The sequence below is a fragment of the Metopolophium dirhodum genome, chromosome 2 (assembly GCF_019925205.1).
Source record: "Metopolophium dirhodum isolate CAU chromosome 2, ASM1992520v1, whole genome shotgun sequence".
Lineage (NCBI taxonomy): Eukaryota > Metazoa > Arthropoda > Insecta > Hemiptera > Aphididae > Metopolophium > Metopolophium dirhodum.
In genome coordinates, this window is record NC_083561.1 from 40,570,087 (window position 1) to 40,677,110 (window position 107,024).

At 30.0% G+C, this 107,024-nt stretch overlaps 15 protein-coding genes and 1 non-coding gene across 25 annotated transcripts; 10 read left to right on the forward strand and 6 right to left on the reverse strand.

The window, feature by feature from the left end:
- Positions 1-13,453: 13,453 nt before the first annotated feature.
- On the forward strand, positions 13,454-13,526 carry Trnar-ccu (transfer RNA arginine (anticodon CCU)). The gene has a single exon. It is a non-coding gene; the product is annotated as a tRNA-Arg (tRNA).
- Positions 13,527-15,714: 2,188 nt separating this feature from the next.
- Positions 15,715-22,637, reverse strand: LOC132939619 (zinc finger protein 585A-like). Its single transcript, XM_061006889.1, has 4 exons — positions 22,356-22,637; positions 21,891-22,015; positions 21,691-21,792; positions 15,715-18,025 (listed from the first exon to the last, which is right to left on the reverse strand). Exons 2-4 carry the CDS (start codon positions 22,001-22,003, stop codon positions 16,600-16,602), a joined length of 1,641 nt encoding a protein of 546 aa, XP_060862872.1. The 5' UTR covers positions 22,004-22,015; positions 22,356-22,637; the 3' UTR covers positions 15,715-16,599.
- Positions 22,638-22,980: 343 nt separating this feature from the next.
- On the forward strand, positions 22,981-25,390 carry LOC132939621 (transmembrane protein 50A-like). 3 transcript variants are annotated; one of them, XM_061006893.1, is made up of 6 exons: positions 22,981-23,150; positions 23,286-23,365; positions 23,565-23,689; positions 23,747-23,853; positions 24,714-24,877; positions 24,962-25,390. In XM_061006893.1, the coding sequence occupies exons 3-6, from the start codon at positions 23,585-23,587 to the stop codon at positions 25,069-25,071; spliced, it is 486 nt and encodes a 161-aa protein (XP_060862876.1). In that variant the 5' UTR covers positions 22,981-23,150; positions 23,286-23,365; positions 23,565-23,584; the 3' UTR covers positions 25,072-25,390. The 3 variants fall into 3 exon arrangements, with proteins under 3 accessions (XP_060862876.1, XP_060862875.1, XP_060862874.1); XM_061006892.1 differs by having other exon boundaries at positions 22,984-23,150; positions 23,286-23,689; XM_061006891.1 differs by lacking the exon at positions 22,981-23,150 and having other exon boundaries at positions 23,245-23,689.
- Positions 25,391-25,542: 152 nt separating this feature from the next.
- Positions 25,543-34,709, forward strand: LOC132939618 (hypoxia up-regulated protein 1-like). 3 transcript variants are annotated; one of them, XM_061006887.1, is made up of 16 exons: positions 25,543-26,568; positions 26,693-26,779; positions 26,876-27,144; positions 27,229-27,434; positions 27,659-27,839; positions 27,912-28,098; positions 28,183-28,332; positions 28,400-28,603; positions 28,684-29,107; positions 29,182-29,341; positions 29,399-29,564; positions 30,000-30,263; positions 30,352-30,459; positions 30,541-30,610; positions 31,225-31,287; positions 34,588-34,709. In XM_061006887.1, exons 2-15 carry the CDS (start codon positions 26,732-26,734, stop codon positions 31,263-31,265), a joined length of 2,478 nt encoding a protein of 825 aa, XP_060862870.1. In that variant the 5' UTR covers positions 25,543-26,568; positions 26,693-26,731; the 3' UTR covers positions 31,266-31,287; positions 34,588-34,709. The 3 variants fall into 3 exon arrangements, with proteins under 3 accessions (XP_060862870.1, XP_060862871.1, XP_060862869.1); XM_061006888.1 differs by having other exon boundaries at positions 26,889-27,144; XM_061006886.1 differs by having other exon boundaries at positions 25,543-26,779.
- LOC132939620 (N-acylneuraminate cytidylyltransferase-like) lies at positions 32,090-34,271 on the reverse strand. Its single transcript, XM_061006890.1, has 5 exons — positions 33,969-34,271; positions 33,760-33,884; positions 32,760-33,062; positions 32,536-32,674; positions 32,090-32,469 (listed from the first exon to the last, which is right to left on the reverse strand). The coding sequence occupies exons 1-5, from the start codon at positions 34,106-34,108 to the stop codon at positions 32,325-32,327; spliced, it is 852 nt and encodes a 283-aa protein (XP_060862873.1). The 5' UTR covers positions 34,109-34,271; the 3' UTR covers positions 32,090-32,324.
- Positions 34,357-43,804, reverse strand: LOC132939617 (lethal(2) giant larvae protein-like). Of its 3 annotated transcripts, none has more exons than XM_061006884.1 (22): positions 43,517-43,804; positions 43,170-43,341; positions 42,950-43,064; positions 42,529-42,626; positions 42,204-42,288; positions 42,035-42,132; positions 41,821-41,964; positions 41,618-41,756; positions 41,200-41,405; positions 40,980-41,137; positions 40,701-40,912; positions 40,183-40,569; positions 39,828-40,125; positions 39,574-39,730; positions 39,362-39,486; positions 38,984-39,264; positions 38,699-38,916; positions 38,420-38,634; positions 38,247-38,358; positions 37,955-38,115; positions 37,725-37,780; positions 34,357-35,905 (listed from the first exon to the last, which is right to left on the reverse strand). In XM_061006884.1, exons 3-22 carry the CDS (start codon positions 43,031-43,033, stop codon positions 35,849-35,851), a joined length of 3,291 nt encoding a protein of 1,096 aa, XP_060862867.1. In that variant the 5' UTR covers positions 43,034-43,064; positions 43,170-43,341; positions 43,517-43,804; the 3' UTR covers positions 34,357-35,848. The 3 variants fall into 3 exon arrangements, with proteins under 3 accessions (XP_060862867.1, XP_060862866.1, XP_060862868.1); XM_061006883.1 differs by having other exon boundaries at positions 43,416-43,804; XM_061006885.1 differs by lacking the exon at positions 37,725-37,780 and having other exon boundaries at positions 43,416-43,802.
- Positions 43,805-52,210: 8,406 nt separating this feature from the next.
- Positions 52,211-53,734, forward strand: LOC132939492 (uncharacterized). 3 transcript variants are annotated; one of them, XM_061006684.1, is made up of 3 exons: positions 52,211-53,221; positions 53,277-53,405; positions 53,472-53,734. In XM_061006684.1, exons 1-3 carry the CDS (start codon positions 52,526-52,528, stop codon positions 53,697-53,699), a joined length of 1,053 nt encoding a protein of 350 aa, XP_060862667.1. In that variant the 5' UTR covers positions 52,211-52,525; the 3' UTR covers positions 53,700-53,734. The 3 variants fall into 3 exon arrangements, with proteins under 3 accessions (XP_060862667.1, XP_060862664.1, XP_060862666.1); XM_061006681.1 differs by having other exon boundaries at positions 53,277-53,734; XM_061006683.1 differs by having other exon boundaries at positions 53,283-53,734.
- Positions 53,735-57,897: 4,163 nt separating this feature from the next.
- LOC132938935 (uncharacterized) lies at positions 57,898-59,539 on the forward strand. Its single transcript, XM_061005916.1, has 2 exons — positions 57,898-58,215; positions 58,631-59,539. Exons 1-2 carry the CDS (start codon positions 57,898-57,900, stop codon positions 59,537-59,539), a joined length of 1,227 nt encoding a protein of 408 aa, XP_060861899.1.
- A 1,156-nt stretch (positions 59,540-60,695) lies between these two features.
- Positions 60,696-66,665, reverse strand: LOC132939663 (uncharacterized). The gene is made up of 10 exons (XM_061006953.1): positions 66,010-66,665; positions 65,725-65,931; positions 62,928-65,183; positions 62,761-62,871; positions 62,389-62,699; positions 62,194-62,326; positions 61,964-62,140; positions 61,799-61,903; positions 61,240-61,735; positions 60,696-61,177 (listed from the first exon to the last, which is right to left on the reverse strand). Exons 1-10 carry the CDS (start codon positions 66,164-66,166, stop codon positions 61,057-61,059), a joined length of 4,074 nt encoding a protein of 1,357 aa, XP_060862936.1. The 5' UTR covers positions 66,167-66,665; the 3' UTR covers positions 60,696-61,056.
- Positions 66,666-69,858: 3,193 nt separating this feature from the next.
- Positions 69,859-71,904, forward strand: LOC132939629 (pinin-like). Its single transcript, XM_061006900.1, has one exon. The coding sequence runs from the start codon at positions 70,089-70,091 to the stop codon at positions 71,163-71,165; it is 1,077 nt and encodes a 358-aa protein (XP_060862883.1). The 5' UTR covers positions 69,859-70,088; the 3' UTR covers positions 71,166-71,904.
- Positions 71,905-83,572: 11,668 nt separating this feature from the next.
- Positions 83,573-86,483, forward strand: LOC132939546 (uncharacterized). The gene is made up of 5 exons (XM_061006773.1): positions 83,573-83,694; positions 84,625-85,015; positions 85,083-85,312; positions 85,382-85,713; positions 85,792-86,483. Coding segments are annotated over exons 1-5 (1,302 nt in total). The 5' UTR covers positions 83,573-83,693; the 3' UTR covers positions 86,140-86,483.
- Positions 86,484-89,920: 3,437 nt separating this feature from the next.
- Positions 89,921-90,963, forward strand: LOC132938654 (V-type proton ATPase subunit F). Its single transcript, XM_061005608.1, has 5 exons — positions 89,921-90,095; positions 90,246-90,327; positions 90,387-90,469; positions 90,575-90,697; positions 90,783-90,963. Exons 1-5 carry the CDS (start codon positions 90,042-90,044, stop codon positions 90,807-90,809), a joined length of 369 nt encoding a protein of 122 aa, XP_060861591.1. The 5' UTR covers positions 89,921-90,041; the 3' UTR covers positions 90,810-90,963.
- Positions 90,964-93,670: 2,707 nt separating this feature from the next.
- LOC132938086 (uncharacterized) lies at positions 93,671-94,705 on the forward strand. The gene is made up of 3 exons (XM_061004755.1): positions 93,671-94,009; positions 94,078-94,306; positions 94,397-94,705. Exons 1-3 carry the CDS (start codon positions 93,812-93,814, stop codon positions 94,633-94,635), a joined length of 666 nt encoding a protein of 221 aa, XP_060860738.1. The 5' UTR covers positions 93,671-93,811; the 3' UTR covers positions 94,636-94,705.
- Positions 94,701-96,132, reverse strand: LOC132938088 (large ribosomal subunit protein eL33-like). Its single transcript, XM_061004757.1, has 4 exons — positions 95,972-96,132; positions 95,538-95,813; positions 94,969-95,127; positions 94,701-94,792 (listed from the first exon to the last, which is right to left on the reverse strand). The coding sequence occupies exons 2-4, from the start codon at positions 95,811-95,813 to the stop codon at positions 94,769-94,771; spliced, it is 459 nt and encodes a 152-aa protein (XP_060860740.1). The 5' UTR covers positions 95,972-96,132; the 3' UTR covers positions 94,701-94,768.
- A 63-nt stretch (positions 96,133-96,195) lies between these two features.
- Positions 96,196-101,999, forward strand: LOC132938085 (ubiquitin carboxyl-terminal hydrolase 1-like). 2 transcript variants are annotated; one of them, XM_061004753.1, is made up of 8 exons: positions 96,196-96,822; positions 97,352-97,501; positions 99,427-99,668; positions 99,733-99,938; positions 100,237-100,547; positions 100,609-100,863; positions 100,936-101,116; positions 101,190-101,999. In XM_061004753.1, the coding sequence occupies exons 2-8, from the start codon at positions 97,363-97,365 to the stop codon at positions 101,800-101,802; spliced, it is 1,947 nt and encodes a 648-aa protein (XP_060860736.1). In that variant the 5' UTR covers positions 96,196-96,822; positions 97,352-97,362; the 3' UTR covers positions 101,803-101,999. The 2 variants fall into 2 exon arrangements, with proteins under 2 accessions (XP_060860736.1, XP_060860737.1); XM_061004754.1 differs by lacking the exon at positions 96,196-96,822 and adding an exon at positions 96,857-97,067.
- Positions 102,000-103,179: 1,180 nt separating this feature from the next.
- LOC132938087 (DNA polymerase epsilon subunit 4-like) lies at positions 103,180-105,057 on the reverse strand. Its single transcript, XM_061004756.1, has 2 exons — positions 104,335-105,057; positions 103,180-104,271 (listed from the first exon to the last, which is right to left on the reverse strand). Exons 1-2 carry the CDS (start codon positions 104,818-104,820, stop codon positions 104,128-104,130), a joined length of 630 nt encoding a protein of 209 aa, XP_060860739.1. The 5' UTR covers positions 104,821-105,057; the 3' UTR covers positions 103,180-104,127.
- Between the last annotated feature and the right edge of the window lie 1,967 nt (positions 105,058-107,024).

Here is a 107,024-nt window from a genome sequence, read left to right on the forward strand (position 1 = left end):
CTTATATTAAATTTTCACGCTTTTTTACCCAACAAATAAAAATTTATTGATATTTATAGAAAAAAAAAACTAAAAAAATTGAAAACTGACAATGTCCGTAAACAGCTCAAAAAGAGTCAAAATATTTTCAACATTTTATGGTGTATAGAAAATGCTAATATGAACATTCAGTGAAATTTTCAAGTATCTACAGTCATTCATTTTTTAATTACAATAAAATAAGAAAATTGTTACATGAGAAATCGAGTAAATATCAAATGTTGTAAAAATATAAATTTCAGACGCTCATAAAAATTTAATTTAAGTTTCTTCTAGACATTTTTTTTTTGATAAAGGTAGACAAACTTATGAGTAATCTTATATTACATTTTCAAATCTTAGATTTAAAAAGAAAAATTTTTATGAATTCTCAACTCAAAATAATTTGCTATTTTTCGTGATTTTTCCGTATTTTGTCAAAATTTGAACTTTAAATGCTTATAATTGAAAACTGTGACTAAGGATTTTTAATTTTTTTCATCTGCCTTTGAAACAATAACCTAGGAGCCTTCTATTAAATTTTCAAGCTTTTTTAATCAACAGATAAAATTTTATTGATATTTATAGAAAAAAAAACTAAAAAAATTGAAAACTGACAATGGCCGTAAACAGCTCAAAAAGAGTCAAAATATTTTGTAAATTTTATGGTGTATAGAAAATGCTAATATAAACATTCAGTCAAAATTTCATGTCCCTACGGTCATTTGTTTTAGAGTTACACCAAAAACCAAAATCGATTTTCTCGAAAACAGATTTTGCGTAAAAATTCCCGTTTTTCCTTAATTTTTCTTTTGTTTTTCACGTCGCTTGTGAAAACTACTGGGAAATTTTTACTTTTGACCCCCCAAAGTACCAACTAGATTCACTTTCCTATCAGAAAAGTTACTATTGAAGAAAATCCAAGCACTTTTACTGTCCTAAAAGGTGATGACAGACACAAAAATTAAGACATTAAAAATACATAGGCACAATTTTTTTTTATAAGCATTTAAAGTTCAAATTTTGACAACATTTATCAAATTTATAATTTATTAATTATTTTGTAGTTAAGAATGTATAAAATGTTTAACTTTTATGGCTAAGGATTGAAAATTTAAAACAAGGCTCCACGTAAATAGGTTATATATTAATTACTTTATTCACAATAATATCATCAAATATACTTGGTAATATCATAGGCTGACTGACCGTTTTCGCTCAAAATCGTTTTTCTTATACAATGATATTATATCATTGAATTCAAATTTAACACCATCCATTACAGTGACCCACTTGTAACCTACTGTACAGCAGAGCGACATCCACTTATCCACCTTTTTTTAGTTATACCTATAATATTAATATATTATTATTGTACAACTGTCAAAACTCACATGCTGTCAAAAAGTGATTTCCTAGTACATTTTGTACAAAAGATAGGTACCTACCAAGTTTTGTTCGGATTAGGATATTACAACTCAAGTCAATAATTATGTAGAAAATATGGTATCGGTACATGCTATACGGGGGTTTAATGGTTCAAACCTAAACTGAAACGTTTTCAAACAATATTATTTTTCGACATGCAACTATTATATTATTATTTTACCTATGTAAAATACAATTTTGAATTTTTTTAAATATTATTTTGCATTAACTATTTGGCTATATTAACGTTCTACGCAGTACGCACAATGCATATTACCTATGTTATTATTATTTACGATTCTTGTATGCCTATGTATGTCCATGTCGTATACTCGTATCCGCCGGTGTAATGCGTTATTTTATGATTTATTCAGCAGTTTTTGTCACCTTTAGTGTTTGACGTCTTAAATATTTCTTGGAACATATTATTATGATATCTGTGTAGCGTTTACACTGCAGGTCTACTCTGTATAATTGACCAACGAGTTTTTTTTATTTAAAATATATATTTTAACGATTTTTTAGCCGTTAAATCTGTAACAATTGATTATACACTCGACAAAACGAAAAAAAGAAACAATATTTTTTTGTTCACATCAAAATATGTTTATTAATTATAAACCAATAATAATACGAAAATGTATAAACAAAAATTTTCAAAAAAATTAGCACATTGGCTATGAATATAATATTTTACATAATAATAATTATGTTCATGATAATAAATGCAAAAAAAAATCGAAATTTACAATAATATGTGAACAATTTAACAGTTTGAGATAATTTAATGAAATTTAAAGAAAAAAAAAATATATACCTACGACGGACAGGAGACACAATACACAAGGGGGGGGGGAGGATGCGAGATGGCGAATTGGTGCGGAAATGCAATTTTGCTGGCCATTGGTCACCTCTGCACGTTGTCCGACCTGTCCCGCGGGTTGACTGGCGCTAGCGCGTTTGCTCGGACGCTTGACGACCTTGCCCAGCCGGCGAGGCCAGACCGAGACGGCCGCGGGAGCGACCACGGTTGACGCCGACGGCGAAGACCAAGACGCGGAGCGAACGAAGTGAGATTTTGTGCTGCGTAACCGGCGGGGACGAGCGAAGAGACCGATGTGGGATTATCGCTGGGCGAAAAGGCGATAGTCAGCGGACCACAACGCGATCCTTGACTCTCGGTAATTTTCGCCCTGGCGTTGTCCCTTCGGCCGCGTCTTCGTTCCGCCGCCGCGGTGAAGTCTCCCGCAGCCAGACCCTGTGAAACAGTTAAGTTTCCGCGAGTCCGGCACCGCTGACGTCTCCGTGTTCCAGCACGCAAAGCTCCACACCAGTACACCCCGTGCCGAAGTCTCCGCCGCTGCCGTCGTACCGAGTCGCCATCGCCGTCGTACCTCTACTATAGCCGCCGTGTCGTAGCCGTCTTCCGCCGCCGCCGCCGCTCCACGTGACCGTAACTGCAGTCGGACGCTCGCCAGTTTTGGATGAGAACGACGGACAGGATGACGGCGACGGAATGGAGGGGAGGATTCGAGAAAGAGCACGGACCGAGCGCGCTACGCCACCGAACCCGTCGCGCCGCGGGTGCAGGTCGGAGAACATGCGCGGGTGACTTACCGCCGCGCACCGTCCGTGCTCTTTCTCGAATCCTCCCCTCCATTCCGTCGCCGTCATCCTGTCCGTCGTTCTCATCCAAAACTTCGTCGAGCGGTCCGCCCCCGGGAGTCGGATTGGGATCATCCATAGTGTTTTGCCATGGCTTTAAAGTATATTTTATAGAAATAATACATTAAAAAAAGGTGGGCAAAAAAGGTGTCACTCTGCTGTACAGCAGGTTACAAGTGGATCACTGTAATGGACGGTGTTGAATTTGAATTCAATGATATAATATAATTGTATATGAAAAACGATTCTGAGCGTCAGCCTATTATATTATTACTAAGTATATATGATGATATTATTGTGAATAAAGTAATTTTATTTATATATTATGACCTATTTACGCGGAACCTTGTCTTAAATTTTCAATCCTTAGCTATAAAAGTTAAACATTTTATACATTTTTAACTATAAAATAATTATTAAATTTTGTCGAAAATTCTAACTTTAAATGCTTATAAAAAAAATTGTGATGCTATGTATTTTTAATATTTTTCAACTGCTAAAGTAACAATATATGAGCTTTGTATTAAATTTTCACTTTTTTTTACCAACAAATAATATTTAATTGACAATTATAAAAAAAAAAAAATAAAAACTTAACGAGTCCGTAAACAGGATATTTGTATTTATTCAGCCAAAAAAAAATACAATAAATTACATTAATAATAACTGATATGCATACCAACTGAGCTATAAGCTTGTATCTGGTATACGGTATGCCAAATCACTAATCAGTAATCACTAAGTACGAATAACTCGACGAAAATAATAATTTATGTCTAATAATAAATAATAATTATAATATAAAAAAAGGTGGATAAGTGGATGTCGCTCTGCTGTACAGTAGGTTACAAGTGGGTCACTGTAATGGATGGTGTTAAATTTGAATTCAATGATATAATATCATTGTATAAGAAAAACGATTCTGAGCGAAAACGGTCAGTCAGCCTATGATATTACCAAGTATATTTGATGATATTATTGTGAATAAAGTAATTTATATATAACCTATTTACTCGGAGCCTTGTTTTAAATTTTCAATATTTAGCCATAAAAGTTAAACATTTTATACATTTTTAACCACAAAATAATTAATAAATTATAAATTTGATAAATGTTGTCAAAATTTGAACTTTAAATGCTTATAATTGAAAACTGTGACTAAGGATTTTTAATTTTTTTCATCTGCCTTTGAAACAATAACCTAGGAGCCTTCTATTAAATTTTCAAGCTTTTTTAATCAACAGATAAAATTTTATTGATATTTATAGAAAAAAAAACTAAAAAAATTGAAAACTGACAATGGCCGTAAACAGCTCAAAAAGAGTCAAAATATTTTGTAAATTTTATGGTGTATAGAAAATGCTAATATAAACATTCAGTCAAAATTTCATGTCCCTACGGTCATTTGTTTTAGAGTTACACCAAAAACCAAAATCGATTTTCTCGAAAACAGATTTTGCGTAAAAATTCCCGTTTTTCCTTAATTTTTCTTTTGTTTTTCACGTCGCTTGTGAAAACTACTGGGAAATTTTTACTTTTGACCCCCCAAAGTACCAACTAGATTCACTTTCCTATCAGAAAAGTTACTATTGAAGAAAATCCAAGCACTTTTACTGTCCTAAAAGGTGATGACAGACACAAAAATTAAGACATTAAAAATACATAGGCACAATTTTTTTTTATAAGCATTTAAAGTTCAAATTTTGACAACATTTATCAAATTTATAATTTATTAATTATTTTGTAGTTAAGAATGTATAAAATGTTTAACTTTTATGGCTAAGGATTGAAAATTTAAAACAAGGCTCCACGTAAATAGGTTATATATTAATTACTTTATTCACAATAATATCATCAAATATACTTGGTAATATCATAGGCTGACTGACCGTTTTCGCTCAAAATCGTTTTTCTTATACAATGATATTATATCATTGAATTCAAATTTAACACCATCCATTACAGTGACCCACTTGTAACCTACTGTACAGCAGAGCGACATCCACTTATCCACCTTTTTTTAGTTATACCTATAATATTAATATATTATTATTGTACAACTGTCAAAACTCACATGCTGTCAAAAAGTGATTTCCTAGTACATTTTGTACAAAAGATAGGTACCTACCAAGTTTTGTTCGGATTAGGATATTACAACTCAAGTCAATAATTATGTAGAAAATATGGTATCGGTACATGCTATACGGGGGTTTAATGGTTCAAACCTAAACTGAAACGTTTTCAAACAATATTATTTTTCGACATGCAACTATTATATTATTATTTTACCTATGTAAAATACAATTTTGAATTTTTTTAAATATTATTTTGCATTAACTATTTGGCTATATTAACGTTCTACGCAGTACGCACAATGCATATTACCTATGTTATTATTATTTACGATTCTTGTATGCCTATGTATGTCCATGTCGTATACTCGTATCCGCCGGTGTAATGCGTTATTTTATGATTTATTCAGCAGTTTTTGTCACCTTTAGTGTTTGACGTCTTAAATATTTCTTGGAACATATTATTATGATATCTGTGTAGCGTTTACACTGCAGGTCTACTCTGTATAATTGACCAACGAGTTTTTTTTATTTAAAATATATATTTTAACGATTTTTTAGCCGTTAAATCTGTAACAATTGATTATACACTCGACAAAACGAAAAAAAGAAACAATATTTTTTTGTTCACATCAAAATATGTTTATTAATTATAAACCAATAATAATACGAAAATGTATAAACAAAAATTTTCAAAAAAATTAGCACATTGGCTATGAATATAATATTTTACATAATAATAATTATGTTCATGATAATAAATGCAAAAAAAAAATCGAAATTTACAATAATATGTGAACAATTTAACAGTTTGAGATAATTTAATGAAATTTAAAGAAAAAAAAAATATATACCTACGACGGACAGGAGACACAATACACAAGGGGGGGGGAGGATGCGAGATGGCGAATTGGTGCGGAAATGCAATTTTGCTGGCCATTGGTCACCTCTGCACGTTGTCCGACCTGTCCCGCGGGTTTGACTGGCGCTAGCGCGTTTGCTCGGACGCTTGACGACCTTGCCCAGCCGGCGAGGCCAGACCGAGACGGCCGCGGGAGCGACCACGGTTGACGCCGACGGCGAAGACCAAGACGCGGAGCGAACGAAGTGAGATTTTGTGCTGCGTAACCGGCGGGGACGAGCGAAGAGACCGATGTGGGATTATCGCTGGGCGAAAAGGCGATAGTCAGCGGACCACAACGCGATCCTTGACTCTCGGTAATTTTCGCCCTGGCGTTGTCCCTTCGGCCGCGTCTTCGTTCCGCCGCCGCGGTGAAGTCTCCCGCAGCCAGACCCTGTGAAACAGTTAAGTTTCCGCGAGTCCGGCACCGCTGACGTCTCCGTGTTCCAGCACGCAAAGCTCCACACCAGTACACCCCGTGCCGAAGTCTCCGCCGCTGCCGTCGTACCGAGTCGCCATCGCCGTCGTACCTCTACTATAGCCGCCGTGTCGTAGCCGTCTTCCGCCGCCGCCGCCGCTCCACGTGACCGTAACTGCAGTCGGACGCTCGCCAGTTTTGGATGAGAACGACGGACAGGATGACGGCGACGGAATGGAGGGGAGGATTCGAGAAAGAGCACGGACCGAGCGCGCTACGCCACCGAACCCGTCGCGCCGCGGGTGCAGGTCGGAGAACATGCGCGGGTGACTTACCGCCGCGCACCGTCCGTGCTCTTTCTCGAATCCTCCCCTCCATTCCGTCGCCGTCATCCTGTCCGTCGTTCTCATCCAAAACTTCGTCGAGCGGTCCGCCCCCGGGAGTCGGATTGGGATCATCCATAGTGTTTTGCCATGGCTTTAAAGTATATTTTATAGAAATAATACATTAAAAAAAGGTGGGCAAAAAAGGTGTCACTCTGCTGTACAGCAGGTTACAAGTGGATCACTGTAATGGACGGTGTTGAATTTGAATTCAATGATATAATATAATTGTATATGAAAAACGATTCTGAGCGTCAGCCTATTATATTATTACTAAGTATATATGATGATATTATTGTGAATAAAGTAATTTTATTTATATATTATGACCTATTTACGCGGAACCTTGTCTTAAATTTTCAATCCTTAGCTATAAAAGTTAAACATTTTATACATTTTTAACTATAAAATAATTATTAAATTTTGTCGAAAATTCTAACTTTAAATGCTTATAAAAAAAATTGTGATGCTATGTATTTTTAATATTTTTCAACTGCTAAAGTAACAATATATGAGCTTTGTATTAAATTTTCACTTTTTTTTACCAACAAATAATATTTAATTGACAATTATAAAAAAAAAAAAATAAAAACTTAACGAGTCCGTAAACAGGATATTTGTATTTATTCAGCCAAAAAAAATACAATAAATTACATTAATAATAACTGATATGCATACCAACTGAGCTATAAGCTTGTATCTGGTATACGGTATGCCAAATCACTAATCAGTAATCACTAAGTACGAATAACTCGACGAAAATAATAATTTATGTCTAATAATAAATAATAATTATAATATAAAAAAAGGTGGATAAGTGGATGTCGCTCTGCTGTACAGTAGGTTACAAGTGGGTCACTGTAATGGATGGTGTTAAATTTGAATTCAATGATATAATATCATTGTATAAGAAAAACGATTCTGAGCGAAAACGGTCAGTCAGCCTATGATATTACCAAGTATATTTGATGATATTATTGTGAATAAAGTAATTTATATATAACCTATTTACTCGGAGCCTTGTTTTAAATTTTCAATATTTAGCCATAAAAGTTAAACATTTTATACATTTTTAACCACAAAATAATTAATAAATTATAAATTTGATAAATGTTGTCAAAATTTGAACTTTAAATGCTTATAAAAAAAAATTGTGCCTATGTATTTTTAATGTCTTAATTTTTGTGTCTGTCATCACCTTTTAGGACAGTAAAAGTGCTTGGATTTTCTTCAATAGTAACTTTTCTGATAGGAAAGTGAATCTAGTTGGTACTTTGGGGGGTCAAAAGTAAAAATTTCCCAGTAGTTTTCACAAGCGACGTGAAAAACAAAAGAAAAATTAAGGAAAAAACGGGAATTTTTACGCAAAATCTGTTTTCGAGAAAATCGATTTTGGTTTTTGGTGTAACTCTAAAACAAATGACCGTAGGGACATGAAATTTTGACTGAATGTTTATATTAGCATTTTCTATACACCATAAAATTTACAAAATATTTTGACTCTTTTTGAGCTGTTTACGGCCATTGTCAGTTTTCAATTTTTTTAGTTTTTTTTTCTATAAATATCAATAAAATTTTATCTGTTGATTAAAAAAGCTTGAAAATTTAATAGAAGGCTCCTAGGTTATTGTTTCAAAGGCAGATGAAAAAAATTAAAAATCCTTAGTCACAGTTTTCAATTATAAGCATTTAAAGTTCAAATTTTGACAAAATACGGAAAAATCACGAAAAATAGCAAATTATTTTGAGTTGAGAATTCATAAAAATTTTTCTTTTTAAATCTAAGATTTGAAAATGTAATATAAGATTACTCATAAGTTTGTCTACCTTTATCAAAAAAAAAAATGTCTAGAAGAAACTTAAATTAAATTTTTATGAGCGTCTGAAATTTATATTTTTACAACATTTGATATTTACTCGATTTCTCATGTAACAATTTTCTTATTTTATTGTAATTAAAAAATGAATGACTGTAGATACTTGAAAATTTCACTGAATGTTCATATTAGCATTTTCTATACACCATAAAATGTTGAAAATATTTTGACTCTTTTTGAGCTGTTTACGGACATTGTCAGTTTTCAATTTTTTTAGTTTTTTTTTCTATAAATATCAATAAATTTTTATTTGTTGGGTAAAAAAGCGTGAAAATTTAATATAAGGCTCCTGATATATCGTTCTAATAGCAGTTGAAAAATATTAAAAATACATAGGCACAATTTTTTTTTATAAGCATTTAAAGTTCAAATTTTGACAACATTTATCAAATTTATAATTTATTAATTATTTTGTAGTTAAGAATGTATAAAATGTTTAACTTTTATGGCTAAGGATTGAAAATTTAAAACAAGGCTCCACGTAAATAGGTTATATATTAATTACTTTATTCACAATAATATCATCAAATATACTTGGTAATATCATAGGCTGACTGACCGTTTTCGCTCAAAATCGTTTTTCTTATACAATGATATTATATCATTGAATTCAAATTTAACACCATCCATTACAGTGACCCACTTGTAACCTACTGTACAGCAGAGCGACATCCACTTATCCACCTTTTTTTATATTATAATTATTATTTATTATTAGACATAAATTATTATTTTCGTCGAGTTATTCGTACTTAGTGATTACTGATTAGTGATTTGGCATACCGTATACCAGATACAAGCTTATAGCTCAGTTGGTATGCATATCAGTTATTATTAATGTAATTTATTGTATTTTTTTTGGCTGAATAAATACAAATATCCTGTTTACGGACTCGTTAAGTTTTTATTTTTTTTTTTTTATAATTGTCAATTAAATATTATTTGTTGGTAAAAAAAAGTGAAAATTTAATACAAAGCTCATATATTGTTACTTTAGCAGTTGAAAAATATTAAAAATACATAGCATCACAATTTTTTTTATAAGCATTTAAAGTTAGAATTTTCGACAAAATTTAATAATTATTTTATAGTTAAAAATGTATAAAATGTTTAACTTTTATAGCTAAGGATTGAAAATTTAAGACAAGGTTCCGCGTAAATAGGTCATAATATATAAATAAAATTACTTTATTCACAATAATATCATCATATATACTTAGTAATAATATAATAGGCTGACGCTCAGAATCGTTTTTCATATACAATTATATTATATCATTGAATTCAAATTCAACACCGTCCATTACAGTGATCCACTTGTAACCTGCTGTACAGCAGAGTGACACCTTTTTTGCCCACCTTTTTTTAATGTATTATTTCTATAAAATATACTTTAAAGCCATGGCAAAACACTATGGATGATCCCAATCCGACTCCCGGGGGCGGACCGCTCGACGAAGTTTTGGATGAGAACGACGGACAGGATGACGGCGACGGAATGGAGGGGAGGATTCGAGAAAGAGCACGGACGGTGCGCGGCGGTAAGTCACCCGCGCATGTTCTCCGACCTGCACCCGCGGCGCGACGGGTTCGGTGGCGTAGCGCGCTCGGTCCGTGCTCTTTCTCGAATCCTCCCCTCCATTCCGTCGCCGTCATCCTGTCCGTCGTTCTCATCCAAAACTGGCGAGCGTCCGACTGCAGTTACGGTCACGTGGAGCGGCGGCGGCGGCGGAAGACGGCTACGACACGGCGGCTATAGTAGAGGTACGACGGCGATGGCGACTCGGTACGACGGCAGCGGCGGAGACTTCGGCACGGGGTGTACTGGTGTGGAGCTTTGCGTGCTGGAACACGGAGACGTCAGCGGTGCCGGACTCGCGGAAACTTAACTGTTTCACAGGGTCTGGCTGCGGGAGACTTCACCGCGGCGGCGGAACGAAGACGCGGCCGAAGGGACAACGCCAGGGCGAAAATTACCGAGAGTCAAGGATCGCGTTGTGGTCCGCTGACTATCGCCTTTTCGCCCAGCGATAATCCCACATCGGTCTCTTCGCTCGTCCCCGCCGGTTACGCAGCACAAAATCTCACTTCGTTCGCTCCGCGTCTTGGTCTTCGCCGTCGGCGTCAACCGTGGTCGCTCCCGCGGCCGTCTCGGTCTGGCCTCGCCGGCTGGGCAAGGTCGTCAAGCGTCCGAGCAAACGCGCTAGCGCCAGTCAACCCGCGGGACAGGTCGGACAACGTGCAGAGGTGACCAATGGCCAGCAAAATTGCATTTCCGCACCAATTCGCCATCTCGCATCCTCCCCCCCCCTTGTGTATTGTGTCTCCTGTCCGTCGTAGGTATATATTTTTTTTTTCTTTAAATTTCATTAAATTATCTCAAACTGTTAAATTGTTCACATATTATTGTAAATTTCGATTTTTTTTTGCATTTATTATCATGAACATAATTATTATTATGTAAAATATTATATTCATAGCCAATGTGCTAATTTTTTTGAAAATTTTTGTTTATACATTTTCGTATTATTTTTGGTTTATAATTAATAAACATATTTTGATGTGAACAAAAAAATATTGTTTCTTTTTTTCGTTTTGTCGAGTGTATAATCAATTGTTACAGATTTAACGGCTAAAAAATCGTTAAAATATATATTTTAAATAAAAAAAACTCGTTGGTCAATTATACAGAGTAGACCTGCAGTGTAAACGCTACACAGATATCATAATAATATGTTCCAAGAAATATTTAAGACGTCAAACACTAAAGGTGACAAAAACTGCTGAATAAATCATAAAATAACGCATTACACCGGCGGATACGAGTATACGACATGGACATACATAGGCATACAAGAATCGTAAATAATAATAACATAGGTAATATGCATTGTGCGTACTGCGTAGAACGTTAATATAGCCAAATAGTTAATGCAAAATAATATTTAAAAAAATTCAAAATTGTATTTTACATAGGTAAAATAATAATATAATAGTTGCATGTCGAAAAATAATATTGTTTGAAAACGTTTCAGTTTAGGTTTGAACCATTAAACCCCCGTATAGCATGTACCGATACCATATTTTCTACATAATTATTGACTTGAGTTGTAATATCCTAATCCGAACAAAACTTGGTAGGTACCTATCTTTTGTACAAAATGTACTAGGAAATCACTTTTTGACAGCATGTGAGTTTTGACAGTTGTACAATAATAATATATTAATATTATAGGTATAACTAAAAAAAGGTGGATAAGTGGATGTCGCTCTGCTGTACAGTAGGTTACAAGTGGGTCACGGTAATGGATGGTGTTAAATTTGAATTCAATGATATAATATCATTGTATAAGAAAAACGATTTTGAGCGAAAACGGTCAGTCAGCCTATGATATTACCAAGTATATTTGATGATATTATTGTGAATAAAGTAATTAATATACAACCTATTTACGTGGAGCCTTGTTTTAAATTTTCAATCCTTAGCCATAAAAGTTAAACATTTTATACATTCTTAACTACAAAATAATTAATAAATTATAAATTTGATAAATGTTGTCAAAATTTGAACTTTAAACGCTTATAAAAAAAAATTGTGCCTATGTATTTTCAATATTTTTCATCTGCCTTTGAAACAATAACCTAGGAGCCTTGCATTCAATTTTCAAGCTTTTTTGCCCAACAGATAAAATGTTATTGATATTTATAGAAAAAAAAACTAAAAAAAATGGAAACTGAAAATGTCCGTAAACAGCTCAGAATAAGTCAAAATATTTGGAAAATGTTATGGTGTATAGAAAATGCTAATATAAACATTCAGTCAAAATTTCATGTACCTACGGTCATTTTTTTTAGAGTTGCACCAAAAAACCAAAATCGATGTTCTCGAAAACAGATTTTGCGTAAAAATTCCCGTTTTTCCTTAAATTTTCTTTTGTTTTTCATGTCGCTTTTGAAAACTACTGAGAAATTTTTACTTTTGACCCACCAAAGTACCAACTAGATTCACTTTCCTATCAGAAAAGTTACTGTTGAAGAAAATCCAAGCACTTTTACTGTCCTAAAAGGTGATGTCAGACACAAAAAAAAAATTTAAAAAAAAAACACACATCCTTGTAAAATCAATACATTTATCGCTTCGCTCAGAATCTAAAAAAAACACACATCATTATAAAATCAATACATTCATCGCTTCGCTCAGAATCTAAAATATAAAAATAAAATACAATTTAAATATCGTACAAAAACAATAGCAAAAGTAGTACCTAAATACAATAAATAAAAATTGTTTTTCTTTTCGCAAACGAATCCCGCGATTCCCGGTATCGAAACAGTAATATGGACTGATGAATGATGATTTAATTAATCTGTCGGAAACTTAAATAATAAAGACTTGTCTACGACCGATTGATCGTAGGTATCATCAATGGTATAAGGTTCGTCTGATCTGTGCAGTATTTATATTACATTGCCTACCTATAATACAAGTACAATAATACAATTTAATATATCACTATATTAATACTTTTTAATTATAATTTATAACAAAACTATTATGATTTACGATTTTAGTGATTTTACAACATAATATTACGATTTCACGCATATTCACACACAAAAATACGTATTAAAACGATTACTATTGTTTACGATTGACTTAAATTGTACTAATTCATGGAATTCACGCACCAGCCCCTGTGGCCTAATGGATAAGGCATCGGTCTCCTAAACCGGGGATTGTGGGTTCGAGTCCCACCAGGGGTACGGGCCATTTTTTGCATTTTTTTTCAAGTTGTTTTTTACGAATTATAATTTATATTTACCTAGCATTAAAACTTAAATTCTTCAGCGTGTAAAAAAAGTTGTAAAATTAATCTTTTTGCTTTCGGAACAATATACTTATAAAAATTCACACTGAAAACGTACAAGCTGTGAGATTGAATTTTAGGTTCTGAGCGGAGATGATGCGTTTTATTTTTTTGTCAGTAATCACCTTTTGAAGCAGTAAAAGTGCTTCAATATCACTTCTGATACGAAAGTAAATCTAGTTAGTACTTGGGAGTAAAAATAAAAAATTCCCAGTAAAACTTAATAGTAAAATAAAATGGAAAAACGAAAGTTTTTGTCAAAATCGATTTTGTTAATTTGTTGTAGACCAAGAATGAATTAACCGTAGATACTTCACTATACTTGACATTTTCACCAAGCGTTTATATTTTTACTCATTTTGAGCTATTCGTAGACATTTAACATTTTCGAATTATTTTTTAACGTCGATAAAAATGTATGGACTTGTAAAAACACAGATAATTTAATACAAGATCCCACATAACACATAAGTTGTGCCTAACTTTTTTTCTTATCGAATCATATTACTTTGTTATCATAAATCGTAATTCGTTGACAGTTGTCGAAAACTAATTTTTACACTAGGAAATCAATTTTATGGGAATTAATATTATGTTGGAAACATAATAACAATAAGTATTATATTGTTTGAGTGTTGGACTTGGACATAGGTACCTCCTAATAATTAATATGCTGTAATTAATTATATACTGAACAATATTTTTTTCGAAATCATATTTGTTAAGAAATTTATTTTCATAGGAAATATTTCGTTTGGTAATATATTTTATTAATTACTTATTGGAACCCAGGTATAATTCTTTATTTTATTATCATTTCTAAGGCCCAATAGTCTATGCTATATAATATATTATACTGCTATAGGAATATAAATTATTATGTGTTGTGCGTGAAAGAGAAAATAGTTAATATTACCTAATAATAGGTACTTGCAGATAGACAATAGTTGATTAACAAATTACAAGGGCTCTCGAGCATGACAAAATATGGCATAGAACATGGTTTCAAGGAATACGGCTTATTGGAGCTTATTTACAGTAAAAATACCCGCTGTAAAAATTTTAGAGGAGAATTTTTTAAAAAAAACAATCGTAAGAACCCCGACTCTCGATATTTTTATTAACTTGTCAAATAATCAATCGATAAAAAGTAAAAAAAACCTTGTTTATTTACCATGCGATATATTTGGACGGTTGGAATACGATATCAAAAATCGTACCTTCAGGTACCTACCTATTTAGTGGCTAATTTGATGATAATTACATTCTATTTTATTCTGTGATTCTATTGAGTATTGGATAACACAGTTAGGATGACCAAGATATTAAGTCTTAATTTATTCATATATTATTACTCATAACTTTATAAGGAAAATATTTTCTTTAACTAGATACACTTCAAAATTACAAAAATCTGATTTTGAATATATGCATAATTTTAAAATAAAAATGGTGAGGGCAGTACCTACAACTGAAGTTGAACGATCATTTTCAGCTTTAAAAAGAGTAAAAACACTACTTTGAAACCAAATTGGAAATTACTGTTTAACAGGGTAACTCTTTTATCCGTTCATTGGGAAATATCAGTTTCACCAAAAGACGTGTTGAATATTATAATTGCAAAATCAAAAAGAAAATTATTGTTATAAATTATAGTTGTATATTATATCCATGCTATATTTATAAGATATATTTTATATTTATTATAATACAATAATTATTTCTTTATATTTACATATTTCACCAATTGAATTTCAAAAATATTTTTTTATAATATTTTTTTTTTTTACAATATACATAGGTACTATATCATATTTTGTATGTCGTTACGAATTTAAATTTTGCTTAGTTAATAAGAATGGTTAAAAATGCTTATCATTATTTTTTTTTAACTTGGACCCTCCTCCCCCGAAATAAAATCCTGGCTACATCCCTGATAAATATAACTATAATAATACAGTACTTAGTACTGTCCTACTACCTACAAGAACAAGAAATATGTTTATATTTAAAATGTCGTAAAATAAATCATATAAGTATTAGTATGGGTGTAACTGTGGAAGGTGAAATCAAGTAAGCAAGTAAAAATATCAAACAATATACAAATCCAGATAAATGAATGGTGCCTTTTATTTTGTATACCTATACAAATCAATATTTTTTTTATCTATATTAATAATCAAAATTAAATATTGTATTATACACAATTTAGGTACTAGTATAAATATTACAAATATAACATTAAATAATACAAATTAAAAAAATCAGATAATTTAACCTAACTAATATTATTTTTACTTTAGTAAGATTGTTCGCGGACTGAAACACCAATACTTATCACTAAAAAACCCACGGAGGAAACATTGCAATACCGATAATTGTTGTGCTAGCATATTATTTTACATCGAAAATAAATGTATACAAAATTAAATAATCATTAATAAACATGGCAGAAATTACAAGACATTTTACCAAAATCACTTTTATAATTATTATAAATTATTTTTTTAAATATGTCAATTAGTACAACTATCAAATATAATATCTGATCATTAGATACTGATATATTATAAAAATGGAGATGTCTGGTTTATTTTTTGATGTAACTACTATACATTTCCAGATAGCTTTTTAGTGTCCTAAAAAAATATTTTAATTGGAAATGTCTTGTTATTGCTGACACGTCTTCATGTTACAATAAAATAATGGAAACAAAAACTTAATTATAAATAAAAATTAGAGTAGAAATATGACTTAAGTTTTACAATAAGGTAGTAAAGTTAATTCATTATGAGTACTTACATAATTTATAAATGGAGAGATTAAAAAATAATGCAAAGGAAAAAGTACAGGTATAAAAATATTCTGAAAAATTAGTCCACATTGTACAATAATTCAATGTATCTTACCTATTCAAGATGATTGAATTAATTAAAATTTAAAAGCATTTTACAAACTAAGTATTATTCTTAAACTGTATGACATCTAGCCATATGCAATTTTAATGAAGGAGAATCCTTAAATGCCATTGGACAGTGTACACATTTTATAGGATTAATGTTAGGATGCAAAGATTTAATATGACGAAGTAAGTTACATTTTGTTATTACTAAACTACACCAATTGCATTCAACAGTTTTTGATTTTAGCTTCCGACGAGGGAGTTTAAAACGAGAATGATGCTGTCTATTGTGTTGGCTCAGAGATTGTTTTGATTTGTAACTTTTATTGCAATAAGAACAATGAAACAACTTTTCATTTTTCAAAATATTTTGATATTCGCTTTTGTCACCTGTGCTCTTAATTGCATTTTGGTCTTGTAGTGAATTACTTTCATTAAATGAAGTGTCATTAGAAATACCATTTAACATTTTAACATTTGTGTGTGATAGTAAATGTTTTTCAAAGTTTTTCTTTAAAAGAAATTTTTTATGACATTTATTGCATATCATTTGCTGTCTGTGTTGCTTGTAATGAATATTTAATTTGCTGCGTGTGGAGAAATGTTTATTGCAATCTTTACACTTATGACTTCTGTTAAAATTTGCGATCTTTGGAAAAACATATTTTTGAGATTTTACGCTACTATTTTTGATTCGATTTTTCAATTTCTGCTTGTCTAATGCCAGTTGTCTTCTTGAAACCATTTCACTTCTAAAAGTATGATATTTCAAATGGCCATTTAATCCTGAACGAGTTGTGAATGTTTTAATACACAAATTACATTTATAGAACCTGGAACTATCCTTTGAAGTGTTACTACAAATATCATGATGATTAAGAAATTTAGTTTCAGACTCTGTTGCAAACACGCAATTTACACACTTAAATGCTTTGCATTTGTTTTTTTGAAAAGTTGTGTTGGAATCAGTTACACTTAAGTTTTGGATAAAATTGTTTGATACATTTACTGAAGTATTAGTATTGTAGCATTTTTTTGCCAATTTTGAGGTTGATTTAGAGTTCTTGTAATTTCTATTTGGATTTATTGTCAAATTACTTTTAGATGAAGACTGGATTTTTGAAGGACTTGCGGATGAATTTAACATGCATACATTATTAACATGTTCAACCAGATGTATATTCAAATGACCATTAAGAATAAATTTTGCATTGCAAACTTGACATACGAAAGGTTTACTTTTATGTATTAAATTTGTATGGATTATATATTCTTCATAATTATCAAAATTATCATGGCATATTTGGCAAATTAATTCATTTAGGTTAACACTTTCCATGTAGTTTGAAAATGCAGTATTACCCTCAGTTATAGTTCTAATTCTGTTCTCTTGCTCAGTTTTCACTTCAACTTCATCAGTAGGTTCAATTTTCACATTAATCCCAAATGTCTGCACCGTAGTAGATTGCCATGAAGTATGATCTATTGTGGCTCTAATAAGTATAAAAAAAACAAAACAAAAAAAATATCAGGCAATATGATTAAAATATAAACAATCAGGTATTCATAAGGTCAAGTTGTTGTTTTTTTTATAAAATTTTAATTTTGAAAAGTTAAAGGTATTTAAAAAAAAGTTGACATTTTTTCTATTCCTAAACGATATAATGAACGTTATATTGGGTATAATGGAAAAAACACAACAACTTGTCTTCAAAAATCTTGTCACAATTCAATTTTATAATAGGTATTTTTGCTCTAAAACCGAAATTGAGTGAGTTCTACACAGACTGCGTAAGCGCATTTTGTCTATGTCATACGTGTGTAAGACGGAGACAACACTTGCGGGTGTGACGTCCTCTTAATCATTATTAAATTTTTATTCATTAATAGAATTACTACTGAATTGAAGAATATTTGATATTATATGTGTGGGTTACTAATTATATTCTAATAATGAATTTGATTGTTATAATTAAATTGTGGACATAGGTAAACGAATACAAAAAAATAATTTAAATATTTTGTTGGATTTCCAAATTGATTTAACTATTAACAGTGTTGGGTAATAATCAGGGCTAGGAACTTTATGCGCTAAAAAACAATGAAATATGTGCATACGTATGCACTAAAAAAAACCAAAATATGCGGTATAATATGCATTTATTATTTTTAAAAAAAATGTATTTAAAAGCAGTTATAGAGAAAAAAAAATTATTTTTGAATCATAAATATTTTATTTATATTTTTCTTTTGATAATACTGAATCTGTAAACCTGGCCGGTCATTACGGTCATTAAAGGCTAATTCTTATTTCTTAGTAAAAACACTATAAACCATACGGGCGATTGGTAAAAATAAATATTTTATTCTTGAGAACATATTTTCAATTAAATAAGACGATTATAATTTATAATATTTATAAACATTTACACAATATTTCAACTATTACTCGGTATAGTATAATTCAAAATATAGACTAGGAAACCGTGTGCGGCGGCTATTTATTTTTAAATTATTTAATTTACAATATTCAACCATCAAAAACTTGTTTGTTGTAGATTTCTTATAAATTTTTACCATAAAATGCATTTATATACTCAAAATCTTTAAATATGCATAATCATATAAATTCAGTAAAATATGCAAAAATATGCAACATAAATTGTTGTATTTCAACTGTATGGTTCACGAAACGAATTTGTATCGAATCAGATTTGAAATATGCAGCTTCCCGAGAAAGATGCAAATGCATAAAGTTCAGAGCCCTGGTAATAATGTAACAAAAGTAACGCGTTACTTTGCTTGTAACACATTCCGTAATTTTATTAGTATTATTTCCATGTAACAAAAATGTAATGGAAATTACTTTTGATAAGTAATTTCTATAGTATAACACGTTACAGTTTCGAATTATTAAGTACCTTGTACCTAACTACAGCTATTGCGAATTGAAAAAAAAAATTGCCTATAATGTGGGTATTATTATGTTTACCAATCTAATATGTATGTATATTTAATTTTAACTCGTCACAATTCAATTTTCAATGGTTTTGACATTTGACATGTCGAATTGCACCGTAAATCACTAGAACAATTAATTAAATTTATTATTTAAATTGATTCCTCTAAATAAGTAGGTACCTTCGCAGAACGTTTCCTATGAATATCTAGCTTGGACTATTAAGTTTTATACGCTCCAAAACTATACAAGTTTTATAAAAAACTTAGTGTTGTACAAAAACTGTTGAATTTGAAAATACTTATTAGTTATTACTATATTTAGAGTTTACATTAGAATATAACATTATTTTTCTGAAAATTAATTAAATCAAAATTGTACTGTATATAAATCATTACAGCCATATTTTGGCATTTATAAAAACGGTTTATTTTTATAATTTTAAAAGTTCTTATTGTATTCTATATGTATTATGATTTTATTTTCACATACCTAAGGTTTATGTTGTGAGTTTGTGACATAAATACATAATATACTTAACTATACCCATAATGATTAATTCCCATTGATAAGTAGGTACAATTAATTAGTACTATATTTTAATAGTCATAACTCATAAGTAATTACTTTTGTTATGTAAATATGTATTAACTGTACATCTTTTTCAAATTATACCTTTTACCATAGGTAATGTATTTCTATAAAAAGTTATATTATTGCCTGCAGAATGATAACTACCAAGAAATTTGAAAAAAAAAATATTTTTTTTTGTAACGAGCAAGTAATGAGTTACTTTTTTATTTGAAAAGTAAAGTGATTTCATTACAATTTTATTTGAGTAACGAGTAAAGTAACTTAATTACTTTTTAAAAGTAACTTACCCAACACTGACTATTAATGTATTAAAGTACTATTGTATTTACTATTTTAATTTTAAATGTATAAACTATAAATATAGTAGGATGATTAGAAACATAAAAAAGAAGAGTTTTTGATCGGGTGTCAACTAAAGCAATAATATCATAAAATATAGGCTGACAGTCTTAACCCGTCAGTGGTCGCGATGTGAGCGCGGCGCTCACCTCGTTATTATTTTGAGAGCCACTTATTTATTTATTACTTGATTTATCTGATATTATTTATACCTTCAATCGAAACATGTTTAAATATACTTTTGCAAATATAATAATTTTATAGATAATTCTCGATTAGATATTGACATGCAATGTTGTTAATATCCATAAATTGAGCATTGCACTCACTCAATACATCGACCTAATACTATTTCGTAAACTCGGAACGTTAGACCTATTTTTAATGAGCACACAATATTCATATGCGTATACTGTATAATAATCAGCAAAATATTCCAGACAACTAGGGCCAAGTTGAATGATAATGATTATATTATGTATAAACAATTATAAATTAATTTTTAGTGGTGAACAATTTATAATTGAAAAAAATTGTAAGAAAATTGTTTGTAAAAGATTAAAATTTAAATAATTGGTTGTTGGTTTTAATATTTTATGTTCATTGTATAAATAATGATGAAAAAACGAGGTGAGCGCAGCGTTCACTCAATACCAATGGCGGGACTCTACACAGCGATAACAACGAAAAGTTAACTCAGAATCGTTTTTTGTAAACATTGATTTTATATCATTAAATTCAAATTTAACACATCAATTACAGTGACCTACTTCAACTTCAAATGTAAAGCAGAGTGGTAACTCACTTGCCCACCTTGTTTATGTTGATGAATTCAATTCATGAGCAATTATTAAGGTTCATTGGGATAATTTTTGAAAAATTGAATTGGTATTGATTTAATTAATACGATTGATGAAAACAGTTCAAATTGTTTAGGGGGACTAAAATCCCTTGTAATACAGACAAAAAAAAATACTAGTCCCTCCTCCACACAAACACAAAATTATTTTTAGGAAATATATTTACAATATTATTTGGGTCTATGTTATTTATTAGGTATATTATCTCTCTCAAAGTATGGAATATTAGTTAGGCTTATTTCTAAACTGTAGACAAAATTATAAATGTAGTAACTTCTTGATTAAGGACTTGATTCGGGAGCATCAAGTCCCCTTTTTAGAGCCTATGATTTGTACAGTAAATAATGTTTTGTTTGAATACTAAAGACTGTATAAGTATAAAAATGATATTTCAATATTAACATACTCATAGATCTCATTAGTATCTTCTATATGTTCCTGTTTTATTAATCCATTAGGAGTATTCCACTGATTCAATAATGTTGACGTATTCTCCTTTTTATGATTACTAAATCAACATATTAATAAAAAAAAAATTTACAAATTACATATAATTAGGTGCCTATAGGTACATGAATATATTATGTTTTGGAAAGTTATACTCACTTGGCCGTATTCCGCTCTATATCCTCTTTTGATAATCGTACAAGTTTAACATAAGAGTTGAAAATGTGACTCGACTGTTTTTCCATATGTTTATCGGTATGTTCCATAGACATTTTGAAGTATTACTGAAATTGAAATTAATAGTAGGTACAGTAATCACAGTATGGCACTAATTAATGCAATTGACTTCATTACAACTACGTAGGTAAATAGACCGATTATCACTAAAAAAAATCATATTCACGGTGGACATAATGTCAGAATAGTAGAGGCATTAGACACAACAGAGGCACAATAAAAAAAAATCAAATAAGATAGTTTAATCAGTATAGGTTTTAGATGTATCATAATAATATTATAGTATTGTATTCAATATTGTGCTATTGAATATTTGAGTATGGTTATGAGCAATACAATATTCATATTGAACATTTGAATAATGTACTATTTTGTCGTTATTCTTACTCGTTAATCGTTATGTTTCTCAAGTTGTCGACTACCGGACTTATTCGTAATTCGTGTTTCCGCTGTAACGTGATTCATGAACTATCGACGGGCTCACAGCATGTACGTAATATTGTAAAGTGATATGTCAAAAACTAGAAGGGCAGCTGAAATGCATCGATGGTCTCGGTCCACGGTTCGAAATAAACAATTGATCCATTCCATTATTCCATTGTCATACTGTTATCTGGCCAAGATTAACCGCCAACAGATGAAATAAATCCAAAGATGTTGGAATTAAAAGAACCTATAAATCCACAGACGATAGACCTATAAACCAAAGAACATGCTAAAAAAACCACGAATCAAGTACATCTTAAAACTTAAAATGGCCAGCGCTATAAATGTTCTTCTATTAATGTACTTTCTCTCTCAGTTATATGGTTAGGTTATGATCTAGGCGATACATGTGCTAGGCGCATAGCAGGCTGATGCATGCTCAACCATAGAGTAATATTACTCTATGTACTCAACTCATATAATATGATCTAAGCATAGATGGCAGGGCGGAGTACCCGTATTATCACAGAATAGATATAATCAGAAACACGATTTAAGATATATAGGTGTATCTTAAATCGTGATCAGAAAGGATTATACTCCCACAGCTGCTGCTGCTGATATAATATAATCACAGATATATTATAATAATTATTGTTCTATGGTATTATGAAACTATATATTAAACATCTGCTGCAGCTGTGTACACAGAACAATAATTATACTACCACTGTAGGATTTCTCACATCACATCAGGTACTATTAATTACCACGTGACTATTACTATTATTCCGTGGTATCACACGAGATAATAATGATATTATCATAGAACAATATTATGAATATGATAATATTACGAACAATAAAATATTATAATTATGTTTATTGTAGATATCATATTCTGCCATGTATAATATACTCATCTACGTTATCTGTGTACTACTGTAACTACTATAAGCGCACTGTACTCGGTTAGTATAGAAATTTGCGAATTGTTCATTGTCCATTGTCAATACACTTACCACTATTCAGTAAAATTTACTTAGCCACCGAGCTGTTGACAAATTGTTTAAGCGAATACCTAAGTATTTAGTCTATGCGTGAAACTGTTAAACGACATTTTACACATTCTTCATAAAAAATTAATTACTTAATTTCCAACTTGTATAGTATCGCTTTTATTTTAAACAATGCCTATGGACTGTATGGACAACGTGAACTTGGGAAACTGTTTGTGGTTTGAAGGAGGCAGTGAAAAAAGAAATGTTTTTGCTGGGATGATATCAGGACTTCTGGTTAGTGACATTTATATTATTTAGAGATTAAGTTATTTTCTAATTATTGTTCAACAGTTTGCAGTCGGATGGTGGCTAATAATAGATGGCATGGCTGTAAACCCTAGTCAAGTACCCGGCACCTATCACATATGTGGATTGGTTGGAACATTTTCATTGTTTATGTAAGTGCATTTATAAATTTATTTTACAATTTTTTTTAACTGTTTTAACCTAAAGATCCTAAAATATAAATTATTAATTAGGTCAGAAAAAAGGTCTTATTTAAAAATTACTATAATCATATACCTACCCTTATAGTTTAAACACAATTCAAAAGTCAAAAATATATATAATGTTCCCTAAGTTGATTGGTATCAAGATGAAATTATAAAATGTTAATAGAACAATCAAATCACAAAAAAAGTAACAAGTATATAGTATATAATAAAGTTTAGTCAAATGTTTTAGTATTATTTTGCAGCTCTCAAATGTTTATTTTTTTTTTAAAGAAGTTAACGGTTGAGTTAGAACAAGTACTATACTTGTCAAACCACTCAAACCATAATTTAGATCACCTGTTAGGTTACACTTTATCGTAGATTTACACACACAACTCTCAGAGGTCCTTAGAATTGGGACTTAGAATTTCTGCAACCGGAGCCGGTAGATGTAGGGGGTAACTACTTATCATACTTAAAAATGTGTAATATTAGAAATATAGAAGATAAGTAATATTAATTATAAAAAAAGGATGTCTGATATAATACTAGAAAAGTTCCTAGACTATTTTATTACCATGAAATATGTTGTCCAAAATACAAAAGTACTGAAACTGAACATACAATTACAATTTTTAACCATACTTGGATTTTGATTTGTACTATTAAATAATAATACTATTCAGTGAAATAATATTATTATACTAGTTAAAAAAAAAATTGTTTATGGTCACATAATTTTGGTTTTAATGATAATAGGTTGCTAGATTTTTTTTTATTTTGCTATAGTAAATATTTGTTAACATTTTAATTATATTTTTTAGGATTAACGTAGTATCTAATTCTCAAATTCGAGGAGAAGCTTACTCAGGAGGATGGTTTGGACCCAGAGGAGCACGTAGTTGGTTATTTATGGGTTTTGTATTAGGTTTTGCTGCTTTGATTGCTGCTTGTTGGATATTTTTTGCTGATTTTGTAGCAGCTAAAAGTAAGACATATGTATAACTCCAATTACATATTAATATTTGTTAATATTTTGGTACACATTTAAAACACTAATTTTATTTTTTAGGTTCAGTTAAACCAAATATGACAGTTGGACTTGAACTGTTTTTTCAGAATGCTTTTATATTTGCTGCTTCTCTGATTTACAAATTTGGTCGTGTGGAAGATCAATGGTAAAGAAAAATAATATTTAAATGATTAATGTGGTACTACTTCAAAAAATATATATATTCAATTTCTACAAAAACTAAATTGTGTGTAATAACTAATAAGCATTTGAGACTATATAATTGTAAATATTTTTATTTTAATAAAATTTTAGTTGTATATTTAAGAAAATACAAATTAGTAGATTAACTTATTCAAATTTTAATCTTAAATAGAAAAAAAAATTTAATTATCTGCTTAATTTATTGATTTAAGTTTTTATTGTAATATTTTTTATAGGAATAATCTATTAAATATATTGAGTTATCTACTTCTGAAAAAAAATAAACATGACTTTTTTTTTCATCAATGTAATAAATATCAAATTATACTTAGCTACATTATACCTGTTCAACAGATTACAGTCTAATATATGTCATTATTGAATATTGATGAGTAATGACTCATCAAGAATAATTTAAACATATTTCCTAATTCAGATAGAATATCAAGTTTATTTTGGCTTTATTTAAATTTATTTGTACATAACTAAAATTCAAAAACATGAAAATAAATAATGTTAAATATTTATAATATTTTAAAAGTGAACAACATGTAATAGTTTGGTGAATTGTAATTTTTATAAACGTTTAGCATAAAACATGATAGTATAAACGTTATATGTTAGAAACCCCTTACATATTGTAACAATAGTAAAAAGCAACGGTTTGATAAAGATTAATTTTTAAATCTGTTGTTTTTGATAAAAGACAAAATGGTACATTCTATTTATGATTCAATAATGCGGTCTCCATAACTATAAGGTCATAAATCAAAAAAGGAAAACATTCAGCAAAAACTACACTTCCTTTCATTTTAATGTTTTACACCTATAGACTATAAACCTATATTATTCTATAATATTATGAGTTATGACAATATACTTTACTGTTTAGTGTTTACTGTATTATTAGCAACATTTTAAATTAATATATAATAACAACATATTAATTTATTAGATTGCCACCTACAGTAAAACATGGATATACTTATAAACAGTTGTATTCATAAGTTAATTAAAATTATAAGATGCAATCTTAAAAACACTTAGAACATAATAAATAATTTTATCTATATGGGAACTGTTGAATAGATAACACACAAATACACAATACCTAAACATTTTAAAACATACATTTACATAATTCACACATTTTAGAAAAAATTTTCAATACTAGTAGTTAACAGTTACAATCAACCAATCAGAACTCACCAAATACCTATTTGTTTGCGTTTAGATTATGTATGCATGTGCAGCTCCAATAATTTTTAATAAAAAAAAGTGTTTGCTTACATTTTTTGTTTAAATTTCAAATACACAGTTGTAACTTATAAGTATTAAACAATATAAAATCATATTTTTTTTAACATAAAAAAAATAATTATTTTTCTTCACACAGAATAATTCCCCTATTTGTATTCATTTGTTGGAAAATTAAAAAAAAAAATGACATGTTCTTTACATAGGTAAGTATAAGATATTAATTTTATTACTAACAATTAGTATCATTGTTAGTTAATTTTACATCAATTTGTCAAAATGAACATCTTGTTTTGGTCATCAATCACAACACAAATCATATTACTGGAGTTATGTTTAAAAATTGTTAATGTACACAGTTTAACTGTAATGAGTGTAGACCTTGGTTCGGAATGGATGAAGGTAGCAATAGTTTCAGTAAGTATTAATACAAATTACGAGTATAGCTAAACATCATAAAACAAATATTTGTATTTTTACCAATTTATTTTTAAATGTTCTAAATTTGTAAAGCCTGACATTTCAGAAGAAATAGCTCTTAACAAAGAATCTAAAAGGAAAACTCCTAGTGCTATAGCTTTTCGCAATGGTGAACGTACGTTTGGGAAAGATGCACTTACTGTGGGAGTTCGATTCCCATCCAACTGTTACGTTTATTTTCTAGACTTACTAGGAAAGAGAATAGACAATCCGATTGTTGATCTCTATAAAACGCGTTTTCCTTATTATAACATAATTCCTGATCCAAAAAGAAATACAGTGCTTTTCAAGCATAACGAATCGTAAGTCTGAATGATATAAGTACCTACACTGATAAATGTTATATCTTAATACCTATTAATATATTAATTGATTTACAATATTAGTGGTGAACAATTTTCACCTGAAGAATTAGTGGCAATGATGTTGGAAAAAGCAAGAGAATTTGCACAAGATAATTCTGGGCAAGTTATAAATGAAGCAGTAATTTCTGTCCCTGGTTATTTTGGTCAAGCTGAGCGATCAGCAATGTTAAAAGCAGCAGAAATTGTTGGAATCAAAGTACTACAGCTTATTAACAGTTATACTGCAGGTAATTCCACAAATGTATAAGAAATGCCTAATATACCAATACCTATACCCAACTAATAGGTTTCAAAACTGCCTAATTTAAGCATTTAATTACTATAGTTTCAGTAGTATAAACTTCAGTTATTAAATTGTATTTAAATTTAACAATACTATATTACTATGATGTTTCTAAAGTGTTTTAAACAATTAAGTTTAAAATAAAAGTATAAAAATATATTTTTTTAGCTGCTTTGAATTATGGTATATTCCATATAAAAAGTTTTAATGAAATATCTCCAATGTTTATGATGTTTTACGATATGGGTGCATATGGTACTCAAGTATCAGTTGTATCTTATCAATTAGTAAAATCTAAGGATAGAAGAGCGCATGAACTTCAGCCAAAACTTACTGTTCTGGGAGTAGGGTTTGTACATTCAAATCTTAATAATTTTAACTAACAATAATTATTCTAATATTTAAATATTTAATTTATCAGATATGAGCGAAATTTGGGTGGCTTGGAGATACAACTACGGCTAAGAGATTACTTAGCAACTAAATTTAATGATCTAAAATTTACACCCAACGATGTAACTAAAAATCTTCAATCCATGGCAAAATTATTTAAAGAAGCTGGACGATTAAAGATTATATTAAGTGCAAATACTGAACATTTTGCTCAAGTAATTAAACATAACGTAATTTAAATTACTATAATATGAACTTTATAATATAAATAAATATTAATATTTAATATGAAATTTCAGATAGAAGATTTAATTGACCAAAAAGATATGTATATTAAAGTTACCCGAGAAGAACTAGAACAGTTGTGCAAAGATTTATTCGATAAAGTTACACTTCCAGCTCTAAAAGCCTTAGAAGCGTCAGGACTAACTATTGATCATATTAAACAAGTAAACTGAATTATATTTTGTTTTCAAAAACGAATTACAATGGTTTAATTATTAGATAATGTTTTAGGTAATGTTAGTTGGTGCTGGTACTAGAGTTCCTCGAATTCAAGATGTTTTAGTTAAAGATTTAAAAAGTGGTCATTTGCTTGGTCGGTCTTTGAATACTGATGATGCTGCTGCTTTAGGAGCTGCATATAAAGCAGCAGAACTTAGAAATGGATTTAAAGTTAACACATTTATTACTAAAGACGCCACAATGTTCCCAATTGAGGTTAATTTATTTATTTTATATGATACATCATGTTCTACACTAAGAATTTCTATATTTATTTATGAATATGTTCTATATAGTTGAAATTTAATAGAGAAAAAAAATATGAGAGTGAACCCATAAAACAAGTAAGGCGTATTTTATTTAGTTATATGAAGCCTTACCCACAACGGAAAATAGTAACATTTATTAATCATAAATTAGATTTTGATTTTACTGTGGGTTATGCAACACTTAATCATTTAGATGAAAATGAAATAAGATTTTTAGGTTCTTTGTCACTTGACCATATAAAATTAAAAGGAGTACAAAATGCATATTCTAAGTATGAAGACGAAGAAAGTACAGATCCCAACAAAATAAACTTACATTTTATTATGGATGCTAGTGGTATATTAGTTTTGGAAAATGTTGAGTTTTCAATTGGAAAGCCTGTTACTAATGATCAAGTAGAAGAATCAACTTTATTGAACATTTTAAATTCCATAGCAAATTTATTTAAAGGTTAAAATTTAAAATTATAATAGTTTGATGAAAAAACAAGTTTTATGTATCCATTTAAATTATTTTTAATTTAGTTCGTGACAAATTCGATAAAGATAAATTATCTGTCCAAAATACCCTAGAAAATTCTAGTGGTTCTAAACTTCCTGCTGTTAGACAAACTATTGAAGTTGATCATGAATATTTATTCGTGCTTCCTACAGATGATGATGATTTGCAAAATGTAATTATAAAGTAAGGTATTTTTTAGAAACTTCAATTTTTAATATTCTAATTGTGTACATTATTTAGATTAAAGAAGCTTAGATTAAAAGATTTGTCACAATTACATAAAGAAAAGGCGTTACATAGTTTACTTACTCTTATTGTCGAAGTGCGGGAAAAATTAAGCCAACCAGAGTATACTCATTCTGCTACTGATTCAGAAACAAGATCTATTTCGGAAAAATTGTCTGAGGTACCTACTCTCGTCTCTTTGGTTAACTGTAAATACTTTGAAATTAAGTGTAGGTATCTGTAGTTTAGTATATTATAACAAAACACAGACAATATTTATGTAATACCGGGTGTTTTTTAGGGTGATCATTTATCCACTCAATTTATATCTACTTCTTACTTCACTATGTTGATTGTTAAGTTCCACAGAATTATAAATGTAACATATTTAAATTTTTTGTACACTAACCTACCAATTTTTTTTTTTTAAAAATCAATCATTAATTAGATCGATGTTTAATATATAATATGTCTAGATGATACTGCTAATATATCCTTTATTCCTTTATATAGATTATAGATACATTTATCATAATGTAATATTATATTGATATAATGTGTACCTATGTATTTGTATTATATATTGTAATAAATAAGTAAAACTTACTGTTATAAGATTTCAAACTGGTTGGGAAATGATGGCCTCAATGCTGAAGCAGAAGAATTAGAGTATAAATATAATAATTTAAAACAAATAATACAGCCTGTTTGGGATAGAACTTTTGAGCACATAGAAATACCACCGAGATTAGAAGCCCTAAGTAACACATTAAAAAAGAGCGATACATTTTTGAAAAAAATAAAAAACAAAACTTTAGAGGATAGTCCAATTACACAAACAGAAATAGATAAACTGGAAAAATTGATTTTAGAAACAACGGTGAGTGCATTATAATGTATCAAATGAAAATAATAAAGACAACTATTTTTAATATGAATAAATAAAATATTTTTAATACTATGTTTAGATATGGAGAGATAAGCAAGTAGAAGAACAAGAAAGACTTTCAAAATATGTTCACCCTGTGTTGTCAATATCTACAATTGAAACAAAACATTCAAATATTAGACAGAAGGTTTATTGTTTAAAATATAGTAGTAATTTGTCTTGGATACTAAAATTTAAAACTATATTTTAATTTACAATGTTTTAATAGATGAAATATTTAATGACTAAATTTATAAACTGGAAACTAAAAAATCAAAAAAATCAATTTAATGTTAAAGGTAAGCGTCTATACTTCATAGTAGGTAGTGCATGTTATTAATGATAATGATAACTTAATAACATACTACAATGATAATCTTTTAGTGTGAATACTTTTTAATGTTTTTGAGCTGGGTACAGATTTTATAATATTCCAACCGATTTTGCGTAACGCTCTGTTTATCCCCATAGAAAATAATAAACCTAATGCCCACTAGGTTCTATATACAATTAATACATATTTATGATTCAAACATTTTCTTCCAAGTGGAAAATATGGAGCAACGTGCTACATTTAAGTCACACGATCACCAAATTTTTTTTTACTTGCCTAAGTATAATTCATAAATTATTATTTAGTATTTACCAATTACGGTGAAATGTACAACCAAATCATTAAATTATATAATAATAAGTATTTCATTTCATATAGTTTAATTTAAAATATTTAACACGATACATTATCATTTGCCTATGGGTAAAAATCTAATTATTATAATACATTTCTGGATCTATGTTCATTGTATAAACAAAGTTTCAAATAAATAAGTTTTTTAATTAAACCAGATTCCTGATTTAATCTGAAGTTGGAATTTGGATATTTATTATGATTTATGATTTTTATTTTCTACAGATGACCTCCAATATTATATTGACGCACACAAAGAATTATAGTACAAATATTAATATGCAAAAGGTACATAATATTTAATATTTATGATAATGTGTTATTATATTTAATTTATTTATTATTATTTTTATATTCATTTATAGTAAAGTAATAAACATAATTTCATATACTATATTATTATTTTTATCTTTTTTTTTTTTTTTTGTGGCAACTACAACACTTTGACAACGATAGTGCTGGAACTGCTTATGTATTATGTTAACAATTTTTTTTGTTTCTGTGTCAAATTGTTTAGCCAGGTGGACTATTATTTATTTTTTAGTTAATGGTTAGGTTATAAGTTATTAGGTACTTATTACCCAAATGTAGCATTTTATCAGTGGGTAGTCAAGTTATTCTAAAAAATGTATGTGAGCTTTTGAGGTTATTTTGTAATACTATTTAACCCCACAGTAACTGTAGTTAGTAGCTACCTGCCTATGCTACCAGGGCCAGATTGGACAAATTCACCATACCGAGTTTTCCGTATTTTACCAGCCCACTTACAAAGTGGTGGCCCTTGGGTACGTTCTTATTCCGTTCATAGTTATTTCATTTTATAGTCTCCATTTCTTCAACTTTTAACTCTGAACATATTTTCAGTCAGCGCAGCCCTTCATGACTTGAACGGCCCAAAATTGTAACGGCCCACCGAGTTTTACTTGGTAACTCGCTGGGCCAATCCGGCCCTCTATGCTACTGGATAAACATTGAAGGGCTAAACTCTAATACTTGGTAAAATTATAATGATTTTTTTTCAATCTACTGATTTTCCTATTCATCCCGTTTTACAAAACTGGTATTTTTAACAGTTCTTTTAAAACTCAAGTATAATGAAAAGTATATTTAAAATTAAAATTGTGTTTGATATAAACTCTATAATTTATCTAACAATAATATTCACAAATTAATGAATACCTATTACCTGTGTATTACACGAATACTCAGGTTAGGTATACGTATATTAATCTTATTTATACAGACAGAAATATTATTAGTTTTTAATAATATTAACTAAAACTTATAATAAGTAATTACATAACTATAATTTTATAGTTATGTAATTATGACTTTTTGATCATTTCATTAGTTCTATTGGTTAAATTTTTAGGCTTATCTAGTAATGGAGCTAAAAGTCGAGCAGCTTGCAAATCAAATTGTGTGTCAATTTCTAAACTTCTATTTATTGGTATCACAACTACTCCCAACCTAAAATTAATTTATCAAAAATAAATAAGTTATTTCAAAGTAAAATTCCAAATCTAAAATACTTACTTTCCTCCTTGGAGCTTATTATTTACAATAAGGTTCTTGTATGTAAAATAAAACATGCCATTTTCCACATATTCTCCATCCCAGTCTTGTCTTCTTGGTCTTTTGGTAACATCAAAATTTGATGGTTGCAGTTGACCATCTAATATAATGATTATAACCAATTTTTTAACTTTAATTAAATTAACAATAAAATTATTTATGACAAATCAACAACAATACTATACCAGAATTCAGTTTCCAACGCAGTTTATGGGTTCGCGTTACAGAAAACACAGATTCAAATTTTTGATTAACTGCCATTTTATATGCTCTAGTCAGATACTCAGCAGTCATAAAAGGTGAGGTACACTGAATGATAGCAAAAATATCCACTTTTTGATGGTACATGCTAAACTCTTTAACAGCACTAAGTGATGTTGCCTCATCCGAAGCAGTTTCTGCACTACGGTGAAAAACTTTAGCACCTGCCAATTCAGCTTCAGCAGCAATTTCTTTATCATCTGTTGAGACCCATACATCGTGAAACACTAAATAAAACAACAAATTTATGATACATAAGTTAGCTTTTAGGAGTAAAACTAAGGTGGGATGTTTTTAAATTTTAAATCTAGTTGCATTAAAAAAACCATTCTAATCAAAATTCGAAGGTAAATTTACTCTAAAGTGGATACTGGTAGGCAATACATTTGTTAAAAATAGGTATTACTACAGGGGATACCACCTTTCCGGATCTTACCTGGATACTCGGGTTTTACATATTATAAAACTATGGACTACGGGTCTAGTGAATTACTCTCTGGGTCGTTGTAAGATTAGTACTGTATCTAATAAACCATTTCTTGAATTTCATTACCAGGCCTTTTCACCTCATATTATCTCTTAAGTATAAGGTATATTAGCGTATAGATGTAGTCTAGTCTATGGCCTACAGTGATGATTTTTTTTTTCATATTGGTCCTGCCATCTTTCAAAGGTGGCAAACCTAATTACTATCATACATAACAACACAATTATTAATCTTCACAGTTGGTCTAGAAGAGTATTATGAAATTCAAAAATATTATTTTGACTGTACAGTTTATGCATAATTTCCAATCAATAAAATTAATTTAAAGTATTTTTATTTTCTTCATATTTTCTGGAAAAATAAACTATACAATGGTAACAAATAAAATAACTTTTAGTTCCCCTTAACAAAAAAATTAATAATCATATTTATCATACATCCACAATCATTAATAGTGTCTAAAGATCTTCTGAGGAGTGTAGTGTTTTGTATTACAGCTAAATTTTTTCTCGGTATTCCTTTACTACCACCTCGAGCTAATATTAAAGCTACCACGTGAGGCCTGCAATATAAAACGTGTAAAAAAATTGGTTAATAATTTAAACCACTGTCATTACAACATATTTTCTTATACAACAGTACTTACTTATAATTAGATAAATGATTTTGTTCATAAGTTATGTGACTCCAGAGTAGATAAATTGGAATCATAAACAAAACCACACTTGCAGATAAAACGAATAATTGAGAAAAAAGTGCCACCCAGTGGCTGTTTCTAACAGTCATGGTTCCCAAAAAAATTATAATTTTTATGTCCTATTAATAAAATAAACAATTTATGAAATTAATGTTTCATATAATTTTTTATTTCATAATATGCAGTCTACCAAACTGCTAGAGTGCACTGTGCATCTATGCTAGTATGCTAAACCGTGCAGTAGTCTTTTTATCATCTCCCCAATGCAGCAAGTAGCTGGTATTGACCCAGAACAGGGGGCTTCAGGGTTGCTATGGAAATAACAGGGTGAGCAATATAGCAGAAAAAAAATCGATTTTTTTTTTTTTTATTTTTTTTAAAAAAGGTTACAAATTGTATTACAATAAAATTGGTGTTTACAAAGTATATGGGTTATATAAAATTTGTTTTTAAATACAAAACATATTATGTTTTAAAAACTATAAATATTAAACCTATAGTACGAACCATCACCTTTAACATTTCTAACAAAAATGTTTAATTAATAAGTTATATTTATTTTATTAAGGGCCGGAAAGGATTACCAAACATATACAACAATTAAGTGGATGTTCCAAACAATTACAAAGTAATCGATACATATATAAATTAACAAATAAAAGGCAATTTAAACATTATAAAAATAAATATAATTATTATATTATTATGTATATATAAAAGATAATAAGAACTGGTATTTTAACCAAAATTGGCATGTGGAATCTATTATATAAAAAATTAAATACACATACAAGCTGATCTATGACGTAAAATACAATTTTGTTTAAAATATTAGTTTAGTAAGTAAGTATAAAAATTATAATAAATAATTGACTAAAATATATACAAACAAAATTTGTCATTAAAAAAAAAAAAAAAAAAAATAGAAACAGAAAACTCCACAACTGTAAGAGATCTTATCTTTATATAACATTTTTTTACAACATATAATAAAGAAAAAAAATTCACAAATTAAATTAGAAACACTGCACATTGATGGACCAAAAATATAAATCTAATATTGGATAATTTAAACAATAATTCATATTTTTAAACTTTTATATATAAAAGGAATGTTTTTGAAGTAAATTTATATTTTACATGACACAATTGTTAAATATGAATAAAATATAAAATTTGTATTTCATTAGTTTATAAAAATATTAAATTAACAATAATACATAAAAAATAAAGAAATTTAATTTGAAAATAGTTGTACATTTTTAGTATGAATTTAATAAGTATAATATTATTTTACCAAATATGATTTTATGTACAACCATTTTCAATAATAATAAACACATAAATGTACTTCAGTTTAATGGAGTTAAAAAATATATTGAATTTAGTGCATATTATGACGAAATAGATTTAAATTTAAATATACAACAAATAGATAGTATTTTTTATCAAAATTAAAAACTTAAAAAAAGTTTGTCACAAAATAGTATTATTATTATTTATTAAATAGCGCTTAGTTTACTATGCTTATTGCTTAACTAAGGCACCATTAATAAATTTGTGTTAGGAATAGATGGTAAAGTGCCATTTATATATTATAAATTAGTAAGTGTAAAAAAATATAAAATATGTGATAGCCATGTCAGAATACTACCTGAAGACAGGTACAACATTAATTTTGAGTCATATTAATCAATTTTTTTTGTTAGTAGTAAATAACTATAATAAATATTAAGACTTCAATTTTAACCTTATTGAAATATATGTCGTGAATTACATCAACATTTGAGTTAATGTTGTGTCAATTACACACATCATTAGTTATCACATTATGCAGCTGTCTCTACTTCTAGGTCTTCCATAAGAGCTAAAGGAGCTCTATGTATCTAAAAAAAAAAATATATATACATAAAAAAATAATAGTAATTTAAATATTTTTATGTAAGCAAAAATAAGAAAAGAGAAGCCTCTACTAGGTTGAAATAACAGGAAATTACATTGATGAATTGTATGAATATAAAATAACTGTATTAGTTGTTCAGCATATTTGCATGACAGAATTGTAAATTTATATGAAATTTATAAATAAATATTAATACATCAATATTTTATTTTACAATGTTCAAGGTATCCCAAGGTATTAATTAATTTAATATGGTAATACAAGAGAATCTTAAATGCTCTGATTTAAATTAGTAAAACCTTATGGAACAGTGGAACACTATGAATTTAGTAATAAAATATTGAACCGTAATAATATAATTTCACAAACACTTTACAATTTGCCCATTGCAATAAGTATGATTTATTAATAAATTATATACATAAATATTATAATTATATTAAAATATATTTTATATTTTAATATTATATCATATAACTTTTGTTTGTACATTTTTAGTCTCCCTCGCACCAATTATAATTAAAGAAATAATGAAATATCTGTAAATATAATTATATTATTTTATGTTTAGTAATAATATGAATTATAATTAACTTTCAAATTATGTTAACAAATTAATGAGATTTTTAATACATTTATCAACATTAAAATATATACATTTTAAATAACAAATAACAACCGTAATCCTTATTTTTTGTCAAATAAAATTAATGAACTGTTAAATGATCACCCACACCAATTATCCACATTTTTTCATTTAAGAAATATATATATATATATTAGAGGTACCGAACTCCAAACTATGGTTTCAAACCTAACTACCTAATGTCAAACTGAACAATTCAGAGTGATGTAACCTAACCAAACTGATGTAGAGCTGGAACCAAACTTTTAAATTGTACTTGAACCAAACATTTCGTTCAACACTAAATATTATTAAGGATAAATATCAGAAACTCAACATAAACGGACAAAATGAGACTAATTGTAAAAATCTAACTATAACAGCTAAACCCGTTTATTGTAGGGGCCTTAACGTTAGTGTTGATCTTTTACATTAATTCACTTTCGAAACTTATAAAAATAGAAAATATGAATTTCAAATTGCAACAAATTGATATCAATATCAAAATACTTTCGATAGTTTATTCTTATTGTTGTGCATCACTAATAAATAATAGATTTCTTCGACAGTATCATGTGTATAAATTTACTTTTGTAATATTAAAATTAAAAATAACAATAATGCAATTAAAAGGTACATTGAACTCTCCACATTAAAAATAAATAAAAATAAACTAGTATAGTATATACTATATAGACAATAAACAAAATAAAAATTAACTATTTAATATTTAACAATAAACACCGGAATTGTTTTGGTTTGAAACGTTTGACATGTTAGAATGCGTACATTTCTTTAGAGTTTAAACTATTCTGAAGTTCGAATTAATTATAGAATTTCAAACTTTTCGTTCTAGTTTGGTTTAGTTATTTTTATTTAAAGCTTGGTATGACTTTCAAACTTGAACCAAATATCTATAGTTTGGTTTGATTTTTTGAACTTCAAACAGTTCGACTCACCTCTAATATATATATATTAAGTTGATAACAGTTAACAGTATTTTGATACTACTTGTAAGCGGGACTAAGTATGTAGCAGAAATTAGCAAAGAGCAATTTGGATGTGCGCATAAATGCACAGACAATTTAAGTAAAAGTTTGTCTAATCTGCTTATCACATAGAATAGTGAAAATTAGAAGTGTAAATATTAGCCATACAACTTTTAGGACTGGCTAACCTCAAATTTGGACTGTGTTGATGGATCATCTTCTACAACTAAACTTGTGGATATATCTGACAAATGAAAAAAACTATTTAGGTGCGAATACTAAACTACATAACGATTTAAATAAAAAATACACAACAAAAACTAAAAGCTATATCAAAATATAAGTTATATTTTAATTTAACGGTTATCGATACTAGATAATTTAAACATACAATATACAATTACAGAAATGTACTTACTGTCAACCGTGATAGTTTCATTAGTAATCACTGTAGTAGAATTTGATGTTTTCACAGTGGTTGTAGTGGTGGATGACAATTCATGTTTGGTGACTGTTTTCTGATGATTATTAACATCAACATTATTTGATGTTGATGTTACATTTAGATTGGTATTTGAACTATAAAGACAAAGAAATCATAAATAATTAATACATTTCTACTCTAAGGACAAACAAATCATAAATAATTGATACATTTCAACTAATATACATGTTAAGATTTTATAATATATTATATTCTGTTTTCTTACCTTCCCAAATGGTCTTTAATGGAGTCTATGGTAATATCACCGACTGAGAGATCATTACTATTGTTTAGTTGTGAATTACTATCACCATTTTCTTGAGTACCATTTGTTAATCCTGAAATATAAAAATAATTTTATATATTTATAACTAATGTATTTATTTTTTTAATACATACCATTTACTTTTGGAAAATCATCTTGTTCGTCATCTGTGTAACCATTAATAGGGGTAATAGATCGACTATTTGATGGTCGATCTCTAGTAGGTAAATTCAAAGAACAATCAACTTGTGTGACACTGGTTGCAGATACAGAAATTCTCTGCAGTTCACTACTTGAATGTAAATATAAAGCTTCCCCATAACGCGTAAATGCCAAACTTGAAATACCACTATAAATCAAATATGTAAATAACTTGAATACACACATTTCAATATAATTAATGAATAATATACTTGATATCTTCTCGACGAATAACTGCAGCATGTATTTGCCTTCGAAGGTCTGGTACACTAAGTACTATTACTTCACCTAAATTAGTTAGACAAAGAAGACAGCTTTCTGCATAATCACTAGTCTTAAAAAATGCCATTGACATTCGGCGAACTCGAGCACCTTCAGCTGCAGTTAATTTAAGTTTGCATACAGGCTTTAAATTAGGCAAGGAAAATATCTAAAACAATAGATCAAACAAATTAAACAATATTTTATTTTATTTGTTTGAAAAATATAAAAATTACCTTAAATTGTTCTTCCGATGCAATAATGACCTTGTGAGGACCACATATATCTAAAGGTTTACCCGGAGTGCTATTTTCTTGAACTTCAGTGACTGAGCGATTTTCTGCATCAATCACAGTAATTCCAATAACAGGTGCACGATGTTTTAACTGAACCTCTTTTCCTAGTTGTGCAGTGACTCTTCTTTCTTTTCGTTTATCGTTTGGTGGTATACTTATCGTAAAAATGTAAACAGAACCATTGTTTGTACCAGCCCACATTGTAGGAGTAATATGTGAAGCTATTTTATTAAATTATATTATATATGTTTATCATGTTTGTCCATTAAAAATTCAAAAAATAAAATAAAAATTGGATTTATTATTTATATAAATTACCTGTGACAATAAATGTCTTTGTAAAACTTAAACAACGAACCATACTTCCCAATGCATCATCAACTGGCCTGGCTTCAATTGCCCGTTCAACAGGTCGTGCTTCCATTGGAGATATTGGTCCAGTACTAAATTAAAAATTGTTTAATCATAAAATAAAACAGTAATGGTTATAATAAATACGCAGCACATAACAAAATATTAAAAATACGGACTTTTCTCGTTTTTTGTCAGGTGTAATACTAGCTCCTTTTTTATCATTTGCTATTCTAGTAGAATTTCTTCCTTTTCTAAGTCTTCTAAATGACTCCCTTAATGACTTCTTAAATGATTTTCTCCTAGAAATAGGAGTATCTCCAGCAGTGGACAAATCTAAATACATTAAAAAAAATTATAATATATTACAACACTTATAAAATAAATATGTACTTGGAAAGTTAGAACTGATACAACACATAATAATTATTACCATTGGGATTCAAAGTGCATTTTGTCAAAACAGGAGCTTGTCGATAATAATCATACAGTACTAAGCCATGAGCAGTACCAGCAGCTACCAAAGACCAATTTGAATGTAAGGCTACAGCTGTAATTGATGCAGGAGGATATACTTGTAAAACAGATGAAGGTTGGAATCCAGCTTTAAAAGTAAGACAAGTCATATTTTTTCCATTATTATTATTAGCTTCATCTCCAGTCTGTTTTAAACTTAAACGTTCATGACCTTTCCATACAAAACTTTCTCCAACAACATTCATTTGTACAGCCTGAATAACAAACAACAAAATTAGTTATTAATTTTATTAAAATATTATAATATTTACCTTTATTTCATTAGAAGATGACTGATCATTAAATTTGGAAATTATAACATGACCAGCTGTACCAGCAACAATCATTGTACCAGTTCGAGGACAAAGGATAACTTTTTTAATCGCTAATCGAGGATCATCAGAATAAGGATCAAAATTTCCAACTTTCCTAAATGGTGGCCACTCTTCCTCATCTTCTTCTGGAGCTACACTATTACTGGAATGGTTATCAGCATCATCACCAACTAATACCCATGATGATTTAAATACATGTATTGGAAGTAATGGAGTTGCATTTGCAACCCACAATTTGACAGAACCATCCTCATGGCCAGTTATTAAAAGATCTCTACTTTGCTCTTCTTCAATGTTTGCTTCACCACCATCAACTGGCCATTCCTAACAATATTAATTTTAAATGTTATTTAAAAATTATTATAAAATACAAACTATAAAAACTATTTATTATAAAATAGTAAATTTAATTTAAATTATTGACTAAAACTGTTTAAAAATTAATTTAGACTTACATTTGAAGAAAAGTTATTCTCATTTTGTAAGTTTCCAATAGCAATTATATTATTCCAAAGATCTTCGTTTAAATCAGAAACAAAAGTCGTAAATGTTATAGCGCTTGCATGAATGGATACAAGATAAGGTAATTGAACCAATGGCCAATCTTCTGTAGATAAATCGATACAGACTAATTCTTCTTCTGCCAAAATTATAAGGAAGCTACAGCCTAGAATAAATTCAAATATTAAATAATTAAAAATAAATAAATTTGTTTTATAACATACTCATAATACCTTTTTCATCAACTGAAGCAGTTGTTGTGAAAAAATCAATAACTTTTGAAGTAAGCTCAAAAGCTACATGTTTAGTAGTTCCCAATCGAACCGTAACTGCATGGCGATCACCATAGCATGCCCGTGGCATACCACCAGAAAAAATTAGTAATTGTTCACTTATAAAAAATAAATCATTAATATGTATTAAACTAAAATATTTTTTAAATAATTTATATACTTGAGGTCTTGAGAAGATTGTTCGCAAACTATTTTAGAGATTGGTTTGCACGGAAATGGGCCATAAATTGTTTTAGTGTTTTCATTTTCGTCAGATGTTTCATTTATTTTCCAATGTGTTACAGATCCATCATTATGAGAAGAATAAAAGCTTTCCCCGTTTTCTTCCCAGCATACACTTTCTACTTGTTGACTACTTACAAATGTCTAAAAAAAAGTAGAAAAGAAACAAACATTTAAGAAAAATATAATATATATTGTATTATGTTAGAACAAAAAATATAAATATCATAATTTAGTATTTTGTGATACACATACATATTGATTTAATATAGAAATAATGCAATTAAATAGCAATGGCCATAGTTGCCAATGCTTAAGATCAATAAAAAAAAATTAGATTAAGTTTATTCTCTTACTTTTACAGCAACTGCGTTTAAGCGATCCCATAAAACTATTAGTCCTCGACTATAGGCAATTAAAATATTATTTTTATTTCCTGGTTGTTCTGCTATAACTTCAACTGCACCAGGGTTCTTTTTATACTCATCTGAAACCCTAAACACAATTTAAAATTAAGTTAAATGATATTTTAAATATACTAATAGTACTTTATACATACTTTTGCATCACAACATCTTGATAAATAATGTTATCTGACAATTCAAATGTTGACAAATCAATAAAAAATATATTTCCTCCTTCAGTTCCAAGTAATAAGTTCTCACAACTAGATTCCAAGCACATAGACGATATTTGTTTAAGCCTACAAATCAGTTAATATTTAAATTATCAATTGACTCAATTTACAAATTAAAAACAATCTTAACACCCACTTTCCCTCTAATAAGTATGATTGAACTTCATCAATGGCCATGTCGTTTATTTCCCAGTAATGAAGACTATTGTCATCAGACAATGACACCAAACGACCCTAAATAAATTGTTTTTATCATATTCATTAGCATAAGATGTATTTTTGTTTTATAATCTAAATATAATTACTTGATTTGGTACAAATATTAATTTTGTAATTGCATGATCGGAGCATGGTAAATGACCATAGAATTCAACACCAGTCTTACCCAACCTATGAACATTTTGTTAAGAAAAATATTTTTGAAAGGATTTGTTTTTAATATGATGTATAAAGGTATGATACCGGCTTTTAATAAAAATGTAAATTATAATAGAAAAAGTAAAATGTATTCATTGATTATATAATATACATAACATGCATGGCAAAAATTGTGTATGTAATTTAGTGCTTTAAGATATAACTGAATGACAAGGTCTCAGAATCAATTAAGACATTTAAGTAAAAGGATACACTTTAATTGATCCAGTTGAAGTTCCAATTGCCATAATACGTAATAATGGGTCCCATGAAAGCGATGTTGGTTTATTTGGAAACCCATACTGTAGAGTCTGAAATATCAATTATTATTGGTTAATGTCAATTTAAAACAACATACCTAGTTTAATAATGGCTAGATGCAAATTATTTTATGTCTCGTCACAAAATGTACATAATTTGTTTAAAATAATTTTAACATTTTAGAATATTTAATAGGTAATAAAACAATATTTAAAGGAATGTTGTGTTCAACATCTGCCATAATAAATTATCAGTAGAAATTAGGCATTGAAAGTAGATAAAAACCAGTTAACACAAGCCACATTGCTTATTGTTAAGCAGTAAACGGACTATGAAACATAAAATAGCACATAGTACAAGGAGCCATAGTTACCCTTCTGAAAGCGAACAAGTCTTTTTGGATCTTCTGCCGCTCAACTGAGGGCTGTTGGCCTTTACCGCGGATGAACTTGAGCATGTTGGTAACGGACAGTCGTACTTTCCCGTTCCTAAGCAAAATAATATACGTCAAAAACCCTGTTGTCCGAACAATAACCGACGGTGAAGTCGTCCGGCGGGTAAATGAATAAATATCAGGCGTTCGGTGTACATACCCTCGTATTCCGCGTCGGGGTCCTCGGGCCTGATGTCGATGAGCTTAGAACTGATGTGTCGGCATCTTCGGGAAACTAATAGTTTAAGAATAGTGTACGCGACCGTCAACAAATCGCACAGCTACAACTACGGTGAACGGACTTCTGCCACTGCTGTCGGTACTCCGTAGGCCTGTTCAAACACGATTACAAAACATTGACAAGACTGAGACGATAACAGAATATCGTGCGGCGCGCGCCACTTACACGTCGACTGTAGTAGTCGTAGTTCAGCGCCGAATACCAGGTAACCTGGTACCGATGTTACCGATGTACGCGCGCCGGTCTGCAGCAGCTGACGGTTTTACCTGTGACTGGACGTCCGTTGCTGTCGTTTCCCGTCCGGACATAATATCAAAAGCCGCAAGTCACAACACGACTTGCTGCCGACGGCGACCGTGACAACTGACAACCGTAAGCTGGGCGCGGCGGGTGCGCGCGAATCTCGAAGCCGTTCGGTTCTCTCTGACGACCAGAACCGGGACTCGGGAGCCAACGAAACGAAAACACAAAATCGGCCGCTATCAGCTCCCCACCGCGGCACGCCAGACGTACGCGCAATAATTATTATTGTGTATTTGTGACTTGTGTGTAGTAGTAGTTGTTGTGTGCCGTTTTTGTCCATATATATCTCTCTCTCTCTCTTCGTTTTCTTTCTATAGTTCAACAACCTCCCCACCGCGCGTTTCAAGGAGGTTGAAGACCTCAGGGCCTGCGCGAGGCGCAACGTTGATTTCTCGACGACGGCCGCCTCCACCTATATAATGATGATATTATTATGTGCGGTTATAATATTGTTTGTTATTATAGGTGTACCGTATACGCTAATAATATTTTAGAGAATTGCACACGCCCACACCCGCGCTTATAATAATATACACAATAATAATAAATTATTTAGGTTCGTCGTATTGCAAGGTAATTCCTTATGCAGACCGATGGTGACCGAACTTTTTCCCGGTAAATTGCGTTTTTGAAATTTTTTTACACGATTTGAAATCATTACAACAGGTACACTCGTTTAAAAAAAAAAAAAAATAGTACATTGTTTACAATCGTAAAAAATGTGTACAATGTGTCGTTGAAATCGTTTTACTTGTATGCTTCACACAAAACGTGAATTTTTTTCTGTTTCGTGTCCTGAAGCAGAAAATAATAATATCTGGTGCCGAAGATTTCGACGAAGGCGCATATGAATCGTGTTGATGTATTGTTATACGGATGCTATTTTTTAGCATTCGGGGCCGCACACGCTCTTACCGAGAAAACTACTGTATCGCAAAAGAATCGCTCTGTATACGATGCTATTATGTATATTGTCCCGTGTCCGTTCCGCCATAGTAACTACTACCCGTACCGCAGCCCGGGTCTTGACGAAACTATATATATATAGGTATATAATATGTATACAATTTATTTGTATTATATATGAATTATAAATATATAATAATATGTGTAACCACGTGGCTACGTGTGTAACCTGTGTACATATAATATTATATATAGTGTGATGTCTGTGTCAGGGGCGTAATTAAGGGAGGGGATGAGGGGGATAGATCCCCCCCCCAGAGCCTTCGTAATATTATATACGCACCAATGTACTTGAAAATGTAATATTTTGTGTGTAAAAAAATGTATATCCCCCCCCCCCGGACAAATTCCGAATTACGCCACTGGTCTGTGTGTATTATGCGTTGTATAAAATATATAATAATAACGTGACGAGTACGCGCGTATTGTGTTTATAGGACCTCGGACAGGTCCTGCGTGTACAAGACGTGTTGTCATTGTGTGTAGGCACGATTTTACTGTACATAATAATATTGTGTTATGTATATAGTATATATATTATATATATGACCGCATAGAATATAAATTGTTACATATATATATATATATATAGGCATGCACACAGCCGGAATATATATTCTTAAAGAATTATTAGACGAGACCCACGATCACTGGTAAAATATAATAATACTATAATATGTAACAGTAACATTCACCGTATATTATATTATTTACCCGTCCACCTATATAGTCTCCAACATAATATCTATGAATAACCCCATGTCTCCCCCTACAATCGTCATAATAATATGAACATCATCATTATTGTCGTTATTTTTATTTTCATTATTGTTATGCGCTCTTTTATATATATTGTATATATAATGATATATATCTATATAGCCATCTGGGTAATAATAATATACACATATCGGCAGACGATAGGTGTAGGGACGATTGTACAAAATAATAACACTTCGTCGAAATTCGAACAAACGATATGGGTACTCTTCATGAGAAACCTACTATTTCTATAACGAACTCCACTATAATAATGCATCTACTGTGGTACGCTATAGTGAATGATGAAAATGGTCTGTAGTTATAAACCTACGATTCGACGAGGGTTATACATTTATACCTACCTGGAGGCAAATGTGTACCGTGACTAGTTTTATTATTTTAATATTTAGTATACATGACTAATGACTATAAATAGCCAAAGGTAACCCACAATCCATATAGGCATATAGGTTATTTGAAATCTATTTTACCTACTTGACGCTTATTATGTCTTAACTGTATTATGATTCTACATTTCAAAATACAAGTATTATAAGTAATATAATAGTATATTTTCATTATATTGTATTAATTTATAGTTTTGAAAACACCATAGGAATTACTTAACTAGTACTTCCTAGTTCCTGTAAATCTCAAATAAAATTGCTGCGAGTAGATTTATTTTCATTTTTTTGCGAGTATATTATTATATTATATTGTTGTAAATAATAGGTACCCTATTTTCTATTGCAATTCACGCATATTCCCATCATATTGATTATTGAATCAAGGCCAAATATAGCCTATAGATGATATTGAAACTAAATATTTTACAGATTTAGTTACAACTTTGAGTTTAAATTTATATATAAGTATACAATAGAAATAACTTTAAACTTAAAATTGTATAGCCATTATACGAGATTTAGTCAAAAATATTAATTGGCAGCTGTACCTATTTAGGTAACCAAATTATTATTCGGTGTAAATAAAAAAAAAGTCATGTTACCGACCCCAGGCTCAGACCCTACTAAACTCTATATGCCACAACTATATAGATTATACCTCTTGGAATTTAATACACTTATACAATAATATACTAAATATTAAAATGAACAGAAAGAAGCCCGAGGGTTCCATATATTGATATACACGATATAATATTATAGAACAGTTTAATTTACTTATACCTTGTCTCAAGCACCACCTAAAAATAGAGAAGCCCTAATCGACTACATGTCTAAGTAGACAATAAACATTGCAATATATTCGTGGTATACTGTTTTGTACTATATATATAATGTATAAATACGATATGTCAATATACCTGATTAACTTACATACATGATACATAGTAATATATATCTACGCGTGTCTACGTCAATACGTCGTGCACATATATAATATGCATATTGTTTTTTTTTTTTTTTTTTTTATTGATCTGAAATATACATCGACAACTAGGCCATTAGTACATGAATTTTAGATTACATTGTTAGTATTTTAGCATTTACATGGTTACATTAAATTAAATTGTACAATTCTGTTTTTTTTAAGAATAAAATTAAGTTTTTAACGTCTTGTGGGTTTGGTCCTAGTGCTTGACAAATTTGTTCTGATATGTGGTATTGATTTCGATACATGTTGTATTTTTGACATTCTGTGATGACGTGGTTGACCGTTAAAAGTACATTGCACGCGTCGCATAGTGGAGGATCGTCTTTGGTCATCAAATAGCTGTGAGTTAGGTGTGTGTGACCAATTCGGTTATATGCATATTGTATTATATATCCAAACTGTCGAATATCTACCTAATTAAGTACAGCGCATGCATATTATAGGTACTATACTTTAAAATGTAATATATATTTTGCAAATTTATACACAATTATATAATAGGGCAATAGGCGTACATAAATACCTACCTACATTAAAAGTACCTATACCTATTTAATATATGCGTGTATAATTTGTGTAATGTGTATTAACCATAGAGTGAAGATTATATATGTATTAACTATTATATTATGTAGGTACCTATAGATATCGTAAATTCGTAACTCCTGTATAATTACCATAATGCGTTTAAATGCGGGTTATCGAAGAAAAATCGGATGAATGTAGTAGCCAGTATAGGTATTGACTGCTGAAAATATATATATATACGATTTTAATACCTACATATTAATTTGATATCATTTTTATAAAATACTTCTGCTGCAAGAATATACAAGATTGAAGATATACAATATAGATAATAAGGAATATAATACAGTTTTTTTGGAAATATTTTTTAAATGTTTTACTTTTTTGAATATCAACATAATTTTTTATTTCATTTTCTGCATAGAACACATTTTAATGAATTCCAATATATAAAAATTGAATTTTGAACTATAGCTAATAAGTTGTAAACTTGTAAATTATAATATTATAAGTTATAAGTATTTAAAGTGTAGATAGTGGATGGTGTGGTGTGATACACAATAACCCACAAATTATTGGTTTTTATATTGAAATTAAAAATTCTTCAATCTTTCACTTCAAAGGTAATTTTTGGTAGAAAATTGGATCTAGGATGATAATTTAAAGATGATGATAGTAAAAATTAAAAATTCCCTGTACTTTTTTGTATAATCAGGAAAATTTATGTAACACCATTTTTGAAAATATCGATTTTGTTATTTTTGACATGGTATAATTTTAAAAATATTTTGTCTCTTTTTGACCTACTTATATTTTACAGACAATAAGCATTTGAAATTTTAGACTTTTTTAGTTTTTTTCATAAATGTTGATAAAATGTTAATACTCAGTCAAAATCAAAAAGCTTGAAAATTAAATATAAGGTTCTTTATAAGTTGTTCTTATACTGGAATTTAAAAAGGAGTAAATTACAAATCTACATTAATTATTTGTAAGCATCTGAAGTTAGAAATTAAACGAACTGTAGATAACTTATTACTTAATACTTATAGTCTATCCAAGATTAAATTAAAGAATTTGAGTGCCATTTAAGTAGGTATATATACCTAATAAAAAGTAGAACCCCATATTCCTATTACGATTTTAAAGTACCTATAGTTTCATCTTGAGAGTCCTTGCAATTTACATAAATCTACAAAACTGTATGGATTATTTTTGGATTACCTATTTAAAAATATTAATTCTACTGTGAATCATCGAAATAGATTAAATTATTGATTTCATTATCTAAGTGTTTATCAGGAAATAACAATACCTACTAGGTATTTAAAATACTTGTGTATCAATAAGCCTATAAACTTAATAATTATCTTCAATCTTGTTATATATTTTTCGTTCAAGTCAGTGCTCGAATTGTGTGTGGAGGGGGGTGGGGACGGAGCTCCCCTACTATTTTTATTTTTTTTGCGTCCTCCTACTATTTTATTTTACTTGGACGGGGGGACGGTACAAACTAATGTCCAAAATAATTTTGTTAAAATGTGGATTAATTATAACATCACCCTGTGTTTTGCCTATATAGACAGTAGTTTACAGATCATAGATCATATACAAGTATATTATCCAAGACACAGATACTGATGTATGCTAGTACTATCTTAAATCGTGTTCCGAATGAAAATAAATGTTATCAGTTTCGGTTAGGGTTATCATTTATTGGTGTTTCAGAAGTTTTTAATTTTTTAATTTTTTAATTTTTTATATTTATCAAAATACGAGGTCTCTTTTGAATGAAAAACAATAATTATTAATTTTTTTATCTATTTGGTATATTGAATAAATAAGTAGATTATTATTAATTTTTTTTTTCTACTGTAACAATGTAAGATGTAGATATTGCTATCAAAATATATTATACCTATTTGAAATTCAAAATGTGTTGCTGACAAGTGGTATTCAAAATGTATGTAAGGCAGGAGCGTTGCGCCCTTGGAACGCAGTTTATAAATCGTTGGATTGAGCTCCTCTATTTAATTTTTCCCAATTCGAGCACTGGTTAAAGTTTAACGGTGAACGACTTTAAGTTTTAGTACATTTAACTTATAACCTATTATCTATATGTATAATATTAGTATAAAAGTATTGTACATTGGTATAATAATAACTAATAAGGTTTCATTTGGTAATAAAATATTATGCAGATAAGTATTAAGTAAACAACCATGTAGTCTGTAGAGTGTAGATAAATGATATAAACCTATTACATTTACAGGTACACCGTAGACATTAATATATTAAGATTAAAATTATTATTGTTTGCATATTATTATCATACAATATATTATTTCCAGTTGACACTTGCAGTTAGATGATTCTTAGAAATGTTGTCTAGATCTTGTAGATCGATGAAATTCGAATTCATTATATTATTATGTTGTAATTTTGTATAAATAATAAATATATATAACAGTATAAGTGTATAACACTATAGCTTTGTATACTATACTATATTGCATTAAACAGTCATGTTTTATAAATATTTCATACTATGTTTATAAATTTAGTTTTTGAACGTCTATTCTTCCATGTTTGGTATTATAGAATTACACTAAATATTTATATTACGAAAGTAGAATTAATAGTATATTATACTGCAATGTTAAATATTGATTTGATATTTAAATAATAATTTATAATATATAATATACAATTTATTTTATGTAATGATAATTGATTATTTATTAATAATCAAATCATTTAATAATAATAATTGGATTAATAATTAACAAAATAAAGAATGTCATTTTTGTTGTATTATACTAATTAAAAATATTAAATATGATATAATTTTAAACTTTAACACCTAGGTATTAACTAATAATGATATTTGTATTTATATATACCTAGCCATAGATTATACTATTATATTAATTCTATGTATCCCAAACAATTCACAAATTAACATTATCAACCATAACAACAATAAATACCAAATTGTGTCAAGAGGACGTCGCATCCACATCCCACACAGCATAAAAATATTTTCAGGAAAATAATAGTTGTCGAAATATTTAAAAAAAGTTGCGTAAATAATTAGGAAATATTTTAGTTATAATCTTTGTCCGAGAAGTTCATATTTTTGAAAATATATTTACAAAACATTTTAATCATATATTTTCAACAAACTTTTTTATGGAAACTTTTTTAAAAATATTAAGTCAACATTTTTATGCAATCATATAGTACAATATTTTGTTATAATTAGAAGAAAATATTTATAAAATATTATTAGTCAAATATTCATTATTCAAGCACTAAAAACAATCTAAACACAATCTGAAACTTTCGTCAAAACAAGTAGAGTAGTAGTATATAATAGAGAGTTCAGACCGCTGATCCCCGCACCCTCCGCACCCTCCGCACCCTCCGCACCCTCCGCACCCTCCGCACCCTCCGCACCCTCCGCACCCCCGCACCCTCCGCACCCTCCGCACCCTCCGCACCCTCCGCACCCTCCGCACCCTCCGCACCCTCCGCACCCTCCGCACCCCCCGCACCCTCCGCACCCTCCGCACCCTCCGCACCCTCCGCACCCTCCGCACCCTCCGCACCCTCCGCACCCTCCGCACCCTCCGCACCCGCCGCACCCTCCGCACCTCCGCACCCTCCGCACCCTCCGCACCCTCCGCACCTCCGCACCCTCCGCACCCTCCGCACCATCAGTTAATTAGTGTTAACGATTATCCGTAACGTGTGCGGTGTATAAATCTCCTTATCAGTAATTAACTCCTACTATCAGCATCTGATGCAACTACCGTAACCTTATCAGTAATTAACTCCTCATTAGTGATAACGATTATCCGTAACGTGTGCGGTGTATAAATCTCCTTATCAGTAATTAACTCCTCACTAGTGATAACGATTATCCGTAACGTGTGCGGTGTATAAATCTCCTTATCAGTAATTAACTCCTACTATCAACGTTCAGTGTGAAATTAAAAATAAACATAAATTATTATTATTAAATATCGTATGACGCATATATTTATTGTTATGACGGTGTAGATTTATTCAAATAGCCGAAAATCACGAAATAAACGCTTATTGATATAATTCAGAAATATCTACTGTATGTCTACATTTGGAGTACTGTGTAGGTTTTTTTGAAAACGATCAAATAGCCGAAAATCACGAAATAAACGCTTATTGATATAATTCAGAAATATCTACTGTATGTCTACATTTGATGTACGGCGTAGGTTTTTTTGAAAACGATCAAATAGCCGAAAATCACGAAAAAAACGCTTATTGATATAATTCAGAAATATCTACTGTATGTCTACATTTGATGTACGGCGTAGGTTTTTTTGAAAACGATCAAATAGCCGAAAATCACGAAATAAACGCTTATTGATATAAATCAGAAATATCTACTGTATGTCTACATTTGGAGTACTGTGTAGGTTTTTTTGAAAACGATCAAATAGCCGAAAATCACGAAATAAACGCTTATTGATATAATTCAGAAATATCTACTGTATGTCTACATTTGATGTACGACGTAGGTTTTTTTGAAAACGATCAAATAGCCGAAAATCACGAAATAAACGCTTATTGATATAATTCAGAAATATCTACTGTATGTCTACATTTGATGTACGACGTAGGTTTTTTTGAAAACGATCAAATAGCCGAAAATCACGAAAAAAACGCTTATTGATATAATTCAGAAATATCTACTGTATGTCTACATTTGATGTACGGCGTAGGTTTTTTTGAAAACGATCAAATAGCCGAAAATCACGAAATAAACGCTTATTGATATAAATCAGAAATATCTACTGTATGTCTACATTTGGAGTACTGTGTAGGTTTTTTTGAAAACGATCAAATAGCCGAAAATCACGAAATAAACGCTTATTGATATAATTCAGAAATATCTACTGTATGTCTACATTTGATGTACGGCGTAGGTTTTTTTGAAAACGATCAAATAGCCGAAAATCACGAAAAAAACGCTTATTGATATAAATCAGAAATATCTACTGTATGTCTACATTTGGAGTACGGTGTAGGTTTTTTTGAAAACGATCAAATAGCCGAAAATCACGAAATAAACGCTTATTGATATAATTCAGAAATATCTACAACACGTGAATGTGAAACGGACACTATATAGGCTCCGCAAGAGTCGGCATTCAATCAGTCTGTCGTCAAGTGTACACACGTACGATTCTCCTCCGTCTTTATTATATTTGTTAAGTGTTTACAATTTTTCCAAGTCTTTATTATTTTTATAATAAACAATTTTTAAAAACATGGCTGGTTCAATTGAAGACAACGCTGCATTATACAAGAAGAAGACCTTTACGTATGTACCACCATCACCACCGGCTGAACTCATCGAAACCACAAGCTACACGATCAACTTTACAGCACGCAAATTCATACTTGTCGGTGTCGATCCTACTGATAATTTTCAAGTCACCGTTCATTTATTAACACCATCGCGTCATGTTAAAATATCGCCGGATTTCCTGAGACGCATATTCTCTATGATGGGGCATATCTTATCATTTATATTAGATACGGTCCAGTACAAGCGCATCATATTTCTTGAGACGGAATTTCATAAAATATCCAGTATGGTGTATGGCGGAGAAAATGTGCTAGTAATAGAGTCAAAAACTCAGGACGGGTGCAGAGTACTGTTAAATCGGGAGGACTTGATTAAGCTTCAATATCTTGAATGTAGTATTTTCGAAAGTATTGTACGGAAAGAAATAAACACTGCTCCATTAATTACAAGGCAGTTTGACGATTTTGCGATGTATCTACATGAGAAATCTGCTCACCTTAAATCACCACCGAAAAATTTAGAAGAGATGTTAATATTCATTAAAAACGTACAAGACGATCGAACGGAGAAAATTTACCCAAACATGATCGGTCAAATACAAATGTATGCAACCGTACAACTAGCTGAAACTGTGTTACAACAGTTGACGCATGAGGTAATTCATAAATATAGTAGTACATGTAAAAAAAAAATATTTAATACAATTTTAGTTACAGAATGGTCAAATGGATACACCAACGTCGCCAAGCTATTCGCCGGTCAGCAATATATTCAGCATACACGACGATTCATCTGCACGTGATGGATTTAATCAGCCTAAGGATGATATTTTAGCTAAGGTAATTTATATAAACATAGTTTTAAAAATAAAAACACAATATTTATTTTATATTTATTTTTCCCAGGCACTAGATCATATTGATGGACCTGCACGGACACCAGCCGAGATTCGCAACCCGCAGGCATGCGAGGTAAACGATGGGCCTGATTTTTTCTACCAATTCAGGACGATATCACCACCACAACCTTACCCAACTTTCACCGAACATCCAGTGCCATCACACAAACGATCTCAGTCAACCTTCGCCAAGCATCCGACGCCAGTACGTGATGTTAAGCGACGTCTATTTTAATATTTGTATGACTAATTTATGTGAAAATAAAACAAGCGTGATACTTAAAAAAAAGTTTTTTATTTATTAAAATAATAGTAAGGTTTACAATAAGTATTTACAAGGTTCTTACTTCTCCATTAAATGGATTATAATTTATAATTTGGTCATGTAATATTAAGCAATATGCAGATGTTGAAGCTGGGAACGCTTCGTCTGCTTCTAGTTCAATCCTGAGGTCGACGGTTGATGTTTTCACGTTATCGTTCTGTCTGCTCATGTCAACAACTATAATTGGAGACAGATTTTTGAAATCTGCTCGATTCAACAGAGGTTTCACATCTTCATGTCCGTAGTAAGATTTCTGGAACTCGGCATACGTGCGATATAATGTCGCCATCTTATTCTTGGTAAAGTCACACTGAAAATCTTCATAGGGGAATACTTCTGCGTTTAAATAGACCTTTAGGTTTTTTATTTTACAATGGTCGAAACACGACATTGCTTTAGTCGGACTATTTTTCCTAGCGGTTTGAAAACCGATTATTACATACCTAGGTTTTTCTAATTTGTTGGATGTCTTCACTTTCCACGAATGCGAAGTGTTTTGAGGTAAAAATGGATATTCACACAGTTCCCACGATCTAAACGCACATGTCAGTGGTTTCTGACTATTGATTACTTTCAACAGTCTAATTTTTTCTCTGTCACTAACTCTCACTATAGGCATCCGCCACAATATTTTTGTTATGTTTATTTTAACGTCTTTTAGTTTAGGAGCGTCTGCGACAACTTCATTATTTTTAAACTGCTTGATGGCATTGATATCAATCGATGCTCTATTTAATATAAGTTGCTGATTACAGTTTATTAAAATTCGCTTATAATTTTCACAAAAACCAAACAAATCTTTAAGATTAATACATCCGTTAAAATGGTCGTTATCGATAAAATCTTTATTAGCAGTTTTAATTTCGCTATCCCAAGCAGCATTATGACGCGATGAAATATTTGTTTTATTATACGAGCAATATCCTTTTAATGTGGACGATATACCCGGATTGACGAGTTTCTGAATTTGAGTACCGTTTATTTCGTATTTCATTTCAGAGAAAAGAAATGCCAGTCCGTTGTTTATGAATCTAATCTCGTCAGTTATTTCCACAGGTTTGATTATTGTCCCCTCGATGTAAATATAACTCTCACATGGTAAAGTATAAGACTCTGTGTTATGCAGAGCAATACGCACCTCATCGTTATTGGAAAGAGCAGATGTTGAATACGGTAAAAAAGAATGATAGTCAATTTGAGTTATTTTACAATCGTCGGTGTATCCAGCCGTTACATCCAAATACAAATCGTCCATATTAAATAGCGTTCAGCGAGCGTAGAAAAGCCAAATTATCTGCTGTTAGACTATGATCAACTTGTTTACGTTTCGAATATTTCTTCTTCTTCGGAGTTGTTACCTTTCTACTGTTTTTAATACGACTGACAGGTTTTACATAATATGTAGTCCTATTTATATTACAAAATTTCAGACCCATCACAAGTCTTGAATTAATAATCGTATCGATACTGGCTCGCCTCGTAGATCGACCAACTCGTTGTCTTGATTTTTTAAAATTATACTCGCGTGCGTTATAGATGTAGAATTAATTGGGTAAAATACCAAATGTGTTGGAACCTCTATTATTTTATAACCTGGAGGTACATTCGGGTAAAACTCATGTATTGTATGGCACTGCTTACCGTTAACGAATGAACCCATAACCAGATTTGAGTCGATATATATACAGTTTGTTTTAGTAATATTGACCAACGCATCTGATACGTGATTGACATTAGCACCATACTTACGGTTTTTAAACCCCAATAACTGTCCTATACTATCAGACATGGAAAAATCTACAGTTTCGCTACAAAACATTGAGCATTTTAATGTAATATTATCTGCTCTCAACATGAATAAAGTATCTGAATTAGGTAATACACGTATTATTGCCGCTTCGATTTCCTTCAACTCATAAGATCCAGTGGGTATTGTATAGCTTCCGCTTGTACGCTTACCAGCGATATTATTTGTGATTCCTATTTTGCTGCATTTTTCGTTTACATTAGGTATAGAATTATTTGTTTGAAAACCCAGCAGACAGATTTTAGCATTTTTACTGACTTCTATAGGTGGAAAAAAGTCGCATGACAATTCACTCGAGTTGCCGGTTAACGTTATAGTGTACATGATAAAAATTGTAAGCACAAGTGACCACAGTTTGTTGTATTATATTTTTGATGTCTATCGTAATTATATTCGATACTGCACCCGTTGAAATATTTCTGTAATTCTAACGGAGGGGGTAAGTTTCCGTAGCTGTCAAAATATTTAACTTGTTTTCCGATTTTCTTATACGCTACCCAATGAGTACCTGTACCGATTTCAGTGTCTAAATTAACTACAGCCGACTCTTGATTTTTTAAACGTTGTGGCAACTTGTCTCTAGAAAATACGCCAATGAAATGAGGTATTTTCAACATGACAGCGTATTTTATAACCTCATAATCGAACAACGCTCTATCGGGTAACGTAACAATTAGTTTTTTGACCTAGACTTCTTCTTCTTCTTAACTGATCCGCCCTTGTATGGTGCTAGGTATAAACCTTTACCTTTTACGATTTTATAAGAACTACCCTTGTGAGGTGCTAGATATAAGCCTTTGCCTAAATGAATAGGAGTGTTTTTACCAGAATTTAATTCTTTCACGACTTTTACTATATTACCGACACCTCCGGTAAGTGCACCTAATGCAGATAAACCAGCAAAAATAGGTATTAATGGTAAAACACCGCCCTTTTTCGGTATCGGTATAATCCTTGGAGTTTTAGTCTTCTTGTTTTTAGATTTTTTAGATTTTTTCGCAGCTGACAGACATGTTTTTACTAATTTAGTTATATTTTTTTCGTTAATTTTATTTTTGATCGAATTTTTAGCAGCCAAAACCATTTGTTTAAATCCGCAACCAGCTCCAATCTTACGTTTGACCTTCATGGCTGTAGTGACCAGCCAAGACGCAGCTTTTTCCTTGATACCTGTGTTTTTAGATTTAAACACTTCCCAAGCTTGATTTTCTAATACTTCGTCCGCTCTGTGTCTATCGGTTAGTGAATTACTTTCTTCGTATGCGATATCGTGGGCTCTGGCCAACTCGTCAAGACGGTTTATTCCGCGTTCTCCACGCGCTAGTCTTTCTTTTAATTTGGTTCCAGGACCGGCAAATCTATAACAAATATATAAAATGTAGACAGGTTTTAATAATAACAATAATATTATGTAGTGACTTACCTATAGCCTGGTAAATGCAATTCCACGGGTAAATGATTTATAACAGAGTTAATAAGACCGGATCCTTTATTGTTGTTTCGCTTACGAACGTGAGACATCGTGTGACGTTATCGCTAACATTGCATCTATATTTATAGTGAAAAATTAAAAAAAAATGCGTCTTATTGAACAAGAGAAAAAACTTCGGATTTATAACATTGATACCCCCGAGACAATTCAGCTGAGACACGGTGAACTTTTCCCAAATACGATAAGGTCGTTGGTACTTGGGAGCTCTGGTTGTGGTAAAACCAATCTGATGTATTTTCTACTCGTCGATGAAAACGGTTTGCGATTTGAAAACGTTTACATATACTCCAAGACGCTGGAACAACCGAAATATAAATTACTGAAACGTATTATTGACGGTATTGATGGTATCAACATTTTTACCTTTTTCGAGAATGATAAAGTAATTCCACCCGAGAAAGTTTTACCGAACTCAATTTTTATCTTGGATGATGTTATCGGAGAACAACAAAATGTAATAAAAGATTATTTTTCTCGAGGTCGCCACAATAAAATTGATATATTTTATCTGGCTCAGAGTTATTCAAAAGTACCTAAACAGCTGATACGTGATAATGCAAATTTAATAGTATTGTTCAAACAAGATGAAACTAATTTAAAACATGTATATCAAGAGCACTGTTCAGGGGACATGACATATGTACAATTTAAAAATTTTTGTATGACATGTTGGAACCGTGAGATGTTTACATTTGTTGTTATTTGTAAAGATTGTGGGCGTGATAACGGACGTTATCGTTTTGGGTTTGATACTTATGTGCTTATATAAGGCGATACAATTAATAAATATTATCATTTAAAACGTAGTCATGACGGATGCAACTACTGTTCTAGATGAGCTTGTCAAAGCTAAGGAAAGTATTAAACGTAAATATATCGCATTAAAAACAGGCTCGGATAATGTTCAACAACTAATGACACAGACATTAAAACCAATAATCGATCCATTAACTAAAATATCGAATAAACCTCGATTAAACAAAGAAAATATTAACGTCAGCTCGAAAAACTCATTTGCAGACGACTATCAACAGGAAATTGAAAATTGGCTACAGTCTACAGACTTGGATAAAATATACGGTCCGAAAAAACTTCCAAATGGCCATATTATATTGGGCGATAAAGAAGTAAAATTCATCGAAAACACTATACTTATTGACGACGGTACTGTTTATAACTTAACCTCAGGTCTTATTCAGTTATTATTTTTGAAAAATCCGCTTGTTTATACCGATAACGATTTAGATGTGTATAAATCTATATTGGCACAGACATCAGCACATATAGCTATTGGAAGAAAAATAATAAAAAAGGGTGGCTTTAAATATACATCAATCATCAATAAATTATTTCCCTCGGGCAGTGGACTGTCTATGAAATTGCAGAAAAATAACTTAGTGTATTGGGACAATCCAAACGAGTTGGTCGATCGATTACGTCTACTTCTAGCGTCAAAGGCCGCTGGTAATACAGGCGTTTCAAACGAAATAATATCGATTTTCGAGGAATTACGTGAGGCCGGTCTAATAAAGCGAGTTCCAGATGTCTAAACGGGAAATCGCTAACGAACTTCATAAACCAGCAAGGAAAAATTTCACTAGGCGTCGAGTTAACGTCTATGGAAAAAATGATTTATGGCAAGCTGACTTGGTTGAAATGATACCATATTCAAAAGTAAATGGTGGTTACAAATACATCCTGGTTGTAATTGACTGTTTTACGAAATTTTCTTGGGCGAAACCGTTAAAGTCTAAGACAGGTAAAGAAGTTACTAGCGCGATGGCTACAATATTAGTCGAACGTTCACCAAAACTTTTACAACTCGATAACGGAAAAGAATTTTACAACACCACTTTTGACGCTTTGATGAGCAAGTATGGCATACACAAATATTCAACTTTCAGTATTCTAAAGGCTAGCATCGCAGAAAGGATGAATCGTACTTTGAAAGGGAGAATGTATAAGGAGTTTACTGCACGTGGCTCTCGCGAATGGGTTTCAATTCTACCAAAGTTGCTCGACGAATACAATAATTCACCACACAGGACGATAGGAATGACACCAATACAAGCAGATTCCGACCCCGCCTCAGTGGTAATAAAACAGCGTAAAATTAATAATGAAAAAATTAAATTCAAAGTCGGTGATAAAGTTCGTATAAGCACACAGAAAGGCGTATTTACAAAAGGTTATTTACCAAACTGGTCTACGGAAATATTCGAGATTATCAAAATAAATAAAACATTGCCCGCTACTTATCAGTTGCAAGATTATATGAGTAACCCTATTGCCGGTTGTTTTTATTCTTCGGAAATAAGCAAGACCGATTTCCCAAACGAATATTTAATCGAGAAAATTATTCGCAAAAAGGGCGATCAAATGTACGTCAAGTGGCTAGGATTCGATAATATACATAATAGTTGGATAAATACACGTGATGTTAAAAAATAGTGTCAGTCGTTTTATAACTATGAACGTGTTTGGTAGTTCTCAGGTGAGTGACACTAGGAGAATTATTTCAGATATTCAGTCAAGTAACAAAACGATACTAAATGATACGAAACTCCAACAGAAAGAAATTGATACTTTGAAAAGTAATATTGTTAATCTACATGATAAGATACAATTGTTGGAAAATAATATACAAACAAGTAATAAGTCTTTATTAAATTGCGAAAATCGTATGTCGGAGCTATTTAATAACTGTGCTGAAACTAGTACAGCAATCGCTATCCAGGGGCTTGACGTGGCTCAATTAAAAGCTGAAGTAAATCGTATAACTGGAATATTTGATGAAAATTCATTACCGAATCATGGAACATATATTTCAGATTTAAACTCACGTTTAGAGATCATTGAAGGCAAAAAAATTAAGAAAACTTAATTTTATTTAATATACTTACTAATTAGTTGGTTAAATATATGAGAAATTGAAGTATAATTTCAGTCGACCTGTATACCCCATTGTGTGCGGTAGTCCTCTGTCAGTGATATAAATATTTACAATAATTTAATAAAACCTGTAATTATGTCGTCGGCTATCGTAGACATGCATTGCATTCTTGGAACAAAAAATAAATATTTTATTAAAGAAATGTCTATAGTCGACACAGCAACGTGGGCAACTCAACACTGGATTTTTAAAAATTCAAAAACTATGCAAGACAACAAGAGTGAAAAAACTAACAAGTGGCTGGAACATAACTATCATAAACTAACTATAGAATATGGTGATGTTGAGTATGAAGAATTAAGTAGAATATTGAACTCATTAAAATTCACCTGCATTTATGTCAAAGGCGAACAGAAAAAACAGATGCTCGCAGAATTTATACCTCAAGTCGCAATAATCAACATCGAAGACCTTGGATGTCCACGTTTGGATCAAATATGCGATGAAGAAACCTTACCTTGCTGTATTTTTCATATGGAATTTAATCCAAAACAATGTACATTCTATAAAGTATTTGCTATAAGGAAATGGTTTATAAATAATTCTTAAAGATTTTTGTATACATTTTATTTAATAAACATAATAATATTTTAACATTGTTTTTTATTTTATTTTTACATTTATAAGATTTTTTAATTAAATATATTGGCAAAAACATGGTTATAGCTTAAACAATTATACAGGAAAAAAAAAATATTACAAGAAAACATTGTAAACTATCTTACATATCTAGCAAAAGCATACTGATACGGTATAGAGTATTTACAAATTATACAATATAAAAATTATACATTTACATACAAAGTATACATTATAAAGGTGTTAATACTACAAATTTATACACTAATCTAATATTTTACAAAAATATTTACAAATTACACAATAATCTATTATCAAGTATTTACATTATATAACAATTAATAGGATAATATTTACAAGTTATTTACAATAATCAATATATAACAAAACAATAAAACTATATAACAAAAAAATAAGTTAAGTTTCTGAAATAAAACTATTTAGTTGTGTAACAAAGAAGCTCCCTCATAAACTCTTTATCCAGTTTACTCAATCGTCGCCCTCTGTCATCTACCTCATAGTCGAGTTCAGGCCATTCATCCTCGGGTTCATCTTCCCTATAAAATATAAAAGTAAAATCATTACAATAATTTAAAAATATATAAATGTATTAACTCACTCTATACTATAATGTCCATGTGCTAATGTATGTATTTTATCCTCTAGCACCACCCTCTTGTCATCATAGCTGTTATACGTTAATTTCTTTGTTTTTATCGTCATCAGTTGGTGGTTGAATGATCTTATCGATACATTCTCTGTATATAATTCCAATCCATCTTCTTCAAACAAACACTTCCTATGATCTTCAAGAGTCATGTGGTTTTTAACCACATGACCTCTTATCCCCTTCGCTTTGATTTTTTCACCACAAACTCTTTCCTCCGGTCCGGCATACACATTGAAAGCATATGACTTGGCTCTCAATCCACAGAATTCAGTAATTATATCACCATCCACTTCATCAGAAAAGTATCCTGGGGACTTCTTTCTTTCTATCACATGGCACGGATGGTCACTGGGTAGGTTGCCAGTATCCATCCGGTCCAACAAGCTACTGTTAGCCGCCAAGTCTTTGTAGAAGTCATCCGTTTGAATGTGATACACTAGTGAATCTAGAAAAAGAATGATATTAAATTAATATAATATATACATGAGATTATTTTAATTATATTTACCTGTGTCAGTATACATAAGAGTTAATCTAGGGCCATAGTGTTTCTTCATTACATTGTAATGATAGTCATACATCATTGTTTTTGATATGTCTAGTACTGCAAATCCTGAAAAATAATAAAATGTGTTAATAGATGTATGATAAAAGTGGTAAAAAGTATATTTACCAATATATATAGGTTTATCGAATCTAATAATTGTATTCTCTAAAGCGACAGCGTTTAGGTTTTCATTATAATTGGTACAGTGTTTGAATGTACACTTGTTAATCAGTTTCTGCAACCTCCTCTCACACGACACCAACTCCATCTTCATCTCTTTCCTCTTCGATTGCATTGTTTTACCTGTAAAAATAAAATATTAATAAAAATATAATAAATAGTATAAAGTAACATACCAAATACAGCATTGTTCATCAGCTTAAAAAAGTCTTTCTCAAAATCGTTCTTAGCCTTCTTCCTCATCTCTGTGTTTAACTTAATATATTTAGCCAACCAATCCGACTGGCTAAACTGAATAACTCTGTGTACCTATAAAAAATAAGAGAAATGTTAAAAATCTGCTTAAAATCTTATAAAATATAAATATTTACTTTTTCAACTATCAAACCATTCTTAATGGCCTGCTGTAGGTTCCTATAATGTATGATGTAATTCTCCTTTTTCTCAAATGTCGCCATCAACTTCCTCACCTTCGACCCTCGAGGCACGCTGTTTTGCGGCAGGAAAGGCAGGTCGTTATGCTTATCATGTAATTTTTGTGGGTATGTTACATCCACCTCATACACTCGCCCTATGGGTGATGTGTCGTTCAAATCATCAAGTCCGTTTAATGTAGGTTCGACCCAGTTGAACCCACCGTACGGCATGTACTGGGACATTGCCCACCCGTACAAGTTGTTACCTATAAAAAAAAAACTTAATAAGTATGAAAATATTATTAAGTTTTGAAAAAATATACTTACAGTCCTGATACACTATCCACGATTTCTCTTTTGTCTCATCATACCCCGGGGTCTTTGCATTATTCGCCTTCGCATATCGTTTGCTCGCTTGAACCAATCCACCACGTATACCTATAAAAATAAATAAGATTATTATATATATACACATTTAAAAATAATATACTAACCATTCTCGAACATCAACAACATGTCGTAATCGTCCAGCAACTGCAGCTTTTGCCCCGTGAACTTAAGCATCGCATCGAAACTAAGTCCAGGGGCGGTGAAATAATGGGCGGCGTCCAGGTTGTATGCCCTCATGCACACGTCGCGGAAGTTTTCGAACACATCAGCCAACAGCAATACATCGATTTTGAGATACAGGTCTGAATACTCGCCCAACGTCGTACAGCCAAAGTGGTCCCAAACCAACTTCGCGTGCTCAAAGTCTTCCTCCTTAATCCCGGTCTCTGTCAACGTACTATAAAATTCTCTTTTCCTCGGTAACCTCGTCTCCTCCAGCCGCTCCCAACTATCCGTGTACTCGTACGGGTACACCCCCTTACGAGTCACGAGCGGCATATCTCCGGCGACAAAATGTTTGGCTGTCTCACGGAAGTTCTCATGTTCGGGTGTAACTAAATTTTCGGCCAGGGACGACAGACTCGACGCCATGAACCGAAACGTGTCGATAAACCGAACAGTGAAGGTACTACTTATATATTTCGAGAAAGATATAAATTTCTCCTCACTGTTCGGTATAACGTTGATCGCCTGTGTATCATACCCAAGTTCAGTGATTATGAAGTGCGAGTCGTAGTTTGAGAGATTATGAAAAAAGACAGGGACAAATTTAGGCTGTTGTAACTCTAAGTTACACCTAGAGCACAAGGTCTGCCTAAATTTACCCGTTAAATGATCATGATCCCTAACCTTACCGCCCCCGGCTAATATGCATTTGCATAAGTTACACGCATTACACTCTTTATGTGTTTTTTCTTCGTCCTCAGTAATGGTTATAGGTATATTCGTCTTCATCAGACCTTCAATTTTCCGGGCCACATCAACTATCGTCTCCACAAAATGTCTCGCCACGTCCGTCCTGTTTTCGCTCCCTCTATGTTTTACCGGCCCCGCCGGTATCTCGTGTTGAACCAATAATTCCGCCGGTACGTCATCGCTCGCCTTCACAAAAAATGTATAACTCATCGGCTCATGATTTTGAATAATTGTTGTGTTCCCCCCTTTTTTCTCCTCCGCCTTCGTCAAGATCGCCTCGAAATCCGCGTAAATGACAAACGGGTGCCTAACCGTGTTTTTCCACGCCCTGAATTCAACACAATCACCCTCCTTCGGCATCTCCGGTAATATTGGCTTGTGCGCCCCACAAATCAATTTATGTTGGTCCAGGGCCTCCTGTCCGCTCAACTTGAATTTTAAATTTTGGTTGTCAAAGCTGGTGAAGCACCTTTTACAAAAAATGACACTGCCATTGTGTCTCGTTTTCTGCGCACGTATGAGCCGTGAAAAATTCGAAATGTAAACATAGTGCGATTTATTTTCGCCGTCCGTCACCAACAACAGGTCGAAATGATCCTTTTTTTCTTCGTCGACCACACGTAACGGATACACTTCGTACGTTGGGTACTTACGGGGTGCCTGGAATTTTTTGTCGAGGCCGTATACATTTATAGAGACGTTATTATTATTTTTTTCAAATTTGGCGATGTCTGATAGTGGTGTCGGGAACGATATACTGTTAAAATTATAATTTTTCTCATGCTTTTTATAATTTTCTCCGACAAAATATTTATATCTATCAGATAATTTTTCGGCTACAAGCCTCGCCAAAATCGCCCACTTGAAGCACTCCTGATCCGTGTTTTGTGGGTTGATGGTCCCCCGTTTTCTATCTATATATTCCGGTAGTTTAATATACGACGAGCCGCCCATCGGTGTATATTTATACACGGCCAACAACAGCCCATCGATCGACTCCAGTGTAAATCCACTACCCCTCCCGATGTAATCATCTTTCTCCTGAACCAACTTCATATACGCTCTCTCTACAATAGTTCTTATATCGCTGTCAGGGTAAATTTCTGTCGCCACTGTTTTAAATGCCCGGTTCTCCGACGAATTAGGGACGTTGGGCCGGTTGTACGTAGCTTCGAGCTTCAGGTTGAATTTAATAGTATGTTTTTGTACGGAGGTCTTTAATAAAATGACTAGTTCAGGCATGAGGGGTCGGATAAAGTCGGAATAAATCGTTGTATTGCCGATATTTTTAGCATAGTACCAAACTATTTTTCTATTTGCGGACGACAAAATTTCTACAAACCCTGGAGCCTTAACGAGATTCAACCTAACCCTTTTAACGTTAGCAGCCGAGGCGGTATTGGCCGTAGAAACGCGTTTACCGTTGACGGTAACGGTGTAAGAATCTTTAAAAATAAAAAAAAACCTAATATTAATATCTAATAAAATTAATACCGTATCTATTAGAAATCTAATTAACCTCACGAATCTTAAAAAATAGAAAAAAAAATCTACTGATATAACTACAAAGTTATAAAAATGTTGATATATAATAAAAATCGCGTTGAAAAAATTAAATCTACCAAACGATCTGACAACCGTTGCAATGCCGGAATACTCCAACTATTACCCCATAGGATGCGACGAGTGAATTGATCGATACAATGCCGGAATACTCCAACTATTATACCATTGATCGCTTCACAGACCACTTGATAAGTTTAAAATAAAAAATATAGAATTTATATTTAAAATTTATAATAAATCTAAGTAATTGATTAAGTGTTGTACGATAATTTGCTGAATTTTAAAAATCTATTTTACGATATTTATTTTTAAAAATCTAATTGATCGAGCAATAATACTTGTCGGTATATCTTTTTTAAAAATTGATCCGTTAAAATCAGTGGGTCTTTTAAAAATCTAATTCTTATAAATAAAACTAACCTGTATCCTCAAATTCGTCCATGGCTTCCATACACATTTCGTCTTCGGTTAACATGTTCGAGCCACCGGCCGGGACATCAGGAACAAATATTTGGGGTGCAATCTGAACTTGAGCTGGAGCAACCTGAACGATTCTTTGCTCTACCGGTTGTGTAATGATCGGTGCAGCAGGCATTGGTCTGAGGTGGGTCGGAACGTTGACGATACCTTGGGAAAAATAATAAATTAATATTGAATAAAAAAAATAACAATAAATTAATATTGAATAAAAAAATTATAACATACCATGAATATTTTTCAGATGTCTATTGACATGCGATTTATAGTTGAATGTCGATGTACATACGGTACACGGAAAACGTATGCCCGCATGAGTTATTTCATGTTTAACCAAACCGTCTTTACGTGCGAACACCGACGGACACTGATCGCAGTTGAACATATTTAAAATGTTTGAAATAAAAACGAGATGAAAAATAATATAGTGTTTAAAACACTTGTAAAAATTAAAACACAGAGTGATAATAATTGATTATATTTTAAATAATGTCAAACAAATAATAAATGCTGAAAAACACATGAACGGAGCAAACACATAGAACGTGTACAAGTAACTGTGACACACTGAACGAACACACTGAACGCCGTTGCCTTTTAAACATAGAGTAATAATAATTGATTATATTTTAAATAATGTCGAGCAAATAATAAATGCTGAAAAACACGAAAGGAGCAAACGCATAGAACGTGTACAAGAAACTGTGACACACTGAACGCCGTTGACAACGGCGGCAGCTGCAGCTGGTGTACGACAAGGTCGTATCGATAACAAAGGGATAATAGCCATCTATTCAATAGATATATACGATTATTTGATCGTTTTCAAAAAAACCTACGCCGTACATCAAATGTAGACATACAGTAGATATTTCTGAATTATATCAATAAGCGTTTTTTTCGTGATTTTCGGCTATTTGATCGTTTTCAAAAAAACCTACGCCGTACATCAAATGTAGACATACAGTATATATTTCTGAATTATATCAATAAGCGTTTATTTCGTGATTTTCGGCTATTTGTTCGTTTTCAAAAAAACCTACACCGTACTCCAAATGTAGACATACAGTAGATATTTCTGAATTATATCAATAAGCGTTTTTTTCGTGATTTTCGGCTATTTGATCGTTTTCAAAAAAACCTACGCCGTACATCAAATGTAGACATACAGTAGATATTTCTGAATTATATCAATAAGCGTTTTTTTCGTGATTTTCGGCTATTTGATCGTTTTCAAAAAAACCTACGCCGTACATCAAATGTAGACATACAGTAGATATTTCTGAATTATATCAATAAGCGTTTATTTCGTGATTTTCGGCTATTTGATCGTTTTCAAAAAAACCTACACAGTACTCCAAATGTAGACATACAGTAGATATTTCTGAATTATATCAATAAGCGTTTATTTCGTGATTTTCGGCTATTTGAATAAATCTACACCGTCATAACAATAAATATATGCGTCATACGATATTTAATAATAATATATGTTTATTTTTAATTTCACACTCAACGTTGATAGTAGGAGTTAATTACTGATAAGGAGATTTATACACCGCACACGTTACGGATAATCGTTATCACTAGTGAGGAGTTAATTACTGATAAGGAGATTTATACACCGCACACGTTACGGATAATCGTTATCACTAATGAGGAGTTAATTACTGATAAGGTTACGGTAGTTGCATCAGATGCTGATAGTAGGAGTTAATTACTGATAAGGAGATTTATACACCGCACACGTTACGGATAATCGTTAACACTAATTAACTGATGGTGCGGAGGGTGCGGAGGGTGCGGAGGTGCGGAGGGTGCGGAGGGTGCGGAGGGTGCGGAGGTGCGGAGGGTGCGGAGGGTGCGGAGGGTGCGGAGGGTGCGGAGGGTGCGGAGGGTGCGGAGGGTGCGGAGGGTGCGGGGATCAGCGGTCTGAACTCTCTATTATATACTACTTAGAGTATAGTTTTTAAGTCTATAATAGTTACAAAAATAAAGACATTGCCTTTTTTGTAACTACATTTTAATAACAAACAATTAATCAAATATTATTTTCTTTTATTTAAATAAAAACTCCATAGGAACGCCGCATGCGGGGTCGGATAGTCAGTAGCAATTTTTTTAATTAAAATGTTTTCTTTAACCAATGCAACTAATAAACAAAACAAGTTTTGATTTTCGTGAGCCACCCTATAGCAACCTATAAGGGTCGACAAAATAATTTTAACGGAGTTAGTATGTCTCCGAGCCTCGAGGAATAACTGTATTTATAATATAACTTTTATTTAAACCGGTCTCCAATATAGTTTCTGAGATTAGATGTTTATAAAAAATGCTTTTCACATTTCTTATATAGGTGTATATTTACCTATAATAGAATTGCTTATATTGTAATAGTTAAGATATAATAATTCTGATTTTACATCATAGGTTAATACAACGAGTTTATCAAACTGCCATCGTAGATGCGATCAGTACAGACATGATGATCGGTTATTTACACAATTTATCATCGACTTATCTATACACAATATTATAAAATGCTGTTTAATATAGTTAACTCTCAATAGTTTATAGGTACGTCGAGGGGCCAGTTCAACCGCCCCTCCCCCCACCATCATGAACACTTTACAAATATAAAATATATATATAGTATTTGGTATACGGAAAAAAAAACCAAGGAAAAAAAGGCGGGCAAGTGGATGTCACTCTGCTGTACAGTAGGTTACAAGTGGATCACTGTATAATGGATGGTATTAAATTTGAATTCAATGATATAATATCATTGTATAAGAAAAACGAATCTGAGCGGAGACGGTATGTCAGTCTAGGTTTAAGACATATTATATACTTATTTATGGCAGCGTTTCTCAAACTGTGGGTCGTCAGTAAACTTTTGGTGGGTCGTGAAATATTTTTTGAATTATTTAGATTTCAAGAAATGTATGTTAAATTAATATTGAATATACTTATCAAATATATTATTATGTTATTAAACATACTTGAATTATTATAGTAATATAGTACCAAAAATTACGTGGGTAATAAATAATAATTCGTCGTATATTTATTTATTACGACGGGTATTAATACGCATCATTATTAAAAGTACATTTTTTGTAAAAATATATTGATTATAAACCTATAAAATAATAAAATATACCCAATAAAAGTAATAGTCAAATTTTGTTTTTTATAACTACTTTTTGACAAGTTAAACCACGTGGGTCGTGAACGATTTTTCGGGGGAAATTTGGGTCGCGGTACAAAAAAGATTGAGAACCACTGATCTATGGTATTAAAAAATAATTGACCTATAATAGGTATCTTAAATAAATTCCAAATTAATCATATCAAAATATCCATTAGGCACTTATAACGCGTTACACATCAACAAAAAACCGTGATACTATCATCGATATATAATACTATAATAGTATACATAAGAAGTTTCAAGTACCCACGAATCATATTATACAATCACAACAAAATAACTAAAAAAAATATTCTATGTTTTTTAATATGTAATTTCGTCCAAATTTGAACTTAAAACGACTATAAAAATAAACTGTGTTTATGTATTTTTTAGATTTTTTGGTAACATAATTAACTACTTACGTGGAATCTTGTTTTAAATTCTCAATCTTTATCAATTCTTAAATCTTATTAAAAAGTATAAATACTTTAATAGAAATAATATTATAGAATATACTTAGTAATATAGGCTGACTGGCCGTCTTCTTGCTCAGAAACGTTATTCGTTTACAGTGATTTTATATCATTGAATTAAAATTTAACACATCCATTACAGTGACCCACTCGACACCAGATACTGGGGAACTTATTTGTAAAAGCCTCATCGCACCACTAAAAACCTAACAATATACAATAATACCATTTAATACAAAATATCAACGTTAAAAACAATAATATTAATCATAATTTTAAAAAAACGCGGGACATTTTGAATATAATCCTCTCATTCGAGAAGCGTTCCAAGTTTGTATAACAACAATAGATAAACACACGCTTTGACAAACATGATAACAGGCGAGCAACTATTCAAAGAGTTTCATTAATCATTAGTTTGTTTTGGTTTTGTCTTGGTTAAGTCATTTAATATTTTTCGGCATATTTTAAAGAATATTAATACTTGTGTTTATTAAAAAGTTATTAATTTTGATTTAAATGTATTCAATTTGTTATTAAAAACTAAAAGGTATATAGTATTTATCACAATTATATTTGTACTTCTCAAAAAGGCATTCCTATTTACTTTTTTTGTGAAGTATATTGTCAATATTATCATGACTACTCTACTGGATCGTTTGCAAGAACATTTGGTAAAGAAACGACAGGGGTTGAATGATGTACATGAAACGTTAAAAAAAATTACTGGTCGTGATACGTTTGATGATCATTTAAACCATGGTAAATTCAACAAACGACCACAGGTAGGTGGAGACCAAAAACCACAATTCAGAGAGTCAATAAAGAAAGATGTCAAGCGATTGCGAGATAATAATCTTTCCTTTAGAAATGATAATCAGAACCGTAAAGTTTTTGTCAACCCTAACGAATCATCAAAAATTTTTAAAAATGGAAATAATTCGGGTAGGATATCAGCTAAGGATCGTTTAGGGACAATTGTTGCAGATGATCATCAGAAACCTGTAAAGGAAGAATATGAAGATGAAGAAGATATGGACGAAGATCTTACGCCTAAAAAAACCCTTCAATCGCAAGTAATGTTGTCATCTAAAATTATGAAATCTCGCACTGAAGTATTGGCTGCTCAACAAGGTGATCAAGTGACTAAAGAACGAAACCGACGTATGTTTGGGTCATTATTAGGTACTCTACAAAAGTTTAAGAAAGAAGAAACTCAATTAAAAGATAAAGAAGAGAAAAAAGCTAAAATTGAAAGAAGATTAGATGAAGAAGCATTGAAAGAAAAAGAATCATTAGTTCTACGAAAGCGAGAATTATTTATGCAAAGAAAACAGCAACAAAGGGACATAAAAAATATAGAAATTAAAATGGGATTGGTAAGAAATTTTGAAATATTTGAACGCCAAATAAATTGCACAATGAATTTTATTAAAACTGAATTTGATCCCTCGGTGTTTTACTTGCCTAAAATACATAACGAAAAGACTGAAAAAAAATTAGACAAGACGCGTTCATATTTGAGCAATATCTTAGGGAAGAAAAGGAACATGGTTGAAAGTCAAATTGAGAAGTTGTTACAACCTGATGACGAACAAATGGAGTTTGATGACAGAGTGGAAGATGGCGAAGTAAGAGTAGCTGATGAAGAAGAAGATGCTGATGTAGATGTGTACGAAAGGCATCAAGATAATGGAACTTTTAACTATGATTAAATACAATTCTTAATGACAAGTATAATGAACTCAATATTTTGTATATTTATTGTAAATATTGTTTTAGCACCTTCAACATTGTTTTAAATAATCAATACAAACTCGGGTTGAGCTCATTTATTTGTAGACTAAACCTTTTTTTAAATACATTTATTTTGGTATTTGAATATTTTATAAAAACTTGGAGAGAACATGCCATTTTAGTTTTGTGTTTAAACTTAATATTATATAATTTATCATAAGTGTTAGTTAGTCATTCATTGAGTTTGTCTTAATATGTGTACCTTTAAACTTCATGATTTCTGTATGAAATTTAATTTATTTATAATATTAAATTAAATCGTTACTCCTGCAATCTACGACCTTTTAACTAAATTTTATTATTTTAGGTATATACTTAAAAGTAGATTTAAATGCTTGTTGTTCAAACCGGTCTATAATAAAAACATTTTGATTTTGAAACAATAAAAAAAAGTTATCTAAATGTTACTACAACAAATGTTATTAAAATGCATTATTTTTATAAAAAAAAAAATATAGATTGTTCATAATTGTTCTATATTAATCAAATAATCATTGCCTACTATTTAAGTAATAAACATATATTATTAACACTAAATTACAGGAATACACAAGGATGATTCAGGTTATGTAAATTTACCACCTATTGCCTTAGTTGTATCCATAAAAATAACTTAAATGCATATAATTTCCGCCAATAAATACCATAAAAATAAAATTTGATTTATGAACAACTTTTTTTTTTTTGTTTCTTGATTTGAGAAAAAGAAATACATTGATATTGATGGACTCCTACAACAAACAAAATCAATTTTTATTAGTTGTTGGAGGATTTGGTAAAATATTTGAAAGAAATGCACCACATTTAAACAATTTTTAAGCACATATTTCATAATTCACAACATCAAAATAATATAATGGTAATTGAAACTGTTTATGGATTATTGAATATACACGGTGGGTTTATAATTTTCAATATACCAATAAATCTATTTAGAAGATAGAACTTGTGATACATCAGCTAATATTTTATTTTATAATTATTGCAGATTTGCAGCTCATAATATTCAATCATGTTTACTGAATTAGTGGTTAAATATTATAATATTTAAATTTAAGTAAACAAATTATACTATGAGATATTAAGATATTCTTATTTCTTAGGTTCTATATAAATTATAAGCATTAAAAACATTTTTATCACCTTTAACTAATACAATTACTGATCGATTCTTATTAAAAACAATGCATATTTCATTAAAATCCTAGTCCTGATTATTACTAACTGATGTTATCAATATGATGGGATATTTTGTAAATAATGCTTGGAAACATAACACCAACATTATTTACCTATATATACAGTAAAACATCCTTGTAACAGAATCGGTCAGTACTAACTGATCTGTTCGTTAAAGGGAGACTAAAATATACAGGATTTAGGTTGTATGGAACTGTTGTAATTTTCCTTTTAAGGAGATTTCTGTCTTATAAGGGTCTTAAAAATGTTTGTACATAGCTACATGCAGTGGCGCCAAAACCATGGATTAGGCTAGGCGGTGGCCACCACACCTATTTTAGGGGGTTAGTGATCCCCCTAAAATTAGTGGTTAATCATAATCATAATCTAAGTATAAAAATATAAGAAAGATGACTTCCTAGTGTGTCGTAACTCATAGCGTGCATTGTGTACACACAAAACCTAACCTAACTTAACCACCAGTGCCGCAATTACAATTTTAGAGGCCCTTTTAGTTTTTACTGTAACATTGGCAAATAAAACATTGGTAATAAGGGGGGAGCTTAGCCACCAAATATACCAAAATCCCACCTCCAAAAAAAAAAAAATAAATATAAAGTTATTTTGGCTGTGTGTGCCGTTTGGTAACCAAGCCCTTTGCTCACATTGATGTATAAAATGTTAGCACCCCTGAAATTTTAATGGATTTCTTTTTATATGTACTTAAGACATAAACAGTGGCAGACAGGATACAGGAATTTTGAGAGTTCATGTATCCAAGTATCCAACCAAAGTGTCCTACCCACTTGTCATTTTTCTTTAGTAATTTCAAATTATGTAATAAAAAAATGTCTAACTGCACTTGACTATAATATTCAAATAATATATTATCATTATAATATTCTATCTTAAATAAATGATTAAAAAATAGAAAATACTAATAACAAAATAAATTTATTTATTATATAGGTAGGTACATTTATTACATTTATAAATGGCATACATATTTTTATCTTAGGAATTAAATATTTAAATTAATCAGTAAATTCCATGACAGATAAAGTTGGTAAAATTGAAAATACTTAAAGTACATTTAAATAGGAAAAACCACTGTACAATTAAAAAAAGGTGGACAAGTGGGTGTCATTCTGCTGTACATTAGGTTACAAGTGGGTGACTATAATGGATGCTGTTAAATTTGAATTCAATGTTATAATATCATTGTATAAGGAAAACGATTCTGAGCGAAGACGCGCTCAGTCAGCATATAATATTACTAAGTATATTCAATGATATTATTGTGAATAAAGTAATTTATATATAACCTATTTACGCGGAACCTTGTTTTAAATTTTTAATCCTTAAGATATAATAATTGAACATTTTATACATTTTTAACGACAAAATAATTATTAAATTTTGTCAAAATTCGAACTTAAAATATCGTTTTATTACAACAAAATTACAAAATCACTACATGAGAAATCGAGAAAAAATGAATAAATGAATAACCGTATAAAAAAAATTTAATATTTTAACAGTCGAGTGTTACTGCTGGGTAGCTGGGTAGCTACTCACCTCCCGCATTCAAAAGCCATGTAAATAAATTCAGCACATATGCTCATTGTAAATATTATATTACAGATTGTATATAATCCAATAAATGTTAAAAAAAAAAAATATTTTAACAAAATGTTTATATAATAATAAAAAAATGAGCATTTTCTTTACACAAGATATTTCCTACAAGATATTCAAAATATATTTTCTCTTTTTGAGCTTTAAACATTTTTATTTTTAAATATCGTCGATAAATAATTTTCTCTCTCGGTCAAGTTGAACACAGATCCACAATTCCTTTTTTTTTAATACACGTCTAAAGTTAAAACTTTAAAAAAATGTATTAAAATTACAAAAACTTAAAAATTCTTGTGTCTAAACAAGAAAAGTTAATAGAAAAGTTTACCACAAAGTCGCATTCATTTCGTATGAGCGTTTGAAATTCAATTTCTTGCTATGGATATTCATTTTGCTGTACCTAATTCAAAAATTAACTATAAATAGATATCTACAGACTTACATAATATTTTCACCAAATGATTATAATAAAATATTTTGATTGTCTGTAAGTACCTAAACTGTTCAAAATATTTTGACTCTTTTTGACCTATTTATAGACATTTAAAATTTTGAAAAAAAAAATTCTCATTAGTGATCAAACAGTTTTTGAGGGTGGTGTGGGTGACGATCCACTGTACAGTATAGGTGTCTAGTAGAGCTCTGCACAGGCCTAATATTTAAAGCCCAAGCCCGTCAGAATAATGTTTTTTATATACATTTAGACCGATGTATTTTAGCATTGAGTATATATTAAATTATTAAAATATATATTATATATTACAATATATACTCAATGATTTTAGTTAAACAAACAGCTCGGCTTGTCCGCAAGGGGAGAGGGGGCAAGTAAGGGCAGTTGCCCCTCCCTTGGTTTTTTCTGGGTTGATTTTCATATATTATCATTGATGATTTTAATGTTTTAAAAAAACTAAAACTGACCTAATAATTCTAAATAGTGGACTAAATTATTTTTATTTAAGTTTCTGAGCGAAGTGATGAATGTATTGATTTTACAATGATGTGTGTTTTTTTTTTTGTGTGTCTGTTATCACTTTTTAGGACAGTAAAAGTGCTTGGATTTTCTTCAAAACAGTAACTTTTCTGATAGGAAAGTGAATCTAGTTGGTACTTTAGGGGGGTCAAAAGTAAAAATTTCTCAGTAGTTTTCAAACGCGACGTGAAAAACAAAAGAAAAATTAAGGAAAAACGGGAATTTTTACGCAAAATCTGTTTACGAGAAAATCGATTTTGGTTTTTGGTGTAACTCTAAAACAAATGACCGTAGGTACATGAAATTTTGTCTAAACGTTTATATTAGCATTTTCTATACACGGTAAAATTTTGAAACTAATTTGAAACTTTTTGAGCTGTTTACGGACATTGTCTATTTTCAATTTTTTTAGTTTTTTTTATATAAATATTATTAAAATTTTATTTGTTGGGTATAAAAGCGTGAAAATTTAATGCAAGGCTCCTGATATATTGTTACAATAGCAGTTGAAAAATATTAAAAATACATAGACACAATATATTTTTATAAGCATTTAAAGTTCAAATTTTGACATAATTTATCAAATTTATAATTTTATAATTATTTTGTAGTTAAAAATTTATAAAATGTTCAACTTTTACAGCTAAGGATTGAAAATTGAAAACAAGGCTCCACGTAAATAGATTAATAAATTATTTATTGATTGATAAATTACTTTATTCACAATAATATCATCAAATATACTTGGTAATATCATAGGCTGACTGACCGTTTTCGCTCAGAATCGTTTTTCTTATACAATGATATTATATCATTGAATTCAAATTTAATACCATCCATTATAGTGACCCACTTGCAACCTACTGTACAGCAGAGCGATATCCACTTACCCACCTTTTTAATATTAAAGATATAAATTCTTATATACATTTTAAACTATTAAATCATTGTAGAAAAGTTTAATAGATAGAACTTATCATTTAAACTACTTATTTATTCTGAAAATTAATTTTTTTTTTTCTGTTACTATAGGTTTAAACTTTAGATCATATATTTACTATAAAATCATATAAAAACATGTGCAAATTTAAAAATAAAATTTTAAATTTAAATTTAGAATAAACTTCAAAATGTTCTAAAAATCTTTAAATGCAAAGAATGGCCTTAAATTTAAAATCGTCAAAAAATTCAATGTAGGTATGTTATAAAACGAGTATCGCGTGGATTTGGAAAACAATGTAAAGTTCATTATAATCCCAACCAAAATCATTACCGTTATAATATAAAATATCATAAAATAAACTATTTTTAAATTAAAAATAAAAACATTTTCTTTTTTTTTACAGAGTGAATTTTATTACATTTGATTCAGAGTCAGAAATAAGAACGTTGCTTTTATAGATTATTAGATGTATAATGGTGGGACCAAGTGCAATACGCCAATACTGCAGTGTCAATCAAGTTTTTCTTTTTTGATAAAAAAATTAAAAGTTCATAGATGGCATACCACCTACAATAGCTACAACTTTTCAAGTTTGTAGTATCTGCAATGACTGAATAAGCTAGAAATATTAAATTTTATAAATTACCTAAAATTATAAAACCAACGGTAACTTTTTATCGATTGAAAAAAATGTATTTGATAATTTAAAATTACATAACAATTAATTACAATTAATGCTGCAAGATTAAGTTTTAACTAACTATACGTACGTATAATTCATAAATATTTTTACATTCCTTGTCTATATGAAAGAAAATATGCCACAAAAATACTTTATAACTAATATAGGATAGTGAGACAAAAAATGTAAAAAAGAAAATATTTTGCCCTCCCCTTGACAAATTCCTGCGGACGCCCTTGCTTGTCCCGATTTATTTTAGTTAAATAAACGGCATGGACCGGCCCAACTTAAAAACTGCTATTGTAACAATATATCAGGAGCCTTGCATTAAATTTTCACGCTTTTTTACTCAACAAATAAAATTTTAATGATATTTATATAAAAAAAAACTAAAAAAATTGAAAACTTTTAATGTCAAATTTTGATCGTGTATAGAAAATGCTAATATAAACATTCAGTGACATTTTCAAGTATTTACAGTCATACGTTTTTTAATTACAACAAAATAAGAAAATCGTTACATGAGAAATCAAGTGAATATAAAATGTAAAAATATGAATTTCAAACGCTCATAAAAATTTAATTTGACCTTCTTGTAGACATTTTTTTTTTGATAAAGGTAGACAAACTTATGGATAATCTTGTATTACATTTTCAAATCTTAGATTTAAAAAGAAAATTTTTTATGAATTCTCAACTCAAAATATATTTGCTAATTTTCGTTATTTTTCCATATTTTGTCAATATTTTAACTTTAAATGCTTATAAATAAAAACTTTGACTAAAGATTTTTAATATTTTTCAAATGTCATTGTAACAATATAGTAGGAACCTTGTATTAAATTTTCAAGCATTTTTACCCAACAAATAAAGTTTTATTAACATTCAAAGAAAAAAAGACTTAAAATTGGAAACAGAAAATGTTCCTAAACAGTTCAAAACAAATCAAAATATTTTTAAAATTTTTTCGTGTATGGAAATGCAAATATTAACAACCAGTGAACATTTCATGTATATTCGTTCATTTGTTTTAGAGTTACAACAAAATAATAAAATAACTGGGAAATTTTTACCTGAAGAATTTTTACCAAAGTACCAACTAGATTCACTTTCCTATCAGAAAAGATACTGTTGAAGAAAATCTAAGCATTTTTACTGTCTTAAAAGGTGATAACAGACAAAAAAAAAAATAAAAAACACACATAATAATAAAATCAATACATTCATCGTTCCACTCAGAATCTAAAAGGTGGGCTCTAAATGTTGCTCTGATGTACAGTAGGTTACATGTTGGTCACTGTAATGGATTGTGTTAAATTTGAATTCAATGATATATTATCATATTGTATAAGAAAAACGATTCTGAGCGAAAACGGGCAGTCAGCCTATGATATATTACTATGTATATTTGATGATATTATTGTGAATAAAGTAATTTACATAAGTATAACCTATAACCCATTTACATGAAATCCTGTTTTAAATTTTTAATTCTTAGCTATAACAATTGAACATTTTATAAATATTTAACTACTAAATAATTTATAAATTTCCAATTTTAAAATTTCATCAACATTCGAATTTTAAATGCTTTTTAAAAAAAATTGTGCTATGTATTTTTAATATTATTAAATTGCTATTGTCACAATATATCAGGATTCTTGTATAACATTTTTACGCTTTTTTTGCCCAGTAAAATAACTTTATTGATATTTATAGAAAAAAAACTAAAAAAATTGAAATTTGGAATTGTTTATGGACAAGGCTGCTATAATAGTATATTGTTACAATGGCGTTTGAAAAATATTAAAAATCCTTAGTCACAATTTTTTTTTTTAAAAGTTCGAATTCTGACAAAATGTATCAAATTTAAAATTTAATAATTATTTTGTAGTTAAAAATTTACATAATATTCAACTTTTATAGATATGGATTGAAAATTTAAAACAAGGTTCCACGTAAATAGGTAAATATATAAATATTACTTTATTCACAATAATATCATCAAATATACTTGGTAATATCATAGGCTGACTGACCGTTTTCGCTCAGAATCGTTTTTCTTATACAATGATATTATATCATTGAATTGAAATTTAACACCATCCAATACAGTGACCCTGAACGTTAGTACAACAGAGCAACACCCACTTGCCACCATTTTTTTATTTAAAAATTTTATTTCTTTTTATAAAACATTAAATGTCAGGCGTCAGCGTATAATTATTAATTTATAATAATAAAATATATACATTTTAAAATATTATAAAATAAAAAAAGTAGGTATATTCACAGTATAATTTCATCAGTCAAATTTAAAATGCATAAAATATTATTATATCTTTTATATATTTAACTTTTTATTCGGGATTCTTCAATAAGTATAAATTATACATCGTATAAAATATATAAAATAATGATATGAATCGCGGAAAAAAAGTCTCGATAAGAATAAATGCAAATATATCAAAATTTAAGTATAAATATGTTAAAATTGTATTGAAAAATACATTTAAGTTACATAAAAAATCATATAATATTATAAAAAATATTAATTACTATTACCTACTTAAATCACATATTAAAATATAATACAATTTAATTTGATACAAGTCTAAAATAATAAAATGTAATACAATAGTCAATAATAAATATAATTATAATAATAATGCTATAAAAATGTAATATTATAATTAGGTACACCTCTTTCTTATGTTATGACTTACGCCTGTTAAAAAGTCCTATTTATAGGTATACATATAACCTATTATCATACCAAAAAAACGTTTGTTTTTATGTAATGTTCCTAATCAAAGTTCAAATTAAAAGTATATCTATAATAAAAAATTTCGGGAAGAGTTAGGAGTAGATAGAACCAAAATAGCGTTACAAGAATTAGGTGAAGGGATTCCAGCACCGAAAAACGGAAGTTTGGTAACATCGGTGAAGGTTGAAAAAACTCATGTTCTTGAGTGGCCATTGACGAAACATCGGTGGAAGAATTTTTAATTAATATTGGCCATTCTATTCGAAAACGAAATAAATATTAGTTTTAAATTATATTACATCATACCAATCACATTTATTATTATATAATATTATTAATAACACATTTTTCAGTATTATCAATTTTAATATTTTAATATTTATTTTCAATTATATTCATATTTATTAATCAAGAAATTTTTTTTATAAAACAATAAATCAAACACTTTTTTTTCGTATAAAAATTATCTGGTCGGACTTTTTTCCGACTCTCCCGTGGCGGGGCTATAAAGTTTTCACTCGCCCCAACCGTTGTTTTGAAACAATGTAAAAAAAAATATTTTCAAAAACATGAATACTTTTTGAAATAATAATTGTCTTTAGGTATGGTTTCTCTGCAGCGGCAAACAGTGGAACACCACGGCGAGGCGTCGTGACTCGTGACGCCGCGTCTAGACGCCGACCGATGTCCGGACCGATATAGTGTCACTAGAAGCTGCAGGGAAAACGTACCTTTATGCTAAATGAAATATGAATCACCCGGTATATAATCAATTTTTATTTTTATTTTACGTGACTAAAATTAAAATAGAAAATATTAAATAAACCAAAAAGAATATTAATTATTTGAATATATTAGTATTTTTTTTTTACAATTTAGTTACCTAGACTAACTTTTATCATTAACACATTTCGTATATTATTTAATATTTTAATTAAAATAAAATATCTAAAAATATTAGGTATATCTTATAATATAATATATACATTTTCAATATCCAGTGAATATTTTCGTTATAATAGATATTTTCCTGGTACACCATAACTCCTTATTAATTTGTGATATATCCACCGGCATAAAATATGTATATATTTCAGGTAGATAGTCTAGAAAAAAATCGTCACAATTGATCAACACAGTATTTTTTTAAGGTTTTTATATTTACAATCATTAGCCAACGACATGGGTACCATATTATTAACAATGGATGTAAACTCTCCCCAGCTGCAGTCTCCAATCTCCATATACGGATGACAACTGACAGCCGACTGCAAGTGAACTAATAGGAACAACAAAGGCCGCCGCCGTCGCGACTGCTAGCCATGGGTCAACCTTATCCTACTGCAAGACTATGTTCTACGAAAAACCTTTTTTTATCAAAAGTCACAATTACTTGGTAATAAATATTGGTATATGGTGTTTATTCTTTTTAGAATACCAGTAAAATAGTGTCCTAGTCTTTTAACTTTATTGTTATGTCTTATAATATGTCTATGTGTGTATATTATGTTAATTATCAATAAAATTCGCCATTCCGTGGTCCGATAACAAATTACGGTTTAGCAAAAGTATTTTGTACAAAAGGTGTATACGGTTTTTATTTTTTATTTTAACACTCATACTTTTTATCGTTGAAAACCAAAATTATTTTTAGATTCTGAACAAATCGTTCGAATTTCGAATGAATGAATTGATTATGCAATGATGTGTATTGTATTGGCCGTTACGACGTTACGTAGGATCGAATCTAGAATTATGTGACCACGAGCTTAGGGGTTTCAAAAGTAAAAAAAAAAAAATCGGACAGAACTAAAACAGACAACGGGAATATTTACGCAACAAACAAAAATCACCGGAATTAAAATCCACCAAGCAACTACTTAGTTTTTAAATTATAAAATACAGTAGGTTAAGTACCTATATTATAATTCCTAAATATAAAAATATATAAAATTGATAATATGTAATAATTATGGCCTGGATGATAATACTATAAATACTATGATATGATATGTCATAAATTAATATATTTTAACCACAATAATGTTCTTAATAATTACCAAAAAATTGTTTTAAAAATTCTTGAACAAACACAATTACTAAAAAAAAAGGTGGGCAAGTGGGTGTCGCTCTGCTGTACAGTAGGTTATAAGTGGAAGCCTTGTATTAAATTTTCACGCATTTTTACCCAACAAATACATTTTTTTTGACAATTAAGAATAAAATTAAGAATAAAAAACTAAAAAAATTGAAAACTGAAAATGTTCGTAAACAGCTCAAAAAGAGTCAACATTTTATGTTGTTTAGGAAATTAAAATATAAACATTCGGTGAAGTTTTCATGTATCTACAGTTATTTGTTTTTGAATTACAACAAAATAACAAAATAGCTACATGAGAAATCGAGTGAATATCCAATCTTGTAAAAATATGAACTTCAAACGCTCATAAAAATTTAATTTGGCTAGCTTATAGACATTTTTTTTATTGATAAAGATAGAAAATCTTATGAGGGATCTTGAATTACATTTTCTAATCTTAGATTTAAATAGAAAATTTTTTATGAATTTCTAACTCAAAATAATTATGTTCATATTTTTTCAATATTTGAAATTTAAATGCTTATAAAAAAAAACTGTAACTATGGATTTCATCTGCCTTTGAAACAATATACTAGGAGCCTTCTATTAAATTTTCAAGCTTTTTAACCAACGAATAACATTTTATTGATATATTTATAGAAAAAAAAACTAAAAAAAATAGAAACTGAAAATTTCCGTTAACAACTCAAAATAATTCAAAATATCGGGAAAATGTTATGGTGTATAGAAAATGCAAATACAAGCATTTAGTCAAAATGTCATGTACCTACGGTAATTTGTTTTAGAGTTGCACCAAAAACCAAAATCGATTTTCTCAAAAAATATTTATAAAACATATGAGATACCTATTAAGATTTAAAAATAAATCATGTGCTCATTATTCGGGTATAGATAAGTTGTATTAGGGGTAAGTACCTACCAAGTTATTATAGTAAGTATTAGGTACTTACTAACAAAATATACCTATACTACCTATGATAATTCAGGAAAATTATCTAAACGAAGACATTTATTATTTAAAAATTAATGCTTCAAACTTCTGTTATTTGTATCTATAATTTAATTAAAATAAATTATACATAGGTATAATAGAATTCTGTGTTCAGAGGATGTCAACGCATTATTTGTTTTATATCTCTGGCCCACGCGCAGCATAGACAAAACGCATCAACGTAGAATCATTTTTTCTATGTTTTTAAGTAACCTTAGAGTAAAATCACTGATTACAAAAAAGATAGAGAATAACATTTTTGAGAGAATGACATATCGATTTTATATTTTATTGTCATTTGACTTTGTATTTGACTTTCATAATAAACAAAAAAAATTGTGTATATTTAAATGATGTTAAAAATGTTTTGAGACAATATTTAGACAAATCGATATGACATACTCTCAAAAATGTTATCCTCTATCTTTTTGGTACTGAGTAATTTTACTCTAAAATTACTTAAAAACATAGAAAAAACGATTTTGCGTAAATGCTTTTTGTCTATATGTTGTACATGGGCCAGAGGGAGAAAACAAATAGTGCGTTGACATCCTCTTAAGCACAGAATAGATTATAATTTAAATTTAAAGATTAAATTATTTTTTTTAAAATGTAATCTATTCTAAGGATTAAGCGGAGTTACTAGTTGCACATTAATGTTACAAAAACATTTGTAAAGCATATTGTATATTATAATGGGGTAGGTACCTATATTTATTATTTTTTAAATCGTACATTCGTACATAATAATAATATAACATTATACAGGTACATACGTTGATGCAAAAAAATATAAAATCATTTATATTGAAATAAAATCAACAATAACTCAGATACAAAAAAAACAAATCCACTGTTTGTATGTTAATATTATATAGTTATGTAAAAAAGGGACGCAGATGTACAGTAACTTGCTACCTACCTACCTATTATAGTATACTCAAAAGTGGTTTTTCGAGAGGGAGTGTTGGACACGGACAACCTGCGGACCAGAAGATCAAGCGATCAACCATCAAACCGTGATCTGACGCCGCAGTGAAACAACTGTTGCGCGTGTCCAGACATATCTTACGATTCGTACGTCTTTTGCATTCAATATACCAACACATTTTTTACTACCTATAACTACCAATCGTCGTAATACCGATTTATTAGCTGAATATATTTTAAACAGTAAGTGTTGACATTTTATTATTTCATTTTATTATCCACATAATAATATACCTAATAAGTACCGAGCTTGGTTACCGCCACCAAAAACATTAAATTAAGGCTTTATTATATTTTACATATTTATATTTGGAAAATGTTTGTTGGTAAGTATGTTACATAATATACATATTATACATATAAAACAATTTTCACGTCATACCTAATTTATTTCCTTTTGAACATACTTCCAACTGCAGGTACCTATTAAATAATAAAGCATATTATATATTTTAAATATTTTTTGAAAAATAGTAATTTTATACACATTACAAATTAAATAAAAATTTATCAATGTATAAATTTCAATTATAATTTTTTGGTTCAAAATACTAAAAAAAAATAATTCGAATACTTAAGATTTTCGTCTGAATTAAAATTAAATAGTTATGATTTTAGGAGGAATCAGCTCATTGATTGTTTTCTTTCTCTGGCCCACACGCAACAGACAAAATGCATTCACACAAAATAATTTTTATTTATGTTACTCAAAAACATAAAACGTAGTAATCTTACGGTAAAATCATAATAGGTATTTAAATGCACACGTTTTTTATTTTTAATAGTCTAATATACAGTCAAATAATAAAAAATAATACAGATTTGTCAAATTATCAAAATTATTATTTTCTTTAATTTTTGTAGTAGGTTTATTTTACTCTAAGATTTCTCATAAATCATAAATAAACAACTTTATGTGGATTTGAGACATAAAACAAATAATATGCTGACATCCTCTTGGGAAATGTATGTAATTTAATAAATATGAAAATATACAATTTTAATATTATATGTCTTGAAAAATTGATATATTGAAGTGCCTACTTATAATATTACTTCCATTAAAAAAATTTCTGTGATTTTCTTAATTCTTAATGTTGTTTTTATTTCTAGTGGATGAAATGAAACAACTAGCAGAGGCATTAATGCAGTGTAAATCATTCAAAGAGCGACAAGAACGTCTGAGTGAATCTCTCGATTATCTGTCATTCAACTTTCCTGATCTATACATGATGTTGTACAGAGGGATGAAAAAAAGAGAACTGCATTCTAATGATCCAAGTAAAATTACTAAGTGGTTAAATAATCCATCATCAAAATCATTTGTAAAACTTCATGAAGCATTGATATTGGTAAAAAATAACAACATAATGGCCAAAGAGGAGTATATGTACAATTTAAGACTTATGCTAAACCAAACAATTGAAAATGGTACCAACATTGAGAGAGCAGTGAAAATATGCCGTTTGATTGAGAAATCACCAAACTTAACCATCTTTCACGAGTGAGTTTAAACTTTGATTTTTTCATTACATTTTTTCAACTAATAATACTATTTTGTACATTTTTAGGAATTTGAAACATCTAATTCTCAAAGTAAATCAACTGAACAACAGTCAACGCCACATGCCGGCAGAAACCTCGACAGGAAACGTTTGGCCAAATTATTTTAGATCACCACAAATAAACCCTTTCCAACAATTTAATATTCGGCCTGCTCAAGAACTGAATACCCCAGTTTGGCCAAACATTCTGCAACCAACCAATTTAATATTGGATCCAGGTCAACCACACTTTAGAAGTAAGAATTAATCATTGACCAAGCTGCACATGACAGTATTTAACTATGATATACAATTTGTTTTTTTAGTGGAATGTTTTGGCTACAACCATCTGGAAATGATTGCAAAGGCCAACACTGCTACTTTGGGAGACCCACAGTCACTAATCGACCTGACAATTCTCAATCAAGAAATGGATGGAGCAGTTGCCAAGTGGCTTCATTACTTGAAACTACATAAATACCAATGGTTCTTCAATAGCCTCAGTTATCTCGAAATTGAATTCATTGACGAGGACAATATTGATGATTTCATAGCTAAAGTTAACAAAAATTTCATTACAAAAGGTGCACAAAAAAAGATATGCTTATCAACAAGAGCGTTGAGGGATCGGTCACAAAAGTTGAACAACTTATTATTGGTAATATTTTGAATAACTACACATTGTATGCCTTTTGAATAAAAAAATTTAATAAATATAATTTACTTTTGATTACAGGCTTTGGATTTGGAAGTTACTCCAAATGAACTGTGTGAATTCATGTCATACATGCGAGACATATTGCATTATCCCATACCAAATAAAAATTGTGTGGTTGGTGACCAACTACAACAAGACATAGTCCTTGTCATGAAGAAACTGCTAAATCAATTGCTAGAAAAACTTGGCAAGATTCGTTCTTTAGTCGCCCAGAGTCTACTTGGAATGTCTATCAATAAATACTTGGAATGCACCTTATTAATAATCGGTAATCAAACATTCATGAAACAGCAAATTGTCCAATCGTTGATGTTTGCCGAAACTTTAAAATGTAGAGTCTATAGAATTCCTAGAAACTTTAACTAATGTCTTCATTATTATTCAATTGAAACTTCATATTACATATGCACTTTTTAGTTTTATTATTTTTGTTTGTGACTGATGCCCACTCAATTTATTTTATTATAATTGTTTTTATTTTAATCTATAATTTATATAAATGTTTACTGTCTTAATTATAATATTTTTATATAGATGCATGTTGTATTTAATTGTTAGTATTCACAATATTGTTATTAGGTAACTTAATAATTTGGTGCTTTAAACACTTGAATAATATTTATCACCAGTATAATTTTATAATTCGAAAAAGATTTTTTTCTAATACTATTTTACGTAACTAAAAGACTTTGATTTGTTTATAATTTTTATTATTTTGTGTTAATTATATTTAAAATCTATTATGGTTGAGTATTTTTGATTTTGTGTTAATTTAAATTGAATTGCACTATTTTAAATGTCTTACATTAATTATTGTTTATTGACCACTACGTATGTAACCATTACAATTATTTATTTTTTTTATAATTTTTTTTACCTATATTTAGTTTAGAAATGACTTTATAAACTGTTTTATATTTGTATTTTATATGGTTACTTGATTTGATATAATATTTTTGTTCATAAAATTACTAGATTATTTTATACATTTTCCATAATATAGACGTTTTTTATAAAAATGTTGACTACTACAGTTATTTATTGATTTGAGAACTGAAAGATATGTTTATTTTAAAATGATCGAAATGTATGTTATTTGACAGAACTTTATTTTATTTTACAGGTTTAAGTATAACAATTACTAGGGGAATACATAATATACAAAATGTATTCCTCTTCAGAGTTATATATAGTATAATATATGTATATTACCAACTGATTATTTTTCTTCACTTTTTTAGTAGGTAACAAAGCAATAGGTTGAATTAAAATACTTTTTAGTTAACATTTATACAATAAAATTGTTGGGTTGATATTACTTGATGATAATGTAAAGAGTTAGCTTATGCAGTTTAGTTATGCATATTTATTGTTATATTGTTTATTAATTATAATAATTTGTAATACTTAAACTACATAATATTAAACAATAAATTTAATTTTTATATTTAAATACATATTGTTCAATATTGTAATATTATATTTTTCATAGGTATAGGACATAGGTAATTCAAATGGTAATACTTTCTTATCATAATTTCTTCTGCTGCACACAATATTTAATTAATAAAACTTAAAAATAATTGGTTAATATTATTTATTTTTTATTTATGGTATTTTATTTATGTGTCAAACTAGGGTATCATTATAAAAGCTTTTGATTTTACCTACTAAATGATAGATCATAATATGACTATATAATTTTGGACATTCACAAAATAAAAGTTGAACGACTCCAACTTTTTTTGTATTTAAAATGAAACTATACCTATTTGAAAATTTATAATATTTTAGTTAATCTCGTCCATATAGTTGGAAGTTATGATAATCAGCGTTTTACAATATCTATTGAGTATTCTCATAGACATATAATAGATTATAATAGATCTATTCTATTAGGTCTATGCGAATATTTCAGTTGCATTTGTTTATAATATATGAAAACATGTTAGTTTGTTTTGTCTGTAGTTTTTTTGAAAACCCTTACATCATCCATACATTTATTTTCGTCTTATGATATTTATTTTTGAAAAGAAAACAGTTTACTGCATATTTTAAAACGTATTCTTGTTTACAATTCAAATTTCAATGACCATTCAACCTGTCAGTTACAATATATAGGTATGACTATATAAGAAAGCACTCAATAAAGTTTCAATGACATTGATAAAATTAAAAAATCCAAATTTTAGATTCTGAGTGGAACGATGAATGTATTGATTTTACAATGATGTGTTTTTATTTTTGTGTCTGTGTACATAAGTAGTCGAAATAATGCTTCGATTTTCAACTTTAGTATCTTGTTTGACGGGAAAGTGAATATTGTTGGTGCATTGAGGAGGTCCAAATTTCAAATTCCCAATAGTTTTCAAAAGCGAAGGGAAAAACAACGTACACATTAATGAAAAATAGGATTTTTTACGCAAAATTGATTTTGCGAAAAGTACAAAATCTACAAAAATTGGCTAAATTCAGTGTAAAATATAGCAATTGGGGGGAGGGGAATGCCCCCTTCCAATTTGATTTATAATAATTCTGATTAAATATCTTGACGTTTCGTAATACGTTGATTCTGCTATTCATTTTAATTTTTTGCATATTATTTGCATCAAAACACTTAATAATAGCATATTTCTGAATAATTACATAAAATGAGCATATTTTATAATTACCAAATAAAATGTTTTAAATTTTACTCAAAGTTTGATATATTCGTACATGCCGACGTTTCTGACAGGATTTGTATGCAAATGGAAATTCTTCTACAATTTACCTAGAAATATTTTGATTCGAAATGTTGACGTTTTTTAATATGTAAACCCTATGGTTAAATGTTTGTTCGCATATTTTTGCACATTTGAGTAAAAATGATTATAAATTGGATATTTCTATAAAATTGCATACAAATTGCATTTTTCATAGATCGACAAGAAATTTATTTTTATTTTTAATTGAATTTTCCGCTCTGATTATCCACGAGGCAAGGCGAGTGTGCACTGTGCTATACCTGTCCCGATCCCGAAGTATAAATCTATATGGACCACGATGTAGAGAATACTTTTATTTTGTATTTGGAGTACATATTCGAATAAATGAGAATTAAGGTATTCAGAATGCGTATTCGAATAGTTCTTAAAAAATATATTCAGAATACGCATAATTCGAATACTAATAAAAATTATTCGAATACTATTGGAATACTTTTTTTCACAACTAGTTTTTGACAGTTTATGAGTGGTTGCTGGTAATTAACATTTATTAATTCATAATTAAAAATACATCGTAATCATAAGTTATTTATAAATTTTGACCACATATGATACGGCCGATATAACGGGCTATACGAGATTGGTATTCATAAAAATAATCATATTACCATGAGCCAATTTTTCGTTCAAAGAATAAAATTAATGTTCTTGATTTATTGTCTTGTCACAAATTTAAAACTATTTTTCTGTATCTGAAAAAAGTATTTTTTTTAATGAATAAAAAATACAAATAAAAGTATTCAGAATATACGTATTTGGATACTTTAAAAAAAAAAAGTATTTAAAGTAGCATTCAAATACTTTTATTAGGTATCTTATCTACATCGTGCTATATGGACTATGCTACGTGACAAACACAGAAATTTCCAATTTGAAAATATAAAGTCACATTTTGTAACTTCATATTGGTATACTCGTTGCAAAACTAATATTAAAACATTACATTTTCCATTAATTCTGCATTTAAATACACATTTCTACGGAGAAGTATACTGATTACTTGTATTTTTTTTAAGATGTTTAGTTGTAACTTGTATTATTACACAACGTTACAACAAAGGACTTTTTTTTGCATATTATTGAATTTTTGAGTGCATAAATATGTGTATATTTAACAATAATTTTTGCATAAAAGCCTTAATAATAACGCGAATACCGGTTTTAGTTTTATTAATCCGTGAAGTTAGTGGTCGCGGTGGGCAGTGGTTAAATGGAATATACAATTTATATTTAATAATACCTATTCAAATATTGCTTTACTTTTTATTTAGTTTTGGCATTGGGCGGGCTCGGGTTGTTATCAATTATTCAAGATGAAACCATATGTTTGTCTGCTTTATTATTATCAGTCAAAAATTAATAGATGATAAGGGCGTTCTCTTTTTCACTCTCGAGTGTGTGAACTGTATGAACTGTGAAGTTACTCGAATAATTGAAGAAATTCCGTGTTTACAAGTTTACAATATTGTTGTACCGAAATAAATAATCGTCTAATTAAAAATGGCAATGCACTCAGCAGTTAAGGGTAAACTTTTGGCCGTGATCGGAGATGAAGTAAGTTTGGTTACGAAAGTAGTTGCTGTGTAATTATAAACGATAAACGTACGGGAGACCCGCCCTTTTATTTTGTATATTTTTTCGATTTTGGAGAGTAAAAAAAATGTCTCGAGCGCATACATTTACGTTTGGTTGTTTTCGTTTTAGGACACGTGTGTTGGTTTCTTGTTGGGCGGTGTCGGTGAAATAAACAAACACAGACACTCTAATTTCATGGTTGTTGACAAAAGTAATATTTGTATTGAAACGCAATGCAACTGGTTTAATTGTATTTCTGTCATTATTTAGATACAGCAATAATTGATATTGAAGAATGTTTCAAAGGATTTGTCAAACGAGATGATATCGATATAATACTCATCAACCAAAACGTAAGCTATGATAGTGTTCTTAGACCTACATATTAAGTTTACAGGTCCATGGTAGTGATGTCTTCACATCTGATATGATAAATATTTTGCTTAAACCATCAACAGGTTGCTGAAATGATTCGTCATGTGATTGAAGGACATACACAACCAATCCCGGCAGTCCTCGAAATTCCTTCCAAGGATCACCCGTATGATGCTAGTAAAGATTCAATTTTGCGTCGTGCCAAGGTGAGTACTATGTGTCGATGTCTGATATTTTTGCAATTTTCCCATTTTATATTGAATGTCTAATTATTGAATTGTTTGGTTTCAGGGAATGTTCAATCCAGAGGATGTATGAGAAATCCATTTACCAAATTATTTTATCATTTGTTTTTTATTGTTAGTTTGGTCACTTTTATTTTAACATTCCATTTTAATTATTTATTATATATTCATATATATCCAGAAAAGTGTTTATTAAAAATATTATATTGTTTATTAAGACAAAACAATAGTTATTATTAGAGTAGGTAAATTTATGTGCCTTAAATAATATTATTGAGTATATATTCTAAATATATGCTCAATGATAATATGTATGGTCGTATTCTATCATGAAATCAAAATATAAAATTCGTATTTTATTAAAAAAAAAATTAAGGTGTGGAAAATTACAGGCAATCAAAAATTGTAAATACCAAATACCTAGACGGTAAAATAAATTTTTCCTTAAAATCCTTTGTTATTTCATCAATAATAAAAAAAGTGATGAATTTATTTTGTATTAAGTACTAATATGATGTATATTTTTGCTGTTTATGCATTACCATTGATTAATATCATTACCTTTCATCCAGGTGGCAGGCACCAAAAAGTATTACTTGTCATCAACATTTTTATTAAAATAATTTTGTTGAAAGACGGTAATGTTAGAGTATAATTTGCTTATTAATTCTGTGTTACTTATACCATTGATTATATGTATTATCATAAGGTTATACCACAGAATATATGAAATTTCATATATTCTGTGGTTATACTCTCAAACATTATTATTAAAATACCTAATGCTTTGGTTAATTTAAAATGTTAAAAAATAATTGATAATTAAATTTATCTCCAACAAAGTAGTTGTTTATTATTATATTTTCTTAGGTAAATCATCAAATGGTGTAAGTAGTTCATTGAATTACAAGTTACTGTACAACAACGCTAATTTATTTTTTGAAATATAATTTTTGGCTATAAAATTAGATAGTGTATTATAATATCTATCTTAAAAGTAAATACTACAGTATTACTACAGTGGTATTTAATTTTGACAAGTAAAGGTTTTAGAAAAGACTATTGTTTTAACAATATTTTAAGAGATTTTTTTGAATCAACAAGTCATTTTTAATTATAGTTCAGCATCTTGAAAATGTAAAACTGAACAATAAGTGTGGCCGTGTGGGTTTTAAATGTGTCCAGATTCTATTATTCCCAAAAACTATAATGCAATAATCATTGGTATAAAATATATTAAAAATAATAATGGTTAATTTTTACTAATATTTTTGGTTTATAAAATAATGAAAAAAAATAAAACTAACATACATACAAATTTTGTAGTTATGGAATGACTGGGCTGATTTTAGATAAAAAATTCTATACATTTAAGATTTCTGTAGACTTACGACTTGTATCAACCATGTATTGTATTCGTATTGATGAGCATTAAAAACAGACATTTGTTAAATTGATAAACATCCTAAATATTGTTGCTGATATTTTTGATAAGATCAGGATTTGGAACCAAAAGTATTTACTTAGGTTTTGGGTGCCAGATGTGATTGGTGTTCAAAGACAGCAATACCAAACTTAATTAATTAATATTTGGGTGGTCATCAATATTATTATTCGAGTGTAAATGTGTACGTGGTCCAGAAGAACTTACTTGAAAACTAAATTTCTTTAATATGTACCTACCCATTTAATTTATGAAGTACATACTTCTTAGAAATTAACTTGATAAAATATCATTATGATACATTTATAATTATTAATTATGATTAATATTTAATATTACTTATAAAATGTTCATTCAGATTGTCTGGATCCAAGTTTATTCCACTAAAATTTTAAAACATTCTATATGTACCCGTAAATCAGTGTTGTAAAGATTACTTAAAATAAGCATTTAAAATGCACAGAATACTATTAAGTATTAACTAATAACAAAGATGAATTAGAGTAATACTTTTTATAAGTATTCAAAATATTTTCAAAAAACTACAAAAAAAAAAAACGATTTTGTAGTAATCAACTAATAAGTTAAACTTTATCTTATATACAGTAATTAATCAACAACAATATAAATAATTGAGTTTTCTAGAGTTGATTTTATGAGGCGATAATGAGCTTTAATGATTATTACCTTAAATACCTAGTAAAAATGTGTGTACCCCCAAACTAAATTTATAATTATGCCCCTGTACTAATGTTACTGAATAATCTTCTCCACATTTTATTATAAACTAAAAAAATAACCAGAACGGATAATTTACATGAAAATCAGAAATTAAATAAATCACCACAAAATAAGTTTATCTATTCTGTACAATAAAAGTATTTAAATTTTAAATAGTAAATATCATTACTTAAATAGTTTACAATACTACCGCTAATAAGCAACAACAAAATCAAATAAATCATAAAAACACATACAAAAAGTACCTAGCCATATATTGGCATACTGCATATTATATTAATGACATAATATTTATAATCAACAATTTTAAGGGTATCTTAAGAAAAAATCATTTTGATTTTGGATGTCCAGATTTTAAAGGGTGATGTGGGTTTTGGTTAATTTGGGTCCGAATCCCTGGCAATAACTATTAGGGTAGTTAAAATTAGGTTTATTAAAATGTATACATATATATATATATATTGATTTTGTCCTTCAATATGAGCTCAGCTTTTTATGCATGAACATATTTTATATTATAACTCAATATTATTGAATTTTTAACTGCTAACCTTGGAAAAATAGTTAGTAATACCATTTATCAGGTATATTTAATCAATGGTAATACCAAATAGTTTTTTTGCCAGAAGGGGGGGGCTTACTGAGGCACTAACATTTCAGTAAATACACTGAAGTATCTACAAATGTTTTAAATTGAACCAAATACATTTAAAGTTAATATTAAAATAAATAATAATAGTAGTGGTTTTTGTCGTTATGCTTTATCAGTCAGTACATGTGTATGACAGGAAGTGCAAATTTTTGATAATTCTTTAAACATAAAATGATATAATTTAACCTACTTAAAGGCTACATTTAATCTTGTTAAGTTCAAACCACCTACACAATGAATGGCTAACTCACCAGATACTGTATTGCGGTTTAAGCATTCGTTTCTATGCTCTCAAGTCAAAATGGAGTCTTTACACTTGCTGACACTACAGTTGATTATCTATGCATGTACAATATACGGTGGACCTATTAAAGATGACCAAGAACTAAAACCATGTCCAAAAATCAAACCTTTCAATAAAGTTAACATCGATCAGGTAATAACAACAATTTGAATATGAATATCTAAAATTAAGTTATGTAATTATGAAATAATTTGTTGCAGTTACTGGGAAAATGGTTTTTGGCTATTATGGTAATAGAATCAGAACATGAAGAATTTGTTGAAGATGGTGTTTGCATTCATGGAGAACTTTTGAGATATAATAAAACAACATTGAGACAAGTATGGAATATTGATAACCCATTATTAATTGATGACCACAGTGCTGTGATCGAACTGCCAACAATAGAAAACGAAGTAGGAATTTGGTCAATACAAAGTCCACTAGGAGGTGCTCCAAATTAAATATTAACACTTGTTACAATATGACCCATGTTATTATTTTAAGTGACTCCATATCATAATATATGATTTTTTACAGGAGACATAACAGCAACTATTATTGATGCAGACCCTGATACACATTTAATATTGGCGTTTTGTGGTAAAAGAGGATCAGACTCATTACACATGTGGACTGTAGTTGTAACGCGTCAAAATGGAATTTCAGCACCAGAAACCTTAAGATTATCAGCCATTTTGGTCAAACATGGTTATAATCCGATGGCAAGTAAAATTATAAGTTGGAAAAATTGTCCGATTTACACAATGATACCTTAAATGTAACAGATATTTTATGTTGTTTAAAATAATTAACCAATAGAGAAATAAACAAAAATACAGAATTATACGATTTTTTTCATTTTTTTTATTTTTTTTTTAAACTGAAAATTGTCAATTGTATTACAATAGCTTATATACGGGAAGGATACATCATCTGAAACAAAATCAAATAAATAATTGTTAGAATACGGAATTCAATATATGAAGGATTGGTCAAAAAGTTTGATTTAGATTAATCAACAGAGCTTATATAGCAGTTTTTGAATTTAATTAGAATATTTGAAGGGTAAAAATTTGAATTACTATAAGTGGATAAAAAGAAATACTTACAATCCTGACTCGGTGTCCCATCGCTTTAGCGGGAAGGTTGGTCTTAAACTTTGCTCGTACAGATCCAGTGGCACCGTGGGGACGGGTTACTTTGCCCCAGATAGCACGGACCTTGGACTTCTTCTTTGGGCGTCCAGGAACTGACGCTAATCGCTTAGCCTACAAACACAAATCCAATCATATTTTAATTATTTAAAATAAGTTAATTTTAATTTGTAGTATTAAGTAACTTCATTAAAAAAATTATTTATCATCACACAAAATCACAAATTAATCCAATCTCCTCTAAAATACTATCCTAATGTAACATTTAGCTACTATAATTTGAGATAAGACGGTTGTCAATAAGTTAAAGTTAATTCAAATCATTTGACACCATTATTTATAAACACAAGATACTTCTGTCTGTAAATTTTAGTACACGGAATTAAGAAAATCTGATATTATTATTCTGTTGACGGGCGAGATGCTAACCTATGACATTAATTTACCACGACTTGTTAAGATATAACAATATTATTATGAAGATTTCAAATATTACGTTGACATTAAAATCGAGTAATACATACCCTGTAGACATAGGCGACACGTTTTCCAACGTAAAACCAAGAGTCAGCCTTAGAATCACATCCGTCAACTTTGAGTAGAGCGGTGTTTTCGTGTTGATTGCGGAGTCCTCGACGGAAACCTGTGAACACTGCCCGGGAGTACAAACGTCCGTAGGGCCTCTTCTGGCGCCTTTTCTGTTTGACTACCTTCTTCACCTTGTCGGCGGATTCGACGACTTTTTCAGTTTTGACCTTTGAGGCCGATTTACTGGCTTTTTTAGCGGACGCCTCCGGCATCTATAACAAACGAAACAATACGCGGTTCAGAAATTTCATCCGATTCGATCCACCGACTTGGCGAGCGTTTCGCAATTAATCTCATGACAACAGCCACAACCGGGGATATGGGGCGATTATTTGAAAATCAAATGCGATTTGGAAACGAAAAAACATACCTTAGAAGAACGTTGAAACGTTGATGAAAAACAAATTCGCTCGACGAAAACGGCGAACAGCAGTAACTAGAAAGAGGAATTATCTCACGGTAAACAAACTCACTATAACCTGAAAACGACTCGTGTCTCGGCTGGTGGTGGGGGCGCAAGACCGTATGTCACAATGTGCGCAATGGCGTCATGGAGGAATGAAACGTTAAGTGATAAGCGCCGTCCGTCCGACGGACGGTGACGTTTAAAAAATATCCGTGCGCTCGGACAATATTCGAGAAAATTTAAAACTGCCGTTTTAAAAGCTTCCACCAGACTACCCAATTTAGAGATGATCTATACCATATTATCTTTATGGATCTTGACCTCCGCCACCGGTTGTGAAATTGAATGAGCTTGTAAAATATCCAGTCCGCGGTCCGAGAAATCGGGAAAATCCGGCGGGCGGCTGTCTTCGGGAAGATACATCTCCGGAAGGTTTTTCCTCCAGAGGTGGTATCGCCGCCGGCCGAGCGCCCGCACGCACTGCTATTGTCGGTGTTGTGTAACTACTGTGTAAGTACAAAGTTGTGTTAACACGACAAAATGGTGGACCAGCCCATGTCGTCGGTTCGCCCGTGATAATCATTATAATTCATTTATTCATAATCGTCTCTCGTACCCTCGTCGGCACACAGTTGAGCCGATAGAAAACCGATTGCTGGGAAAAAGAACACCAGTGCCGATCTTCGTCCGCCAAACGCGCCTGAACACTAAACGCGCGCCCACGGTTTTTGGTTCGGTGACATTCGAAAACGATCGCCGTGAACATTCTTTCTATGCACACACGTCATTTCCATGAAATCTCCTATGTCCGATTGGTGAGTGTAACCGACCACGACGATATTGTCGCTGTCGTTGTGCTCGTTAAAATACTATCACTCTACCCGCCCTCCTGGGTACCACTTTACGAGTCTGTGTGAAAAGACTTAACTCCGACTGTTTGTCTCAACGACCGAATTCTGTTTCGCTGCTGGACCATTGGCAGTTTTCCTTCTAACCGACTGTGCTTGCGGTTGACACAGAGGTTGATTTGCACAAGCTGATTACGCTTCCTGTACTCACTGTATGCATTTATGATATTGAATCATAATAATATTAAGATCATACAATTAACTGTACCTGTACTTTAATAAGGCAATAGCCTTGTGGATCTTGCTTGAGGAGAAATCGCAACCTGTTTTTAAATGATTGCTTATCTTTGGTTAATAGATACCTACCTGTTGAGAAGTTTTGTTGTTTGATAAAACCTGAGTTCAGGGTCCATTAATTAAACTTAATAGACTAATGTTTACTCTAGAGCCGTACAATCATTATTGGCTAATATATTGTAATTATTATTTATTTTAGGGTTAAGAAAAATGACTGTTTTATCGTCAGCAGAGACAGCTGAACAGCCGCCACGCAAGAAGTTGTGTTTATCAGCATCCAGGCAACTACAATCTAAATCCTATGCACTCTCCCAACTTAACCCGATGGCATCACCTCTTGACCAGCCTGGTAACTGAAGTTTACAATTTTTCCAATCAAGTTCTGTTAATTAAAAAGTTTTGAATTGCAATATATTGCTATTTTCTATATCAAAATTGTTAACGATTAAATAATTTATCTTAGTTGTTAATAATTGCTGTTCATTAAGTCTGTGTTATTATACTTTTCATTAGTGAATCTATAATTTTTCAATATGGAACAAGACTTCGAAAGCCATGTTATGTGGTATTTATTAGGTTACAGTTTTCTTATGTTTACTGTTCCTTTTATTGGATTTTTTTCTATGAAATATTTTCTTGGGCAAGTTTTAAATATCCAAGGATATAGAGTTATAGCTATATCTGTTATTTTTGCTGTTATTATTGTACAATTAATTATTTATAGTTATGTAAAACAAGCTTTTAATGAACCTGTCGATACAGTTGATGATAATATTGATGATAATGAAGATGAAAAAGAGGTTAACACTGAAAAAAAGGATCAATAGTTATTATACAATTTTTTATCTTAACTTATTATTTTCAGCGTTCTTTCATTTTAGTGATAATAAGCTATATAGTTGTAAAACGATTGCATATAGATTTTAAGCACTCCTTATAAACTTCATTATTATAATCTAATTTAACGCACTTTATTATTTACATTCCAAAATTATTTATTATTATTAATAATTTATAATCGTGTTATCTATCTATGAACAATATTTATCTTATAATTTTATAGATTGGCTAGTAAATATTTAAATTTTAAATGAATAAATAAATATATTGTTAACCCCATTTAGTATTTTTTTTTATCTTAATACACATTCTGTTAAGAAAAATATTTAATAGAAAAATCCTATACATATAAATATTAATTAAATGTTTAATACCTACTTATATACAGTACATCAATCTTACAATTAACTTAAATTTGTTTATATAGGTAATTGATATTGCCCATACATTTTATGTAATGTGGCTTAATACAAATAGCAGTTAATATAATGCATTGTAATATAATTAGTTCTTGGGTTTAGTATCCTTGGTATGTATTCAAGTATAATGATGATACATATTCATATTATGAAAAGTCGTTATTTTAGTATCTATACATAACTATTTTGTCACTTAAAAAGTAAAAAAGTATTTTTTAAATTAATAAAATAAATCATTAGGTTTTCATATGTGTCCGCGAAAACTACGTACACTCCTTAACTCTGTTACCTACATTACACAGTACACTATTCATATTTTTAAATTCTATCTGCGGGAGATTGATGATCCAATAATCTAGTTACATCCCGCAAATAGTATTCAAAAATATATATAGTGTACTGAGTAATATGGATAATTAAATTATACACTGTACCCTGTTTCCGCTGACACACGGTCTATTAAAATTAATGAACACAAATACAATTTTTTTACTTATATTTCAATTTATCCATTTTGTGTAATAATTTTATAAGACTTGTAATAATTATTACTTTAATATTTATTGGAATTGAATCATCTCCAATATATAATATATAATGTGTTATTAGAGAGAAGGATGGACGTCATGACAATTAACTTAAATCAGGTGATATGTTTTAAATCTTTAATTTAAAACAACTCTTATAAACCTTTTATAAGTATAACTTATTCGATTCATATATAATTTATTATTTATACTGTTTTTAGTGGTATCTAAATTGTTATTGTATTTTTAGCTGATATTTAAATAATGAAATCCTGATTTTAATTTGGTTAAATTTGAATTTTTTAATTTAGGGTTTAATTTAAAATAAAAAAAAAAAAAAATACTTTACCTTTGTAAGGATTTTAAATAATAACAATTTGTTGTTTGTGTTGAGTAATTAATTAGTTTGTTTACATTAATGATATACTTATGTGTGTTATGAAATGGTCTAATACAGACAATTTATAACATTTTAATTTTCTTTAAAGTTATCCGGCATATCAAGCAACAGCAACAACTGCAGCAGCAGCAGCAGCAGCAAATAAACTGTTCTTGTGACAACGAAAGCAATGGGTCCCCTGGTGTGGCAACTTTATGCAATCTTGGTAACACCTGTTTTCTGAATAGTGTCTTATACACATTGAGATTTGCACCTTCGTTTTTGCACAATCTTCATCACCTTATTACCGAGTTACAAGAGATCACGGGGCGGTCAACAAACGGACTCAAAGTACATACCTAAGCAAATATTTTTATTATATTTTCTCATGAAATTTAATTAATTTTTTTCATAGGGAAAATGTTCTTCTCTGGGTAGAAGTACAAGCTCAGTCAGCAGCAAAATGTGGAACTTTCAATCATCATTAAACGTTAGTATGAACGATCTAAAAATCATACAAGTTACTGAACGTCTTCATCAAGTATTCGAAGCGTTACATAATTGTGAGCTCAAAGACAGTTCAGATCCATATCAACCTGAAGTATTTTTGCAATCTTTAAGGTATATAATGTATTACCACAAATTAAGATGTACAAGATACGAAACGGAAAGATCTTATCAATGTTTTTCTGAATCCGCCCGCTTCTCACGTTGCGGTTAGACTACTAGCGCTTTATAGGATTGTTGTGTTAACCGGGAGAATAAGAAACTGTTAACACTAAAGAATCCTATAAAGCGCTAGTAGTCTAGCCTTTCACTTATCGCAAGTTTGTTTCGCATCCTGTATATCTTAATTTGTGTATATTACAAATGTTTTTATAATTTTATTTTTAATTCTATTTTAATGTTGTGTAAATAGAGATGTCAATCCAATTTTTGAGGGAAACCAACAACACGACGCCCATGAACTACTCGTCTGCTTGTTAGATAATATCAGAGAGGGATGTAAATTAGTCATGCAGCATTCTGCCCAAGTGAATTGTTTTGTAGCACCTGCTCCAGTCATTCAACCTGTTGCGCCTAATAAATTGAAAAAATTTTCTGGACAAGTGCGAAAGTCTTTAAAAATTGCATCCAGTAGTAAAACACGACCAGTCAATGGCATTCTCCCGCCTAGTGTTAATATTGCTAGTGATAAAGTGGTTTTACCTGAAAATGACAATTTTGCTGGTACACAATTTGTTATTCAAAAATCATTACAAAAAGAATTTACCACTAAATTTTTTTTTAGATGACAAACAAATGTATGTAGTAAATGGAACTACAAATGCTGTCCAATCTGATGAAAATGAAAGCATTCCTAATGGCAGCAGTAGTAGCAGTACATCAATGTTTGATGATTTTCAAGGTGTATCCCTACTTCGCACTACTTGTTTAGAATGTGAATTTGTTACAGAACGGAAAGAGAGTTTTTGTGACATCTGTGTTCCTATAAATGGTTTAACTAATGGAGACATATCACCTGAAAATGAATTCAACCCTTATGGTTTGTTATTTATTTCCATATTTATTTAATTATTTTCATTCAATTTTAGCATATTATGTATATTCATTCTAGATTATGACAGCGTAAACAAATTGTACCATTCTGCAATAGTAACTGAAGAATATTTACAAGACACTGACAAATATTGGTGCGAACAGTGTTGTCGATATAATGAAGCTAAACGAAGTGTTGGATATGAAAGTTTACCTCGACTGCTCACATTACATTTAAAACGATTTTGCACCAACTACAGGTATAAATTCACACTAACTCAAACATTAGTCGTGTACCTATTTACAAATATCAATAAATTAATAAATTTTTAGAGCTGTTGTGTCAAAAGTAAATGAACACATGCCAACTCCTTTGACATTGGAGTGTTTTTGTGAAGAGTGTTTATCTCTCAATTCACAACAAAAAACTCGAGCGCATAGTTATCAGCTGTACGCCATAATAATGCATTTGGGTGCTACAATTGCGTCTGGGCATTATGTCGCATATGTTAAGGCTCAGGACAACCTAGACGAGTATATCAATTGTCCTCGTGATCGACGCAAGACTGGAAGCCTTTCCGTCACACCCAATGGTACTTTGCCAGCAAATTATAAAAAGTCATCAATATCAAATGGTCTCTTTCGATTTTTAAAAATATCTTCAAAAACATCATCCTCTGGTGCTCCTAATAGTCAGTCAAGTGATTCAATTGATTCAGGAAAAGTGTCTTCGATAGGACGGTGGTGCCGTAGTCTAGAATGTTGTGGAGTAAGAATATTAGATAATTCAGAAGGTGGAGATAGTGTGTGGTTAGAGTGTGATGATGAAACAGTAAGAACAATGTCGGTTGCACAATTAACACAAATTTTAGAATCCAAATCATCCAAGAACTCAGCACTAACTCCATACTTATTATTTTATGTTAAAGTGAATCACAGCGAATAACTCATTAATTAAATTCATATGAATGAATAAACCATGGTAGTGTTCATTTGGTGACAAATAATAAATCAGAACTTCGAGTGTTGGCACCCTTACCAAAGACTAATATTTAAGTGCACATTATCACTACAACTTTTAATGTTTTAAAGTTAATTATACACAGAATATTTAATTTTTATTATTATTATGATTATGATTATGCAATTACCTAATATAATCAATCTCCACGATTACATAAAATATACTATTACCTTATTTAGTTTTAAATCATATACGATTATTATAAACATTTAACTATACCTTTCAACTTAAAGCAATAATTTACAAATATTGTATTCAATTTTATTTTTAAAAACATTGCGATATTTATGAATGTATTATTATATATTATTTAACAGTACAGTTTGTATTCCATTGATCTTTGTTGATCAAAGTGATGGTATTACGAATTTGTTATAATTACTGAAGCAATAAAAAGTATTTTAAAACTTGGAATACTATTGACAACTAAAATTAAAAATAATTTTGATAAATGTTAGACATATTATTACTAAACATTTAATATATTATGAAAATTATTAGAAAATAGTAGTAACAATCATTATCCAATGAGTGTGTAAATCATTATTCAAATTATTTGTGTGCCAAATTCTAAAATACTTTTTGTTCTTTTAAAGTATTAAAAGAAAATAACGGCTGTGGTTAATTTTGACGTTAATAAATTAGATATTTTGTATTAATTTTACATTTAAACTTTTTTGATTGAAAAATATTATAAGGTTTCACAAACAATTAATTTTATGAACTAAACTTGATAAAACTGTCCTTAAGTCTTAAATTATATTATATACATGATATACATTAATTTAGCCAGCTGTGCAATATTCCACAATGAATTGTTGTAGTATACGCTAGGATAGGTTTGTATATAAATGTTTCATTATTAGTAATAATCACTAGGTATGTATTGCGAAGGTTACAAAATTAAATTTGTGCTTATCACGGTAATAAATTATGGCTGTAACAAACTTGTTTTAAATTATGATTATTATTATAGAATTCAATTAATATAATATCTACCATATAAGTCATATGATTTTTAAAAGTATGATATATTAAGTTAAATTAGGTATTTAAAAATAATTACATTTTTATAATTTAATAATTTATAAGACTTAAAATTGATAAATATTGGATTATTTAGTGGTAGGTTTTTTTTTAAAAAAGTTTTGAATTATTGGTGTGAAGCCTTATAATAAATTATTTGCTTTTTATAAATGTGATAATATGTTTGTTACTATAGACTGTTAGATTCCAATTAAGCATTAGTAATTCCCCACAAAACTAAATTTAAATGTAATGCTGCACAACTACTATAACTAAAGAAATAAATGTGTAATATATTTAAAGACCATTTTGAATACAAAATAATATAAATTGTAAAAACTGTTGGTTAATTATAGTCAGAGTTTTAATAGTTTTTTTTATTGGAAATTTACTTATCTTATAATTTACTATCTGTTTAAACATCTTATAATAATTATAACTGCATATAAAAAAATGTGCTTTTCATTTTACTCTCAAGATAGATGTATAATGTTAAGTTAGAATACTTGATATTTCTGAATAAAATATGAAGTTGTAATTAAATAATGTAAATATAAAATATGTCATGCGAAATTGCAAAATTTAATGTCATAGTGCCCTGATAAATGCGTCCTCAATGTTATAATTGGTATTTACATTTTTTGATTTATACAACAATTGTATAACAGAACTCGTCATTTTTTGTGTCTTCCTTAAATATAATTGGCTCAAGTATTTTTTGTTTTCTAATCTCAAATCTCATTTCTGTGTACTTCTATGCTTGTATTATAAAATATATTTATTTTAATTTGGATATAATTGATTATGTACCTATGTTTATTTTTATTGTCGCAGATTGTTATGGCTTAAAATTGTGATTAAAACAAAATTATTTCTGTTAACCTATGTGCTGTGTTGTGTTTTTATTTATTTACTTTTTTTTTTTTGTTGTTGTACTTGTATAAAATAAACATTGTGTCTAAAAAAATCATCAAAGACTGGATCATTTAAAAAATAATTAATAATAATATATATTTCCAGATTTACTTACAAAATCTGTAGCATGCCAACTTAATTTGTCTTACAAATAAAAAATGCTCATGTCACTGTGCATGTTTGGTCAGTGCTAGAGACATTTTATTATTCTAAACAAATCAGTATTGACATATTAAATTTATATACAGTATTATATTACAAAATATATAAAGAGTAAAAAAAAATGTGAGCATAATCAAAACGGTTTTACCAATCTAATGTGCCTTCTAAGAATTCAAACGGCACATTGTCTTCAATCACGGCGTCTATGTGCTTCTTTTGCAAAGTCTTCTTGTTTGTGGCCACCATCGCTTTGTGACATTGTTGTGCCAAAATCGAGACAAATTGCTCCTGCAGACCAAACGTGCAGCGTGAATTAATAAGTTTTCCAGCATATTTTGTTCAATAGCTTACCGTCGCCTTTGTGACCAGGAACACTGCTTCGCCCGCCACTATATTGACGTCAGGGTCCATTTTCATAATCAGCTTCACGCGGCCGGGCGGCAATCCCCTGTGGACATCTTTCGTCTTGGCGCCCGGGGAATCCTCTTTCCGCGACCCTGTCGACTGGTCGGGGTCGGCGTCCGCCGGTGGGCCGTCTTCGTCATCCGAATCGTCGGTGTGATACTCGACAGTGTCAACAAGTGGTTCTTCAGCTGTATGACCGTCTTCGTCATCCGAATCGTCGGTGTGATACTCGACCGTGTCAACAAGTGGTTCGTCGACGATACTGTCCGTCGCCTCGGCGACGTTTTTTACGACTGGTGGTCGGTGGTCTTCTTCACGTATTTCTTCTAAAATCTCGGTCAAGATGTCGTCGTTGTCGGCGGTGTTTTCATGAAAATTCAGCTTCACCGACATCGGTTCGCTGTCGAACAAGTTTGGTGAGTCGTTTTCCATTGTTTTCGTTCACCTCGGAAATAAGTGAAACAAAATGAAAATGTTATATCGACGCAAACGCGAATAGTCTAGCGGCGACTAGTAACCCGAGAAGATATAATTTAATAATCACATGTCAAAGATACGTGTACTTTAACCGCGAGTCGGGATTGAAATTTAGAGGATTCCGTGTCGTCTGAAACTCGAGTTTCAAGTTGAAACACATAACATTATTCTAGTCTCGAGGAGACATTGGTTATTATCGTGTTCGAAGATAACAAATTTTTGGCGGGTAAAATTATAACCTCAAAAATATCTAATTGTTCAAAAAAACTACGTGCGCAAAGAGTTATCGGACGAAAGACTGCGCGGCGATTTTTATTGTTCCGGTTACTTCATAGTTAATTTTACCTACTTGCCACTTGTGATCGGGAAGTGCGTTTTATTACAATATATTATATAAATATAATAATATGCATGTAAGAAATGTATATTATCATTGATCATTACATTATGTTAAATGTTTGACATGGTAAGTGTTGTAAACTCTATTAAATTAAGTTACAATTTGTGAAATTAATTTATTACAATAGGGAGTTTACCAATTGCGCTTAAAATTACCTTTTCATGTACCAATTGCGCTCTAAACATTTTAGGATTGATATACCAATTGCGCTCTAAAATGTTTAGGGTCGATAGACCAATTGCGCTTATACATTTTACACTACTTGAAGGAAAACTTATTAGTCAGTTATAATTATATAATAAATGCTCGACCGGAGTTATACGATTTTTGCGGGGGGTTGAGATCAAGTATTTGGTGACTGAAATATAATTTATTCACTTACATCACATAAAAAATTCGAAGTACACGATTTAACTGTACATCTCCACTTTATTCCATTTTTTGAGATAGTACATTTTCGAAACTTAAACTCATCGAGAACTAATAACGGTTTACCTTTTTCACTAAGAGCTTGTTTAAAACGATCCATATTGTAACGTCAAACAACTCAAACTAATACTAAACGACTAACAAGACATAAAATATATTGGGTATCATCAAAATGTTATTCTATATACAGTATTACAGTTTATTAGGCTGTCAATTAGCCTGATAAAATATATCCGATGATAATGAAAACTTGTTTTCGTACATCACTCGAATGCATACTTCCGTAATCAAAATATGTGCGTAATAATAATATCGTTTGATAAAATTCCCGATACTGTTATAAAATATAATATTATAACCAGTAATCAATTATTGATCAATAAATACGTTTTTAATTTTTAAGAATTTTGGTGTTTTTATGTTGATGTTGATGGAATTAGATCGAACAACAATATTTTTATATCTGAAGGTAGCCGCTAGGTTAATTTGAATACAAGCGCAATTGGTATATTGACCGTAAAATATAAAGAGCGCAATTGGTGTACTAACCGTAAAATATAAGAGGCGCAATTGGTAGACTGACCCTAAAATACAAATTTTGTTTTAGGCGCAATTGGTCCATGCCCTTACAATATAGGACGTGCCAGGACGTGCCCAGCTGGTACCTACAATCATAGAAAAGAGATTAAACAATACAACCACGAATACTAGAGCTAAGTAGACCCTTGATTAACCAACCACTATAGTTCTACTAACTACTCTACTTTTTACAATTTAAAAAAAAAATCCTTTACCATCATCTAGGTACTAATAATACCTAAGGTAACTAGGTACTTGTAATTAAATTTGGTCTCGTACCAAAATATATTACAAACGAAGTCTATAGACTACAAGACTGTTATCTGCTTTATGCAAGCAATGCAGACATGCCATATGCATACAACTTCAATATACTGAAGCTCTCCCCCACATAATATTGCCTAAATACTATATTATATGCTTAGTATTAACTTAGTACCTTGACTAGAAAATATTGTGTCACACCACTCACATCGGCACAAAATAGACACATAGACACAATACCTAGCTAGTACTAGTAACTGATTTTTTGCTTATGACTTTTTGTGGCACTAACGCATCAGAAATGCATACTTAATTATGTCTTAGATTATAATGTTATTTGTACCATTGCGGCGTTGAGTATACAGGTTTCTTAAATTTTAAACTTCTAACAGATTTATAATAATGTTTATGTATAGGTACCGGTTTAACGTAAGAAACTTATTATTATAAAAACTTTTTTTTATCACTCTTGTTTTTTAAACGTTTT

Excerpts from the sequence above, each read along its gene's own strand:
- LOC132939619 (XM_061006889.1), bottom strand. The coding sequence starts at position 22,003 with ATGTCTATGGAACATACCGATAAACATATGGAAAAACAGTCGAGTCAC. Across the intron at positions 21,793-21,890 it reads ATAGAGCGGAATACGGCCAA|TAATCATAAAAAGGAGAATA; the intron begins GTGAGTATAACT and ends ATGTTGATTTAG. Across the intron at positions 18,026-21,690 it reads GATACTAATGAGATCTATGA|AGCCACAATAGATCATACTT; the intron begins GTATGTTAATAT and ends TATACTTATTAG.
- LOC132939621 (XM_061006893.1), top strand. The coding sequence starts at position 23,585 with ATGCCTATGGACTGTATGGACAACGTGAACTTGGGAAACTGTTTGTGG. Across the intron at positions 23,690-23,746 it reads GGATGATATCAGGACTTCTG|TTTGCAGTCGGATGGTGGCT; the intron begins GTTAGTGACATT and ends ATTGTTCAACAG. Across the intron at positions 24,878-24,961 it reads TGATTTTGTAGCAGCTAAAA|GTTCAGTTAAACCAAATATG; the intron begins GTAAGACATATG and ends TTTATTTTTTAG.
- LOC132939618 (XM_061006886.1), top strand. The coding sequence starts at position 26,642 with ATGAACATCTTGTTTTGGTCATCAATCACAACACAAATCATATTACTG. Across the intron at positions 27,435-27,658 it reads TATTAACAGTTATACTGCAG|CTGCTTTGAATTATGGTATA; the intron begins GTAATTCCACAA and ends ATATTTTTTTAG. Across the intron at positions 28,333-28,399 it reads CTATTGATCATATTAAACAA|GTAATGTTAGTTGGTGCTGG; the intron begins GTAAACTGAATT and ends ATAATGTTTTAG.
- LOC132939620 (XM_061006890.1), bottom strand. The coding sequence starts at position 34,108 with ATGACTGTTAGAAACAGCCACTGGGTGGCACTTTTTTCTCAATTATTC. Across the intron at positions 33,885-33,968 it reads AATCATTTATCTAATTATAA|GCCTCACGTGGTAGCTTTAA; the intron begins GTAAGTACTGTT and ends TTTATATTGCAG. Across the intron at positions 32,675-32,759 it reads GCGTTGGAAACTGAATTCTG|ATGGTCAACTGCAACCATCA; the intron begins GTATAGTATTGT and ends TCATTATATTAG.
- LOC132939617 (XM_061006884.1), bottom strand. The coding sequence starts at position 43,033 with ATGCTCAAGTTCATCCGCGGTAAAGGCCAACAGCCCTCAGTTGAGCGG. Across the intron at positions 42,289-42,528 it reads TCAACTGGATCAATTAAAGT|GTTGGGTAAGACTGGTGTTG; the intron begins GTATCCTTTTAC and ends AAATGTTCATAG. Across the intron at positions 38,635-38,698 it reads ATTCGTCGAGAAGATATCAA|TGGTATTTCAAGTTTGGCAT; the intron begins GTATATTATTCA and ends TTTGATTTATAG.
- LOC132939492 (XM_061006681.1), top strand. The coding sequence starts at position 52,526 with ATGGCTGGTTCAATTGAAGACAACGCTGCATTATACAAGAAGAAGACC. Across the intron at positions 53,222-53,276 it reads TACAACAGTTGACGCATGAG|TTACAGAATGGTCAAATGGA; the intron begins GTAATTCATAAA and ends ATACAATTTTAG.
- LOC132938935 (XM_061005916.1), top strand. The coding sequence starts at position 57,898 with ATGACGGATGCAACTACTGTTCTAGATGAGCTTGTCAAAGCTAAGGAA. Across the intron at positions 58,216-58,630 it reads TTATATTGGGCGATAAAGAA|ATGTCTAAACGGGAAATCGC; the intron begins GTAAAATTCATC and ends AGCGAGTTCCAG.
- LOC132939663 (XM_061006953.1), bottom strand. The coding sequence starts at position 66,166 with ATGTTCAACTGCGATCAGTGTCCGTCGGTGTTCGCACGTAAAGACGGT. Across the intron at positions 62,327-62,388 it reads ATGGTTTGATAGTTGAAAAA|GTACACAGAGTTATTCAGTT; the intron begins GTAAATATTTAT and ends TATTTTTTATAG. Across the intron at positions 61,178-61,239 it reads CATGGACATTATAGTATAGA|GGAAGATGAACCCGAGGATG; the intron begins GTGAGTTAATAC and ends TATATTTTATAG.
- LOC132939629 (XM_061006900.1), top strand. The coding sequence starts at position 70,089 with ATGACTACTCTACTGGATCGTTTGCAAGAACATTTGGTAAAGAAACGA.
- LOC132939546 (XM_061006773.1), top strand. Across the intron at positions 85,313-85,381 it reads AGGTCAACCACACTTTAGAA|TGGAATGTTTTGGCTACAAC; the intron begins GTAAGAATTAAT and ends TTGTTTTTTTAG. Across the intron at positions 85,714-85,791 it reads AGTTGAACAACTTATTATTG|GCTTTGGATTTGGAAGTTAC; the intron begins GTAATATTTTGA and ends TTTTGATTACAG.
- LOC132938654 (XM_061005608.1), top strand. The coding sequence starts at position 90,042 with ATGGCAATGCACTCAGCAGTTAAGGGTAAACTTTTGGCCGTGATCGGA. Across the intron at positions 90,328-90,386 it reads TTTCATGGTTGTTGACAAAA|ATACAGCAATAATTGATATT; the intron begins GTAATATTTGTA and ends GTCATTATTTAG. Across the intron at positions 90,698-90,782 it reads CAATTTTGCGTCGTGCCAAG|GGAATGTTCAATCCAGAGGA; the intron begins GTGAGTACTATG and ends GTTTGGTTTCAG.
- LOC132938086 (XM_061004755.1), top strand. The coding sequence starts at position 93,812 with ATGGCTAACTCACCAGATACTGTATTGCGGTTTAAGCATTCGTTTCTA. Across the intron at positions 94,010-94,077 it reads ATAAAGTTAACATCGATCAG|TTACTGGGAAAATGGTTTTT; the intron begins GTAATAACAACA and ends AATTTGTTGCAG. Across the intron at positions 94,307-94,396 it reads AATACAAAGTCCACTAGGAG|GAGACATAACAGCAACTATT; the intron begins GTGCTCCAAATT and ends GATTTTTTACAG.
- LOC132938088 (XM_061004757.1), bottom strand. The coding sequence starts at position 95,813 with ATGCCGGAGGCGTCCGCTAAAAAAGCCAGTAAATCGGCCTCAAAGGTC. Across the intron at positions 95,128-95,537 it reads GTGTCGCCTATGTCTACAGG|GCTAAGCGATTAGCGTCAGT; the intron begins GTATGTATTACT and ends TTGTGTTTGTAG. Across the intron at positions 94,793-94,968 it reads TGGGACACCGAGTCAGGATT|ATGATGTATCCTTCCCGTAT; the intron begins GTAAGTATTTCT and ends ATTTTGTTTCAG.
- LOC132938085 (XM_061004753.1), top strand. The coding sequence starts at position 97,363 with ATGACTGTTTTATCGTCAGCAGAGACAGCTGAACAGCCGCCACGCAAG. Across the intron at positions 99,939-100,236 it reads GTATTTTTGCAATCTTTAAG|AGATGTCAATCCAATTTTTG; the intron begins GTATATAATGTA and ends TTGTGTAAATAG. Across the intron at positions 101,117-101,189 it reads CGATTTTGCACCAACTACAG|AGCTGTTGTGTCAAAAGTAA; the intron begins GTATAAATTCAC and ends ATAAATTTTTAG.
- LOC132938087 (XM_061004756.1), bottom strand. The coding sequence starts at position 104,820 with ATGGAAAACGACTCACCAAACTTGTTCGACAGCGAACCGATGTCGGTG. Across the intron at positions 104,272-104,334 it reads TCCTGGTCACAAAGGCGACG|GAGCAATTTGTCTCGATTTT; the intron begins GTAAGCTATTGA and ends TTTGGTCTGCAG.